The 144,179-nt window shown below is 41.9% G+C and overlaps 3 protein-coding genes and 1 long non-coding RNA gene across 13 annotated transcripts; 1 reads left to right on the forward strand and 3 right to left on the reverse strand.

Moving 5' to 3' along the window:
* Positions 1-1,616: 1,616 nt before the first annotated feature.
* On the reverse strand, positions 1,617-11,695 carry PLPP2 (phospholipid phosphatase 2). The gene is made up of 6 exons (XM_072601716.1): positions 11,423-11,695; positions 7,876-8,027; positions 7,079-7,356; positions 6,633-6,690; positions 6,302-6,478; positions 1,617-6,121 (listed from the first exon to the last, which is right to left on the reverse strand). Exons 1-6 carry the CDS (start codon positions 11,472-11,474, stop codon positions 5,978-5,980), a joined length of 861 nt encoding a protein of 286 aa, XP_072457817.1. The 5' UTR covers positions 11,475-11,695; the 3' UTR covers positions 1,617-5,977.
* Positions 11,696-14,920: 3,225 nt separating this feature from the next.
* MIER2 (MIER family member 2) lies at positions 14,921-52,499 on the reverse strand. Of its 6 annotated transcripts, none has more exons than XM_072601710.1 (14): positions 52,393-52,499; positions 44,737-44,824; positions 43,404-43,549; positions 41,729-41,854; positions 41,031-41,154; positions 40,283-40,374; positions 39,701-39,770; positions 22,370-22,521; positions 21,181-21,262; positions 21,003-21,097; positions 18,441-18,544; positions 18,012-18,148; positions 16,869-17,307; positions 14,921-16,509 (listed from the first exon to the last, which is right to left on the reverse strand). In XM_072601710.1, exons 1-14 carry the CDS (start codon positions 52,399-52,401, stop codon positions 16,488-16,490), a joined length of 1,686 nt encoding a protein of 561 aa, XP_072457811.1. In that variant the 5' UTR covers positions 52,402-52,499; the 3' UTR covers positions 14,921-16,487. The 6 variants fall into 6 exon arrangements, with proteins under 6 accessions (XP_072457811.1, XP_072457809.1, XP_072457810.1 ...); XM_072601708.1 differs by having other exon boundaries at positions 18,390-18,544; XM_072601709.1 differs by having other exon boundaries at positions 18,420-18,544; positions 52,393-52,498.
* Positions 51,575-84,104, forward strand: LOC140499827 (uncharacterized). 5 transcript variants are annotated; one of them, XR_011965556.1, is made up of 5 exons: positions 51,575-51,897; positions 77,026-77,151; positions 79,593-80,265; positions 80,630-80,671; positions 81,677-84,104. It is a non-coding gene; the product is annotated as an uncharacterized lncRNA (long non-coding RNA). The 5 variants fall into 5 exon arrangements; XR_011965555.1 differs by lacking the exon at positions 81,677-84,104 and having other exon boundaries at positions 79,810-80,265; positions 80,630-81,662; XR_011965553.1 differs by lacking the exon at positions 81,677-84,104 and having other exon boundaries at positions 79,593-81,662.
* A 2,120-nt stretch (positions 84,105-86,224) lies between these two features.
* On the reverse strand, positions 86,225-120,947 carry SPMAP2 (sperm microtubule associated protein 2). Its single transcript, XM_072601715.1, has 7 exons — positions 120,744-120,947; positions 111,448-111,615; positions 110,371-110,432; positions 109,579-109,648; positions 108,552-108,669; positions 102,601-102,757; positions 86,225-86,646 (listed from the first exon to the last, which is right to left on the reverse strand). The coding sequence occupies exons 1-7, from the start codon at positions 120,875-120,877 to the stop codon at positions 86,408-86,410; spliced, it is 948 nt and encodes a 315-aa protein (XP_072457816.1). The 5' UTR covers positions 120,878-120,947; the 3' UTR covers positions 86,225-86,407.
* Positions 120,948-144,179: the final 23,232 nt, after the last annotated feature.

Genomic DNA, 144,179 nt, shown 5'->3' on the forward strand with positions numbered 1-144,179 from the left:
ATAGTAGGAAGGAGAGATAGAAAGTCACTGTCCTGTTGGAATGGAAACTCATAGCAGGTAAAGATGATTTCATTCTTTGTACTTGGATCCCTCCTCCCCCAGCATCTAGGATAGGGCCTGGGCCTCAGAAGATTTACCATTGATTGCCCTCAGGGAGCCCCAACTTGTAGAGGAGAGGGGGCTAAGAGACCAACTATAAGAAATAGGGGTAAATGTGGTATAGTTGATAGGACACTGGCTTTGGAATGAGGATAGACCTGGGTCCAAATCTTACCCTGAAAATATCTTTTTTTTTTTCCCCAATTATTTCAACCATGAAGAGCCTACTATGAGCACAGTGTCTGTGCTAAGCACTGCCGATACAAATAAGGAAAAAGTCTCTGCCTTCAGCTTAGAGTGTAAGGAAGAGGAAAAGAAGGTGGAAAGGGGGCATGGATGTTCCCTAGAGTCCAAACCACATCCAGCTTCGGATGTAGTGTCAGATAGAAAGTTCAGGTCCTAGTTCTCTAGAAAGGAAAGCTTTGAGGAGTTGATTAGCTGTGTGACCCTGGGCAAGTCACTTAATGCTTTACTTTCCTCTTTAATAAAACGAGTGGAACGTGATGACCTCAGAGCTCCCATTCAGGCCTCAGTCTTGGATCCCATAGTTTTAAGTTCTACAAAGTCCTTTCTGACTCTGGGAGTGGCTCCTAATGTCTATTAGCATTATTAACACTATTATACAAGTGAGGAAATTGGGGCACTGAGAAGCCAGTCAGAGCCAGGAAACAGAGTAGGAAACTGATGTTTGCTCCCTAGGATCTCTATGGAGGGAAGACAAAATCCTGACTTCAGGGGGCTTCCCCGTTTGCGGGAGATGCAGCTGAACCCTGAGGGTACCCCCATCTCAGACACAGAATATATTGCTGTGGAGCAGGGAAAGACCTAACAATATGTGCTATGGGGAGGGGTGCAGATAAATAATTTGAGGGGATGTGCTGGAGGTGGGCTCTGATGCCAAGAGCAGGATTTCTAAGGGCAGGGATTGGGGTGCCCATGAGCCACCCACTTGGGGCGAGGCAATATCATGTGACTGAGGACTGCCCAGGGTTGGTCTTAGGCAATCCCTCAGGATTGTGAGTACAGGAAGCGGAAGGCTGAGCTAATGGAAGAGGCAGCTCCTAGCTCAGTCCAGCCCTGCCCGGACGGCCCTGCCCTGCCCAGAGTCCCAAGGATGGGAAATCCGGGCTTTTGCTGCCCCCTCCTGGCTCTGCTGCCGTCCAGCAAACATTGTCTGCGTCTAGCAAGGACCACCCCTTCACCTAATGGGCTGGGATGATGGAGAACTCCTAGGAACCTGGGGCTGAGGGACCAGTCTCAGACATCCAAGGGACCCAGGCTTTGATCTACAGTCTCCTGGGCAGCCGCCGCCTCAGTTCAAATGCCTCTCTTTGCTAACAGGGGGCAGGTTAATATGTTCTTCCCAGGTCAATGGGGTCCCCTTTTTCCCCAAACCCAAGGACAAGCATTTAGGTGCCTACTGTGTCAGGTGCTGAAAACTCAAAAGCAAAACAAAAAAATTAGAAAATAATTTTTTTCCACAGAGCTTCTATTCCATGGAGATACACATATAAAAGTATATTCAAAACAGTTGATTTATAGAGCTTTAAGCACTTTACAATAATTATTTCATTCTGTCCTCACAACCAGCCTGGGAAAGAGGTAGGTGAGATTATTACCCCTATTTTACAGATAAGGAAAGAGGCAGGCAGAGGTTAAGAAACTTTTCAGTGTCGTACCGTTAGTACCAGGGGCTGGATTTGAACTCAGATCTTGACTTGAGGTCCTGTATGCTAAGTACAGTGCCACAAAGTTGCCTCGTTTTATATGAAAAACATATAAAATGGACTCAAGTAGGAAGTAGCAGAGAGAACTGGGGAGTCAGTAAAATCTCGTTCAAGAACTGCCTCCAACATGTACCCAGTGGTGGCATCCTAGTCAGGTCATTCAAATTCTCAGATGCCTCTGTAACTGTCTAAGACTAAGCCATAGAGAAAGTGCAGACTGGTAGAGGAATGTCAGGCAAGTCACGGGCCCCATCAGAGATTCTTAAGGAAGTGAGGTCACTTATTCCGGGGAATAGGGTCGCCAGCCTGTGTTGGCATCGAAGTTTGAAATGGAATTTGAGAGGTCAAAGGGACCTCAGCAGCAATCACCTTATCCAATCTATATCCAAAAGGCATTCCCACTATAACCCACCTGGAAAGGAGCTATATCCAGTCTCTACTTAAAGCCCTACCACCATGGCTCCCCACTCTACTTTGGGACAGCTCCATATGTTAGGTTTTCCTGATAGTTTCAATCTTCCTTTTCACATCATCTACATGGTTCCTGGTTCCAGGACAAATAGAACAAGTCTAATCTCTTCCACACAACAGGCCTTCAGTGATTCCTGTCTTCTCTCCATCCTCACCTGCTTTAAACTCTAGCTCATGGAGCATGGGCTCCAGGACCTTTACTACCCAGGTTACCACCCTCTTGATACTGCAGCTTATCACTATTTTAAACTGAAGTACCTAGAACTGAACATGGTACTCCATATGTGCTTTAAGGCAGACTACAGAGTAGCTATTATCACCTCCTTATTCCTGAAAAGGGTCTTCTCAATGTAGCCCAGGATCAAAAAAGCTTTCTTCTAGCTGCCATATATATTCCATTGCCAACTCATGACATTTGTAATCCACTAAAATCTCCTGGAGGTATTTTCAGACCTTTTGTCTAATGTCTCCGCCATCTTGTAGTTGGAAAATTGACTTTTTGAACCTAAATGTAAGACATGATGTTCACCCCTAATTAATTTCATTGGATTAGCTTTTGGGCCCCATGCCTTCAAGATCTTTCTATGTCCTATCACTCAATAGGTTAGTTGCTGTCTTTCTCAAATTTTGTCATCTGAAAATTTGATGAGTAGGTCATCAATACTTAATAATCATTAATAAAGACATCGAATGGCACAGGGCCAAGCATGGATCCTTGAAGCACTCACTCTACTTGACACCACTGGCCAGGTTGATCTTAAATATAACAATCAACTTTGACTCTAATTATATGATCATCTAATCCAAATCCCTCCATCTTTTCCAGAAGAATTGTACATGGGACTTGATCAAACTGTCAAAATCTGGGCAAATAATTTCTACAGAATTCCCTCACTGATCAACTTAAGATACTTCGTCCAAAAAAAGAAATAAGATTATTTTGACATGAGCTACATCTGCTGACTCAGATATTTACCAACCATCTTTTTAATGTCCACTCTAGAATCTCCACAGGACTCAAGTCAAGTTCACTGGACTACAGTTTAGAGACTTCATTCTCCCATTTTGGAAAATTGGAACATTTACACTTCTCTTGGCAATGTCGTTTTGCAATTATTCAAATACTGCAGACAGTGGCTGAACAATCCCTTCTTGCTAGTTCTTTCAGTAACTGAGGATGTAGGTCACCTGGGCTAGGTGGGCCAGATTGTGTGTCATACAGGTAAAAGCAAGAAGGCCAGATTGGCCGACCCATAGGATGCACACAAACACACTCAACATCTCAGTTCAAAGAGGTCAAATGAACCATGGCCCTGCTCTTGAACCACGAAAGTCCCTCTGATCTTTCCCTCAAGCCCCAATCTCTGCAATTTCAGAGGCATTTTTAAGAACCTGGGGCTGGGAAAGAAGATGCCTGGGTACTAGTGCTGGCCATGCTTCTGATTTGCTGAGTGACTCTAGGCAAGTGACTTCCTTTCTCTGATGTCTCCCATTCTGAGGTCCCTCCTGGATGTGGCATGCTAGGATTCCAAGTCAGGTTAGTCTTTGCGGTCAGTCAGTCTCTTTGTGATCGCCCCCCCTTCCTCCTCCCCTTGTCCTTAAGCTACCCCCTGGATGCACAAAGTAACCCAGCCCCACCTCCCCAGTCCAGTACAATCAAAGCCATTTTCTAGCTCCGGGGCTCTGGACTCCTGATAAAGGTTAATGTGTGATAAGAGAAATGTTACCCTACCAGAAACAACAGTGCCACTTACCAGGGGCCTCCTAGAGATAGTACCAAAGCGTCAGGAATAGTTCAGATGGGGAGGTTTTGGGCTGGATTGAGTGAAGGGGATGTGGACCTTTTGATCTTGGCTCCAAATAAGAGACCCTCCCTCCACAATTATTCTTCCAGGTTTGCAAAGTGTTCTACAAACATTGACTTATCCTCCCATAACCCTGGAAGACAGGTGCTATTAAGATCTCCATTTCACAGATGAGGAAACTGAGGCAGACAGAGGGACATAATAGCTGGTAAGCATCAGAGGCCAGATTTAAAATCAAGTCTCCAAGACTCCGGGTCTTACTGGCTTCTTTTCTTCCTGCTGTCCCCCTCTCTCCTCTCCTTCCTTTCTGGCTGCTGACTTCAGGGGAGAAAAGAAATCCAAGGAGCATGGCAGACATACCTAATATACCCTTGTAACAGACAGCTCCTTTGCTTAAGCGGTAATCAGAGAATCCTGCTGGAAACAGTCTATAAAAATTACTTGCCTAAGGTCACCCAGCAGAGCTGGAACATAGCTCCTCCAAATTCTGGTATTTTTTAGGGGACTTTTAGACCATCTCCTCTGGGTCTGAGTTGATGGATGGGGAAATGAGTTGAAGAACAGGTAAGGAAGTTCTCCAAGCTAGTGACCCAAGTATGGAATCCCCAGGATCCCAGCATAGAATTTTCCATCCCCATATGCATAAACCCATCCAGAGGCAGGTGTATCAGGGTTGGAAAGGGGGGAACTGCTAGCACACAAGTGCCCAAAATCACCAGGCACAAAAGCTCATTCAGGTCTTGATTCCTAGCCCCAAGAGGCCAAAGGATGGAACAGGGGGCCAAGAGGCTTTCACTGTTCCTTCCTCATTCCTTTGAAGTGCCCAGACAGGTTCCTCCATCTCCAGGCCTGGGGCTCAGGGTCAAGGAAGTCTATCTTTCCAAGCAGAATCCTGAAATAGTCCATGAGAGAAGGCATGGGAGGAGGGACGCTCTTCAGCTGAGCAGGTTGGAGAGGGTGGACACCCTGGGTCAGGATTTGGGGAGACTAGGAATTCCTGTTCTATATTTAACACAATGACTCATTTGGTGAGCTCCCAAAGGTTGCTGCCTCTTCCTGGGCCTCAGTTTCCCATCTATAAAACAAAAGGGTTTGACTCTCTCTCGAGTTCTCTTCCAGCTCAGACATTCTCTCTGTCCTTCCAAACTGGATAAGAATTTTAGGGTGGCCCAGGGAGCTGAGCTAGGAATTAGGGATAGCAATTACTCCTCCTGGGGGTCCTCCTGGGTCAAACCACAGAAAGGCAGGTTAGAAGTAGAGAGAGGGAACTCCAAGGCCAAGGCTTTCTTTCTCTCTAGGGCTGCCCTCCCTGGGTTTTGAGAGGACAACAATGGAACTTTCCAGTTTCTGGAAAGCTACTGAATCCCAAGTCTTCAGAATAAGGGAGGGGCATATGGAACAGGACTGGCATGAGAGAACAGAGACCTTTCCTTCCTCTTTCCCCAACTTTTAGAGGCCAGCCCAGGACTGAAGAAGAGGAACCAGTTCCCCATTCCCCCCAGAGTTCTTCTAATTCAATAAAAACTCCATTGCAAGTTACATTACAAACACAGCAAAGAGATAGAACCCACCTTCAACCCCTCCCCAACAAAGTGGAGGATGGTAGCTGGCATTTCTAGAGACAGCATGCACTAGCCTGGCTTTCCATCTCTATTCCAGGCTCTTCTTTGAGCTCCTACAGTCCCAATGGGAAGTGGGGGACAAGACCCCCTAACCACAGTTCCCTAAAGCAGTTTCCCCCTAACTAACAGGACCAAGCCCAGGGGATGTGAAGCAGAGAGGACCAGCCTGGGCCAAGCATGGGAGCACTGACCAGGGTCAGGGTTGGGGTAGGGGGATGTCCATCCAGAAGGAGAGGGAGGGGTGGGAGGCAGCTCAGGAGGTTCCCACATAGCTGAAATGATTTCGGTCGCCTTCAGTGAGGGTCAGGGTCAGTCCCAGGCTGGGCTTCCGCTCTGCCTCCTCATTTGGTCTGGTCAGAGGGGGGCGAAGCTTGAAAAAGTCTGAGACGTAGCGTACCTGAAAAGGGAATAGGTCAGTGAGGAGTGAACAGATGAATAAATGAAAAAGAATTTTAAATGCCTATTATGAGCAAAGCATTAGGAGCCAGAAGAGCAAAGATCGTCGGGAGAAGGGCTGGGATGACTCAAAGTCAGGGGAGCCCAGGGATAGCCCCAAGGGTTGGATGCAGTCCCTCACCGTGAGCCCTGCAACGAGTGCTCCCTGCAGGAGACCAGTCAGCACGTCACTCCAATGGTGCTTATAGTCAGCCACTCGAGTATATCCCACGTAGAGGGCAAAGGCCACCAAGAAGAACTGTACAGTGGGTCTCAGCAGCCGTGCCCACCGCCAGCAGAGACGGGCCTGCACATACAACTACAGGGAAGGGGGAAGTGTTCATGAGGCTGGGCTGGGGGGAGGCTCTCTCCCACCTCTCCCTCTCTCCCTCCTCCCTCCTCCCATCCCTTCCCTGTGGCAATTCTAATGGGGAGACTCAGGAATCCAAGGGGGCCCATTGGGGCTCACTCACCGCAAGGAAGACCATGCAGTACATGCCAAAGGAGGAGTGGCCTGAGTAGAAGGACAGCCTAGAGCAGGAGCAAAACCAGGTCCAACAGGGTCAACAGTCTCCCTTCCCACTCAGGCTGGGCCCTTCCACACCCCCTGAAAAGATGCTCTTGATGGGACCTTAGGATGCAGAACATCAGAGCTGGGAGGGCTCTTAGAACATGGGATGTCAGGGTTAGGAGGATCCTTAGAATACAGGATGTCAGAGCTGAGAGGGCCCTTAGAACACAGGCTGTTAGAGCTGGAGGGCCCTTAGAACACAGGATGTCACGGCTGGGAGGGCCCTTAGAACATGCAAAGTCCGATCTAGGAGGGCCCTTGGAACACAGTTTCATCCCTCCTGCTATAGGGGAGTCAAGGCTCAATGGAAGAAATGCATCTCTTGGGCAGTGTGTCCCCTTAGCTTACCTAGATTCAGTGACATTGGCAGGGCTTCCCCGGCACACGGCCTCAGGTTGGACATAGCCTGAGCAGTTGACGCGAGACCAGTCAGGGTTACAGACTGCTAGGAAGTTGGGGCGAAGGCGGCCAATCATGTACTTGGCAAGATCAGTCAAGGACTGGCTCACACTTGCCCCAAAGAGGAAGGTGCCCAAGACCTTGTAGAGGGCAGCCACATAGCTGTTGAAGTCTGATCGTGAGTAGAGGCGTTCTGTGTAGACAAGGTAGGCCTCCCCAGATGAGACCTGCCAAGTGAAATCGAGTTAGGGGACACAGATAGGGCTTAGCAAGGGCCAGGAGGGAGGCAGAAATGACACAGGGGGCGTGATAGCTCAGGAAGGGCATGGTGGGGTATTGGACAGAGCTCTGGATCAAATTCAGCCTCAGATACTCGTAGGGACTTGGGACTTGGCTATGTGCCTGTTCCTGGCTGTTCTCACCTTGTCTCCCCCATTAGACTGTTACTCCTTGAAGGAAGGGCCTGTTTTTCCCCTTCCTTTGGTCCCCAGTGCTCAGCGGTAGCTAGCACGGGACCCTCCCCACTCCTGCCTGCTAGTCCACTTTTCTTCCTATACCATAAGCTGGCCCCTTTTGCCAGTTGTCCCTAAATATTTTCCCAACTCTAGGTGGCATTCCTGGCTCAGGCAGGGCAGTGTCAACTCTCATCAGAGAAAAGGTCTCCCCTCTGCCATGTCCCCCCAAACCCCCAGGGCCAGCTTCCCTTTCAGACTGGCTGCTCCCAGGGGGCAGTGGAGCATCCTTACAATGATGACGCTGACGGTGATGGTAACACCAGCCAGGAGGCCATGGGTGATGGTGTCAGGGCGGTAGGGATATCGGATGGTATCATCGCTGCAATAGAAGCCCCTCTTGTATGGAGAGTTCACCAGCGTCAGGATGATAAAGGGCAGAGAAGCTTAGAATACAGAACACAGAACAACATCACTGCAGGGAAGGTGCTCAGAAAGTGGGATGTCAGAGCTGGGAGGGCCCTTAGGACACAGGATGTCAGAGCTGGGAGGGCCCTTATAATCAGGAATGTCAGAGCTGGGAGGGGGAGATGGGTAGCTCCAGTTGTCCTAATCTATATCTGGCCACTGGACCTGTATGTTTCCAGAGGAGAAAATGAGACTGGTGATTTTGTACAGCCCGGCCTCACTTAAATCCAATTCACTTGCAAATCATGACATTTTCTTCCTGAAGTATGGTCCTCTTCCAGAAAGGACAAACAACAGCCTGTGAGTAGTAGTTTAGCTGTCCCACTGGGGATCCAACAGTTCCAGTTGGTAAGGGCAGCTCCTTCTTCTTCTCCTTCCCTCCTCTCCTCATAGAGGGAATCATACCCTTAGTTGTGGGAGCACTGCCCAAAAGAATATAAATTTTGATCATTGAAACCTAGTAAGATATTTTAGAATTTATGGTCAAATTTCTGTTTTACGGACCATGCCATAAACCCAAATCACTCTGGTTCTTAAAGATCGGCCAACAATAGGTCCCAGTCCAAGGCTCACTTGGTCATTATTTGGATTCTGATAGCTCAGAGTGAGTGTAAATAGCAATTGTTTCGTTTTGGTTAGAAACCCTAAGAATCTTCCCCTCTCAGACTGATTTTTTTTTTGACTAGGCAAAACTTTGACTCATTTCTTACCTATCCTTAATCAATGAATGGGCTTTGCCTCAGACAAACTGAGACTTGGGAAAGACTTTAGCTTAAAAAGACCAGGGTCTCCCACTGTATCCAGGGCCATCTCCAGTCATGCAGATGGATATCTGGCCACTGGACCCAGATGGTTCAGAGGAGAAAGTGAGGCTGATGACTTTGCACAGCCCTTCCTCACTTAAAGCCAAATCACTTACAAATCATAACATTTTCTTTCTGAAGTCATGGTCCTCTTTGAGGAGGAAGGACAAATAACTATTGTCAGAGCTGGGAGGGTCCTTGGAACAGAGAGTGTCTGAGTAGGGAGGGCTTTAGAACACTGGGAGGTCCCTTAGAACATACAAAGTCACCTGGGAAAGTCCTTAGAACACAATGTCAGAACCAGGAGGATCCTTAGAACACAGAATATCAGGGTTGGGGGTGTGTGTCCCCTAAGTGACCATGGAGTCCAATGCTCTCATGTTGCAGATCAGGTCCAGAAAGGAATGGAACCTGCCAAAGGTGTTCAAGTCAGTGGTAAAAGGGAACACGAGAAGCCAGGTCTCCTCATTTCTGACCCAGAGTTCTTTCTGCCCTCATCCTCTAGCTGCTCATGCCCAGAAGAACCCTGCCTACCCTTTGCCCTCAACCCAAGAGGTGGCACATTCCCTGATGGTTTTCAGGCGTGGGACAGGGCAGGGCCTGATGGACCAGCCTCACCCAAGAACAGGCCTTGGACTCCCTTTCCTCAGGGGCCATAGGTAAAGAGCTGTTCCCAGACTTCACAGGTTTGAAGGGGAAAAGGGATCTTCTGTGAGGGCTGGGGGATGGATCCACAAAGGTCCTGAACACTGCCATGGGGCCAGGGATAAGGGAAGGTGACTCAGGTAATCTTCCTTCTCTGCACCCTCTTTTCTCCTTATACAAATGAGGGTCTGTTATTCTCTTTTCTGGTGAACCAGGTAACCTCAGAGCAGAAAAAGACTTACTGGACCATATAGACTCATGCACCCCAGCGCCCATCTTTTATAGTTTACAGAAAGTTAACGGTGGCCCCTGGCAGGGCCCCAAGGCAAGGAGATACAGAGTGGTGGTATTAACTTGATCCTGGAGGCCACCACTCCCTCCCCATCTCCTTCATTAGGGAGGGATTAAGGATTAGCTCCAGACAGCCCAGGTCTGGTAGATTTCCCTCCTCCAGGCCACCTTAAAGGGCTACCTTTAGCCCAGGCTCCCACAGCTCCAAGCCTCCCAGGCTATTGTCTGTCAACCCCAGAGTAAACACTCATCCTTTGTCTGGGCCCTGGGGGAGGGGATCAGAGGGGGCCCTCAGGCTGTCAGCAGCAGCACACCCCCCTCCAGGAAAACCAACCAGTCAGACAGGTTTGGTATAGGCAGGGGCCAGGGTCCCCAGCTCAGATTGTGCCCCCCCCCTCCCCCCCAGCCACTGCGAGCTTTGATTAACCCGTACCTGTCCCTTCAGTCCCACAATCACAATCTACAATTATGACTCCCCAGAGGAGCATTTTCTGCAGCTAGCAGGATTGGGCCAGGCCAGGAACCCAGGGATGAGGTTAGGCCAGCTGGGCTGGCTGTGGTCCGTCCCAGTGCGCAGGTGTATGGGGGATATTTGCTTTAAGTTTGTTGGGAATTAGCAAAAAAAAGGCCATAGAGCCCTGGCCAGGGAATCAGGAGTCCTGGGCTTAACTGTCCGTGTGACCTTGGGCAAGTGTCTAAACTCTGGGCTTCCTGTCCGTACAGCAAGATTGCAGTGTACATGATCTCCATTTTAGCCCTGACATTTTATGTTCTGAAGGCTTCTAAGACTGCGGTTGGGGATGAGTGAGAACAAGTCCCCAAAGCAATCTTCCAAATTCGGAAGTTAGATGAGTGTAGAAGGGAGGCAAGACACCAAGCGGTCCAGACCCCGAAATTCCACTCATTCAACCCGCTCGACGTCCTGGGGTGTGTGCGGTGTGTGGAACCCGGATCTCAGCCCTCCCGAGTTCAGCTCTGAGGTCTCTCTTGCCTACAGGGACAGGCCAGGCTTTGGTCTGGTGGAGATCTCCCAGATCAGGGCTCCCTCCCAGCTATGATTCATTGCCCCAGGGAGGGAAACAAGAGGAAGGGGGGCAGGCACAATCTACCCGGGATGGAAGAGGGGCCAACTTCCTCCTCTTCCGAAGGAACTCCCCTTTATAGGTCGGAGTTTATTCATAAAATTATAGGTTACAATAGCTATAAAGACACAGTGCAATCCAATCCTTTCATTTTACAGATGGGGAAACTGAGGCTTAGAGAGGGACGGAGGGTTAAACGCTCAACCCAAAGTTATGGAGTCAGGCGTAAAGCTGGGGTTACCAATGTAAATGCTCCAGAGGTTGTTCCCCTCCTTCTCCCTCCACCCCACCCCGCAAGAGTTCTTCTACATAGGGGAATCCTTCCTCAGACTCACGGGAGGGGGGTGTTTTAAGCTCCCCAGGTCCAGTCTTCCCAGGTCTGGGCTCTTGGCACCTCCTTTGGTGCCGACCTCCAAGTAGGAAGGCCTTTCTTCCATTCCCCCAGATGGTTGAGTCCTGCACAACTGGGGATGGGGAGGGCCACCACTGGATGGGGCAGGGACAGGGGTCAGGTAATAGCAGGAGGGGCTGGCGCAGGAGCGCGCGGCTTACCGACCACAAGGCACACCACGTCGAGCACCACGAACACCTTATTCCTCTCCATGCCCGGCCCGGCCCGGTCCGTCCCAACCCGGCCCTGGACGGCGCACTCCGAGAACAGCTCAGACCCGCCTCCGCTGCCCCGGGAGGTGGACGCGGACGGGGCGTGGGCTCCGGGTCCTAAGCCCGGAGCAGGAGAGGCGCAGAAGGAGGAAGGCCAACCAGGCTGGGACAAGGGGAGGAGAGGGAAAGGGAGCAGGGTCACATGGCGGCGGAGCTGGGTTGGGGCGGGCGCCCGAGAGGCGGGGAGCAGGCGGGGAGGCTGGACTCTGGCCCCGTCCCGCCCCCGGAGAGAGAGGGAGGAGGAAGAAAGGTGAGAAGGAAGGAAGGAGCAGGTTCACCGGGAGCGAACCTTAGGACTGGAAGGACCCCGGGAGGGCCGCCCCGTCCAGTTGTCATCTTCTGTCAAATGAGACTTTTCAGGGGATTGACTCAGTACCCGGCGCATTACACAAATGCGTACTCCCTTCCTTCTGGAGATGGAGAAACCGACTCCCAGAGAGCTCCCACACGTCATGGGGTATTACTGGCAGAGCCGGGGATAAGCACCCGGGTCTCCTGAAAAAGTCCAAGGCTTTTATGCCATTGCTTCTTCATTTAGAGGTCATTTTGGCCAGTTTTCTTGGGCAAGTCCCTTCTCTCCTCCCCAGCTTCAGTTTTAGCATTCGTAAATTGAGGGGACTGTTCTCTCATAGTCTCCAGATCTGACGTCGTCCCTCGACCCCTTCAAAGCATCCCTTCTAATCCGATTTCCCTTTGTTCCTGGAGGAAACAGGAGGAATTCTGGAACCTAGGAGGAAGTTTTGACTCACTTCTCAAATCAGAGGCAGTTGGGAGATTCAGTGGATACAAATCTGGGTCTGCAGCCAGGAAGACCCAGGTTCCGATCCTACCTCAGACACTTAACTAGCTGTGTACAACCTTGTCTGGCAGCAGGTCACTTGTTTCCTGTTTTCTGAGTTTCCTCAATTGAAAAATTGGGATAATCATATTTGTTAAAGTGTCTTCCTGCCTTCAGTCACTCCTTTCTCCAATGCATCATGAAAGGCTCAGTTCTGGTACCACTTCCATAGACTCCTCCCCCATTTCCTATTCCTCTCCCCCCCACAGAAAGTTCTATTTTTTTGGAGTACACTGTCTGCACCTTTAGGTCTTTAAGACACAGGTAGTACTTGAATCCTCTTTCTCATGTACATACATGTCATCTCCTGCAAGCGCCTTAAGGATAAGGATTTTTTAAAATAATTTCTATATGGCCAGAATCTAATACTAGTGAGTACTCAATACTAGCTTGTTAAATTGTTCTAAAGTTCCATCTAGTTCCGACTTTTGGTTCTAAGGGAGGGAGCAAGGGATCCAAAATCTGGGCTCCTAATACATCTGGATGACAGCAATCCACTTCCCCACACTGAAGGTTGTGAATAGCCCAGGAAGGAAGATCTTTTAATCCATGGACCCTTGGAGAGTAAGAAGACTGTTTTTGGGGCCAGGAAAGAAGGATTCTTCTGGAACCTCAAAATCATTAAGGAACCTTAAAAATTGAGTTTGTCTAACACCAGTCCATAAAGATGGGAGTGGAGAGACTGAGAAGCAAAGGGATTTGTTCACACATAGCTCTTTCTGATTACCAACCCAGAGCTCTCCGAAACTCCAAGAACTGGAGAGGCAACACTGCATAGCAGAAAGAGGACTGAACCCAGAGAACCTGGATTCAAATCTTGGCTTACTACCCCAGTGATCTTAGCTGTTGTTCCCTCAAACCCCTGGGCCTCAATTTTCTCATCTACACAATATTGAGTTTGGACTACATTGGGCAGTGCTATGGTAGAAGACTAGATAACTGGAGGAAGAGGGGTGTGCTTCCAAGTTGGGGAAAGAATTCCCACATGACTGTCTCATTTCCTTGGCCTCTCATACCAATCCCAGGCACCACTATCACCTTCACTTCTATTAGATACAGTCTCCATATTCTATCTATGGACACCTCTTTACAAGAATTTTCCCAAGTGGCCTGCCTTACACCTGAATGCTCTTGTTAAGCTGCCTCAGTAGCTGAGGGTTCCCTGCTTTTTGGAAACAACAGCCCTTGAATAGAAACTTGGTTAAGATTTTCCATCCCCATTTTATAATGGAGAGGATGGGCTCATGGATCCCAACAGGGAAACATGTATAGCATGGGGAAGGCTCAAACTCAAGTGAGGAAAATAAATTAATCCCTTCAGTCACCTTCCTTTCTCCTCAAAAATGGACTTTCCTTTGGAAAATAGGATATAGTTATAACAAGCTAATTTTTTCCTTATTCGTGATGGGGGTAGTAGTGTTAGGGATTTGGTTAGACAATTAGTTAACCCTTCAATTTACAGATCCCAAGGCTTGTTGACCTATTCTTATCTTTGAAAATCTGGGGTGGATACTTGTCACACAAAAGATGGACCAATTTAGTTTCCACCAGAATAGATTCAGTCCAATACTGAAAAGTCTGAAAATCAGAGGAAGGAACCCTGGAAAAATTTTATCTCCATGAACCTCCAGAAGATTGTACTCATACTGCATATAGGAAAAGACTTCTGCAACTGAAAAATTTTGTGTAAATCAAACTCGATTTAAAACATCCAAAGCTTTGAAATGATGTGGAGCATGACTAAAAATACCCATATTGAGTCAGATTCCATTGGTAGACAAGAGCCCAAGGAGGTAATGGCCTGAGGGAGTTAATGTTAGGTTTCAGCTCTGGCTGGTCTCCCTCCCATTAACTCCTAACACAATGCCTACGCAACAGCAGCTGCATGGCAAGACCCTCAAGTACTCTAGAACCCCTGATTCCTGAGGAAACCTGGAATCACTCAACTTCAGAGGTGTAAAGACCTTTCTACTTCTACCCAGGCTCAGAATTGTCCCAGTTGGGTTCCCCCCTCCCTTTACTGCTCCCAGCAAGCAGAAACTATCGTCTGGGAAGAAAAGCTTGCCTAAATGACCCTATTCTCAGCCACATCCATTGCTTCTTGGCTTTTCTCTAATTTTTAATGGAGTAACTTGCAAAAAGATCTGGTAGCTGCTTATCCTCACAAATGGCAAAGGCTTACTTTAGGAGAAATCCTCTTCTGGACCCAGACTATGAACAACATCTGTGATTTTCTCCAAAATGGGGCAGGAACTACCCCACCAACCTATCCATACACTCAGTTCTCTGAAGGCATCAGTAACAGAACCATGATGGCAAAGACAAGCCCTGGGCTGGCTAGACCCCAAAAACCAAAGGAAGGAACCCAGGACTATGTTGAGTCATGGAACCCAAGTGTTGAGCTCATAGGCCCTCATTAATACCCACCTGTATGGAATCAGCCATTGCCTAAGAGGACCTTAGCTCAAACAACAGGTCAGGCATGGGCTGTCACTGCTTTGGTAAGGCAGCATGGTTTCTCAATTCCCGATATGACAAGGACACATCTCTGACTTCAAATCAAATTTAATAAATAACGGCGAGGGCTATTGAAGGCAGTTTTCACTTCACAGTGTGGTCCTTGGGGGAGTATTTGAGTCTGGCCCTCAGGAACAGCTCAGGGGGAAAAACAAATGTGCTTCATGACATATGGACCTGGGGGGTGGGGGCGCAGAAGAAGCCATGGCCCCTGCCTAACCTTCAGGAGCCCACTGATTTGTAAACAACAGAAATATAAATAAATGGGAAAGGAGGGGCAGGGAAGAAGAGAAAAAAAAGAACAAAGCCCTCCAGCCATTCTGCAGAAAACAAAATCAAGGCCTGGAGGAAACATGGGCATGGACAAGTGCCCTCTCTATATTGCCAGGGGAAGAAGTTGCCTCCTTCCCAAGAGCCCACAACGATTCTGAAATCAAGCTGTGGCTGCTGCTTGCTTTATTGCAAGCAAAGAGGCTGGACACTCCCACACGGCCCCCACCCCTGCAGCTTGGCCAGGGCCAAGCCAGAAGAAGGCCCTCTCTCCCTCCATTTCACACAGAGTGGAGAACTGGGTTCTCAGGACCTGTTGGGCACTCTGGAGCAGAGGAGGCAGTGGGCCTGGGAGGTGAGTGGCCACTGTGACACAAGGGTGGTGGGGGGAGCAGGGAGAGTGTAAAGTGCTGCTTGACCTGAAGTGGAGGGGAGCTGACAGGAGTCACTAAGGGCCCAAACACAGTCCAGAGGTATATGGCTCCAAGGCCGGCTCCTGTCCCACTCTTGCCCCCCACATTATTTGGCACCATGAGCAGCAGCTGGCCATCCTGCTGTCCTCTTTCCACATGCCCCTAGGGAGGTCCTTCTCCGGAAGGGAATGTCTTTCCCTTTGCCCAAGCCTTGATGCTGACAAAGTCAGGAGCTGCCATCAGGCTGCGGGAGATTGCTGGTGGAAGGGGCTGGGCCAGGTCCCACTCACCCCCAAAGCCCGCCTTCCCCCCCCCATTGGGGGGAGTGACTTTGACCTTTTCTGAAGGTCCTGGGGGTCCCTTTTCCGGGCTAGGCTGGCAGTCTCAGCAGACCCCTCCCAGAAGGCTCATCCTTATAGTGGAAGAGTGGTCCAAGAGGCCATCATGTCCGCTGCCAGCAACGGAAGTCCAGGGAGGGGCCGGGAGGCCTATGTCCTCCTCCTTCCCACTCCCTACAGGCCCTCCAGCACCCACTCTACTCTGCCCTGGGAGTTGCTACCAGGTTTCAAGTTGAGCTGAGGGGGCTCAGGACCCGGCCAAGCACTGTTTCAGGGAACTTTCTCTGCCCCAACCCTTCTATGTGGCTGTGTCTGGGAAGGTCAGTCATCAAGGGCCCAGAAGGCCCAAAGCTCCTCGTCCCCTTAGTTCCACCTTCCAAAATGGAGGAGCTGACCAAGGTCTGGAAGGAGCAGGATGGAAAGGGGATGGGGGGGCTCTGACAGAGGCAATAGCAGGACAGGCCTGGCATGGGCAGAAGGGGGAAGAGAAGTTGTCAGCCAGAGCCCTACAGTCTGAAAACAGTGATGCGTTAACAGAGAGGAGTCTCGGTGCACACACCTGCCCCCAGATTAACAAATCAACAGGTCATCACGTTACAGCTGTCAGAAGAGAAGAGAAAGAGAATTATTTTCATTTTAACAGGAACCTCTCCCACCCACCTGCCAAAAAAAGATGCTGACTCTCCTCCCATTTGTGGGGCCCACGTACTCAGGCCACAATTGCCTACATGGCAGGAGCAGTCCTCCTGACACCCACATACTAGCTGGCTGGTCAGCCCTCCTTCCACTCAGGGTACAGGTCTAAGGTAGACCTCTGAAACCCTATCCAAGACCCTACCAGCTTCTTGCCCCACATCTCCCCTTTCCGTGTACTAGGTAAATGGAGAATGAGTTTGACTGTCAGGAGGATGGGGAAGGAGACAGCCTTGTTTGAGGGCTCTGGAGTGGGAGATGCTTACTGTGACAAGGGCTCAGGGTGCAGCACGGGGGCTGGGCAGGCAGGGTGGGCAGCCAGGAAAGGATTTACATCCCCGATGCCAAGGAGTCCAAAATCTGTGACCGACAGAGCCACCTGGGCAGGGGCCACAGCTTCCTCTGGGTCTCTGTCCAAATCCACATGGCTGGAGATGAGAGGCAGCTCCTCCCCTGGGAGTGCTGCAGGCAAAGCCAAATCCACTGCCAGCCGCCCAGCAGGGACTGGGTCCAGCTCTGCCTTGTCGACTGCTGGCAGCGGATAGAAGCCTACGTTAGCTGGGGTAAGGGACCGCTGGGGCAGAGGGATGCCCGAGGACTCCTCAGCTGGGTCCAAGGAGCAGTTGGCCTCTGAGGGTGTGCTGCACTGGCCGGACTCACTCAGACTGCCCAGGCTGCAGGCGGCACTCTCCACACTGAGAGGTTCTGGGGGAAGGGAGAGGGAAACAGGGATTGGGCAAAAGGGAGGCAATTCCACTTGTACACTCCTCTTAGGACCCCCCTGACACCCTCCCTCCCCTAAGACTTAAGTCCCAATACTGAGGCAATGATTCCCAGGTGCAACCAGGCTTTAACACTTTGAGTGATGGGGAGCTCACTACCTCAAAAGGCAGCCCATTCTATTTTCTCTCTCACTGGCACATTTCCAGAGGAGCAGCATTGCAGAGAGGAAAGAGCCCAGGGCTAGATGTCAGGACACCTAGGTTCTAGCTCCGGCTCTGCCACTGACCAGATCTTGGCCTCGGACAGGAGGCAGCGAATCAAGTTATCGCCTTTTCAAATGTACCCACAGTAATGCCGACTGAGGAGAGGTGAAAGAGAAGAGTATAAGTGGACAGAATTAGGCAGTGAGGTTTAAAGGGGTTGGGAGGGAGGGACGAGACAGTTTTCCTGATGAAAGCAGCAGGGAGCTGCTCAGTCCTGGCTTAGCCTGACCCTCTCCTATGAGATCTGCCCACCCCTGGGCTAGGATGCAAGGGCCTGAGGTCAGGTTCACTCCCATACCACCTCAGGGTGGCATGTCCAACGCTGCTAGTAAGCAGCAGAGCTGGGACCAGAGCCTAGGCCTTCTGTCCCCAAGTGCAAGGCTCCTTTCATTCCACTATGTTTCCACCCCCCATGGCAGCTACCTGTGCTCTCCATCGCCAAGTGGTCCTGGGGGAAGGTTGAGTCCAGGCAGTCAGTGGCAGAGAGGACAGGTGGGGAGCTCCGAGAGCGGCCAGAGCCTTCTACCTCCCCGCTGTCTAAGTCGTTGTCTGCAAAGTCCCTGCATAGCAAAGAGGGAACCATGAGGGCATAGGCTAACTGAAGGCAAACTGGGGAGCCTTTTCCCTCCTCTTCCCTCAGCCTCTCCCCTGACAGCCCTTGCCAGGAATGGAACACACTGAGGGAATGCCCAGGGGAAGCTCTAGCCCTCCCCTGCTACTGCCTGGGAAAGGGGTCAGGGCTGGGGAAACTCCAACCAGGACCCTAGCACCAGTGGTTCCCTGGGGCCTTCATAACGTTACTGATGGTATCGTGAGAAGCTTTTCACGCACGTGGCTCCGGGCTGGACGTACTTCTTCCGGCCGAAGCGGGTTTGCTGGGTGAAGTAATCATAACGATCAGATTTCTTCCACATATAGTAGTATTCCACGCACTCACCCACTGACCGTGTGCGCACCTGGGGTGAGACCACAGAATCTAAGACCTCGAAGACCCTGCTAGTCCAACCCATACCTGCCCAAGCAACCTTGCTGCTCCCCCTCCCCCTGACCCAGCAGATCATCCAACCTCTGCTTGAAAACCTGCAGTTGGGAGACTCTCACTATCTCCCTCCCAGACAGATCTTTGATTTCACTTTGAAACAGCTCCAATTGCTAGGAAATATTTTCTCACATGAAGCTTAAATCTGCCACTGTAACTTCTAGCCACTGATGCCAATCCTGCCCTTTTTTTTGGGGGGTGGTGGTGAGGAGAACAAGTCTAATCTCTCTTCTACCTGATAGTCCTTCAAATACTCTGAAGCTACCAATGATGCCACACACGGTTCTGCTCCCCCCCCCCGCCCCCTTTCTCTTCTCAAGGCTAAACAGTCTCCATTTCTTTAATCAGACTGCGTATGATGTGGCTCTCACACATCATACAGTGCTATTTTCTGGAAGCTGTTAATGCCAGTGGCAGTCTCTGCCCATCTCCTTGCCCCAACTCTAACATTCCATGGGCTTGCTTACAGAGTCAGACTTTCTACTTTTCTTCCTCCTCCCTGCTCTACCTTGGACTCTGTCCCTTGTCTGTTCCCTTAGGTTTGATCTGACAGCTTGGACTCTGCCCTTGGCTTCCTATTTACATTGTTTCTACATTCACCTTGTGATCCAACTGTGGCATTCACTATGACAATCTGATTTCTATGTCCCACTGTCATCCACCATTAGGTGCTGATGATACCAGTCACAGCCACAGATTTATTCATATTTAAGGTCAGTTCCCTTTCTCCCATCCAATTTGACAGGTCTCTGACAGGTGCATATAGAAAAGGCTACTGGTTGTTGGTTCTCAGGGCAAAGCCCTCTACATCTCTGCTACTGCAAGAGCTGTCTAACCTTTGGCTCTGGGAGTGGGGAAAGGAAAAAGTGAGAGAGGAGGTCTGAAAAAGGAAGGATTCCTCCTATTCTGATCTGGGGAAAAGGAAGAATAAAGAAATGTCACAGAAGTTGATTCAATTTTCTTGTTTTCTGGTCAGGAATGGGGATGACCTTATGTGTTATTTCTTACCTTCAAGTACCACAATGAAGAATGAAGTGGAGGGATACATTAGACTAACTAGATAATTTCACATCTCAAAGTTCAATATCTCTAGCCCTTAAGGGAATAAGAGCATGTGACCATACATAGCTAACTTTTCTTGGGGAGAAGAAAAAGTCTGACTTTTAGGTACCTGGAAAATTCTTAGAAAATTCTGTGTAAATCGAACAACTTAAAATGTCTCAGGAAAAGCAACTCAGAACTGTCCCAAGAGAGGGACAGCCCCAGGATTCCACTCCTAGCCACCTACCCCAGGAGGCAATGGCAAAGAGAAAGGGCCAAAATATTAACAGCAGCATCTTTTATGGGAACAAAAACTAGAAACAAAGTGGGCACTCAATGACAGGTGATGGTTTAAACAAATTATGGTACATTAATGGAATGGAATATTATTGGGCTGTGCAAAGTAAAGTAAGCAGAACTAGGGAAAAAACAATATACAAAAATAAACAGAAGAATAACAAAACGATCAAAGCTGAATGCTACAAAATTAGAACCACAGAATCCTAAGCAGTCTTCCTGGCACTGTGCCACTCCCTGCTTCTGCGGTACCTCCCAACCTTTTCATTATGCTGATTAGTTTTGCCGAACTTTTTAAATCTCCCTCTTTAAAAAAGTCTTTATTCCAGGGGATGGAAAGGGAAGCGGTATGAAGGACAGCAGATGTGAAGGCCAAAGTCGGGGCAAGGACTGGACCTGAAGTCTGAGAACTCCAGCCAGCTGGGGCGGGGGCCAGCTCCCTCTTGAAGCTCAGACTTAAGAGCAGCAGTTCTTAACCTGAACTCTATCAACTTAACAATTTTTTGAAAATGAATTTCAATATAATTAGTTTCCTTCGTTACCTTTTGCATTCTATGTATTTAAAAGCATTTTTCTAAGGAAGGATCCATAGGTTCCAGCAGACTCCCTGCCAAAGGGGTCCAGACACACAGAAGGGGACAGGCCCTTGTGTCTGAGTTGCCCGGAGCACCGAGTCACTCTTTTCCTAGCCTGTTTTACATTACACACCTTCATGTACTATACTCCAGCCAGCTGATTATTCCCTGAACTCAACATTTTCTGTGGCACAGACTGTCTCTCAACATCTCTACCTTCTGGAATCCTCATTTTCTTCCATGGCTCAGCTCAGACAACACTTACACTATCAAGTCTTCACTGACTCCCTGAGTTTGCCTCCTCATACCCTAATTCAGGCCATAGTTGTGTGTGCGGTGCTTTTTTTCACTAGACTTTAAATCGTTCTCAGGGCTAGGCCTGTATTGTTTTTTACTTCTTTGTCCAGCAGAAAGCAGGAGCTTAAGAAATGATGGTGAAATTCCAAACTAGGGGCTCCATACCTTGTTGGCTTGTATCAGGTGGAAATTTTTCCCATGGACCCTGAAGCCATGCTCAAAATTCCTACATTCTTCTTCACTCCATGCACAAAGTTCATCTATAATACAAAAAGAGAGCTGGCTGTAGGCTGGGGCTCAAAGGTGCTGAGCAGGCCAGGTAGCCACAGGCAGGGCCTCTCACCTCGGATCACTTTCACATTGAACCGCAGCCTTCGAAGTGCCTCTTCCACGTTGAAGCTGCATTTCACCAGCTCATACAGGGCCTGGGGACAGCAGAGAGGCCACGGCTGAGTCCCCCGCATCCCAAACCTATAGAACCCCAAGTTGAAGGTGACCAAGTTACCACCCTCAATGACAAATCCCTGGAGTTATGGCCACAAGGAACCTGGGAATAGAGTCATGCGGTTTCGCGGGCCTGCCCTCTGCCTCCTAACTCACCTTGGATGGTCGGGGAGAAAATCTTAGGGGGTATAGATTGTAGAGTTGCCCTGCTGAAGGAACAGCTGGGGCCTGCCCTGAGACTTGGTGCCTCCCTTCATTACTAGTCTTGACAGAGGTATAGCTACATGGCTATGTTCCAGGTATTATGAAGCACCTCCAGTCAGGTACCAAAAGGAATTACAGAATCAAACACCTGAAAGGACACCATAAACCCGCAGGAATACCCTTCTCCTGCTTCATTCTATATAAAAGGAAACCCAAGTCCGAGGACTGGAAGAAAATCTAGCCATACAGTTGGGATGTAGGTCAGAAGAGAATCTAGGCAACCTTTCTTTGACTTGTTATAGAGACAGACGCAAACACTCTGCTCTAAGTACCATCAAAGGCTCTCTCTTTTGACTCAGACCCTTAGTACTCAATGTACCAAGGGGTCAGGCTTGGTGTACCTTCTGGCCTGCCTCTATCAGTAGAGTAGTATGGTTTGGGGAAAGCCTTGGCTGCCTTTTGTGATGCCAAAGGAGAGGATAGAGAGAGGACCTAGACACACCAACCTTCCTATAACTCACTATGTATCACATAGCCAGAAAGTTACTGAGCCTTTTGTGAACTGGTTCACATTTTCAGTTTGTCCTAACCTTGAGGAGGAAATTCATTCTCTACTTATGTACTCCCAAGTAAATTAAGACGGGTAAGACTTAATTTTTAAGATCGCAGGCTCTAGAGCTGAGAGCTATCTAGGCCAATTTCCTAATTTTCCAGAGGGAAACTGAAGCCCCAAAAGGCCATGAATTGCCTTGGGTCACTATGTAAGAGGGCTAGGATTCAAATCCACGCTCTCTGCCTCCAAACACATAATACCTTGCTCTGAATCCGGCTCAGGTGGTCCTCAGCAGCAGTACGGAATTATCTTTCCTCCCACTCAGGCTCACCTGCTCATTGTCTTTCACAGTTACCCCAACAGGGATCTGAGAGGTGGCCATCTCATCCCACTGCCGGTTCACTGCCCGGTACAGAAACTCTTCTACTTCTCCTTCAGGAAGGACATTGGGATCCCACAGCAGCTGGTCTTCTTTCTCATAGACTGAGGAGAGAATAGAGGGAAGGGACACATTGACAAGATGACAGCTCTTGCCCAATCAGCTCTAAATAGGACAGAGGCACAGGGGTCAAGGGGCAATGCAAGGGCATAGTGCTGGAAAGCTTCAGTTAATTTCCTTCCTACAATCACCAGCGTCACTTCTAAGTGTTTCTAACACTATTTAGCAGAGATCTTTTTAACACTTCATATTACTAGGCTATGCCAAACCTTTACCATGACTTACTCCGGACATTCAAGGCACCATCAGCCTGCTACCCCCCACCCTTTTCGGACTCGTGCACTACGCCCCAGGGAGCTCGAATGCTGAACACACCCTGGATTTAACGACCATCATGCTTTTGTTTCTGTTGTTCAATATGCTTAGAAAGGAGAGATGTGGAAGGGTCTGTATACTTTATTCAATAGGAACAGGATAAGAAATAGGAGGTAAGGAGGGCAGAGTGCCATTAGATGTTAAGATGTACTCTTATGAAGAGATTCAGAGAATTGGGGAGGAGATACATGGTGCAAAGAAGAAACTTGGTAAACCCAACCAGACCCCCGTGCCCACACGCTGCTCTCAGTGTCTCCTTTTAAGCTCATCTGCCCAGGCTCTGCCCAGCCCTGCTGGGAGGGGAAGAAGTGAGTCACCTCTGTGAAACCCATATCCTGCCAGTCAACTCTTGATGGTCCCTGCTCATTGCCCGGAGTCTCATGCTGGCAGGCAGATGGATAACCCTAATCCTCATACAGGATATCCTGCTGCTTCCAAAGTCAGAGTCATCATTATCTCTAGGAAGGTCTGACTGAAACGCAGTGGTGAGAGAAGGGAGATAGTCTATTTTCAGATCTCTAGAACCTTAATGCCAATGGAAAGGTCACATTCCTTTGTGGCCTTTACACCTGAAATAGCCCAGAAGGGAAGAACAAGTGAGGCTTTCAGTAGCCAAGCTTCGAGGGTGAGTTCAGGCCAAAGCAGACAAAAAAGACCTGAGAAAGCTACTGGCCCAGTAAGGGATGCTGAAAAGGAATCTTATATCTTGCTTTCACCCTCAGAAATCATAGAGATGAACAGGATTTCGGAAGCTATCTAACTTAATTCAAGCCTGGAAGTCATGCAACATTTTTTTTTTTAAAGCCTTTCAGTGAAGGGAAACATACTAACTCTTGAGTAGGGCTATTCTAGTTTTGGATCTTTAATTGTCAGGAAGTTTTCCCTGACATCAAGGTTCTATTTGCCTCTTTGTAGCTTCCACCCATTCCTCCTAATTCTGCCTTTGAGTTAAGCAAGACAAGTCTATTTGCCTCTTTCACAAAACAACACTTTACATACTTAGGATGTAGCCCTTACATATCTTTTCTTGGTGAAATATCGCTAACCAATCTTCATATGCCATATCCTCTGGGTCCTTCTTAAGGGAGATAATCCTGATGGAGGAGAGCTGGGCTGAACTGGCAGGAGGTCGGCAGTTCAAACATGCCTCAAATATGACCTGAGAGGGAATGAGGCCCCAAGAATCCATGGGCCTTGACTGTCACATAGGTCCAGTGACTGGATGTTGGCTCTGCTATTGAGTATATACCTCCCTACCACTTCTATCTCTTTCTCAAGGACTAATAATCAAATCCACATTACCTTTGGTGCTGCAAAGGGTGTGTAACAACCTGCTGCCCTAAAACGTTCCCTGATGCTGCTACAAGTCAGCCCTTATTGTACCCTCTAGAACTGCTGCTCTATTGTTAACCAACAGTGCTTCCCAACAAACACCTCCAGAAATGACTATATGTTGTTCATTTATTTACATGTTACATGTGCTGTTCCCTCCAACAAATTTTAAGTTTCTTGAGGGCAAGGAACAGTTCACTTTTGTCTTTGTAGTTCCAGGTCAAGCCTGGAATGCAGTAGGTGCCTAAAAAATACCTAAATTCAGCCAGTCCTCTTCAGCTAATTAAGGTTCTTCTCGATGTGGTGTCTAGAAGAAAACTGGATCTTCAAAATTTCCCAGATGTGGTCTCACGCTGAGGGTGAGAAGGGTCTCCTATCTGTGTCCAGCAGAGTGAGCACCAGTCCACAACCTCTTCACCACTCTCATTACTGAAGTCTAAACATGTACAAGCTCGTGGGCACCCTGATGGGTGAGGCACCCGTGAATGCCAAGCCAGGGTCTCCCCATTTCAGAACTGGAAAAAGTGTTTCTGAATCTCGGTGTAGGGAGTTAAGGGAGGGCAGTTTAGACTTGTGAATTCATCAGTGGATGGAGGCTAAATGGAGACAGCTTACGGAAGGCAGAAAGAGGTTTGAGGACACTGAGGTAGGGCCTGGTCAGAAATGCAATTTATTATTATTTATTATTGTTTATTTTCACAGTGATAATGTTCCATGTTTTTAAAGTACCTGGGAAGTTCCTTTACTTTCTCTTCTTCCAGGAGGGAGACTAGCTTGTACTCTGAGCAGGTAAAGTTATTTGGCCATGGCAGAAAGACAAACACCATCTATTCTATTCAGGTCACTTTTCATTTTTCATTTAGAAAGTTCCTGCTTTCCATACTTTTGGAAGGGAGACACTGAATATTTTTGGTCATTCTTGAGAGTAGCTCCCCTGGTGAAAAGCTATGGCAAACTGCTTGTTCAGAGCTTCATCTCCTGATCTGTCAATTTCTTCCTCACCTAGTAAGCACTTATCAGCTATACTTAACTTTCTTTTGCCTTGAAAGCTTCAGAATCTCAGAGTTGCTGGAGGCATTAAGAAAGAAGAGGACCAATGCACAGTGCCCTCTAGCCCAGGTTGGCTTCTCTCAAAGGCACAATGCCGATCCTCCAGTCTTTCTTTTTGCCTAGGACCTGTGATGACATCCATATAAGAAAACTCTCTATACCAATGAAGAGAAACAACTGCTCTGCTGCTTAGTCTGAGGGAGAGTAAAAAACTTGCCTCTAAGGTCACAGAACCAGCATTTGACAGAGACAGAACTTCAACCCAGGCCTTCCTGACTCCTCAACCAGCTTTCCATCTTCTATTCTCTGCCGCCTCTCAATCTATCACTATTATATTCCATCCCATGAGAAATACCGCAGTGCTCTAGCCTGCTGAGTTCTAGTTGTATCCTGTATCACTGTGTGAACTGCAAAATTTGCTAAGCATGCTGCCATCATCCAAGTCAACTGCTGAACAAATGTTAAACAGCATAGGGCCAAGCACACATCCATGGGGTCCTCCAGTAAAGACATTTCCAAACTGACATCAGACCATACATGTGACCAATCTTCCACACTTGATTCCCCTCCACATACTGTACAGTCCAGCATATGGGCCTTTGTAATGTCCTTCCCTCCATATCCTATCTCTGGGCCTTTGAGCTGGCTGTCCTTCATGCCTGGAATGCTCTTCCCTCCCTCCTCACTTCCACCTTCAAGATAGCTTGAATCTCACCTTCTGCAAGAGGCCTGTCCTATTTGTTCTGTACAGGTCATATGTGTACAAAGCCTGTTTGCATGCTGTTTCCTCCTTTAGAATGTGAGTTTTCTGACAGCAAGGATTGTGCCTTTGCCTTTCTTTGCCTTCCAATGCTTAGCCGGATGTCTGGCACACAGTAAGCCTTATTGACTAACTAACTGAAAAAAACTATGCATTCAGAGTCCATCAGTTCTTTCTCTGGAGGTGGACACCATTTTCCATCCTAAGGCCTTCAGAACTGTCTTGGATCTTTGTATTGAACAGAATAGCTAAGTCTTTCCAAATTATCTTAACAATACTGCTGTTACTATGAAAGTTGTTCTCCTGGTTCTCCTCAGTTTATATATGTCTTTCCAGGTTTTTTTGAAACCATCCTGCTCATCATTTCTTACAGCACAATAATATTCCATCATAATCATACACCATAACTTCTTCAGTCATTCCCCAATCGATGGGCACCCCCCCCCCCCCGTTTCCAATTTTTGGTGACCACAAAAAAAGCTGCTATATTTTTGAATGTGTGTCATTTTCCTTTTTCTTTGATCTCTTTGGGATACAGATCTAGCAGTGATATTCATGGATTAAAGGGTATTTGTAGCCCTTTGAGCATAATTCCAAACTGCTCTCCAGAAAGGCTGGATCCCTTCACAGCTCTGCCAACAGTGTGCACTAGAATCCCAATTTATGACTTGCTCTTGATGAAACTATGCTGATCACAGCTTCCTTTTCTAGAGGTTCATTAAATACCCCTTTAATTAATTCCAAAATTTTATTAAGAATTGAAGTCTAAATAACTTGCTCATAGTGGAAAATTCTTTTCTTCTTCACTTATTAAAAACAAGAATTTAGCAACTATAACAACTATGGTTGCTATTATCTCATCCACCTTGAGCAACAGTCCTGTATTTTTCCTATGATCCCCCTCTTGCCCCACAAATAGCTTTAAAATCACTTTTTCAATGTATTAGCTTTTTTAGCCAACTTCAACTTATTTATTAGCATCACTGGTTCTTACAGAACTCTACCATGTTTTTGTATTCACCCTCCATTACCTTTTGTATCTGTCTCTTAAAAACCAGGATGGTGGGGAAGAGCCAAGTCAAGAAGGCAGAGTAAAAGATCAGATGTCAAACCTCCCCCCAAAAACCTCTCCTACCAAATTATCATAGAAAACACCAAACAAAATTCTGAGCAGGAAAATATTTTTTAAAAAAGTCACGAAGTCATTTTCCCAGCCCAAGACAGCTTACGGAAGGCAGAAAGAGGTCTGAGGACACTGAAGTGGGGCCTGCCCAGGAGGGCAGCATGATAGATACAGCTGCGGGGTAGCAGTAGTACCCAGGACAGTTGGGAGATGTAACACCTGGTCGGAAAGAAATCCCGGAGGACCCCTTTATTAGTATAGTACTGGGTGTCAGACCAGACCAGGAGTTGCTTAGTAGCTTCTTCACCCATCATCCAGTCCCAGGGCCCAGTTGCAGGGCAGAGAGGAGCAGTCATAGTCATTGTTGCAAGGGAGTAGGGGCCCTACCTAGAAAAGGATCAGGGTGTATGCAGATTAGAAGGGTAGTGACCAGACTGCTTCCAGATCTCACCACATTGGAAGAACCAAAAACTTACAGGACCCTATTGAGCTGAGAAAGCAAAGTGACATAAAAGACGAAAGCTTGGGTCAGCCAGTCATCTCCCTCCAAGAGTTGAACTGAGCCCTCTACAACATATATAAAGTCCAAAGTCAAGAAGTAGGCTGAAAAAATGAACAAACAATAACAAAATTAACTTTTATAGTTGGTTATAGGAAGTTCAATGCACAAATTCTGAAGACAATGATATGAAAATAAAAGCCTCAAGAAAGAAATATGGATTGGACATAAGCCTAATAAGAATTCCTAGAAGAACTAAAGAAAGCAATAAAAGGGCAGAAAATATTTAAAAAATCAAATAAGAGTGGTAGAAGAAAAACTGGGAAATGAGCGTGAGGCCAGAAAATTATGAAAAGAGTATTAACATTTTGGTAAAACAGGCACAAAAGATACAGAAGAAAATAACTCCTTAAAAAGCAAAGTTAGCAAAATGGTTAAAGAGGTACAAAACCTCACTGAAGAAAACTTGATAAAAATTAGAAATGGTCAAATGGGAGAGAATAACTCTATGAGACATCAAGAAACAATAAAACAAAGTCAAAAGACTGAAAAAAATGGAAGAAACATGAAATATCTCATGGAAAAATAACTGACATAGAAAATAGACCAAGACATTTTAAGGATTAGTAGAATATCTCAAAGCCACGCTCAAAAAAGGAGCCTAGGCATCATATTTCAAGAAAATATAATGGAAAACTGCCCAGGTATCTTACAATCAGAGAGTAAACTAGAATTAAAAGAATTTCCCCCAAATGAAACTTCCAGGAATACAGCCAAATTCCAGAACTCGTAGGTCAAGGAAAAAATACTACAAGCAGCAAGAAGAAACTATTTAAATACCACAGTAAGGATCATATAAGATTTAGAAGCTACTACAATCAAGGAACAATGAGAATGTAATATGTTCTGGAAGGCAAAGGAATTAAGGTTACAACTAAGAATAATCTTCCCAGCAAAACTGAGTATAATCCTACAGGGGAAAAATGGGACATTTCATGAAATAGAGAACTTTCAAGCATTTCTAATGAAAAGGTCAGAAGCTGAATAGAAAATCTGACATTAAAACACAAGACTCAAGATAAACATAAAAAGATAAATAGGAGTGAGAAATCATAAGAGAATTAGCAAAGTTAAACTGTTTATCTCCCTATACAGAAGATAATACATGTAACCCCATTAGCATCATTAGGACAGTTAGGTAGTCTACTTGGGTCAAAGAATAATTCATTGAAACAATACTTCATTAAAGTTAATAACAACGAGATAATACACCAAAATTTGCAGGATGCAGTCAAAGCAGTACTTAAGGAAAAATTTACATCACTAAATACTTACATCAATTAAAGAGATAAACAGCAAACCAATGAAATGAAGTGAGCATGCAAATTAAAAAAAAAACCTACAAAAACAAAATTTTAAATCTTCAATTAAATACAAAATAAAAATCCTGAAAAAATCACAGGAGAAATTAATAAAAGTAAAAGTTAAAAAAAAATCCAAACTATTGAACTATAAAAATAGAACTGGTTTTATTTTTAAGAATAATAAATCACTGGCTAATCTGATTAAAATAAAAAGGAAAATCAAATTACCAGTATCAAAAATGAAAAGGGTGAAGGCATGACTAATGAAGATGAAATTAAAACAATTATTAGGGGTTATTTTCCTCAACTACGTGTAAATAAAACTGACAGTCTTAATGAAATAGATGAATATTTACAAAAATATCAATTACCCAGGTTAACAAAACTGGAAATAGAATACTTAAATAATCTTTTTTTAGAAAATCAAGTTGAACAAGCCATAAATGAGCTCCCTAAGGAAAATAAAAATCTAGAATCAGATGGACTTACAAGTAAATTCTATGTAACATTTAATGAACATTCAATTCTAATATTGTATAAACAGTGTGAAAAACAGATAAAGAGTCCTACCAAATTCCCTCTATGAAATAAATATGGTTTTGATACCTAAACCAGGAAGAGACATAGAAAGAAAATTACAGCCTAATTTCCCTAATGAGTACTGATGCAGAAATTTTAAATAAAATATTAGAAAGGAGATTACAGCAATGCACCACAAAGATCACACACTATGACCAGATTAGATTTACGCCACAAACGTAGGGATGGTTCAATATTAGAAAAACTATAAACATAATTGGCCATATCAAGTAACAAGCATATGATTATATCAATAGATGCTGAAAAGGCTTTTGGCAAAGTACAATACCTACTCCTATTAAAAATTCTAGAAAGCACAGGAATAAATGACACTTTTCTTAAAATAAGTCCTATCTATTTAAAACCAAGAGTAAATATTATGCGTAATGGAGATAAACGAGAAGCCTTTCCAATAAAATCAGGGTTAGGAAGAACAGTCTACAAGTAAGAAGTCATCAGCCCTCCAGGACTTACTCCTTTGACCAGAATGGACTACATGGACAAGGATGCCATGACTGGAGGGCTGATTACACCTTTCTTGTAATCTTGAGGGTTACATCTGTTCCTTAGCTCAAAGTGTTTAATGATCCTTCTGCTCAACACAGATAGGGGTTGTTCTTCTGCAACTTCAGATCTTTTTGTTCTTTATTTTCACACTGATAATCTTCCATGTTTTTAAAGTACCTGGAAAGTTCCTTTACTTTCTTTTCTATCTTTCAGGAGGGAGACTAGATTGTACTCTGAGCAGGTAATAGCTACTTGGCCATGGCAGAAAGACAAACACCATCTATTCTATTCAGGTCACTTTTCATTTAGAAAGTTCCTGCTTTCCATACTTTTGGAAGGGAGGCACTGAATGTTTTTGGTCATTCTTGAGAGTAGCTCCCCTGGTGAAAAGCTATGGCAAACTGCTTGTTCAGAGCTTCATCTCCTGATCTGTCACTTTCTTTTTTACCTAGTAAGCACTTATCAGCTATATTTAACTTTCTTTTCTTTACCTTACTAATCTTTTACCTTTCTTACCAACTTCATTTTCCATCTTAGTGCCACAGTATGATGAATTATAGCACTGGACTTGGAATTAGGAACAACTGGGTTCAAATCCTGCCTCAGACACTTGTAGCTGTGTGGTAGCTACAAGTCATTTGGGGAAGTCATTTAGCCTGAGGCTCAGTTTCATCTGTAAAATGGGATTGATAACAATGTTTACCTCACAGGGCTGTTGTATCAAGTAAGATAATGTATGTAAAGCACTTTGCAAAAATAAAAATGACATATATTTTTTTGTATTATGCATAGCACAAACTATAAATGTAGTGCCAAAGTCTTCTTCACAAATTAATTCAACAATACTGTAAATACTGGACCTATCTGTTCATCATACAATGGATCAAAATGATGAAATAGCTGTTCACCTTTATGACTGCTATGACTGGTAAATGTTTAACCTGCTCTGACATCCTGATGATGTACATTGAAGACATTCACCCCGAGGGCCTAGAATCTCTATTCCGTGCAGCTAAGAAGAGAAGAGATCACTCAGGGGAAACAAAGCCTCAGTGGGCGTCCCCTCTAACAACACTGCTGTTCGTCTAGGTCTTCAACCTCAGATTTACAGATTCCCACTTTAAAACACTCTTACCTCTCTAAAACAGAAGAGCACATTGTTTATGCTGATAATCTGATAAAAGAACAACAATCCAGACTTCTACAAATTCAGAAACATTAAGTTTGCTGACCTTAACAAGTGCCTTTCTGGTTTTAAGTGAGCCATATCACTTCTTTGCAAAACCTCACTATCATCATTTAATTTTTGTGTTTATCACCGATGTCTGCATTGAAACATATTATGAATGGGATATTGTACTATTATGTATTATGTTACACCTGGAAAACAACTCAAAGAGGGGGAGTCAAAATGTCAGTATAGCAAGTAGTACAAAACTTCTCCCAACAGACATGAAAAATGCACCAGACCAAATTTTGATGGAGAAATCCAGAATAAAGTCAACAAGTCATTTGTCCCACCCAAGTCAGCAATGAAAGACAGGTCTGCTACATTGGGGATGGGATCTGGCTGGAGCATGGCACTCCTGGAGTACTCCAGTGCCAAGGGAAAGGCTGTGAATGAGGGCAAAAGGAGGTCTCAGACCCATACAGGGCACCACGATGGGTACAGGTGCCAACTTGCAGGTTTGTCGCTCACTCTCCAGTTCTGGGTCACAGATTTAATGTGGAGGATTGAAGCCTTATGGTTGCAACCAGGAGTTGCATTCCCATGTAGAAAGGCCTGCAGTGTCTACTGAGAAATGAGGAAGTTCAGAAGAAAACTGCAGCAGAGCAGCTCAGACCTAAGAGCAGAGCAGGATCTCTTTCCCAGAGTTTATCCCCACCTTCAGAGGAATAACCAGGGCAGAAATCCCAGACCAAAGGAGACTACAATTCTGTCATTGAACCAATAAAACTCTCCAACTAGCTGAAAGTGGCTGAGTCCAGCAGTATCCACTGTTGCTCAAACCCAAATTCCAGTCAAGAACTTGCAGAGCTCACAATGGGGGCAGTAATCAGTCTTTGTTCTGGATCAGACTATTCTGGGAGCAATAAAACCTTGCAGGTCCCCAGACTGTCTCTGAATAGCCCCTCAAGAAAAAAGCAACAGAACCAGACTAGGCCTTCACTCCAGAAATGATACAAAGCCCAGCCCCAAAAGTGAGACCAAACACAGGCAGTAGGTTGAAAGAAGGAACAAGTGAAAAATAATCCCATCATAAAGACCTACTGTGACGTTAGAGTAGCTCAGGACATACACCCAGAAGAAAAGCATGATGCTGAAACATCTATAAGCAGGGAAAACACAGCCCGGCTACAAATTCAACAAGAATTCTTGGAAGAGATGAATCAAGAGTTAAAAAGAATGAAAAAATATTTTTGTCAATAAAATGAGAGCACTTAAAGAAAAAAACAAAAAAGAAATGACAGATATGGAAGAAAGAATTGGAAAGGGAGTTAACAGCTTAACATAAGAGGTATAAGACCTGGGCCACACAACAAACTCTTTGAAAATTAGAATGAAACAAACAGAAGTCAAATGATTCCATGAGACAAGACAGTAAGAAATACTCCAATAGTCAAAAGATTGCGGAAAAAATTGGAAAAAAATATAAGGTATCATAGCAAAAACAGGGAAAGGAGAAAAAACTCTAAGACTGCCATGCCAAAAAAAGAGCTTAGATATATTATTTTGAGAAATCTTAAAAGAAAACTGTCCAGATATATTAAAACCAAAGGGCAAATAAGGAATAGAAAGAATCTACTGGTCACTTCCTGAAATAAATCCCAAAATAAAAACTCCAAGGAATATTATGACCAAAATCTAGTTTCTAGGTCAAAGGAAAAAAATACTGCAAGCAGTCAGAAAGAAAGAAAAGAAATCTTTTCTAGGAGCCAGATTCAGGACCACACATGACTTAACAGTCACCACTATAAAGAAGTGGAGAGCTTGGAAGAAGATATTCCAGAAGGCAAAAGATATGGGCTTACAGCCAAGAATAATTTACCCAGCAAAACTGAGCAAACCTAAGAAACTTTCAAGTGTCTATGGGAAAAAAATTGGACCTTCTATGAAACAAAGGACTTCCAAACATTCTCAATGAAAAGACCAGAGCTGGGTAGAAACTTTCAAAGTTCAAATACCAGAGTTGAGAAACACGTAAAAGTAAACAGGAATGAACAATAACAAGGAACTAAACAAGGACAAACTGCTCATCAGAGGTTATAGGAGCCCCCCGGACAAGGCCTGAGAGTAGTTCTATTATATTTTGATAATTTTAAGAATGGAAACAAAGAAGGGAAGTGTGAGGGCAGAGTGGGGAGGGAAAGGAAGGTTACAGGGAAAGTTCTCTCACGTAATCAGGATGGGAAAGTAAAATCTACAGAAACAAGGAGAAAGGGTTAACACATCAACCTCACTCTCATGTGAAGTAGTCAAAAGAAGGAAGGACACACATACATACACACACACACACACACACACATAACATCTGGGTACAGAAATACATTTCACTCAATGGGAAAATAGGAAGGAAAGGGGAATTAGAGAACAGTACATTAAGGGAAGCATTAATCCTAAACAAAACAAACTGAGGATGCACAAAAACATAGCTCTTTTTGACACAGCAAAGAACAGGAATCTAGGGGATGCCCATCAATGAAGGAATGGCCAAGCAAGCTGTGGTATACAAATGTGATGGAACATTATGATGATTCAAGAAATGAAGAAGAGGATGAAACCAAAGAAACTTGGGAAAACTTGTATGAACTGATGTAGAGCAAAGTGAGTAGAACCAGGAATAATTCTTACAATGACAGTAATGTGGTAAATACAAACGACTTTGTAAGAATTGGGAATTCTGATTAGAGTAATGACCAGTCACAATTCCAGAGGACTAATGATGAAACATAATCTCCACCTGCTGATAAAGAGGTGAGGGACACAAAAAATAGAAGGAGAGACATTTGGGCAAGTGGGGAGAGGGAATGTGGCCAATGGAGTCAAGATAGTGGAGAGGTAACATTTTTGCCTTCATTACTCCACGGGGACCTAGAAAGCAGAATTAGACCAAATTCTCATTGGGAAAGCAAAGAAAAAGTCGCAGTGAGTCATTCTTCCAGTTTAGGAAGACAAAAAGGACAGTGAACCCTGAGGTGGAGGCTGGCCAGCAGCACAGCAGCAGTGGCAAGGAGAAGCCCAATGCTCAGAAATAGCAATAGGATCAAACACTTGGGCCAAAAGATCTCAAGGAATTTATGTACTTGCACAGGGAACAGGAATGAATGCCATCTAGTAGTTTCATTGTCCACTATCCAGATCTTGGTCACAGTTCCTGGGCACAGGCCACAAAGGCCCTACCCATATACAAGCAAGGAACAAGTTCTAAAAAGTTGAATGTGTGGCTCAGAGTCTAAGAGTAATGCAGGGATTCAGTTCTAAACCGACAGCAGAATAACCAGAGCAGAAGATGACAACTAAAGAGGAACCAAGTAATGCAGCAGCTAAGTAACAGCAGGCTAAGAGTGACTGAGTCCAGCAGTGATCTACTGAATCCTAAACACACACAACACAAAAGACCCAAACCTGAGTCAGGAACTCATAGAACTTTGACAAGAGCAGTGAAGAGACCACTTCTCAGATCATACCCTTTGGAAGCACTGAAAACTTACAGGCCCCCAGATCGAGCTCTGATGTGACCAATGTGGAGATTCGTTTTGATTTGCTATAGATGTTTGTAACAGGTTTTTGTTTTTCTTTAGTTGAGGGGAAGGGGATGAAGAAGGAGGATAAGAAGGATTTTTAAAATCAAAAACAAAACAAAACAAAACAAAAAACAATCCAATGCTGAGTGAGGGGAGCAGAACCAGAAGAACATTGTACAGTTACAGCCACATTGTGTGATGACTAATTTTGATAGACTTGGCTCCTCTCAGCAATGCAAGGTTCTAAGACAACTCCAAAACACTCATGAGGGAAAAAGCTATCCACATCCAGAGAATTAGAGTCTGAAAGCACATTGAAGCATACTATTTGCTCTTTGTTTTTTCTTTCTCATAGTTCATTCCATTGATCCTAATTCTTCTTTGCAGCATTACTAATGTGAAAATATGTTTAATGTGAACGTATATGTAAAGCCTATATCTGGACTGCATGCTGTCTTGGGGAGGGGTAAGGGGGAGAAAATTTGGAACTCAAAAGCGTGTGGAACTGAATGTTGTAAACTAAAAATAAATACATAAATAAAAATGCTTAAAAAAATCACACAATCCAAATGTCTTGTGTTACTAACGCCAATAGAACTAACTAAAACTTGCTCTAAATCATCAGCAGAGGAACTTATTGTGTTAGGTGGAGTCTCTGGGGAATATAGATTTGATTTATTTATTACGATCTCAAGTTGATCCAGGTTAAAATGTTTATGCTGACACATCAGCATATATCATGGAAGTTCTGGAAAAATGCCAACTGCCACTTAGAAGAAGCACTAGCCGAGCACAGTCCCATGTTAAAGCAATTCCCCATGGATATACGTTGCTGGGACAATTGGGGTAACTGAAGTGAACAGCACAGGAGTTTTGGGGCCACAGCAGGAATACCGACTTGTTTTCCCCTTTTGTTCCATTTATCCACCCTGAACGATACAATCTTCTGCCTGTTCAATGATAGCCCTGGCTATCACATGCAAACAAGATGAAGTTCTGTCTTGGTTGTTCAAAATTATTTCCAGGCTCCAATCCTTGGATGAAACAGGTAAGGGACTCCCATCTCACAGATCATACATGACACCTCAGTTCAGGCACAAATGCAACGTTATAACAATGTATCAGTGTCTCCCTCCTTCAGTACATTCCTCATTGCAGTAGACACTTCAAATGCCTTCGGGTGTTTCAGGGTCACTATTCTCCTTAAATCCACAGTGAGTAGCTTTCAGTCAGTTCTCAGGCTTTGTCCGTACTAGAGCTAAAAGTGATCCCCTAACCTCAAGCTTTCAGGTGAAGGGGCATGAACTCTATTAAAGTAAAATAGCTGGTGAACCTGAGTCTCATCAGCTAGTATGAAGAACTCCAACAATCCATTGCGATTTAAGGGCATCCTTGTCCAGTGCTTTCCTCAAAACTATACTTTAATGGTCCACTATCATCCTGTAATTTGTATTCTTTGGAGATACTTCTATAAAATAAAAGTAATTTACATAAAAAAAACTATAGAGTGTAGGGCACAAGGAGGAAGGGCACTCAGGAGACAAACATGCCACCCACATGAAACAATTAGAAGAAGGAAACTAGCATTTATATAATACCTACTGTGTACCAGGAATTGTGCTAAGCACTTTATAAATATTATCCCATTTCATCCTCATGACATATCTGGGAGGTGGGTGCTGTTATTACCCCCATTTTACAAGGGACGAAACTGAGGCCAACAGGATTAAATGACCTGCCCAGGGTAATACAGCTAGGTAAGTCACTGAGGCCAGATTTGAGTTCAGGTCTTCCTGACTCCAGGACTAGCCCCTTTCTCACTGTGCCACTCAGGACATTAATTTCTCTAAATTTTCTTTTGTAAGCCCAATAGTGCTGTTCAGCCTACCTTATCTGTGAGGTAAATTGAAACATCTATAAAGGCAAAATAAACATCTCATTGTCCACCATGAGGATCCTCTAAAACATAAAATCTGCAAATACTTGTGGTTCAGTCATTTTTCAGTTATGTCCAACTCTGTGACCCCAATTGAGGTTTTCTTGGCAGAGACATTGGAGGGGTTTGCCATGTCCTTCTCTGGCTCGTTTTACAGATGAGGAAACTGAAGCAAACAGAGTTAGGTGATTTGCCCAGGGTCACACAACTAATATGTGTCTGAGGCCAGATTTGAACTCAGGAAGATGAGATGCAAATATACCGACTGAGTTTTTCTAATGACAGGTTCACTTATAGCTATTATGAAATTTTTAAAAGAATTTACACCTAGATAGGGTATCCCTTTTTACCAGTAGTGACAGTTACCCATTCTCATAACAAATGGTAAGGTAATTTTCAAGGCCTGAGAGATCTTGTAGCATTCTTATTGCCCATTATATCTTTAGTCTGCACATAGCAACAGAAGAACAACATTGGATTTTTAAGAACCTAGCTAATATTTGTGCTAAGACTGGACTTTGGGAGCTGAAGCTCTGTTCCTTCTTCTCTCCTGCTCACCGAAAGGGCACAGCAAACCTAAGAAACTCTCAGCCAGACCTCCAGTCACTCCCATACCAAAGAGATCTCCAATTAACAGATGTAACTGTGCTAACCATAGTCAGGAGCTAATGAAATGGATTACCTCATTTATCAATAGCTATCAGAAGTTCTAACTACCTGGTAACCTTGGCAGCAACCTCCGACCAGAATTCTATGTCTGTATCAAGCTCTCATCTATGGGAAAAAAGTTTCTTAGTCCCCTGCAGCAGTCTGCCCTGGATCTTGTGAACCTCCAATATTGTTTGCTGTCAGTATCATAAGTCTGAGTGAATACCAGAATTGAACACATATCCATCATACAACTCCTGGCCTAGACTTCTTTGCCCCACTAGAATCGGTGGAAAAAGAATCACAGAGTAAACGTACCAGCCTGCTTCATGTAATAAACCATACACAGGCTGCCTGCAGGCTGCATGCTCAATTAGAAAACCACATATTAACATCGACTATGTTCCATTGCATTTTTATTTATTTTGTTTAATATAATATTATTTCGTATATTACTTCCCAAGTACATTTTAATCAGGTTCAGGCTGTACTAGAGAGTGTGGTGGGAGGCATATATGACACCTCTGAACCAGACCCTGTCTCACAATCTTTTGACTTAGGCATCTCATTCCAAATCTCCAACTATACCCAAAGGTTAATTCTTAAACCCATGGTCTTTTCAGTTTTTTCTGGGTCTCCTGATCGCCCAGTATATGACTTTAGCAGTCACGCTATGGCTGCTCCCCTGCCTCCCACTCTGAGGATCCTGAGTGTTAATTCCATTTCTGAGGCTACTGGAGGTTAACATCACCAAGTAAAGGTAAGATGAAAGCTTCAAAGGGGAAGAAGATGGAAATAAAGAGAGAGCCATTCTTTCGGCATGAATGGCTCCCATATTGAAGCCAGCCTCCTATAACCACTCACTCTGAAGAGAGATTCTTACGTGAAAACAATAAAGTAGGCAACAATTAACTCCAGAATTTATATTTTTGTTCTCCTCCAAGTCCCCTGTTAAGGTGGTCAAAGAGTAAAATAAAGTTGCCTTATGGTGCTCCCCAAGGTCAATGACAGATTTGTAAGCCTCTATATAACTTTAAGATTCACTGAAGACCTGGAATGGCTGTCTTCCATTTTTTTCTTTGCTTCCTACACTGTACTTATTAGTGAATTTGTTCACTAATTTTTTCACTGAAATTGTCTGTATTCATAGTTTACTAAGCTAACAGCAGAGTGCTGGCTCTCAACTGATCCCGTCCATGGTCTGTAATAACAAAAAAAGCTTCTCTACTTAGTCTTCCCTCCAACTTGTGAACTGTGGTCTGAATCACAATAAGTGCTTCAATGGGACCCTAAGCAGCTCGAAGATGGCACAGCCAGAATTCATTTCTTTGACGATCCACTCCTCCAGGCTTGGTTCTTCTTGGATAGGTCTTTTCACGGTCCCCCTGATGAGACAGACTCCTTCTTGTTTCCACATCACTCACTAATTCTATCCACTTTCTAAAGCCCCTAGTCAAGTCCATCTCCACCATAAAGGCCTCCCTCCCCAGCCCTAAACTAGTTCTGGACTCTTTAACTTTTCCCTTCTAAAGTCCTATTGTATAACAGAGCCTTCTAGTGCTTGTATCATCTATGGGTATTCATTTTCTTTTTCTAATAAAAAGAATGTTGTTGAAGAAGTGTGTCCTTTTTAAGTGCCTCTTATGTGTCAAGCATTGTAGGCACCAAGAGCTTTAAAATTATTAACTCATTTGGTCCTCACAATCACCTTGAGAGGTAGGTGTTACTATTATCCCCATCGTACATTTTTACAGGAAATAAAGACAGGGGTGAAGTGACTCACTCAGGGTCACACAGCTATGCAGTGTCAAAGGCTGGATTTCTTTTTTTGGGGGGAGGGAGAGGCAATCAGGGTTAAGTGACCTGCTCAGGGTCACATAACTAGTAGGTATCTTAGGATGAATTTGCCTAGCTATCACCTACTACCTCCACCACTTAGCTACTCCCAAAGGCTGAATTTGAACCCAGGTCTCTCTGACTCCAGAGCCAATGTTCTATCTACAAGCTGCCTCTGAAGACATTCATTCATTCAAATGTTAAGTACTTACTGTGCACAGAGCACTGTTTAGGCATTAGGGAAGGCATAAAGGTATGGTCTTTTTTAGTTTTTTCTGGGTAAATTCTGGGGAATTTACAGGGTATATGCTTTAGAAATATTTGTTGAATGAATGGATTTACTGACTTATGGATGTATCTGTCTACCCTCAGATGGGGCAGACAAGGGAAAATTTCATCTTCTTTCCATGTCCTTCCCATCTTATAATCCCACCCTGGTTCAAAGGCCTCCAAAACCTTATTGCTTACCTTTCTCACTGTGTCTGTTTAAGTGGAGGGTGGGAATAATAGCTTGATACTGAGGTCCAATCATGATCTCCTGAAAAGTCAATATGCCAGAAGAATTACCCACAATAACAGGGCACAATGGGGCCTTCATGGGGCTCCCAGCATGCAGATGGTCTGGGTAGCTATTTTCTAAGCATTCTGTTTGGTTTTTCCACAAGTGAATACAGGTCAATTCCCTTTGTGGGTCCTCCCAGATGTGTAACTTGGTTGGTTTCTGCCTTAGTTACCCACCCAGCACTATTCAAATGGCTTGGGGAGAAGAAACTATTCCTTTTCTGAGAATAATTGAGCACGTGATGTTCTATCTATCATTGTCATCATTTCACAGAGGAGGGAGGAAACAGACTGAAGACTTCCTGAGGTGATAGAATCTGTAAGTGGCAGAGCCAGGTTCTCTTTCCCTTATGCTAAGCCCTCATGTTCCCCACAAAGTAATTCTCAGAAATTCTGAGGAGGGCCTATCGATGTAGGCATGGGGTCTTTTAGGCTCCCATTCCACCTCAATGCATTTTTTTCTCCAAGAGCCCTCCATGGATCACTCACTTTCTTGCACTCGTTGGAGGGCAGAGAATCTTCTTCTGAGTCAGATGAAGAAGAAAAACAAGGCTCTTTGTCTTCATCAGCAAGGAAATGTGCTTTGGGAAGAGGAAAACAGTAATATGTGGGCAGTTATGACTTGGCTTGTAGCACTGCTCTACTCTATACTACAAATGGGGCCATAAATAACAAAGAATGGCAGCTCACACCTCTGGAAACAAAGGGCTGCACATAGTTTTCTACACTGTGAGTTTGGGAGTGCAAGGATTATTTTCCTCATTTTGTTCATAAGAACTAAGGTTCTGAAATGGCAGAAGATTTTCCCATGAACACAAAGTTAAGGGGAAGACTCAAAAGACCTGAGTCTCCATGGCCAATGGGCTTTATATCACATCCTAAACTTCTGTCTGTCAGGGGTACGGGGGAAAGGAGAATGGGAGAGAGCGAGGGAGAGACAGACAGACAGACACTACGTAACTGGATTCTAATTATGTGATTCTGATCTGGGGGAAAAGGAAACCAAGGTACATGAGCAACATCCCTTGGAGAAGACGAAGGGGTAGGAGCTAACTCTTCTCAGGTGTTCTTCCCAACTGCCCCCCAGCTCCACATCTTGCCTCACGCCCAAGAGGCTCAAACTGGTGGGCAAAGGGACTGAATTGAAGTCCAACTCCTAGCATGTACATCTGTTTGGGTGAAGCTTTACCCCTGACACTTGTCAAAACTCTTAATTGACATCAGTAGTAAAACCTACAGCTGGCCTGGTTGGGGAACAGGTCTGATGCATCGTGGGAAGTCACAGATGGGGTCAGGTCATCAGCTGATGACTGTGTCTCCTCCTCTTCTTCCCCTGAAAGCAAATCCTTCGCTATTTGTTCCTTTTAACAAGAAAGTGAAAAACATTTTTTTTTTTCAAACTTGAGGTCCAGAATGAAGCAAATGTTTTCCTCAGGTACTATAAGGCTTAGGGTCCACACACTAATCTCCCCTCCCCCTCCCATTTTATTAAATCCCCCAGGGAATTCCTTTCAAGATAGTCCCACAAATGGGCCTCCTGGATAATCTCCTCTGGATCCCTGGATCTCCCCTGGATCCAACTACCTGAGGTCCACAAGTCATGATGTTCCATGAAAATCTCTGTGTTCCTCTTCCCTTAACCAATCTTCCTTCTAGCCTCACTTCTTATCTAACATTCCCCAGGACCAGGGCAAATTTTATCAATTAATCAGTCTAAGCCAGACTTGCAGATTGACACTCACCTAAGGTGAGAATATGCTGAAAATATTAGCAAGAAACAGACTTGGTTAATTTTACAATTTCATGTTCTGAACAGGATTTACAAGATTAGTCAAACAAAAAACTGCTTTGATATGAAGAACAGGGTCAATCTAGTTTTCAACCAGTTTGCAATCTTTCCAAGTGATCAGTCTCTGTTCTGCAGTCCTTCCTTACCTTATCCAGGGTCATATCTGGGAGGTTGGGGGCAATGTCATTTCCCTCACTCTCTTGCTCTGAAATTGGATCTGATGCTTCATAGCCATAGAGTGCGAGCAGTTCTTCAAACGGCATGTCGCTGCTCTGAGGGAGAAAATGACAAAATATCACCTAGGGAGACTGGTAGTCCCAAAACCAATCTCTATGAGTTGAGAATAAGAAGAAAACCGAGGATTAAAGAAACATACTAGGGAGATGGACACATGCAGACATCATCAGGTACATTTATCCCAACCATCCCTGTTCTTCAGGGGACATCTCCTTCAAGAACATTCCTTAAAACATCAGTCCTCAGTGATCAGTACTTACTATGTGTAACACACAATTGAGTGCTTTGTTATGCTGTTTTATTGTCTAATTGTTTCATAGTATATGCATTCTCTCTCAAATGAGACTAAGATCCTGAAGATCATTCAACTCTAGTGGACATCTGGTAGGCCTTCAATTGGCACCTTTTGAATTTTACTTTCTAACTCCCCAAGAGCTTCCTATGTGGGGTGTGCCACACCTTGACAAGGCTGTGCTGAGCACTAAGGGATGTAACAGACCAAAGGTCTGCTTAGGTTTGTACCCTAGCTGTCACTTATGAGCCGTATGAATTTGGGCAAAGCATGTAATTCATCTGGGCCTCAATTTCCTCGTGTCACACAGGAATAATAAATCTTCATCGTGCTTACAACAGGGATGCAGAAAGATATTGAAGCACTTCAAAACAGTAAAATGTGATACAAATACAAGCTGTAACATATGTTACATAAGCTAGTGTTTTTAATGCACGTTGTAACAGGAGATGATGGGGTGGAGCTGACAAAATTTCTCACTCCACAACTTCAGGTTTTTATATATTTCCATGGGCCTTTGTTTCCTTCTTGGAAATGATTAGAGAAATAAGGAAGGTGAGAAAGAAAACAAAATGGTCATGAGAGGCTGAATGAAAAAGATTTTGTTGAACTCAGTTTAAAGAAACCTTTGGCCATGGGGAGCAAGGACATAGAAAATGTTCTCCTGGCTCACGCTCATTGTTCTATTAGCCCAGCAGCCTATCTCTAAAAATGACACCAAGGCATAGTTTGGAGAAGGGCATGGGTTATTACCCATAATGTCAACTTCCAAGATTCTAGGACTATGCTCCATGGTCTCTGAAGGGACTGGGTCCAAGCATCCTTTGGAAAGAGAACAGGGTGTCAGCTTCCTAAGCAACCCTCATTCCTTGATAGCTTGGGAGGCTCCCTTTCCCAGAAAGGCTATGGTTAAGACTCTATGAACACTGAAAGGAAGCAGCTCTAGAGAGGGATCTGGGATTCCAATCATTCACGCTGGCAGCTTATTGTTCCAAGGCATTTTGGTAGGGTGAACTGAGTCTTTTATCTTCAGGGCAGGATACTAGCAATCTGGTCAATCCCCCAAGGACTCTTTTCACAAGGGAATATCTTATTTCCCCTGAAAAGAATCAAATGAGGATTTCAATTGCTGAAAGTTTTCACTCTCATTCCCAGATGCTGAAAATGTCTGAGAATTCCAAATCAGATTATGCTGTCTTCACTCCCACAGTGAGGACGTGAGGCTACTAGGATGGATTAGAGGTTGCCCAAGACAGGTTTCTCCTACCCTGTCCTGATCCATCATTCTGTACCTGAGATGTGTTGAAGCTTTTCTCCAGTTCTTCTAGTGACTTTTCTTTGTCTTGTGTTTCACCTTCCTGTTCTTCTCGGATACCGTAGTTTTGGGACAAGATCTCTGACAGGTTGAAACGATGGTCATCAGAGCCCATGGACACAACTGTGGGGGATACCAATCTGAGTGAGTTTCCCTGACTTGTAGGATAGCTGTTCAATGGAGTAAAGTACCTGCTTCCCCCATCCCCAACTCTGCCTTTTGCCATCCAACTATCCTTTAAAAGGGCAAGCTGAAATGTAGCCTCCCCTCATGGAGTAGTCTCTGTTTCCTCAACTGGACGTGGTTCCTTTATTATATGTTTTCACAGTAATTTATACTTTTCTCATGTACTTATTTCTAATCTGAATAATGTCTGGTATCTGTCCTATTAAACTGAAGTTCCCTACGGCAAGGGACCATGTCTTACTTATCTTTGTATGTTCCCCTAGAGCCACATAAGAGGTCCTTAACATATATTCATTGAGTTTAATTCTAGCATATCAACATGAATGACTCCAAGAAAATATATCTAGCTTTTCTAGTATTAGGTACTGAGAAAGATGGGAAAAACTGAAACCATTAAGGCAACTGGGAAAGAGTCTTAGAAATCTGTTGGAATAACAAAAAAAATGTTATTTTTATAAATAACTTCATTTTGGACAGACTGCCTGCCAGCCTCTTCCTTAACCAACACTACTCCCCAAAAAGGCCAATCTAGGCCACAGCACTACTGCCCACACTTTAGCTCAAGGAATCTTCAAGTCGACCTCTATAATACCACTTGCTACTGTACAGATTTGCATAAACCACAGATCAAATCAATGATTTAAGGGCTGGATCTAACTCATGAAAGAGATTTGAGTCTTATCCCTTGACACCAGTCTTAAAAGGGCTGTCAATTACACTATAATGGCTTTTGCAATCATGTTTCCTAACTTGAGTTGAAAATACCTTACAACCAGGTTCCCTTTTTGCTCCCTTGTTTGGTCAAGCAAGCCATGAGGCCAAAGAAAGCTGTTTGCCAGTAGAGAGCAGAGAATCTGGAACAGAACCCAGTATTCTTCTCTGCCCTGGGTTCTCACTGGCCTAGGAGGGAGAAGCAAAGGATGGGTGGGTCGTGCCTGAGCCCTGGGCAGTCTCCACTCACCAGCTTGTCCCAAAACAAACAAACAGCATTGAAGTTAGAGACCCAGCTGCCAAGTGACAAATGGAGGAGGGGACTGGCTTCAGCCTTGGCAGTCAAGTGCCAGGGTGCCCATGCCCGTGGCTGGAAGCAGAGAAGGAAGCCATAAAAACTTGAGGGCAAATACCTGCTGCTGTCTGCAGGCCGGGCTCCCCGGGGCATAGGCTGTGAGCTGGGTAGGAGACCACCCGCGGGCTCTGCCTCCCTGCCGAGGCCTACGGAAGGAAACAGACACCAATGGATCACATGATGGTCTGCCCAAAATTGTTCCCTACTTCCTCATGCCCCATTCCTGCCCAGAGACTTCTTGATAGTCATACTCCACCTCCCTCATTTCCCCTCTCATCATTTTCTTTGAACTCTGGGAAAATTGTTGCCAGACTGTGAAGTCTAAATGAACCAACAGTTTCAGTGACTTGATCAGGGAAACTTTAGGAATGTGACTGCAATGATGATTTAGCCATTGAAGGGACAAAAGTTAGAAAGTACACTTCCACACATGTACTAACAGCCCAACTATAGCACAAGGACCTCATCATGCCATGGGGTCATATTAAAAGGGAGATGGCCTTAATCCTTAGAATGCAGACTTTTTGACCTATCAGAAACTAAATCATCCTAGGCCCTAGGAAGGAACCTGCCTTTTATACCAAAGGCCATACAACAGAAAGGGCAAGAGATGCTAAACTATGCAAATTTAACTCCCTTCTACCATATTTTACCACATAAATTTTTTTTCCAGTTCAAAAATTGGTTTATAACCTTTCATCAAGTAATTGTTGCATGGTATAATTCTGTTTGTCGTGCTGCTTAAAGGTAAACAGAGCAGCAATGTATTCACCTGTGGCATATGGAGATGCTCTCACGAAGAATTCTCAGCACATGTACATTGTCACTATATTTCTAAAAGCCCATTTGCATGGTTTCTTTAGAGCACTGCAGCACTAACGGTATTGTCACCCAACCCAATGAAGGGCCACAGTTGCAAGGGGAGAGGGCGAACAGGCTAAGCTGCCAAGAGTAAGTCACACAATACGGTAAGATGTGAATCTTTCCTCACTATCTAAACTGTACAGTTCATCTGCCAACAACAGTTTACTAATAAATCATTTTTAAGTAATACTGGCACATTTTTTAAAAGCTTCACATATTGTCACCCCCTCCCTTCATTGGCGAAAAATTTGTCATAAAATCTGTGACGATTATGTGGTGAAATACGGTATGTAGCCAACTTCCAGTGGGGAGGGAGAGGAAGCAAAGAAGAAAGGATTTAAGCACCTATGATGTGCCAGACACTGTGCTGAGCACTTTACAAATATCTACATTTGATCCTCACAGCAAATCTGACAGAATTATCCCATTTTACAGAAGAGGAAAGTGAGGCATATATAAGTGAAGTGAGTTGCTATGATTACACAACTACAGTCTTGAAGACGGATTTTAATTCAGGTTTTCCTGACTCCAAGCTCAATGCTCTATTCACCATACCACCTAGCTGCCTCTATATGTCTCTCATCATGAAAAAGAACACTAATCACACCCACTATTCACTGAGAATGAAGGAATCTCTTCTTTCTCCCCATGTTATGACTTCAGACAAGTTATTTAATTTTCTCCCTAACTTTTCCTATAGAGTCTCTGCTCTAAAAGCAGGTTAGCTTCTTCAGTGACCCTGGCTCCACACATGCCCTTCTCCCACGGTGGTCCCCAACTGGAATTTATCAAACTTGTGGAACTGATTCCAACAATGTCGCCACTGCTCAAAACTGCCTTCAGGAGCTGTTTTCGAGGCCTGATATTTTGTCTTCTGAATATTTTCAATGCTGGCAAATCTTTGTTTTGCAAGAAGACAGGAATTTTAGAAATAATTTCATTTGGAACTAAATCTGGACAACAAAGAAGAAAGAGCTAAGAATGTGTTTATGTTGTATAAAAATAAATAGGGCTGTAGATTTAAGAGCTGGAGGGATCTTAGAGGTTAAGTGACTTATCTAGGTTCTCAAATGAGATATGAACAGGGGTCTTCCTGACTCCCAAGTCCAGAACCATACCACCACTCTAAAATATTTCTCTTGCAAACAGGAAGAAATAAGCCATAAAAGAGTAAAGAGTCAGATGACTTTCTCTGCTCTACCACTGGTTAGCTGTACAGGCAACATCACTTAACCTACCTGTACAAAGTATAATGTAAATGTTAGGTGAATATTGTGCAAATTGCAAAAGTAGACAGAACAAAGTTGGGAACTTCTCAGGTGGTTTATAATAAAGACCTTACAGCCTTCCCATTCTTCAACAAAATGAAATACTTGAAGAATAATTTCAGGATCCTTTAGGATAATCTTAGAATCGCCAGTTTCAGGACAGCTAGATGGTGGAATGAATAGAGTACTGGAGGCCAGGAGGACCTGAGTTCAGATTTGACCTCAGACACTTGACACTTGATAGCTATGTGACCTTGGGCAAGTCTCTTAACCCCAACTGCTTTGTCTTCCTCCCTCCAAAAAAAAAAAAAAAAAAAAAAGAAGAGAATCTTTAGTTTCCTTCCAAGCTTGGCTCAATGCTTTCTCCTACATGCAGCTTTCTCAAAGCTCTCAGCAGCTCTCCCCCATTATTTTTATATGTACACAATCCTTACACGTTTGTTTTCACCCACAGAATTAAGTCCCTTGAGGGTAAAGAGTAGTTCATTTTTGTCTCTGCATTGCCAATACCTAGCAAATTGAAGGGGCTTAATAAATGTTAGATGATGAATTGGTATCTTAGATAAAAGTCACAAGATTGATTTTCCTGGAGCTTCTAGACTGGTTGTGAAAGCAGTTCCAGATATGATTTAAGTAATGGCAGGGTAACTTGTGCCAGGGTACCTACAGCCCTAAATGCCCAAATCACCTTTGGGGAACAACATTCTTACCTAATTCAGAATCCATGTGAAATAATCTCTACTCTAAATACTCTGGGAAGCAACCAACTGCCTTTGTGGGACCAAGGATCTCCATAGCCTGGAGGTTGGTTTTATGACAATAACAAAAGAAAAATCCAATTTAAGGTAACTCCTGGACCCAAGCCTTTAACACGCATTTATTTAACTTTTCAATGTGCCAGACAAACACCAGGTACTAGCAGAGGTTAGCCAAAGCCTGTTCTTAGGATGTGCATTCTTTCTCTGAGTTATTTCACCTTACCACGGTTTCCCATGTAGGATTCCTATGCAATCCTGTGCTCTCTACAGTAGCTGCTGCAGCTCCCTTTCCCTAGGGCAGTCCTGCCTGCTTTAATGCCTTGGTTTCTCTTCCATCTCTCTTTTTGGAGGCTGGGGTCAAATAGTCTCTTTGTAACCATGACATTGTTATGAATATTGTTAACACCTGGTTGTGACTCAAGAGCACAGGAGAACAGCAAAGTTGTCTGGGATACCCAAAAAGTGGCATACCTCACGGAAGTAGAGCACACGGTGATGTTGAATTCCTCTACACCTGACTTGGGTTACAGCACACCAAGGAAACACAAGTAGCCTCCAAGAGTGACTGCCTGGACACAACTGAGACGCTGAAAAGTCTTGGTGTAGTTGTTTTAAAAGTCATCCCCAACACTTGGGAAGTCAGAGTCATACTTTATTATATACTTTATTATGTATCTTGATCACATCTTGCCTCTCCAATCAGACTGTAGTCCATTCACGAGTAGGATCATGTCTTGTGTGTTTCTTGCATCCCGACACCCCTCCCTACCTCCCAAGCCCCTGACCTAACAGAGCCAGCATAAAGAAAGAACCCAAACTGTTGACTGAAAAAATGCCAGGGCAAGGCAGAGGTACAAACGTTGGCAGAGAGAACAAAGATTTCCCACCCTCCCATGGTTGAACCTTCCCTGATTCAACCATGCCTTAATAACAGGGCAAAGTTGTTGGTCCTGATGGAATTCTCTGCTGATGGTCTCTGATGTAAATCACTTTAATTTTCCCATGAAGCTGACAGTACTGCCCTGCCCAGCTAGTAAAACTGATGAAGACGCTTCCAACAGCAGATGGATTTATGGTCATTTCTAGGACCAGAAAGCCAGGGAATGCATGCTTGTCACTTGCGGTGCTCAGTTTTGATGTCCTCCTTCTAGGTCCCAGAGAATCATTGGCAGAAAGGCTCACTCTGGCAGAAGGGTCTGGTGGAAACTATCCTTCACAGAGCTCTGACTAGGAATCAACCATGCTCTTGTGTTACTGGTCATTAGGTAAAGCAACTCTTCACTGTTATGGAGCTCACCTTTCAAAATTATTTCTCTTCATCTAAACACCAACTAGATTTTTAGAAAGATTACACACAACCCAAAATGCCTAAATAGGAATTAAGTGACAATATTCCTGATATATCCTTTTTTGCAAATATCAAGTGATAATCCTGGACCAATCATTCCTTTTTTTTTTTTTAAAATAAAATAGTGAAGATATGATGAGGCTATAGTTATAATTCCTTCAGGAACTGATTTACACTAGCTGGTCTCTACCCATTAGGCCCAAGGCTTGGGCAGCTTTTAGCTCCAAGTTTCAACTGCACAACCACCACAAACAGGCAGGAAGAAGAGAAAGCAAAGAAAGAAATCGGCACCCAAAATCCTCAGTACTTTCCACTGACCAAAGATTCAATCTAAACACACCCCTGTGTGGTGTGGCCACACCTGTGGCCTGTCTTTTTCTCCTCTCTCTCCTGTGTACCCAGGCATGTCCCTTGTTCTCAGCCTTTCCTGGGAGGTCTTTCTGGGGCCACTGAGTTACCTACCACATTCCTGAAATTTCCTCCTTGATGTCCTCCCTGAAACCTCCAAGTGGCAATATCTACCATGTCTGAATCTCCCCAGTACTTTGTAATCTTCTTAATAAGAAATGCTAACGTAATGCTACGCACTGGCCGGGTGAATCTGGGCAAGTTACCTGACCCTTATGTACTCTCCAGGTAGGTACCTAAGACTTCAAATGGAAGTAAAAGTGCAAATTGTATTAACAGAGGGAGTTCCCTACACCAAAGAAGTCACAGGTCCAATCTCTATCCCTTTAAGGATTATAAGTTCCTCCATGACATAAACCTTACCAAAGAATATGGACAAGACATAGATGGGTTGGTTGCAATCTATATCTTTGAAGGGGTCATCCCAATCAATGAGATCACAAATCCATTCGAGTGGTTTTAGGTTTATTAAGCCATTTTTGCATAATGATCCTGGAAGCCAGGAGGTACAATTATCTTCACCCCCATCATATGGATGAGGAAACTCAGATTCAAGTTGAAGTTAAAGTTACTAAGATAATAGTTAAGTTAAAGAAGTTAAAGATAAAAGTAATATCCACTAGCATTTATATATGACTTCAAGGTTTCCAAAATACTTTATCTTATTTGATCTTCACAACAACTCTAGGAGGCAGGTGCTACTATTATCCCCATTTTGCAGATGGGGAAACTGAGGCAAACTGAGACAGCTAGTGTGTGCCTGAGGTTAGATGTGAACTCAAGTTTTCCTGACTGCAAATCAAATGTTTTATCCATTGAATCTGGCTTCCTCAAAGCCTGAGTCAGGACTAGAACCCAAGTGCCCTTACTCTAAAAGCCCAGAGTTCCTTAGACACATCACACTACCTTTTCTCAGGTCTTTAAGTAGTGAAGAGTGCTGGGTTTTAAGCCTCTTAATATTCAAGACCTTACACAATCTAGTCCACAATCTACTCTCATACATACTCTTCCTTCCACATTCTAAATTCCAGTAAAGTTGAATTATTCTTAATGCTCTGTTCTGGTCTTCATTCTCCTGCCTCTCCTCCCTACCTCCTTTCACTTCAGTTTTTCCATTCAATCTTTCCCTTCCTTTAAAGTCTCACTGAGGTGCTATCTCTCAGATGAAACCCTGCCTTTCCTGAAAACCTCTCTCTCTCTCTCTCTCAGCCCTCAACGCATCTTTCCCTCCTCCAATTTCTCACAACTTTTTACCTGGCTCTCTCTGGCTCTCATTTCACTCCTTTTGGTATACTGTAAATGTCTTTCTCTATTAGATTTCAAGTTTCTTGAGAGTAAAGTACATCCGTGTAGAAGCTACTTTGTATCCCAAAGCCGCAGATGATGAGACACAGATGGTATACAGTAGATGCTTAAAGCTTGCTGAATGAAGGTAACTTGAATGAATTAATGTGGTGGAGGATCCAGGAGCAGAGCAAGAGGCCACCAGAAATCACCAGGGATTGCCTCAGTGGCTTTGGTACAACAAACTGCCTGTCCCAAATCAGTTTATTACATCCTCCTCTGTTAAAGTTAATGACTTCAGTCTGTACCAAACCTTCAATAGCAGGGAACCCATCTTCCAGGTTTTAGCTAGAAAGCAACGCAGGTCATGAGCAAAAATTAAATGTCATTTCGCAGGGCATAAAGCCCCTCTCATCCAGATAGCTTTAATACAGCACAGCACTATAACCACTGAGCCTTTAGGAATGATACTGCTATCTGCACTGCTGACCTCTGTCATCACCCAGAGTCCCCAGAAAACCCACTTCTCTGGTGAGGGACAAGCAATATAGCGATGTGGAAAGAGCTCCGGCCAGGGGGAAAGGGGTTGGAAGGGGTAAGCAGATTTAGCTTCTAGTCCCGATCCCAGCCTGACTCACAGTGGGAACTTTGGCAATCATTTCCCTCCTCTAAGGTTTTTTCCAGCGCTGCCTTTTTTTAGGATCTCAGATCCAAAAGCCCTCTTTGTCTCCTTTCCCCTCCCGTATTTACAGTCAAACCTTACCTAGGTCTCAGGTTCAAGTGTAACGGACTATGCAAAAGTTTCTTAAGCACCCAGAGCGTGGAGGAGGGACCCAGGCAGCTCTGCTGCAGCAAATCGCGAAGCCACCAGGTCTGCGAAGCGGCTGCGCCCGCGCAACGCGCAGGGAGAGTAACGCAGCGCCGCAAACATCCCTCCCCACCCCACTCCGTGCGAGTCCTTCGCAAAACCCCCGGGGAGCCCCGCCCCGCCCAGCACCGCTGCACCCGGCCAATGCACGGCCTAGCCAGAGCCTGGGCGAGCTCTCCTCCTCCGGCGCTAGCAGCGCGGGGAGCGCTCAGCAAAGTTTGCAACGCGCCGGGACGCTAAGATGCGCGGAGCGTCACCGGGAGAGCCGCAGAGCAAGGGCTGGGGGGGAACGCGGGGGGGAGGGGGAGGGAGATCCCGGAGATTCCCGGTTGCACCCCCCCCAATACACACGCACACCCGTTCCACGGAGACGCTAAGACAGCGCACCAACAGTTAGCTCCGCAAAGTTTGCCAGCGCCAGGTAGGCGTGCACCGCCCCCTCTTCCCCTCCAGCTCCCCTAGCGAGAGCGCGCGGCCCGCCCCCCTCCCATTTCCAGCCCCAACTCCGCTCCACCCCCCCCCTCCCCACTCGGTCGCCCGCAGCCGCCCCGCTCCTCCGCCCCCCACTCCAGCGCAGCAGAGCCGAGGCCAGCCACCGCACATGCGCACCCCGGCCCGCGGCTCACTATTGCGCCGCCGCGGAGCTCGGCCGTGGCTCGCTATGTGGCAGACGGGGGCGGTTGGCGGTTGGGGGTGGGGGGGGAGAGACGAAGGCTGCGCGCGGCCCCCGGCGGGAGGTGGCCCGGCTCGGGTCCTCGCGCCCCGCTACAAAGCCTCCCCACCCCCATCCCGGCTCCTGTCCCCGTCTGTCTCGTCAGCTGCGGGCCAGGAGGGGCCATGGCCACCGGGAGGTGGGGGGCTGGGGGGGATACAGCAGCGGCGGCGGGCGGTCCTCGGCCAACCCCGGTTCACTCACCTCCGCCATGGCCGTGTGTGAGCGGGAGGCGACGGCCGCGCCGGGAGCCCCGGATGTGAAGCCGCCTGCTTATTGGCTGCGGCCGTCTCCATCAGGAGGCAGGGGGAGGCTGCGGGGACTGGAAGGGAGATGTGGGGGGAGGAGCGAGGGGAGGGGCCGGGAAGGGAAGGAGCGAGAGGGGGCGGGGCCAGGGGGAGGGGCGGGGCCACGAGTGTTTGTGGTAAGGGTAGGAGCCATAAAGGGAGGTACAAGGAGGTGAGGTTGGGGTGAAGAAGGATGGAACTGTCCAGGAAGGGAGGAGAAAGGAGGGCCTGGAGACCAAAAAGAGTTGGGGAGAAAGTAGTGTGGTCTAGGGGCCAAGAGAAAGAGAGAGAAGTCTAGGGGACAGAGGGGAGTGGGCGGGACTAGGAAGGGGGCGTGGCCTCAAAGAAAAAGGTAGGGGGTCTCTAGGGTAAGGTTAGGGAAGGGAGCTTTCGCTTAGGAGGAAGGAAAGACCCCTGGAGGGCAGAGAAGAGACCTTCCCTGAGAGACTTTGCATAACGTCCTCAACTCAGCAAATGACTTTGGACTGGTCCTTGTCTCTTTCTTGGTCTGTTTCCTTTTCTGTAAATCGAAGGGGTTGAATTCCTGCTCCAAAAACCTGCGGGGGAGCTGATGGGAAGGGTGGCTTTGGTGCAATGAAGAGGGCATGAAACTTGGGGTCCAGAGGACCTGAGTTCAAATCCCCCCTTTACTTACTGCTTGGATGAGCCTGAGAAAGTCGCTTAACCTCAGTGGCCCTCAGTGTCATCAGTAAAATGGGGGATTGGACCAAGGTCTCTTCCATGTCTAACTCTGTCAGTCCTTTCCCTTCCCCTCCCTCCTCAGGTCTTATTCCAAATATAATTTACTTAACCCACCGATCCCCTTTTTCTACTCTTCTGAGTCTTTTTCCGAAATGTAAGTTTACTTAACCCATTGCCCTGGTAAACTTTTCTCTGGTTGGGTCTGGATCCACCAATCTAATTATATGCTTCCTTGAGGGCAGGGATCCCTTGGTATTCCCAAACTAGTCTAAAGTAGTACTTCTTTATTGGTTTATAATTTTTAAAAATGGCCCACAATTTATTTAACACTTTTAAGATGTGCAAAATAGTTTACATGATCTCATTTGAACCTTACAACTCAAGGAACAGCATTACTGGATCACAGGGTATTGAAGGGTGAGGGAGGTTATGAAGGACTTTGAACACCAAATAGAACATTTTGTATTTCATCCTGGAGGTGATGGGGACCCACTGGAGCTTACTGAGAAGGAGAATGACATAGATCTGAGTTTTCGAAAGATCACTTTGACAATTGTGTGGAAGATACATTGGAGAGAGTGGTAGGGATGCCAATCAGTAGCCTACTGCAATAGTCCAGGTGTGAGATGATGAGGGCCTGCACCAGGGTAGTATCAGTGCTGGAGGAGAGAAGAAGGAGTATAGGAAAGAAAGTACAATATTAAATCAACAAGCTTTGGCAATAGATTGGATATAGGATGGTGAAAGAGGGTGAGGAGTTGAGGATGAGACTTGGGTTGGGAGCCTGGATGCCTGGGAGGGTGGTTGTACCCTCAACAGTAATAGGGAGGTTGGGAAGAGGGGAGGATTTGGGAGGAATGGTAGAAATATGATAGTGGTGGTCAGCAGAGGGGTTATGACTAGATAAGTAGGTTTAGGAATTATCAACATAGAGATGAAAATTGAATCCATAGGAACTGATGATATCACTAAGAGAAATAATGCTGAAGGAAAAGAGACAAGAACCCAGGAGATGAACCCTGTAGGAGAATATGTTTAGTAGACATGACCTGGATAAAGATCCTGCAAAGAAGACTGAGAAGAACCAGGAATCCCAGCTAGAATTCCACTTCTTCCTGGTCTTTCCCTATATTCTTTAATGCCAGCACCTTCCCTCTCTTGGTTATCCCCACTTTATCTAGTACGTATATAAATATATTTATTATACATGTATATATACTGTATATGTATGTGCTATGTATGCACATATATAGTACGTATATGTTTTTCTCAAAAATTGAGAAAGTACTCTATTATATTCCTTATATTACATTATTATATATAACATGATAAATATATATTCTTATGTTCCTTTTATGAGATAAACAGTCTTAATACCTAAACCCAGGAAAGATTAAGCATAGAAGAATAATAGTCCAGTTATCAATAATATAGATTCAAAATTTTTCAATAAAATATTGTCAGATTTCGGGAATCCATCTAAGAAATCATTAAATCATTCATCATGGCTAAGTTAGATTTTCAGGAGGGATACAAAGATAGTTCAACATTAGGAAAACAATCAGTGTAATTAATCATTAAGAACAAAAACATCCAAAACCATGATTATCTCAATGAATGCATAAAAAAAAAACCTGACAGAGTACAATGCTTATTAATGGTAAAAACTCTGCAAAGGATAAGCCTAGAGAAACCTTTTTTAAAATTATAAAAAGTATTTAAAACCAAAAACAAACATCTTGTGCAATGGGGACATGATAGAACCTTTTTCCAATAAATATAAGAGTAAAGCAAGGATGTCTATTCTGCCCTTTATTATTTGATATAATTCTGAAAATGCTAGCAATAGCAATAAGATATGAGAAACGAAAGTGTAAAGAGGAGTATTTTCTAAATTTCTATCTTCTAGTGATATGATGGTTCACTTAGAAAGTCCTAAGGAATTACCTAAGCTACTAATTGAAATAACAGCTTTAGCAAGGATGCAGATTGAAACATAAATCTTCAAAAATCAACAGCATTTCTAGCAATAGGAAAATCCCATTCCAGATAACTATAAAATACATGGAATATATGAGGATCATTCTATCAAAGCACACCAAAATGCTTGTATAGATTCCATACATAATGCTTTCTAAAGAAATAAGTAACAACTTAAATAGCTGGAGGTATATCCAATGCTAATGCCTGGGCTGGGCCAATATATTAAAAATGACAATATGACCAAAGTTCATTTACGATTTTATTGCTTTGACAATCAAATTACCAAAGAGATGCTGTATAGAACTCAATAAAATAATGACAAAATTATTTTGGGAACATAAAATATCAAGATATCAGCAGAAATTATGAAAAGAGATAAACTAGAAGTAGGTACTTTCAGACCTCAAACTATATTATAAAACAATAATTATCAAAACAATCTAATGGTAGTTAAATAGTAGTTAAAAATGGAAAGTGTAATTTGTAATCAATGGAATAGATTAGACAAAGGAAATTCAGAAAAAATGGAACACGATAAACCAATATTCAATAAACTGGAAAACAAATTACTTAGAAAAAATTCACTATTTAGATTAAAAACTACTGGGGAAAATGGAAAGCAGTCTAGCAGAAATTATGCTTAGACTAACACATTTTACAGCATTCTACCTTCTGTTCTCAATGTATGACCTTCACATTAAAGAACATAAAATAAAATTAGAAGAGGAGCAGATATTATACCTCATATATATGGATGGAGGATGTATTCTTATTTTAAAAAAAAGGATAGAGACAATTCTAAAAGATAAACTTACTACATGAAACTTAAAAGCTTCTGCACAAACAAAATTAGTGTACCAAGAATAAAAAAGGAAGTGATAAAATGGAGAGAAAACCTTAATATCAAATTTTTCTGATAAAAATCTAGTGTCTAATATATAAGATTGGTGGTGGTCATTGTCCTTCCTTTCTGAAGAGGACCAAAATGACATCACTAGGTCAAGGTACACTGTGTCTAACTGTGCCTGATAAGACCAATATGAGCTCGAGCTCAGAGGGTTTTACCGCAGATCAGGCACAAATAGTTCACATAAGCATTTGGAGTTGAGATGTCTCTAAATTTGCACAACTCCTCTTTCTTCTGAGCTACTGTCATTTTACTCATAGAGCAATCTCTTTAATAAAAGGATTTGTTCTATAAAACTTGGACTCAGTCAAAAGGCTGCACCCAAGGACCTAGAAAGCCACAGGTGGCCTCAAGGTTGCAAGTTCCCCACCCTTGGTATAGTGCCTTTTGTGATGCAGGCGCATCATGCTAGATAGTTCTGTGCCAGTGTCTCCCATGTCTCACAATCTATTCCAATGTTCTTCAGAGAGACCTTGAGAGAGTCCTTGTATCACTTCCTTTGACGTTCGTGTGAGTGCTTGCCTTGTGTGAGTTCTCCATAAAACAGTCTTTTAGGCAAATGCACTTTTGGCATTCAAATAACATGACCAGCCCCCTGGAGTTGTGCTCTCTGCAGTAGAGTTTGAATGTCTAACAGTTCAGCTAGAGAAAGGACCATAGTGTCTGGTAAGTTATCTTGCCAGGTGATCTTCAGAATCTTCCTAAGACAATTCAAATAGAAGGTATTCAGTTTCCTGGAATGGTGCTGGTAGATTGTCCAGGTTTCATAGGAATACAACAACAAGGTCAGTACAACAGCTCTGTAAACCTTCAGTCTGGTAGGCAATCTAATACCTTTTCTCTCCCACACTTTCTTGGGAGCCTCCCAAAAACACTGAGCTAGCTCTGGCAATGTGACTGTCAACCTCATCTTCTATATGTATGTCCCTGGGAAGCACACTGTTAAGGTGAGTGAACTTATCTACAGCATTCAAAATTTCTTCATTTGCGATAACTGATGGTTCCACATATGAAGGGGTGAACGTACATGTGTATATATGTACACATATATACATATATGACCAAAAACAAAAGATATGCACAGAGTTCTCAAAAGAATTACAAACTATTAAGTATATGAAAGAATACTCCAAGTCACAAACAATAAGAGAAATATAAATCAAAACAATCTTATACTTTCAATCTTATTCTCTGAAAATTGACAAAAGTTAGTTATAGTTGGTATTGGAGGGGTGGTGGAAAGATAGGAATCATTGATGGAGCAGTAAATTTGTTCATTTTGGAAGAGAATTTGGAATTATTAAGATAAAGTAGCTAAAATGTTTATAGCTTTATACACTAAAATATTTACAGCAATATTATTTGTATTAACAAAAAAGTTGTGTTTTGTGGTAACAAACCATTGAAAACAAAGTAGATGTCCATTGATTGAAGAAAGTCTAAACAAATTCAGGTACATGAGTGGAATGGAATATTGCCATGCTGTAAGAAGTGCTGAATGTGGTGAATACAGAGAAGCATGAAAAGATCTACATTAATGGATGCAGGATTAAGTAATCAGAGCCATGAAGACAAAAAAACATAACTACAACAATGTAAATGAAAAGAACAACCAACAAAAAAATCACAAGTGAGTATTTCAAAATTATAAAAAAACAAACAACTTGAAAGAAGAGATGAAAAGACATACTTACCCACACTCCTTTGCAGAGGTGAGAAGTGTTCATATTGTACATGGCAAATAGTTACAGACTTTTTATGTATTAATCTGAGTATTATTCTGAGTTTTTTCCCCTTTTTTTATCTTTAAAAATATTGTTTGTTATTTGGAATGTCTTTGTGGGTAAAGATAAAAAAAGAAGTCCTACCAAATTTCTTCAGTGACATAAATATAGCCCTGATACTTAAACAAGAGAAAGTCAAGACAAAGAGAGGAAATGATAAATCAATTTCCCTAATGAATATTAATACAAAAATTTTGAATAAAATATTGGCAAGGAACCTAATGCAATATATCAAAAAGATAAAATACTATCACCATCCTGGATTTAAAATGCAGGAGTGGTTCAATGTTACGAAAATATAATCGACCATATTGATAATAAAAATGATAAAATCAATTATTATTTCACTAGATGCAGAAAACCTTTTGACAAAAAAAGTTTTTGGACAATATTCCTGTTAAAAATACCAGAAAGGATACTAGAAACTTTTCCAGTAGAACCAGGGGTGAAGCAAGGATATCCATTATCATCATTATTATTCAATGTTGTACTAGAAATGCTAACTATAGCAAAAAGACAAGAAAAAGAAATTGAAAGAATAAACATGGAAAATAAGGAAACAAAACTATCACTTTTGCAGATATGATAGCTCACTTAGAGAACTCTAGAGAGTCAACTAAAAAAATCTAAACAATTAACGCCAGTTAAATTGTAGGATGTTAAATAAACCCAAAGAAATCATTAGCATTTCTATATATTACCAACAAAATCCAGCAGGAACAAATAGAAACATTCCATTTTATGTAACTATAGATAGTATAAAATACTTGAGAGCCTACTTGCCAAAACACACACAGAAAACTATATGATACATTATAAAATTAATTATAAAACACTTCACACAAATAAAGACCAGTTTAAATAATTGGAGAAATACTAATTGCTTTTATATTGACTGAACCCATATAATAAAAATGACAACGTTACCTACATTAATTTACTTATTGAATGTCAAATCAATCAAATTACCAAAAGATTTTTTTGTAGAGCTAGAAAAATAATAAAATTCATTTGGAGAACAAAAGGTCAAGAAATTTAAGGGAATCAATCAAAAAAAAGTTGACTTTTCCCCACCCATTAATAGATATCAGACACCTTTTGTTAATTTCTAATGAGGCACAAGGTCATGAGGGTTATGCCCTCCAGCCCTGAAAAGAGTATATATACTCTGAGGTGAGGTTTTGCTTTGGGGCTTATTTTTTAGAAGGAGGTTGTATGCCAGATGAGACTCTGGGCAACCATTTTAAGAAGCCACTGGCTTTGAAAATCCATTTGTTGGTATTTCTCTCTCTGATAGTGATGGTAATATTGTCTGTGGTCAGGCAGTTGGAAGCCCTGTGTGTTGGTCTTTCTGTTTGTAATTTCTGCTTGTAATTTCTGTTTGTATTTTCTCTGAAGTTCAAGGTGCTGACTTTTCCCCCTGAACTAAGTGAATGATATATGTGCTTGATTAAAGTAGATTGTTGATCCCTCAGAAGTTTTTTTAGAAAAACAGATCTAACAACCTGTACAGCAGGCCCTCCTGTGTATGCCAGGATCCTTGCTATTACAAGTAGTCAAGAAAAATTATTCATTTATCTCATACCATATACCAAGATAAGCTCCAAATAGGTACATGATCTCCACATAAATAATGACATCCATTCCCCAATTGATAAGTGGTCAAAGGATATGAACAGGCAGTTTTCAGATGAAGAAAGCAAAGCTATCTATAGTCATATGAAAAAATGCTCTAAATCACTATTGATTAGAAAAATGCAGATTAAAACAACCCTGAGGCACTATCTCATGCCTCTCAAATGGGCTAATATGAGAGAAAAGAGAAATGATAAATGTTGGAGAAGATGTGGGAAAACTGAAACACTAATGCATTGGTGATGGAGTTGTGAAGTAACTATTCTGCAGAGCAATTTGGAACTATGCCCAAAGGGCAATCAAAGTATGCATACCCTTTGATCCAGCAATACCACTACTAGATCTGTATCCCAAAGAGATCATAAAAAAGGGAAAAGGACTTATACGAACAAAAATATTTACAGTAACTTTTTGTAGTGGCAAAAAATTGGAAATTGAGGAGATGCTTATCAATTGAAGAATGACTATTGTGATAAATGAATGTTATGGAATACTATTGTCCTATAAGAAATAGTAAGCAGGCAGATTTCAAAAAAACCTGGAAAGCTTTAAATGAACTGATGCTGAGTGAAGTGAGCAGAACCAAGGAAACATTGTACACAGTAACAGTAACACTGTATGATGATGAACTATGATTGATTTAGCTCTTCTCAGCAATGCAATGATCCAAGACAATTCCAAAAGACGCATGATGGAAAATGCTATCCACATCTAGGGAAAAAACCGATGGAGTCTGAATGCAGATCAAAGAATACTATTTTCACTTTTTTTTCTGTTCTGTTTCTTCCTTCACAATATGATTAATGTGGAAATACATCTTACATAATTGCATATGTATAACCTATATTGAATTGCTTGCTGAATTGGGGAGGAGGGAAGAGAGAAAGGGAGAAAAATTTGAAACTCAAAATCTCCAAAAATGAGCGTTGAAATTTGTCTTTACATGTAATTTGGAAAATATTATCAAAGAAAAAAGAAAAAATAAGCAGAATCTGGGGGAAAAAGAATGACCTCATAGCAACTATGGAGCTATAACCAGTTCAAGTGTTCTGGAAAGCAATTTAGAATCATATTAAAAAATTGTTAAATTCTGCATACCTTTTGGCCAGGTGATACAGCAACTTAGTCTATATACCAAAGGGATTTCTTTTAAAAAGAGAAAACAGACTCCTATGTACAAAAAAATATTTATAGTATCTCTCTTTTTTTTGTGGTAGCTAAAAATTGGAAACTGAGGGGATGTCCATCAATTGGAGAATGTCTAAACAAGTTATAGTATATGAAAGTGATAGAATATGATTGTGCTGTAAGAAATTACAAAGGAGACGGTTTCAAAAAATCTGTGACGACTTATACGAACTGATGCAAAGTGAATGGAATTGGTAGAAGGATTTATATAATAACAATAATATTGTAAACATAATCAACTGTGAAAGACTAAGGAACTCTGATCAACACAACGACCAACTATAATTCCAAAGGGTTCATGATGAAAACATACTATCCACCTCCAGGTAAAAAGCTGATGGACTCAGTAGAAATTGAAGTATATTTTCTTTTTTTCCTTTTTTGGGAGGGAGGGTAAGGTAGGGGGTGAATGACTAATGTGGGAGTCTGTTTTACATGATTGTGCATATTTGTAATGGATTTTGTTTTTCTCACCTCAGTGGGTAGAGGAGGGAAAGGAGAGAAGGAGAGAATTCAGAACTGAAAATAAAATTGAATTAAAAAGAAAAAGAAAAAATACTACAAGCATCTAGAAAGTTTTGTCAGGATCATACAAAACCTGGGGGCATCTACTGAAAACCAAAGGCAGTCTTGGAATACAATATTCCTAAAGGCAAAAGACATAGGTTTACAACGAAGAGGAACTTAACTTGCAAAGCTGAGTATAATCGTATAGGGAAATAAATAGATCTTTCAAGAATAAATGACTTGCAAGCATTTATGATGAAAACGTAAGGAGCTGAATTGAACTATAACTATAAATAATAAATACAAATATATTAATATTATGTATTTGTATATACTTATATAATATATATAAAATTATATATTAAATATAATAAAAGCAAAAGATCCACAAGAAATCTAGAAAAGCAAAATTTCTTTGAACAATTAGAAGATACTGTAGATAATGTAATGCTAACATACTAAAGACAAAATAAATGTTTCTTCAGAATTTTAATGTCTTCAGAGAGTATTGAGGAATCTAAAAAGCAAAGAAAAAAGTCCCTAGTTGGGGGTGGGGGTGGTGCAGGAATTGCTTCTGTTCTGAGGGTTTTAGAAGGGAAGGGAGGGCAAAAAGAGGAAAGAAGAAACACCAGGATGGAAATGGCTGATTCTTATTATTGGAGTGCTTGACAAAAACAGCATACAAATATGGAAGAAGGTACAGAAAGAGAGGCATCAGATGAACCTTGTTCTTATCTGAAAAGGACAAAGGAGGATTGGATACACATACAAACAGTTTGATACAGAAATATATCAATCTAAAAAGGAAAATAAGAAAGGATGGGAGGGACATTAATAGGAAGAATATTAGGAAGAGAATGGGAATGACTGAACAAATGGAGTATGAACACAACTGAGTATTATTGCTCAGTAAGAAATGACGAGAGTCAATTTCACAGAGTGGCGGGCCACATGAACTAACACAGAATGAAACGAGCAAAACCAGGAGGACAATTTCAACAGAGACAACCACAGTTTAAAAAAAAACCCAACTTTGAAAGACTTGAGATCTCTGACCAAAGCACTGACCAACCATGCTTCCAAAGGACCTATGATGAAGCATGTTACCCACCTCCTGATAGATGGCTGATGAACCACAAAGACAGAGGCAGACATTTTTTGGACATGATCGCTATGTGCTAGTGTATTGCTTGATTAAGCTTATTTGTAACAAGGATTTTTTCCCTTTTTCTCTGGCTTAATGGGGGTGGGGGAGAGTGAGAGTTAGCAGTAGTGATGCCAAAAATAAAATGAGAGAGAACCATTAAAATATTTTTTTTAAATGCACAAAAGAGAACAGAAGGAAGTTCAGAAGGAAACAGACAAGGATAACAGTTTGTAAAGTAATATGCAAAATTTATATTTATATGTGCACATATATTAAAAACAGCTCATGCAGAATGGAGATTTACAGTTTCATGTAGAGTCCTCTTTTTGTGATCTACTGCGTTTATGGAAAATGCACTTTTTGGTGTTTTAGTTCAGGATAAAAAAAAAAAAATTTTTTAAGAAAAGAAGGAAAGAGATGTTCACAAATAAGACCTGGAAGAATATTGAATCTCTCTGGCTCATCAAAGTGTTCTTGCCCTTTTGCCAAGCCCTGTCTTGTTTCTATTTTTATAATAACTTTCCTATACGTCCCCTTGTCTACTCTGATATTATTACCACCCTTATGCAGATCCTAATCGTTTTACATTTGGCCCTTTGCAATAGCCTGCTGGGTGGTCTCCTTGTCTCCACTCCCACACCTCCTACAGGGAACTGTGTCAGATCTGATCTTCCTAAAGTGCAAGTCTTTGCTATTCAATCAATTTTAGTGGTTCCCTGTTAGCTCCAGGATCAAATAGAAAGTCCTTTGACTTTTACACCCCTTATAATCTGGCCTTTTCCCACCTTTCCAATGTTCTGACATTTTACTCCATTTCTAATCCACTGTCCAATGGTCCTATGGATCCAATGATACTAGTCTCTCTGCTGTTCCTCACACAAGACACTTTCTATCCTGTTCTGAGCATTTTCCCTGATCTTCCCCATGCCTAGAATGCCATTTCTTTCTCTTTCTCTCTTTTTCTGTCTCTGTCTTTCTTTTTCTCTCTTTCTCTGTCTCTGTCTCTCTGTCTCTCTCATCTTTGACTTCCTTCTAGTTTCAGTTAAAACCCCACCCTTTCCCAGTCTTCCTGAATCTTAGGGCCTTTCCTCTGAGTCTGTCTCCAATTGATCCTTCCCATCATACTCTTGTTTATATATCATTTGCATGTCATCTCCTCCATTAGTCTGTGAGCTAGATAAGAGAGATTTTTTTTTTCTCCCTTCTTTGTATCATCCCAGCCCTTAGCTCAGTACGTAGCACACAGTAAGCCCTTAGCAATTGCTAGCTGACTTGATTTGGTAGATGAATACATGTACCACTCTCTCCTAAGGCCAATGAGAATGGAAGGCTAGAGAAGGCTGTGTAAGGCTTCTTAGAGTTCTCAGTGGCTTGGGCCAATGACCCACCTTCCCCAGGGAAGCCAAGCCAGGATAGACACCATTTTGTCTAACTGAGGAGGAGACAGACGAGGGGTGGATTGCCATTTCTTGCTGAGCATCCATGAACAGAGAGAGTGAGGGCCAAGGAGAAGGGAGAAGCTGAGGAAGTGATAGAGAGAGAAGTCAGGTTTGGAGCAGAGACTATTGAGGATAGATGAGGCAGAAGCAAGCATGTTGAAGGAAGACTTCCAGGCAGGGATTCATGAACTTGCTTTATTAAAAATATTTTGATAGCTATATTTCAACATAATCGCTTTCCTTTGTAATCCCAGGTATTTTATTTTGCCCACTTAATGTTATTCCAAGAAGGGGTTGCTAGACTTCACCAGTCTACCAAAGGTGGCCCAGGACACAAAAAAGTTTAATAACTCACTTAAGGATCTGCTGGGGCCCACTTAAGGATCTACCGTTTAACTGGAGTTTAGTTCTGCCAGGCCAGGTGCCTGTACGTTGTTAAGCAGGCTGAGCCCTTTTTTCCCCTCACCCTTCCAAGGCCAGGAAGGTGTGATGGGGAAAGAAGGTAAAAGACCTAGTATCCCCCAGCCTGTATTTAAAAGTCTGTTCTTTTTAGATGCTAATTTGATTTTCTGTTACTCAAAGCTGGTTTCTTTTATTGTGATTTATGAGTTTGGGGTTTGAGAATGAAATGGGGGGATTCAATCTTAAAAAGGACAAAAAACTTTTTCTTCAGTTTAAGCTGGGGAAGTGGGACTTGGGAGGATGGGGAGGGAAGAGCCAGTGAAAGATAGTAAGTTTGCTGTTTTAAATAATTTTCTGTAATGCACTTGATTAAACACAAGTTGATACATGCATACCCATGGTCCCTCTTACCTTGTTTTGAACCTAATGTTAGAAAAGCCTCTGATAGCACCAGGAGATCTTTGCCTCCGAGTCCAGAGGAAGTCAGAGTTTGTGGTCATTTTAGTCTGAGATCACCTACATCATAAAAGCAGGGGAGGATTTCTGCAGTTGTTGCTGCCACCAGAAGTTAGTGAGAAGAGAAGTCCCTAGACATATCAAAGCATCTTTATCTGTCTCTGGCTCCTTCCCATTCAACAGTGCCCTGAGCAGGATGGGCTTTAATAATGTCAGGGAATGTTTCTGTGTTGTATGTGATGAGTACATAGAAGCATGGAAAGGCTTATCGGAATCTCTGCCAGATGCAGTAGTTATAGCCAAACCTAGAAAAATAATATGTGCAATGTAAATGGAAACAACCCAGTAATTAAAGCTGGATGCAGTGAAATGATAATGCTCAAGTTCGACCCCAAATTAAAGGTATACAAGCTCATCTCCCCTTCTTTCTTTGCAGAGATGGGATACTTGGGATGTGGAACACTGCAGATAATACTGAATTTGGTCAAAGTGTTAGTCTAGCTGAACTGTTTTTTTTCCCCTCTCATTTTTATTCTTTGTTATAAGGGATGCTCTCTGGGAAGAGGATGAGCGAGGGATTTACTGGAAAACATTGGTGTTAGAAAAAATTAAAAGTATCAACAACCCAGAGACAGTAAACAACAACATTGTAAAGAAAAATAACTTTAGAAGACTTTTGTACTCTAACTCTGATGGGTTCAGTGTCACACCTCAGTTCCAAAGGATCAATGACTAGGCCTGTTACCTGTCTCCCAGACAGAGAGATGATGGACTCAGGGAACAGAATTAAACATACATTTTCTTTCTTTAAAAAAAACAACCATTTATTCATCATTTGTTAATTCGTTTGATTATTTATTTATTGTTACATTTGAGTTCCAAGCTGTTTCTCTCCCTCCTTCCCAACTCTGCACTAGAGAAGGACAATATTTGACAGATTATATATATAGAGATATACACACATATACATATATGTATATGTGTGTATATGTATATATACATACATATATACACACATATGTATGTACATACCTATATATACCTATACCCACATATATGAAACTATACAGCACATAGTTCCATATATCAGTTCTTTCTCTGGAGGTGGACAGCATTTTCCTTCATAGGTCCTTTATAGTTGATTTGAATATTCATATAACTCAGAATAGCTTAGTCATTCACATTTACTCTTCAAATAGTATTGCGGTTACTGTATACGATATTCTCTTGTTTCTGTTTATTTCATTCTTCATTATTTCATACAAGTCTTTCCATGTTTTCTTAAAATCAACCACTCATCATTTTTTTACAGTACAGTAGCATTCTATCACAATCATATACCACAACTTGTTCAGCTGTTCTCCACCTGACAGGCATCCCTTCAATTTCTAGTTCTTTGCCACCACAAAGGGAGCAGCTATAAATATTTTAGAACACATAGGATTTTTAACCTTTTTCCCTGATCACTTTGGGAAACAGACCTAATAGTGACATTGCTAGGTCAAAGGGTATGCACAATTTTATAACTCTTGGGGCATAATTCTAGATTGCTCTCCAAAATGGTTAGATCAGTTCACGGTTCCACCGATAATGTATGTCAAATCTTCCCCATCCCCTCCAATATTTGTTATTTTACCCTTCTATCATGTTAACCAATATAGTAGGGATGAGATGGTATCTCGAAGTTGTTTTAATTTGCATTTCTTTAATCAGTAACAGGAGCAGCTAGATGGTGCAGTGAATATAGTGCTACGTGTGAAGTCAGGAAGACTCATCTTCCTGAGTTCAAATCTGGCCTCAGACACTTACTAGCTGTGTGACCCTGGGCAAGTCACTTAACCCTGTTTGCCTCAGTTTCCTCATCTGTAAAATGAGATGGAGAAGGAAATGGCAAACCACTCCAGGATCTTTGCCAATAAAATCCCAAATGGGGTCACAAAGAGTCAGACACAACTGAAAACAACTCAGCAACAGCATATCAATAATTATTTAGAGCATTTTTTCACATGACTATGTATGGCTTTGATTTCTCCCCCTAAAAATTGCTTGTTCATATCTTTTGACCATTTATCAATTGGGGAATGACTTATATTCTTATAAATTTGACAAATCTCTCTATATATTTGAGATACAAGCTCTTTATCTAAGAAACTCTACAAAATTTTCACCTAATTTTCTGCTTTCCTTCTAATCTTAGCTATATTGGTTTTATTGTATAAATCCTTTTTAATTTAATGCAGTAAAATTATCCATTTTGCATCTCACAATGCTCTCTATCTCTTGTTTATTCGTAAATTCTTCTCTTATCCATAAATTGGATAGGTAATATGTTCCTTGGTCTTCTAATTTACTTATGATAGCTTCCTTTATGTCTAAGTCATATATTCATTCTGACTTTATCTTGTTAAATGGCATAAGACATTGGTCTATATCTACTTTCTGCTATACTGCTTTCCAAGAATTTTTGTTTTTTATCAGTGAATTCTTATCCTGAGAATTTAAATCTCTGCATTTATCAAACACAAGATTACTATAATCATTTACTACTGTGTTTTATATATCTATCCTATTCCTCTGATCCACCATTATTTTTCTTAGCCAGTACCAAACAGTTTTGATAATTACTGCCTTATAACACAGTTTAGGATCTGACACTGCTAGAAGTCCTTCCTTTACATTTTTTCTGCCATTGATTCCTTTGGTATTATTGACCTTTTGTTCTTCCAAATGAATTTTGTTATTATTTTTTCTATCTCAATAAAAATTTGGGGGGTAATTTCATTGGAATGTCACCAACTAAATACATTAATTTAGGTAAAATTGGCTCAGCCCACTCATGAACAATAAATATTTCTCCAATTATTTAAATCTGGCTTTATTTGTATAAAAATATTTATAATATTATTCATAATTTTATAATTTTATTCATATATTTCCTAGGCTTGCCTTGACAGGCATACCCACAAGTATTTTATGTTATCTATGGTTATTTTAAATGAACTATCTCTTACTACCTTTTCTTGCAGGATTTTGTTGGCGATATATGGAAATACTGATGATTTTTGTGGATTTATTTTATATCCTGTTACTTTGCTAAAATTATTATTTCTATTAGATTGTTAGTTGAATCTCTAGGATTTTCTAGAATCACACTGTCTGCAAAAAGGGATAGTTTTATTACCTTATTGCCCATTCTGATTTTTTAAATTTCCTTTTCTGCTCTTATTGCTATTGATAGCATTTCTAGTACAATATTGAATAATGACAATGAAGTTGATCCATGCATTGCAGGGCTAGCTTAGTGTTTGGGAGGCTCCAAAAAAAGTTTGGGAGAGAAGTATTAGACTAACTACCAAACTGAAGGTCTAACAGAGCCATTGTGCTGACCTCATGGTTGTGGGCCTGTGATACATGGACAGTCTATGAGCACCATGCCAGGAAACTGAATCGCTTCCATTTGAACTGTCTTAAGAAGATTGAGTATCACCTGGCAGGATAAAGTACGGGACACTGAAGTCCTTGCTAGAGCTGAACTGCCAAGCATTCAAACTATGCTTCAGAGAGTGCAACTCTGATGGGCTAGCCACATTGTTGGAATGCAAAATGTATGCTTGCCAAAAAGACTATTTTATGGAGAACTCGTATGGGGCAGGCAATCACATGGTGACTAGAAGAAGCAATACAAGGATACTCTCAAGGTCTCTCTCAAGAACTTTGGGTTTGACTATGCAACATGGGAGACACTGGCACAGGACTGCTCAGCATGGCGTGCCCACCTCAGAAAGGGTGCTGTGCTGTATGAGCAAAGTAGAATTGAGACAGCACAAAGTAAATGCAGGATGCGCAAATTTGGAATATCCACCCCAAATATTCAGAAGGACTATCTGCGCCCAACCTGTGGTAGAGCATTCCGACCTCATATTGGTCTAATCAGCCACAGTTGGACACACTGAAACTTCACTTTATCATTGTGATGTCATTTTGGTCCTCTTTGAAAACAAAGGACAACCACCAACCAAGCAACTAACAAATAATACTGATGACAATAGGCATCTTTGTTTCACTCCCTGATCTTTTTGGGAAGGCTTCTACCTAATCCTCATTACAGATAATGCTTGCTGATGGTTTTAAGTAGTTGCTTCTTATCATTTATTTGTATGCTTTCAAGTGGTTTTAATAGGAATGGAGTCTAATGATAGTCAAAACCTCTTCTTCAGTTGGAAGTTTAGCTAAGGAGGGATTGACTTCAACTTGGAGTAAAAGGTCAATGGCCTCAGCATTGATTGATGATGGTCTGTTGAGAACACTATGGAAGTGTTCGGCCCATCTCTCTAGGTTCATGTCCTTATCACTAATCAATGTAGCTCCATCAACACTGAGTAGTTATGATACACCATAGGTTTTTGGTCCACAAATAGCTTTCAGGGGATCATAAAAGCATTTTGGATTGTTACTATCAGCATAAAACTGAATTTCATCTGCTTTCTTATTGATCCAGGAATCCTTTATCTCTCTAAGCTTTGCTTGTACTTTGCTTTTGATGGAATTAAATGCTGCCTTCCTAGAGGTGGATGAACTATCCTGCTAGTAAATCCTATGGCGTTCTCATTTTTCATTTAGCATCTTCTGAATTTCCCCATCATTTTCATCAAACCAGTCTTGGCCATTAGGCTCCTTTCATGTGGCAAAGCTCCTGGTGATGATTCTATTCCAGCTGAGATTTACAAGGTAAGGGGACTATCGCTCATACAAAAGCTGACTGATATTTTCCAGGTTATATGGCAAGAGGAGGTTATCCCACAGGAATTCAAGGATGCCTCCGTTGTCCATCTCTATAAAGGTAAAGGGAATAGATAGTCTTGTCACAATCACAAGGGGATCTCTCTTTTAGTCATTGCTGGCAAAATTCTTGCTAGAGTTCTCCTTAATAGGCCGATCCTTCACCTGGAAGATAGTCATATACCTGAGAGCCAGTGTGACTTCAGAAAGGGATGAGGAACAGTTGATATGGTGTTTGCTGCCTGACAACTCCAGAGGAAATGCCAGGAGCAGAACAGAGGTCTGTACACAATGTTTGTAGGTCTGACCAAGACCTTTAACACTATTAGTCATAGGAGCTTATGAAAAATGATGTCAAAATTTGATTGCCCAGAGAAATTCATTGATATTGTGTATCAATTTCATGATGGCATGTTTGCCCAGGTTCTGGATAGTGGACAATGCTCTCCTGCCTTCCCAGTCACCAGTGGAGTGAAACAGGACCGTATGCTTGCTCCCATGCTTTTTAGCATGATGTTTTCAGCCATGTTGTCAAATGCTTTCATTGAAGATGAACACAGCATCAAGATCAGCCAATGTGCACTGATGGTAAGTTCTTCAATTTGGAAAGGCTCCAAGCCAAGACCAAAGTGGAGGGAGTGCTGGTGCATGGTTTCTGTTTGCAGATGATTGTGCACTCAATGCAGCCTCTGAAGCTGAGATGCAACAAAGTATGGATCAATTCTCTGCTGCCTCTGCTAATTTTGGCCTAATAATTAACACCAAGAAAACACAAGTGCTCCATCAGCCACCACCACACCATCCATACATGGAACCATCAGTTACAACCAATGGAGAAGTTTTGAATGCTGTGGATAAGTTCACTTAGGTTGGTAGTGTACTTTCCAGGGATGTACACACTGACAATGAGGCTGATGCACGCATTGCCAGAGCTAGCTCAGTGTTTGGGAGGTTCCAAAGAAAAGTTTGGGAGAGAAGAGGTATTAGACTTACTAACAAACTGAAGGTCTACAGAGCTGTTGTGCTGACCTCATTGCTGTATGCTTGTGAAACATGGACAGTCTACCAGCACTATGCCAGGAAACTGAATTGCTTCCATTTGAACTGTCTTAGGAAGATTTTGAGAATCACCTGGCAGGAAAAGGTACCAGACACTGAAGTCCTGGCTCAAGCTGAACTGCCAGGCATCCAAACTGTGCCTCAGAGAGTGCAACTCTCATGGGCTGGCCACGTTGTTGGAATGCAAAATGTATGCTTTTCAAAAAGACTTTTATAGAGAACTCGTATGGGGTAGGCAATCACATTGTGGCCAGAAGAAATGATACAAGGACACTCTCAAGGTCTCTCTCAAGAACTTTGGATTTGACTGTGAAACATTCTGGTGCAGGACTGCTCAGCATGGTGTGCCCACATCAGAAAAGGTGCTGTGCTCTTTGAGCAAAGCAGAATTGAGACAGCACAAAGCAAATGCAGGATGGACAAATTTGGGATATTCACCCCAAAGATTCACAAGGACTATCTGTGCCCAATCTGTGGTAGAGCATTCTGAACTCATAATGATCTGATCAGTCACAGTTGGACACACTGAAATTTCACTTTATCAAGACAATGGACAACAACCACCATAACCATAATAGGAATGGATTCTGAATTTTGGCAAAAGCTTTTTCTGCCTCTATTGATACAATCATGTGATTGTTGTTTCTTTTGTTATTGATGTAATCAACCATGCTAATAATTTTCCTTGTATTGAACAAGCTCTGCATTCCTGGTATAAATCCCATTTGGTCATAATATATAGTATTTGTGATATATTAATATAATCTCCTAGCTAGTATTTTATTTAGGATTTTTGCATCAATATTCATTAGTGAAACTGGTATATAACTTTCTTTCTCTATTTTTGTTCTTCATGGTTTAGGTATCAGCACTATATTATTTGTTTCATAAAAGGGCTTTTGTAGGCCTCCTTCTTTGCCTATTATTCCAAATAATTTATTTAATATTGGAATTAGTTGATCTTTAAATGTTTGATACAATTCACTTGTAAAGCCATCTGGTCCTGATGCTTTTTTCTTAGGGAGTTCATTTATGGCCTGTTCTATTTCTTTTTCTAAAATAGATTTATTTAAATATTCTATTTGCTCTTCTATTTATCTGGGTAGTTTATGCTTTTTGTAAGCATTCTTCCATTTTATTTAAATTGTTAAATTTATTGGCATGTAATAGGGCAAAGTAATGCCTAATAATTACTTTAATTTCATTTTCGTTAGTCGTGTATTTACCCTTTTCATTTTTATATTGGGGATTTAGTTTCTTCTCTCTTTCTAAAATCATATTAACTAATGGTTTATCTATTTTATTAGTTTTTTCATAAAACCAACTTCTCATTTTATTTATTAATTCAATGGTTTTCTTGCATTCAGTTTTATTAATGTCACCTTTGATTTTCAGAATTTCCAGGTTCGTGTTTAATTGAGGATTTTTAATTTGTTCCTTTTCTAGGTTTTAAATTGCATAGCCAATTAATCAATTCATTGATCTACTCTTTATTTTACTGATGTAAACATCTGGAGATAAAAAATTTTCTCAATTACTGCTTTTGCTGCATCCCCTAAATTTTTATATATAATATCTTATTATTATCATTCTCTTTAATAATTTTTTGTTTCTATGACTTGTTCTTTATTTTAAAATTTTATTTATTAATTTTTAGTTTTCAACATTCACTTTTATAAGATTTTGAGATCCAAAATTTTCCCCCACCCTCCCTTCCCCATTTTGCAAGATGATATGCAATCTGGTATAGACTATACATGTACAATTATAGTAAACATATTACCACATTAGTATGACTTGTTCTTTAACCCACTCGTTCTTTAAGATTGTTATTTAGTCACCAATTAGTTTTTAATCTCTAATTTTTATAGCATTGTAATCTGAAAAGGATGCATTTAATATTTCTGCTTTTCTGGATTTATCTATAATGTTTCTATTGTCTAATATATGGTCAATTTTTGTAAAGGTACTATATATCTCTGAGAAAAAGGTATATTCCATTCTATTCCTATTCATTTCTCTCCAGATGTCTATCATATTTAGCTTATCTAAGATTCTATTAATCTCCTTGATTTCTTTCGTATTTTTTGGTTAGATTTGTCTAGTTCTGAAAGGGAAAGTTTGAAATCTCCCACTATTATAGTTTCACTATCTGTTTCCACTTGTAATTCATTTACCTTTTCCTTTAAAAAGTTGGATGCTATAGCATTTGGTGCATATATGCACCAAATTTACTATCGATATTATTTTATTGTCTATGATACCTTTTAACATAATGTCACTTCCCTGCTTATATCTTTTATTTAAATCTATTTTAGCTTTAACTTTGAGATCATAATTGCTACCTCTGCTTTTATAATATCAGCTAAAGCACGATAGATTGTACTCCAGCCTTCATTTTTACTCTATGTACGTCTCTCATTTTCAAGTGTGTTTCTTGTAAACAACATATTGTCAGGTTCTTGTTTTTGATCCATTCTGCTATCCATTTCTGTTATAATTGTTATTATCTGCTATAATTGTAATAATGTTATAATTACTAGTTGTGTATTTCCCTCCTTCCTATTTTTTCTTACTGTTTATCACTCTTTCTCTCTTTTTTTAACCCCATACCTCTTAAGAAATCTGATTTTCTTGACTGCTACCTCCCTTATCCTATCTCCTTGCTCCTATTTCTTAATCCACATATTGTCCTAAGAATTCCTACCTTATTCTGTCCTCTTTCCCTCCTATTTCTCTGTAAATTAAGAATATTTTTGTATACTACTAAATATATATGCCATTCCTTCTTTAGCCTAGTTCCAAAGAGACATAACATGTTCAATCACAGCCAATTAAGCAAGTTTGTTTTGTTTGACTATTCGTATCTGAGATAAGGGTTTTATTTTTCTTTCTTTCAGTTTCTTTGGAGGGAGGAGGAGAGGGAATTTAGAAATAGGAAGATAAAAATTTTAAAACAAGAAAGGAAAGTAAAAAAAAGGTCACTGAAGCAGCTAAAAATGCATAGAAGAGAACAGTATAAAGGATAGGAAACTCAGATATGGGACAGCTTTGGAAAGAACATAGTGAATCAGTTAGGGACTTTAAATTGTTCATTATCCATATTCACAGCTTCATATATAATCCTTATTTTCTGTTCTAACTTTTTGTGTGAAAATGTTCATTTTATTTGGTGCTGGTTAAGATCAGAATAAAAAAACTCAATAAAAATCCTAAAAATTATCAACAAATTGTTTGAATACAAAGATCAAAGCATACAAACACAAAAGAACAATTAGTGAGAAAAGTTGCTGTAAGACAGTTCTTCTCTAAACTACTTCCCCCATTCTACTTCCAAATTCTGTGACAGAAGGTGGTAGGAGAAGGAGCAAAAGAGAAGACAACATCTTCAACTGAAAAAGTAGAAAGAATTTACAAATGTGATTTTGAAGGGTTTTGACTTGTGACGAAGTTCAGAGGTAAAATCTGGAGGAAGTGAAATTTGGAAGATATTGAGGATAAACTGAAAATAATAATTTGAGCTGAAGAGGAAGAAGGGTTCAGTATATAATATTTTTTCCAGTTGTGATTCTGAGGTTTATCCACTGTGCATTAGGCCTTGATGGTGGGAATTAGGAGACCCAGCATAGTAGAGTGTAAAGTACCTGAGAGGTGAAATGAGAGGTTGTTTAGTTATTTCCCCTGGTGTTTGACTCTCTATGACCTCATCTGGGATTTTCTTGACAAAAATACTGGAGTGGTTTGCCATTTCTTTGTCCAGCTCATTTGACAGATGATTGATTGGTTGGTTGGTTGTCATCCTTTGTTCTCGAGGAGAACCAAATAATATCACTATGATAAAGTCAAGTTTCAATGTATTTGACAGTGGCTGATCAGACCAATATAAGATTGGAATGCTTTAACGCAGCCTGGGCACAGATAGTCCATGTGAACATTTGGGGTGGATACTCTAAATTTGTGCATCCTACATTTTCTTTGAACTGTTTCAGTTATGCTTTGCTCATAAAGCACATCACCTTCTCTGGTGTGGGCATGCCATGCTGAGCAACCCTGTGCCAGGATCTCCTATGTCACACAATCAATTCCAAAGTTCTTTGCAGAGACCTTGAGAGTGTCCTTGTATCGCTTCTTCTGATCACTGTGTGAACACTTGTGCTGTGTGAGTTCTCCATAAAATAGTCCTTTTTGGCAAGCATAAGTTTTGCATTCCACCAACATGGCCAGCCCATTGGAGTTGCACTCTCTAAATGAATATGAGTATTGAATAATTGGCAGTTTAGTTTGAGTAAGGATTGCCAAAAAAACTATTTTATGGAGAACTCACACAGCACAAGTGATCACATGACAGATGAGGAAACTGAGGCAAACAGGGTTAAGTGACTTGCCCAGGGTCACACAGTAAGTGCTTGAGATCTGACCTGAACTCACTTCTTCCAGGCTCCAGGCCCACTTAGCTGTCCTTAAAATGAGAAGACCTGGGTTCTAATTCAAGTCCTATTATTCCCTCTGTGATCTTGGGTAAATCTGTGAAAGTTTCTGGGCCATAGCTTCCTCATTTGTAAAATGAGAAAGTTGGGCTCAGTGACCTCTCAGGTCCCTCACAGATTTAAATCTATGTTCTTAGGATCATAGGGTAGAGAAGGAGAACTCAGTGTGCAGGAAGAGGAGAAATGAGGACTAAGATTAAGGAGTTTTCAAGACAAAGACTCCAGGAGACAGTTCAAAAAAAGGTAGGTGGTTGTTGTTTTACAATGAGGAAATTGAGGCAAACAGGGTGAAGTGACTTGCCCAGGGTCACACAGCTAGTATGTATCTGAGGTCAAATTTGAATTCAAGTCTTCCTGACTCCAGGCCAGGTGTTCTATCCACTATGCCCATATCATTGCCATGACTAAACTAGTTAAAACAAGGTAAATAAAAAAAATGGGTTAATCAATCAAACAGTTGTTAAGATTGCTGCAGGTCAGTCAATAGGAATTTGCTAAGTGCCATGCCCAGCACTAGGGATAAAAAAAAAAGAGGCTAAAGACAGTCAGAGCTCACTGTCAAATGAGAAAGATAACGTGCAAATGATTATGGTCTTACAAGACATGGACACATAAAATGAAGATAATTAATGGAGAAAAATTGCTGTTTTTAAGAAGGCTTGGAAAAGACTAAGTGGGTTTTTAGCTGAGACTTTAAGGAAGCTGAGAAGAGAGAACATTCCAAGCGTGGAGGGCAGCCAGGGAAAATCCTCATAGTAGGTAGATGCAGCTTCTTGTCTGGGGAACAACAGGCAGGTCACTGCCACTGGATTGCAGATGTGTGTGTGTGTGTGTGTGTGTGTGTGTGTGTGTGTGTGTGTGTGTGTGTGTAGGGGGACTAAGGGGGGGGGGCGTGTAAGATGTAAGAAGACTGGGAAGAGAGGGAGGGAAAGGAAAGGTCATGAAGAGGTTTGAACACCAAAGGATCTTATGGTTGAATCTGGAAGTGATGGGGAGCTACCTACATGGGGAAGTAAATGGAGTGCTGGATCTGGAGGCAGGAGGATGTCAGTTAAAATCCAGACTCAGATACCTTACTAGTCGTGTGGCCCTGGGCAAGTCACTTAACCTCTGTTTCCCTCAATTTCCACATCTGTAAAATGGGGAAAATAATAACATTTATCTCTTAGGCTTATTGTGAGGTTGAAATGAAATGATAATTGTAAAGTGTTTAGAACATAGTATATGCTATATAAATATTAGCTATTATTATTATTAATTATTCTTTTAAAAATTTATTTATTTTTAGTTTTCAACGTTCATTTCCACAGTATTTTGAGTTCCAAATTTTCTTCCCATCTCTCCCCTCCTTTCATCCCAAGACACCATGCATTCTGATTACCCCTTCCCCCAAAACATCCTCCCTTTTATCACATCCCTTCCTTCCCTTATTCCCATCTCCTCTATTTTCTCGTAGGGCAAGATGGATTTCTATATGCCATTACCTATATTTCTTATTTCCCAGTTGCATGTAAAAACAATTTTTAACATTCATTTCTAAAGCTTTGAGTTCTAACTTCTCTCCCTTCCTCCTTCCCCACCCACCCCCACTGAGAAGGCAAACAATTCTATATAGGTTATACATGTGTAGTTATGCAAAAGACTTCCATAGAAGTCATGTTGTGAAAGACTAACTATATTTCCCTCCATCCTATCCTGCCTCCCATTCATTCTGTTCTTTGTTTTGACCTTGTCCCTCTCCAAAAGTGTTTACTTCTAATTACTGCTTCTTCCCATTTGCCCTCCCTTCTATAACCCCCACCCCCCCACACACACAGTCCACTTATCCCCTTCTCCCCTACTTTCCTGTAGGATAAACTAGATTTTCCTACCCAACTGAGGGTGCATGTTATTCCCTTCTTAAGCCAAATGTGATGAGAGTCAGCTTCACTTTTTCCCTCTCACCTACCTCCTTTTCCTGTCCAGTGAAAAAGCTTTTTCTTGCCTCTTTTATGGGAGATAATTTGCCCCATTCCATTTCTCCCTTTCTCCTCCCAGTATATTCATCTCTCACCTCTTAATTTTATTTTTTTTAGGTATCATCCCTTCCTACTCAACTCACCCTGTGCCCTCTATCTATATGTATATAATCCCTCCAACTACCCAAATACTGAGAAAAGTCTCAAGAGTTACTATGAAGGAATGTAAGCAATTCAACTTTGGTAAGTCCCTTATGATTTCTCTTTGCTGTTTACCTTTTCATGCTTCTCTTGATTCTTGTGCTTGAAAGTCAAATTTTCTATTCAGCTCTGGTCTTTTCATCAAGAATGTTTGAAAGTCCTCTATTTCATTTAATGACCATTTTTTCCCCTGAAGTATTATACTCAGTTTTGATGGGTAGGTGATTCTTGGTTTTAATCCTAGCTCTGTTGACTTCTGGAATATCATTCCAAGCCCTTAGATCCCTTAATGTAGAAGCTGCTAGATATTGTGTTATCCTGATTGTATTTCCACAATACTTGAATTGTTTCTTTCTGGCTGCTTGACATATTTTCTCCTTGACCTGGGAATTCTGGAATTTGGCTACAATATTCCTAGGAGTTTTTCTTTTGAGATGTCTTTCAGGAGGTGATTGGTGGATTCTTTCAATATTTATTTTACCCTCTAGCTCTAGACTATCAAGGCAATTTTCCTTGATAATTTCATGAAAGATGATGTCTAAATTCTTTTTTTTGATCATGGTTTTCAGGTAGTATCATAACTTTTAAATTATCTCTCCTGGATCTGTTTTCCAGGTCAGGTGTTTTTCCAATGAGATATTTCACATTGGCTGCTATTTTTTTATGCCTTTAGTTTTGTTTTATAATTTCTTGCTTTTTCATAAAGTCATTAGCTTCCATCTGCTCCATTCTAATCTTTAAGGAATTATTTTCTTCAGTGAGCTTTTGGATCTCCTTTTCCATCTGGCCAGTTTTGCTTTTTAAGGCATTCTTCTTCTCATTGGCTTTTTGGATCTCTTTTGCCATTTGGATTAGGCTATTTTTTAAAGTGATGTTTTCTTCAGTATTTTTTGGGGTCTCCTTTAGTAAGCAGTTGACTTATTCTTCATGATTTTCTTGCATCACTCTCATTTCTCTTCCCAATATTTACTCTGCTTCCCTTACTTGATTTTCAAAATTCTTTTTGAGCTCTTCCATGGCCTGAGACCAATTCATATTTTTCTTGGAGGTTTTGGATGGAGGAGCTTTGATTTTGTTTTCTTCTGTTTGCATGCTTTGGTCTTCCTTGTCAAAAAAGTAAGATTCTATAGTCTGATTCTTTTTTTGGTTTTTGCTCATTTCCCCAGCCATTTACTTGAATTTTGAGCTCTTTGTCAAGGTAGTTCTCTGCTTCCAGTGGGTGTGGGGAGTGTACTGTCAGTTACTGGATTATCCCACAATCTGTGGGCCTAGAGCTCCAGAAACAGTGGCTACAGCCACCCCTGTGGCTACTGTGGCTTCCTCGGGTTCCTCTGCCCCCTCCTCCTTTTGTCACCCTAGGGCTGGGAACTGAACATTCACTTTCATGCACTGGTCCCACAGGCTTTTTCTACTGACCTTCCGATTTATCCTCAGCATTTGGGTTCATGAAGTCTGGAAACTGCCTCAGGTGCGAGATATTCAGTTCCCCCAAGGCCTGCTCAAGTCCCGTCTGTGCACTCATAACCCACACTGGACTGCACTCTGCTCCCAGCATGATGCAATAAACATTTCCCTGCCACCTTCCAGGCTGTCTTGGGCTGGAGATTTGCTTCATTCTGTCATTCTGTGGGTTCTGCAGCTCCAGAATTTGTTTAGAATCATTTTTTACAGTTATTTGACTGGGCTTGGTAGGAGAGCTGTAGAAAGTCTGTGCTGTTACTCTATCATCTTGGCTCCACCCCTCGATATCATTATTAATTATTCTTAATATAGTCAGTTGACTCTCCCCTCTGATTAGAGGGATGACAGGTAGTTTATTACTGAGGCAGTTAACTCCTCTCAAAGCCTTCCTTTAGAGAAATCTCAGAACTTTCCAGGTAACTCTTTTAAGTTTTGACTACAAGAGCATTATGTTCTGGTGATCCAAATGTTATCTTTCCCATTAGATGCTAAGCTACTTGAAAGGCAGGAACTGTCTTTTTTTCCCTGCAAATTTGTATCCTCAGCACTTTGCACAGTGTCTGGCATATAGTATGCACCTAATAAATGTTTTATTGAATTGATATTATATAGAAGTGATAAATTACATTTATTATATTATATTACATTATAGTATATTAATTATATTATATGGAGAGCTATGTGATAAATAATAACATAATTAGGTGAATTTTGAACTGGTTGAATGACCCAAATCAGAAGAGTTGTTAATAGTACCTTGTCAACTTGGAAAGTGGTCACTAGGAGAGTGCCCCAAAGATCTGTGTTTTTTCCTAGGCCGTTTAGCACTTTTTACCTGTAACTTGGCTAAAGGTACAAATGACATACTTATAAAATCTCCAAATGATACAAAGCTAAGATGGATACCTATTACTGAATGACAGAGCCAGGACCTGAAAAGATAGAGACAAATTAGAATTATGGAATGAATCTTGTAAGACCAAATTCAGTGAAGGTAAGTATATAGTCTTTTATTTCTATAGGGAAGGTGTTCCCTGAAAACCCACGATGGAATCACAGAAAGCAACATGTTAAACTAACTTTAAAAACTGCAGCCATTCCCAGTTGTTTGTTGTTCATCCTTTGTTTTGAAGAGGAGAGGACCAATGACATCAGGAAGATGGTGACTTGACTTACAAATGAATTGGATTTAATTGAGGCAGAGCTGGACAAAGTCACCAGCCTCATTCTCTCTTCCAGAGTCATTGGAGTTCAGTGGCAAGACATAAGTCAAGATGACTGGAGATGGTCCTCATGCACAATGGTGATAGCTTTATGAAGTTCAAACAAGTCCCTTGATTGAGTTAGAAAAAGAGTGATATCATTGGCCAAGACAAGACTGATCATCCTTTAGATGACCTTTCAGAGATAGTGGAACAATTCAAGAAGAAGTCACTTCAAGAATCAAGCTTGATGAGGAACTCAATCCTGGATGTGTCATTTAACCCTGTTTGTCTCAGTTTCTTCATCTGTAAAATGAGCTGGAGAAGGAAGTGACAAACCATTCCAGTGTCTTTGCCAAAAAATGGGGTTATGAAGGGTTGGACACACCTGAAACAACTGAACAACAACAACACACCTAGGCAAAGAATCAGCTGTAAGTAGGGGACAAATAGAAGTGGTAAATCAGCCATACCACACCATGTCACCATTACTGTAAGTATGAGCTCATCTAGGAATAGAATTGTTTTTGAATTTTATTTTTTCTTCTGCACCAGGAGTTCAGATGTTATTATTATTCTTTGTTCCTATTTATTTTAAGCAAAATTTTCCAGAAGTACTGTTACAAGCATTGTAGTTGTCCTCACTATGAAAATTTTATTTTTTTATATATTGTTTTAGTTTTTTCTCTATGTGTTATTTCAATTTTCCTTCTCTGTTTTGAGCTTGAAGTTGACTTTAACACCATATTCTTGTTACTTTTAAGAACAACTCATTAAATTTTAAAAATTTGAAATATACTTTTATTGCTTTCCCATTGAGATTTTACAGCTTAACTTTTTTTTTTTATGCCTTCCAGACACAGAGAGGCCATGACTCAAGGGAGGGGTCCTGTTTCAAGGTGCATGATCCATGGTAGCAGAGAAGAGAGTAGACTATGAATTCTTGACCTCTTTTTTTCTTTCTCTCCCTTTGTCTCATCCTCTCCTTCTCTCTTCTTTTTCTACTATGCTATCCCTCCACCTATCACCTTCTTTTCTCTGAATTTAAAAAAAACAACTTAATAAACATACCTAGTCAGACAAAATAAAATTCCCACTTTCTGTTTTATTGTCTTGAGTCTATCACTTCTCTGTCAAGGAGTGGGTAATAATATTAATAGCTAACATTTATATAATGCTTACCATGTGCCAGGTACTGAGCTAATCAGTTCACAAATATTATCTCATTTGATCCTTATGAGAAAAATTGTTTTTCTATTATATTAGTAACCAGTTATTAAATTGGGATCCAGGCTTTTCTCCTTTATTTCCTTATTTAGGACTCAGTCCCTGTAGAAGGTCAGTCAGCCTCTGAAAGACATGACTTATTAATGAAATTGCCTTGGCCCTTAAGGGAACATGCTCTTCAATTTTGGGCATGACTCTACCTAACTAGGAGATCTTGCTTTTGTTTAGAGTGTAAGCAGAATCCTAGTTAGGTCAGTTCTTACCCTGAAAGAAATGAGCCTCTGTCCTTGTACCCCTTCATTAGAGTTTAGGGTGACTCAGCTCATGAAGGAAAACCAACCAGAGTGGTCTGGGTGGAAATGGATTCTCCTGTACTGATTCCTGTACATGTTCTCAGCAGAAGGAGCTGAAGACTGCTATCCCACCTCCTCAATAAATGTCCACCAGTCAGGATTGATTTTCATTTGTCAGGGACATTCATTTTTACAAAGGTACTTAAGGCATTTAGTGTCTTCTTTAGGGGTCTTTGGTTACCAAGAGAAATCACTATCAACTTATTGAATATTAGCTAGCATAATTAATAAGTTGATTATTAATTACCCAGAAACTCTTGGGTTTTTCATTTGTAATACTTACAACAACCTTATAAGGTAAAATACTACTATTTTCCATTACAGATGAGAGAACAGAGACAGAGGTTAAATGACTTGCCCAGGGACACAAGGGTTGGAGGTAGAATTTGAATTCAAGTCATCCTGACTCCAGGCCTGCCACTCTGTGCCCTACAGTACAGCACCTTTCCAGGCTTCTACTTCATCATCAGTCATATGGAATCATGCAGTTCTCAAGTCTTTCAAAATTCTTTGTCTTTACAATGTTTTCATCAAATATATTGTTCTGGTTTTGCTCATTTCTGCATCAGTTCGTACAACTCTTTCCAGGTTTCTCTGAAACTTTCATCATTTTTAAACTACACAATGCTATTCTATTATATTTATATGCTATAATATTTTCAGTCCTTCCTCAAATGATATGTACCCCTTAGTTTCCAGGTTTTTGTCATTATAAAAAGGCTGACATATATATGATGTTGTGATGGCAATCAAAATAGGATCTTTTGCTGTTTTTGTTTTACTGTAATCAAGTGCCTCTGATTGAATTTTGCCTTTATCAATTAAGAGCCTTTACAAGGAGTAAAGTACAGAAACAAGAGTTTCTTTAACTAGAAACAGTGCATATATTTGTATTATTAATTATTTTAATGTGATTAAAGATCTTTCCCACCTATTAATGGGCCTGCTCGTGGTGGGAAGCTTGATTAGGGGAATTGTTTTGTAGGAGGGTCCCAAATACCTTTTTTCTATTGAGGCACTTAAAGGGTTGTGATGCCCTCTGGCTCTGAAAAGGTATAAATACTCTGAGTTGAGGTTTTACTTTGGGCCTTAGTTTTGGTAAGAATGTTTGAATGCCAGATGAGCACTCTGGGAAGCAGTTAAGGAGCCTCCCAGCTCTGAGAACCCAGATGTTGTGCTTCCCTCTCTGGTAACTGGTCAGACAGCTGTACCTGTCTGTTGAATTATGGTCAAGCAGAGGACGCCATATCTGTTGATTACTTTGGGGCTTACTGATTGATAGTGTTTGTTTGTCCAAATGAGGACTCTGTGGAAGCCACTAAAGTAACCCCTTGGCTTCGAAAACCCAGATGTCATGCTTTCCTCTCTGGTAACTACAGTTATACACTTGGGGTCCAATTTTCTGTTGAATTTCAGCAGAAGAAGCCATATTTTTTTATTTTTCTATATTTTCTTTGAAATTCAGGGTTCTGACTCCCTGAACTAACTGAATATGTACTTAGTTAGAGGAATGATCCATGTGCTTGATTAAAGTGATTGTTAACCCCTTGAAAGTTGCTTTTCTTTTTATGAAAGCAGATCTAAGAACCTGTGATAATAGCTCCCCCACACTGTATGTTGGGGTGCTTACTGATACAGATATATGTATGTATGTATATATATATGTGTGTGTACATACTTTTGTGGTGTTAAATTATTTATGTATATTTATATGTCTGTGTGTGTGTGTGTGTGTGTGTCTGTGTGTGTATGTATACATATGAGTCCTTTTCATCTCTCTTTGATCTATTTGGGGGCATAGCCTAATAGTGGTTTTGCTAAGTCAAAGAGTATGGACAGTTTAATGATTTGGGGGCATAGTTCCAAATTGCTTTCCAGAATGGCTGGACCAATTCACAGTTCTTCCAATGATATATTAGTGTGCATGATTTCCCACAGCCTCTAAAAATGATCATTTTCCTTTTTTGGGGTCATTTTTGCCAATATGATGGGTGTGACGTGGAAACTCAGTTATTTAATTTTTAGCTCTCTAGTTATTAGTGATTTGGGACTTTTTTCCCATGTAGTTCATATTTTGTATTTCTTCCTTTGAAAACTGCCTTTCCATATTCTTTCACCATTCATGTGTTGGGTAGTGGTTTTGTCCTTGTAAATTTGTATTGGTTATTTACGTATCTTTGATATGGGACCTTTATCAGAATATCTTGCCACATGGATTTTTTTCCCAGTTAACTTTTCCCCTTCTAATTTTAACTGCATTGTTTTTGTGTAAAAATGTCCTAATTTTATGGAATCAGAATTGTCCATTTTTATCTTCTGTATTCCTCTCTATCCTTTGGTCATGAATTCTTCCTTTATCCATAGGTGTGAAAGATATTTTCTTCCTTTCTCTTCTAATTTATTTATGATGTGACCTTTTTTAATCTGAGTCATTATTCACTTAGGGATTATATTATGTGATGGGAGATATCTGCCAGCCTACTTTCCAGTTTTCATAGTCCCTGTACCAAATTGTTTCTATGATTACTGCTTTGTAGTATAGTTTAAAATCTGTTACTGCTAGGTCCCCTTTATTCTCACCTTTTGTCATGATTTCCCTTGAGGTTTTTTAATCTTTTGGTCTTGCAGATTTTATAATTCTTTTTTCTGGTATTAGAATACAATCCTTTGGAAACTGGGTAGTTTGATTGGTATGTCACCGAATTAGGTCATATTAGGAAGGAAGAAAGGAAATAAACTTTCATTAAGCTGCCTCTGTTTCAGTCTTTTTTAAAAAAATGTATCAATTTGGCCTGTCCATCATCAATTACTATTTCTCCAGGTACTTAAGTCTACTTTTAGTAGTGTTTCATCATTGTATTCACATAGCTCCTCCATGTCTTAGAAGATTGACTCCTAAATTTATATCTTCTGTAGTTATTTTAAATGGGAGTTCTTTATCTCTTCCTTTTGAGTTTGGTTGGCCAATATAAATGCTGCTGATTTATGTGCATTTTTTCCATAACCTTCAACTTTACTAAAGCAATTAAGTTAAATTTTCAGTTGATTCTTTCAGGTCTTGACATTCCAACGACAAATTAACCGAACACTGAAGAAAGAGAGCTTCAAGGGGTCTGACTCCTTAGGACAGAAAGAAAAGTTGTATATAATGTCTACAAAGGAACAACTGTCAGAGCCCATCAGAGATCAAGGGGGTGTTCATGAGGACTCTAAGAACGAGGGAGTTACAGTAAGCAGGTACCATGATACTCCTTTGTTATCTGTGCTCTCCACTCATGGGTCTCACTACCTACATACTTTCAGTTGGAGACCACTCAGAGATTTTTTTTTGCAGGAGAAGAATGCACCAAAGACTTCTGGGGAATGTCTTGAACCAACTGTTTATTCTATGTAGCATTAGTAAATACCCTTTGTAAAAGCTAATTAAATCTACCTAATAATGAGCATAGAGTTGAGATAGCAGAGAGAGTGATGGATGTTGAGTTGGGAAGACTTGAGTTCTAATCTGGCCCAAGGTGGTTACTAGCTGTGTGACTTTGGGAAAGTGCTTAAATGCTATCTGTCTCAGTTTCCTCATGATAATAATAGCACCCACCTTCCAGCATCAGTGTAGGGATCAAAGGATATATTTCTAAAATGTTACATAAATGCTGGGTATTATTATTATTGGGGCTCACAAGTGGAAATGCTAAAAACAGTCTTCAATCTTCCTTCTAGAAACCTGAGGCAGTTGGGTGGCTCAGTGGTTTGAACAGTGAGCCTGAGTTCAGGAAAACCTTAGCTCAAATCAGGTCTTAGACTCTTACTAGCTGTATGACCACAGGTTAGTCACTTAGCCTTTGTCTGCCTTAGTTTTTTCAGTGATAAAATGCAGATCATAAAAGTACCTACTTTCCTAGGTTATTGTAAAGATCAAGTGAGATAATATTTTTAAAGTGCCTAGAAGTCATAGGTGCTACAAAACAAACAAATCTTTATTTCTTACCTTCTTGAGGGGAGTAAGTAGCCCCTTACCCCCTAGCCCAAACCAGATGAGTACAGTTTGGGCAATTGCCCTCTGAGAGAGTCAAATAAGAGAGAAACGGCAGGATACAAGGAATTCTAAACACAAAGTTGAATTAAATGCCTAATCACAGAAGCACATGGCTGGCTGGGGTCTGTGACTCCAGGTAGCTGAAATAGTATATAAGTGTATGCTCTTCACACCTGAGAGCCCAGCAGATGCAGAAACTGAGCAGCAGGAACTCATCAATGAGTGTGTATTAGCAGAGAGCAGCAGGATGTCACCGCTAGAGGGCAATGGTGGAAGCCATCTGCTCATGCATGCTCCTCCATTGTGTTTGTTTTCTCCCTATGTGCCTTCTGTACCCATCCCTCCATATGGGTTCCCTGGCAATGTGTTTCTTTTACCACACTGTTAATACTAATCTGTGTGAAGGAGGGAACAAGATCCATTGAAATGACATGAACCTGGGTTGGCTTTCTGGGGACCCATTTGTGAGCATGAGGCCAGCTGCTGTATACCATCTATTGATTCAGGCCTAACCACATGTTTGTCTCTTATGCCAATGACTGCATTCAAGTCACCAACGCCCTTGGGAACAGTTAACTTGAGTTCTCTTCCCAACCTCATTGCCCAATATGATTTGCTAATGAAAAGAGGCCCCAGGTTGGAAGTCAGGAGACCTGAGTTCTACTCCTAGTAGTGTCCCTTATTTTCTGGTGAAACTTCAAGCAAATTATTTTCATTTCTCTTTGGCACTCATTTTTCTCCTCTGTAAAGTGGAGATTAAAATCTCTGTCCCATCTCCTTTACCTGGAATGAACATAAAAAAGGCAATTAAATAAAAAACACCACTGGACAAATGATAGTAACTATTACAGTGCTTATAATTAATGGTATTATTATCATTCTGACCCTTCTCCCCATTTGCTGCTCCTCATTCAAAATAGATTGCACAGGGAAGACATGTTGGAGTTGTTTACTTGGAAGGAGAGGTTGGGCAGCCATCATCTGGGAGTGTGAGAGGGTTGATGATGAGATACAGGAGGCTCTTAGATTTTTTTGGCTACTCTTTTAGGGGTGGCAAGCTCATAGATTCGAGGAGATGGCTCTGCCCTCATGGCAGCCACTGAGATACAGTAGGGGTCATGGCCCTCGTTGCAATCTTTCCGCTCCTTGGGCTTGGCCAAATAGAGGATTCGTTTACTGGCCACAGCATTCTTGGTCTCATCTGAGATAACCCAGGAGCAGGGCTTGTCATAGGTGTAGTTAGTAGCAAGCATCTTGGGCACTGCAGAGGCAGACGAGATGAAATCAGGTTAGGTTTGGGCAGAACTATGGGCTAGACTCAATGAAGAAGGAGATTTAAGGAAGTAGGAAGATACCTGAAGGTTCTAGGAATTCCAAACTGCATCATAGAATCGTTGTGTTTAGAGGTGGGAGAGACTTTGGTTCTTGCCTAGTTGCTATTTGTCCTTCATTCTGAAGGATGACCATGACATCAGGGTGGTGATACTCATGGGCTATAGGCTCTGGGAGCCCCCTTGAACTCTCCTTGAATCTTCCCACTTGATCTGGTGTTTGCCTGAGATCATAAGCTTTTCATTATCACTGCTCCCCAATCTCTGTTACCCTTAACCTAGCCTAGCCTTCCATTGTCTGTTATCTCCAGGTAGCCATCAGATACTTCCCACCCTTAATCCCTTCTCTTGGTTCCTGGAGTCTGACCTCTAATTCCCCCAGTCCCATCAAGATCCTCCTTAGACTCTTCCTCAAAACCAAGACTCTCCCTAGACCCCTCCTTCCAGACTAGATTGCCCCTAGATCCTTCCCACAATCTTTCTGTATATAAGGCCCATTCCATTTCCGTGAAGGTGTTCAAATTCCTTAGAAGTCTAGCCAATGGTGAGATTTCTTAAGAGTCTGGCCAATGAACATCGTTTTCTTCTTTGGCTGAAAGAAGACTTGAGTTGAATTCATTCTGGTATATGGGAAACAAGGAAATTCTGTTTCCCAAGGAAATTCTGTTTCCACTGAGTCATGACATAGGATGATCAGGTAAAAGGTCAGACACGACTATACAGGCTCGATGAGTTGTGTGAGGGAAAGCCTATCAGAGAGGAGAACATGAAGTTACATGGCCAGGCAATGGTGGCCCAGGAGATCCAAAGTTTGGAATAGTTATTTCATTATTCTGAAGTTGTAGTGTTGTAGTCTCTGGTATCCATGCCGGAGACCACCCGTTTATTCAAAGGAATGAATGTAGAAGAACTTCCCTCCTCTGAACTCCATTTTAATAAATTTTCCTTGATACCTTTCTGCGTGTCAAGTGCATCTCTAACTATTTGGAGCCCAAAGTGGGGCTCCACTCGCTGACTTGGACAAAGTGAGATAAAATTTATGGGGAAGAATGCTCCTGTAAAAAATTTTTTTTACTGTTCCTGTAACTTAAATCTACTCCAGTTCAAGCACGCAACATTGGACCATAGGCAGGGAACTCAAAGGAACTGGGGAGCAAAATTTTCTGGTAGACCAGGTGAACCAGTATACCAAGCAAGGATCAGGTCACCCTGGGAACTTCCACTCTGGATCAGTCTTTTACTGACAGATTGAAGTTTGGGTGTGGCAAACTTTATTGATCATATTCCTGTCCAGAAGTCTCCTGGTTGGCCTAAAGCTAATGAGAGAACTTGGACAGAATCCTGGGAATTCGAGCAGAAAACACCTGGAGATATTGAGAGGATGCACTCCCAGGTCAAAAGGACTATGGTGGTTGATGGGGACAAGGGACTTAGCATCAACAGAGACTGGCATTTTTCTAAGCCATCTGGTGTTGGGATAGACACAAGAACTCTAGGTTCTTGTTTGTCCCAGAAACTGGACAAAGTGAGCTTATTAAGGAGAAGTTTAATCCTTAAAATTGTCTAGGACCAGGTCTGAAATTCAAATTCAAATTGATGTGCACATGCTTTGTCAAATGTCTTGTCTGTGTGTTTGTAAAGTATTTCATGTTTGTGGTGTAAGATCATAAATGCAGTCAGCCAGCAAGGCTTCCCCATTATCTTCCCCTTCTCTCACCGCCACCCCCCCTCCCAGGAGTTTTAGAAAAGTGAGTGGGGCAGAAAAGAGAGAGAGAAGAGAAAGAAATCTTTCTTTCTGCATTCAAAAACTAAGACCAAGTTTTTAAATCTTGAAAATCTTTATCTCTCAGAGAGGGGTGAGGCAGATCATTCCCTACCTCACCTATGAGAGTCTCTTTTGTATTGACAAGTTACAAAGAGGAAAGGAGCCTCAGACGATCTGCAGTGAAAAGTGGAGTTTTGATGTGATGAGATCTCAAAGCTAAAATCTGTTCTTTAGGTTTGAATTGAGTTAAAATATCTGATACGGGACAGTGGGTTTGAAATTACAAGTTCACTTTGGAATTTCAGTGATTTCTTTGGGATACATTGACTATCTCCAGATTCTGAAGGATAAAGACAAGGAGGGTGAGCAGTTAGGCAATCAATTACTTAAACTTTTGGAACTATGAAGGCTTCTGCCTGGGGAGACTAGCAATGTTGTGTCAGCCCCCTGAGGTCTCTGCCTGGCTCGAAAGCCTCCTCTTAGAATATTGGCATATTTTAAGCTAACTTGAGGAGAACAAGTGTAATTTCAAAACTCTTTGTAGAACTTGATATACTTTTCCTGGTGTATAGGCAGGATATGAATAGGATAGCAGAGTACCCATGTGCTCAGATCATGTGCACAAGGGGGAGGTTACCTCCCACCCCATCTGATTTAAAAGCTGGAATGAGACTGGAAGAGCTTGTCTGGTGGGCCTTGGAGAGGAAAGGAGAGATGGAAAATGCAATTTCAGCTCTTTAAGGAAGTAGAGTTAAAAGGGAAAAGGCTATTCAGAGCTGAGAATTGCCACATGTTCCTTTTAAGTAGCAAGAGCATTTGACTTAAGAAAAAACAAAGGCTAACATGTTTATCATTAGAGATTATAAATCCAGATTTGATATGATTCAAGTTAAAATCTGTCCTGAAGGAATACAGAGAAGCATCTGAGAATGCTCTCCCTATCAGAATTAATCAGAAAAAGATATTGTTATTTGGCATTTAAGTGCTTGACACAAGGATGGCCATATGTGGGAAACAACATTAATCTGTGATGGTTACACAATGTTCAAATTTGGATTTTGTTATATATAGATTGGGGTTTTAAAAGGATATGATAGAAATTTGATAATTCGAAACTTATATTGGGTTATAAATAAGCAATGATAATGCTGATGCTTGCTATATAATGGTAGATCTAAGTTCTTTGCTTTGCTGGAATGGGATCTAGTACAGAGAATTAAAAAGTAATAACTTACGAACTATTTTGTCTTATGGTTAACTTGATTTAATAGTTAATAGCTCAATCATATTTGATATGACTCTATCTGAAAGGATACCAAGTCAATATTTATTTGCTATTAAAGATTTTATGGGAGTAGAATTTACATTGTCTCTCTTTTTCTTTTATAGCAAATTTCTGTAATCAAAAAGTTATATTAAATGATTTTCAAGTTATAGAGTGTGCCCACTTGGTGGTAAGGAGATGAATTACTGTACAAGGTGATGTGGAAATGCATTCACCTGAATAGGTAATGGCTTGTTTTAAGTTTTAAGTAAACTTAAATAGTTTAAATTTTTAAGTAAATCTATATGTTGTCATATTAGGAATTGCTTTCTTAAATTAATGATAATTGGTCAAAAAGCTGTAATGAATTCTGTGCAAGAGTTTCTTTGTTGTAGAATTCTTATTGAGAAAATGAGAATCCTTGAAAAAATACATATTCTTTTTATATGGGTGTGATTTTCAAGCCTGTTCTATCTAAGGATATATTAAGTATATCAAAAAGTTTATTTCCGCTATTAAGAAGGAGGTTTTAACTAAAATTGCTTTTGCTATAAATCAAGCACTTACAAAAGTATGTTTGTGAAAGGAAATTTTGTAAATGTGCAAAGGCCTTGGTTTTAGATCTTTTCTTGTAATTTTTGTCAATTAGGTTCAAGAGGGTTGTGATAAGTTGTAAACTGCTCTTAAGAGAGGAAAACATTTGTTGTATGAAGAAATGTTTTATAAAATCTTTTGTATGATTTTTGGAAGGCCTACCAAAATTTATATTTGTAAGCTAATGTGTTATATAAAGGTTTTATGGGGGTTGGAAAATAAAGGACAAGATAAAGGAGACCAGGAGTTTTATGACTCCAGCAAGCTCTGTGATATATTCAAGGCAACATCATGGCAGTCTCCTCTTTCACCTTCAAAGTCCAGTCATTATTACTGAAGGACTTCTTAAGATCTAATCTGAACTCAGAGCTGCTCAGAGCAAATGTTAATTCCTTCCTATTGTAGAAGGAAAGGAGGGGCACCATACCCACCCTGGGCCTCTGAACTTGGAAAAACTGCTTAGATGCAAGCCTTCTCTCTCTCTCTCTCTAACCCTTTCTCTCCCTGCAATTGGGGGTCATTCTTCTAGCACTTGGGAAGGCTTGGAGGTGCCTTTTGGACCTGACCTCTCAGATCCCATTACAGCAGACAGTTATAAGGCTGTCTTACACTTGTCCTGTCACTCCCAGCTTCTGGATCCAGCAATTGGAGGCCATGAACCTAGGAACACCTTCCAAAGTCCTGTCTGGAGTAAGTCCTGTCGTCTCAATTCTCGCATCACTAGGGAGTTGGAAAAACTGTGGGTGCTCCCTTGCCTCTGCACCCCAATGCTTCATGTCCCCAAGCCCATGCCTGCAGGATCGCCTTTCTCTCCTGGCTTCTGGCCACCAGATCCTTGCAGCTGGACTTAGCAGGACTTCCCTGAGAGTTGCCCCTAGGTTAGCAAAAGACTTGAATTTATGGATAATAATCTTTCCTTTTAAAGTGCTAAGATTATTGGGCCTTAGAAATTAAAATGTTAGCACTAGTGATTATGAATCCAATTTTGATTTGCTCATTCAGCTAAGGTATAGTCACTTGATTGGTAATTAATTGGTTCTGTTTCAAGTTTTAAATATATGCTTGTGGTATGGTTATATTTCTGAATTTTCTTATATTGTGTAATTTTGTATTACCTATGTTGTTAGAAAAACAATTTCTCTTATAATCCAGATGTTGTTAGATTTAAAATTGTGCTATCAGATTATGAGACTGTTAACTAAACCAAGAATTTTGGAACCATCTAGTCAAAAATTCTTATCAAGCCTGTATAGTCTTCTGTGTAGTAGAATTCCTACTGAGTAAAATTTTAAAGTCCTGGTGAACTTCTAGTGATAAGGCTAGTTCAATTGGGTATGTTCTTGCTTTAGGAAAAAAAACTGAACTTCTGCTCTTAGCTAAACACCTTTTGATACTTAGGAATTTGTGATTATTAAGAATTTTGGTATTATGGCACTTTGGGGATTTGTGATACTTAAAAGACATTTTGCACCAACTTGGTTTCCATATATCCCAATGTTTAAGGTCTCCAGCTAATTTACTCAATGAAAGTTTAGTCGTTATCCCTTTTAGTATTGGGATGAATTGTGAGCTTTTTTGGAAAGGGAAATATTTTTTACAAAGAAATATTTTGCAGAATCTTTTTTGTGTGATTCTAAAGACCTACTAAATTTTCATTTGCTAACTAATTTGTTTCGATAACTTGATACTGATAATAAATTATATCCAAATCTAATGTGAGTTTTCCAAGTTTCACTCCTAGGTTTGTTTTGTCCTTGGATCAGTCTTAAATAGTGCTTTCAAAGAAACAGAGTCATTGATTTGTGCTTCAGGTAGTCTAAGAAAGGGCATTAATTTGGTGAATGTTGGTTGGAAAGATTCAGTGCCCCTCTCTAAACTTTGAAGAGGTGAACATAAAAGTGAAAAGTTAGAATGTTAGCAGATTTTGGAGGTTTTTACCATTGATCACTAAGAAATTTGGAAACTCATTAAGGAGTTTTGGAACACCTCCTTACAACCCTGGTCACTCCCTTCCTTTGAGTGAAGAGGATATCTCATAATGACTACAACCTCTCATCCCAGATCAGATTAAGAAAAGAGAGTTTCACCCTTTCCCCCCCATGTGCAAATTCACCTTCTCCAACTGGAAGGACAAATGGAAAAAGAAAGGAGGGGGAAGGAGCAGCAGTTACAGCTTGGAAGTATCCAGGTTTAGCACATAATCACGGCCCTGGGAAGAGGGTGAAGGGGGATGAGTCAAGATAAAGAAGCCAGTCAATCGCTGTCTGCACTTGGTAAGAGAGCCCATCCTTCTGTCAATAATTTTTATATGATATGAAAATACAATTGATGTCATCTGAAGTTTATTGTTTGTGTTTACAACTAAAACAATTTAATTATCACTTAGGAAAATTATAAGTTTGCTGGTTATAGTTTTAATGATAAAACAGAAAGCTGGTACACTGTGTATATGTGTGAAAAGGAGCAGTCCTCAGGTTAGTCAAAAAGTATAGCCCCAGTAGCTTTAAGGAGCTTGTTTGAGCCATAGAGTTCCCAAAGAAAGAACTTGCTTTGGTGAGAATTTGGAAATGTGTAGAAATGATCTCTAGTGATTGACTTTTAGGACAAGTTTAGGATCTAAGATGAAAGTCCTGGCAATATTTTTGACTAGTGAAAGCTGTCATCTAATGCAAAGCCTCAGGGATCACTACTAATTGCATTCTACTGTTCAGAGAGGAATGTGACTGTTACAGGCAGGAGCTTGCCTCAGGGGACAATTGTGTCCTCAGCCTGGGATGAGATCCTTCTGGCTCAGTTTCCTCATTGTGTTCCTCTGAAAAGGAATGTTTACCCCCTTGAGTATTTCTGAATCTGGTTATAAGGTGGAGATGATATCTAATTAGGTCCTTGCTTTTCATCTTCATGGCATGTTTCCGTAATCAAAGGAGATAGTTTAAGATGTAAGCACAATACAAGTAGTGGAATCTTGCTGTTTTCAGTTAATTGGATAAATGAGCACATAGTCCAATCTTATGAAAGATAAAATCCCTGAAATAGGACATTCTTTCCGAATGTGATGGGAACAATTAGATAAATCAAAGGAAATCAAAGCATAAATGTGATGTTGAATCATTGTTCCATAGAGCAAGACTGGGATTTAAAATTAACTGTAATGTTTGGGACCCAAAAATAGTGACACGCTGGGTCTTGCTCAAACGAATTCAACCCAAGCCTTCTTTCAACCAAAGAAGGTCAAAGTTTGTTGAGGTTTCTCAACATTGGGTGGACTTTTAGGGAATCTGATCATTTGTAATGCTAAAACAAGATGTATCTTATCTACAGACGGACTGAGGAAGGAGTCTGGGGGTGGTCCCAGGTGGTCTAGGGGTTCCAGGGATGGTCTTGATGGGAGTGGCCAGTAGACTGGAGATTTGAATTGATAGAATCAAGAGTGGGAAATAGAACAGAGATTTGGGCATGGTAATAGGGGAAAACTTATGGACCTCAAGAGAGTCAGTTCAAGTGGGGAAATCCAAGGAGCTTTCAAAGTGAGGTTTTCCAGGGCCCTGTTAGGCAAATGAGACTAAAACTCTTTTGGGATAAGAGACAAAGGTCCCAACTTGGAATAAGGTCTTTACATGTTACAAACACCAACTGGGTAAATACAATTGGCTGAATTAATTACTGAGACTAAATCAGAGACATTTTCAGTTTGGGGAAAAGAATTTCAGTCTAAGTTTCTTAGAAGCAGGTAACTTCTGGTAATATTTTGCATTGATGGACAGAGAAGCTTGGGAGCAGATGTAATTATTAATATATCATATTAGTAATAATATATTACTTATTGTATTAATATATATAATAATTGTATTAATAATAATATATTAATTATTGTATTAGAGCAATAACTTATGATGATTGTTATTTAATCAGGAACTAGAGCATGTGTAGAAAGGCATGCAAGCTACTTAAGACTTGCTTCAAAGATGTTCCTTAACCAATGTGAAATCATAGTCATATCTGGAAGGGATTACTGGAGTTTGCTAGTTTAAGATTTTATGGGACTATTAACTGACTGTTCTTCTGAGTCTAACTCCAGGCATGGATAGCAAGAGAGACTGTCTGAGCCACTGACCCATGATGCTGGGGAACCTGTGAGATGCTGGTATGAACAGCAAAGGGGGTGATCTCATGGAAAGGTTGGGAGAATGGTTGTTCAGCCTGAGCTGAGAAAGGATTCTCCTGACTCAATTTCGCCACTGACACCTGGCAGACTTTAAGCTTGGCTGAATTCCAGTTGATAATCTATTCCTGTCTGAAGTTAACATGAAGTTAGGGAGATATTGTTTCCCTGAAATGTCTGTACTCTTAGTGGCAATTTTCTATAGTCAAAAGTTTTGTAAGCATAATATCAGATCCATTAAATAATAGACTGCTGGTAGGGAAACATCTGAGGTTAAGTCCAAAATTAAGCTATTAGGCTTAGGATTTTAGATCAACAACAAGTTAGGGCCCTATAATTCTTAGTAATAGTATGAAGGCAATCAGGTCAAGGGCTTGTGAGGTTAGCATACGTGGTTAATAGTATTTTTGTCCCAGTTGGTTAATGTTAAAAGAAAAATGGTTTGTGGTCTCTATTGTAAATGCTTTAAAAGAAGCAACCTGTGACCAGAAGTTGGAATTGTTTTACAATGTGATATGTACTGTGTTAAAAATGATTACTTATTGTATTTATGTATGTACTAGAGTCTGTTATTAATTCCTTAATGAAATCTCATCCTCCTGATGAGGGAAATGAATAGCTAATTAATGTAAAATGCAAAAACTGGATTCTAATGTGAATTTCTTAAGCATGACAATTGGCCAAAGTTCCAATTTTGATTTTGTAAGAGCGATAAAAGTATAAAGTTTGGGAAGATAAATTTTGTAGAAGAGTGGATATCTGGATTTCTGCAAGAAGATAAAGGGAAGAAGATGCAGAAATGCTGTGCTGAAGCGGTCTTGAACGAGCATCCAGACCAGAAAACTGCAACAGGTTATGTTCCTCCCCAGACTACTATATGAGATGGAACTTCTGAATGGACAACTCATTGATTTACCTTTTTCTTCTGAGTCTCTGTATCTATACTTATGAAAGGGGACTGTCTCCTTGTAATTTGTCAATGCATTGGTCAACTTTGCTTCCTCCCCATATTCAGATAAAGGGGACATAGATGAAGAGAAGAATTCATAGGGGAAAGCAAGTGAGGAGGCATTGATTGGATTTAGATGTGGAAACAAAAATTTTAATAAAGAGAAAAAGGGGGAGTGTGTGAGAAACAAGGAAGCTCTGCTTCCACTGAGCCATGACATAGGATGGTCAGGTAAAAGGTCACAAACTACTGTGCAGGCTTGATAAGTTGTGTGAAGGAAAGCCTATCAGAGAGGAGAACATGAACTCACATGGTCAGGGAATGGTGGCCTGGGAGATCCAAAGTTCAGAATACTATATGAAGCTTTCATTATTCTGAAGTTGTAGTATTGTAGTCTCTGGCAGCCATGTTGGAGACCACCCGCTCTTTCCAAGGGATGAATGTAGAAGGTCTTCTCTCCTCTGAACTCCATTTTTCATAAATTTTCCTTGATAACTTTTTGTGTGACAAGTACAGTTGTCACCAGCAGGACTCGGCACTTTGGTATTTTAGGGTCCTGAGCACCCCTCAACCTCAACAATGCCATAACATGCAAGTGAATTGGATTTGTGAGGAAAGGCTGTGCAAAGTCACCAGCCCTCACTTTCTCCTCTGGAGCCATCTGAGTCTAGTGGCCAGATATGGATCAGGATAACTGGAGATGGCCCAAGATACAGTTAGGGACCTTGGCCTTTTCAAGCTAAGGTCTTCAACAGTTCTCATTTTATCTGAGACAGAGCCCATTCAGTGATTAAGGCTTAAGGAGAAATGAGTCAAAGAAAGGTCTCTTTAAAAAAATTTAGATCTAGAAAGGGAAGATCCTCAGGGTCTCTACTCTGTGAATAGAAAAGGAATTGCCCACTAGGGACCAAACTTCCAGGTGGGTAAAATGGTTTCCTTCCTTCCTTCCTTCCTTCCTTCCTTCCTTCCTTCCTTCCTTCCTTCCTTCCTTCCTTTCTTTCTTTTTCTTTCTTTCTTTTTCTCTTTCTTTCTCTCTCTCTTTCTTTCCTTTCTTTTTCTCTCTTTTTTTTCTTTCTTCTCTCTCCATATCCCTATCCACATTCTCTATTACACCCTTATCTGACTGTGCTCTGCCCAAAGGGAATATAAATTTTAATCTCTGAAACTTTTTAACAAGACTTTACCCCAAGTCACTCCCAAATCAAGCCCTACTTGATCACAGTTTGGTCCCTGATTGGCTCAGAATGAATGTAAATAACAATTGTTTTTGCTTGACTGGTGCAACCCCTCCATTTTTCAGATGGAGAAATTGATGAAGGGAAGGGATTGGGGATTGACCAAGGTTTCAGTTTCCTTATCTGTAAAATGGAGAGGTTGAACCGGATGACCTCCCAAGTCCTTTCCAACTCTAATGTCTAGGTTTTCTAAGGTCATAAAGGTAACAAATAGTAGAGCAACATCTGCAACCCAGATTGCTTGATGTGAGATCAAAAGAAATAGAGGTGAAGAAGGAGAGTATTCCACGAATAAGAGAGAGCCAGTGCAAAGACTTGGAGGCAAGAGAAGGAGAGTTGTGAGGTGTAAGGAACAGGAAGAAGGCAAATGTGGCTGGACTACAGAGTACTTAATAAACAATAAAGTGTAATGAAATTAGGAAAGTAGGTTAGAGCCTAATAAGAAGAGTTTGTATTTGATCATACAGTTAATAGGGAGCCACTGGTTTATTGAATTACTAGTGACATGGTCAGACTTGTTTATTTTTTTAAAGGCAAAAAAGTGACTTGCCCAGAAATACAGTTAGCAAGTATATGAGGATGGATTTGAACTCACGAAGTTGAGTCTTCCTGATTATAAACCCATTGCTTTATCTATTGCACCACCTTGTCCCAGACTTGAACTTTAGCAAAATCACTTGGGCAGCTGTGTGAAGGGTAGATTCAAAAGGAGATGGACTTGAGGCAGGGAGACCAATTGGGAGATGACTGTCACAGTACAGGCTGTATGTGGTAAGGGCCTGAACATATGAGTGAAGAGGAGTGTAATGGTAATTTAAATGAGAAGATCTTTCCCATTGTTACATGAGTCACATGAGTCTAAGTCACATGGAATAGGAAGGGGTAGAGCTAGAGCAGAACTGAGAGGAAATTGATCAGAACTGTCAAAGCTAGGAAGAATGCAGGCAAGAAGGCAGCTAGCTAGTGTGAATGAAAGAGCTTGTTTATGATTTGTTTAATGGAGCAGGTTTGTGGGAAGCCTAGCAGGGGAATGGCTTGGGGATAGTATTCTCTGTATTGTTATTATGTATAGATTTTTGTTACTATGTTTTGTTACTATGGTGGATTTGGCTTTCTGGTATCTGAATGAATGTTTTGGTTCTGTCTTCCATCTGGAATCTGTTGTATTTCACAGTTCAGAACTGCACCAGGATATTCATGGACGCTGTAGGCACTCACATTGGCACTACAAAAAGGGATGCATATGAGAGAAACTTCGTGGAGGAGAGGCAGAAACAACAAAATTTGGTAACTGATTGGCTTTGTGGATATATGAGTGGGAGTGAGATATCAAGAATGACACTGAGGTTTTGAATCTGGGTATGGGGGGGGAGGGCAATGACTGTACCCTTGACAGGTGTGTGAAGGCACACAACTGCATGACTGGATCTACTACAAGTTTGTTTTCTAATATTCATTGGGCTTTCCTTGCTGCTCGGCATCCTACTCTTCCCTAACTAATCCTGTTTTTTTCCCTATGAGACTGTTCTAAATATTCTCTTCTCTCCTCAAACCATTCATAACAATCCCTGTCCCCTCCCTTTCAGCAGAGGACCATGAGTCCTATTTTAACAAGAAAATAGAGACCATCTGTCATGAATTTCCTCTTCGCTCTCCTCCCAAACCCTGACCTCTTTTCATATTTCCTACAATGGTAGAGGACACCATCATCCTTCCAGTTACTCTGACTCAAAACCTTGCCTGCACTCTTACTCACCCCACATATCCAATATCATTCCAAGTCTTGTCTTGTTTCTACCTTCACAAAATGTCTTTTTGTCTCATAAGGTTTTGTGAAAGAAAGAAGGAAGGAAGGAAGAAGGGAGAGAGGGAAGAAGGGAGGGAGGGAGGGAGGGGAAGGAGGAAGGAAGGAAGGAACCTTAAACCCAGTTTACCCTGAAGCTGAAACCCAATTTGCTCTGAAGCTCTTAGATTGGACAATGAGTCCTTGCCCAAGCTCCACTTAATGGCTGTATTTTGGGCTCTCTGGGTTTAGGGTCAACCCTACTGGAACAGTAACCCTACTGGAAAAGAAACCTTTGGAACAGTCTTCCCCCTCCCAGCTTGATTTTCTTCTTCTTTTTTTCTAATTAAAGGGGCCATTCCTTGACTCACTTCTTAAAGAGACCTATTCACTGAATGGGAATTACCTCACTTTAAGTGAGTATATGAAAATGCCTTAGCCTAAAAGGGCCAGGGTCTTCCATTGCATCCTGGGCCATCTCCAGTCATTCCGATGAATAACTGGCCACTGGACCCAGATAGGTCTGGAGAAGAAAGTGAGGTTGCTGACCTTGCACAGCCCTCCCTCACTCAAATCAAAGTCAACTGCAAGTTTTGTGATCCTTTCCCTGATGTCATGGTCCTCTTCAAAAACGAAGGATAATCACATACAGCCCCTTATCTTCATTCACAACATCACCTCTCTGGTGGTAAAAGTTCTCTAATCAGGTCACAGTCTGTTGGTTTTCTACTTCTTCATCTCCTTTTTCTTACCAAACTTTGCTTTATGTTCATATCAGGACCTCCAATTCCTTCTAGCATCTTAGTTCTCTCCCAAACTATCAACCCTGCACTAGCCACTCTTTCCTCTTTTCCCCATCTTGACTTCTTTGTGAACCAAATAAACTCTACACTGTCTTCTTCTCTTGAGTCTTTGACCCTCATATCATATTATCCATCATGACCTGCCAAGCTTCAGCCTTGGACGGCTTTCACCATGTACTGCTTTCACTCCTACATACATGGTACTAAATAGACATGGAAAAAATCTTGAAATTGTTCTAACTGGGTCCACTACAAATTTCTTGTACATAACCTCAACTGGGCTTTCACTGCTCCTGGGCAATCTTTCCACATTTCCCTAATTAACTTGCTATCTCACTTTCTACAGTGATTCTTCCCAACCTTTTCATCTTTCATGAAATCTCCCATGGTTCCCCTTTCCTGATTCTCTCAGGTGAGCATTTTGCTTCATATTTTACTGAAAAAAAAATTGAGGTTATTTGCTAATAGCTCCCTCTTCTCTCCTTCTTATCTCACCACCCAGAGCTTTCTGCCACCATCTCAGCCTTGATGCCTGTCTCATACCAAGAGATAATCCTTTTCCTTGGTAAGGCTAACCCCTTCAAATGCACAAGTGATCCTATTTCATGCTGTCTCCTCCAAGAGATTGCCCTCTCTATCATCTCCACTCTTTCTTTTATCTTCAATTTCTCCCTGACAGCTGCTTCCCTACTGCCTACAAAAATGTCCATAGCTTCCCCCTCCTCAAAAAATCCTCCCTTGATCTTTCCATCCCCGCTGAAACTGCTCTTTTCAAAGTTACCCATGATCCCTTAATTGCCAGATCCAATGGCCTTTTCTCAGTCCTCATAGCTATCAATTATATAGCACTTACTCTGTGTCAGGCCCTGTGCTAAGGCTTTTACAATTATTATTGTCTTTGGTCCTCACAAAAACCCTGGGAGGAATGTACTATGATTATCCCATTTTATAGATGATGAAACTGAGGCAAATAGAGGTTAAGTAACTTCTGAGGCAGGATTTGAACTCAGGTCTTCCTGATTCCAGACCATTCTGTTTTGACTCTTAATGCCCTTCACAAACTGGCCCCCTCCTAATTTACAATCTTCTTATACCTTATTCAAACTGCTTCCTCCCCCCCAACCCCCAGAATCCCCTTCCACCTTCCACCATGCACTGATTTCCTTATTATTCCCCTCACAGGACACTCCATCTCCAGACTCCAGGCATTTTCACTGGTTGTTCCTCATACTTGAAATGCTGTCCCTCCTCATCTCTTCCTCCTCATTTCCCTGGCTTCCTTCGAGCCTTTGCGCTAAGATCCCTGGTTCCTAATTCTATACCTCAGAAACAATTGACAGGATTCTCTCCCACACCCCACCTTCTCTCCTCCTTTGCTCCAACCTCTGTTGAGGTTCTGTGAAGTAAGAGTCCCCAGTATTGTGGCACCACTGTCCTTTAAGGAGAAAAGAATTTGTCCTAAAATTTTTTTACCAATCTTTCCCATATTTGGGGGGGTCTGTTTGTTGTCCTTCTTCCAATTTTATCCTTAAATGCTCTCAGAATGATCTGGATTAGCCTCTTGCCATGTTTCCTATAAACTTTTATACTGCTTCTGAACTTACATTTTAAACCTGTGTATCTTTGATGTCCGTAGCTCTCAACTTGGTAAGTCGATCAAATGTTTGTTGGCTGAGGCCATTTTCTAACTTCTTCTAGTGTCCTCATTGCTCATCTCTTCAAAGAGAATTTGGTGGCAACTTTCTTCTGTCTTCTGTTTTCACTTATAGCAAGAATGTCAACACTGATATGATTCAGTCCCTCCATAGTATATTATTCTATCACTGAATAAAGAACTCTTAGAATTAGATTTAGAATCTTGACAAATGTTAATGTTTATAGAAAGTCCAAAAATTGTGTGATTCTTAGGATCCGATGCCTTCTTTTCTCACTACTCCAGAAGTGGAAGGAGGATACATCAGACTGGAAGCAGTTTTGTATTTTTCTTCATTCCATGGGTTACTATAGCCAAAGAATTCATCAGCAAATGGCCAGACTAATTGTAATGGTCTGTTTCATACAAAAACAGACTGGTCATTGAAAAGCAGGCATAGTCTATTGTGGGAACCATAGTTAAAACATTTTTGACTGTTAAGGGGATGCCCATCAACTGAGAGAATGGCTGATTAAATTATGATATGTGATATCATGGAACAATATTGTGTCATAAGAGATGACGAATGGGATAGGTTCAGAGAAACCTGGGAAGACTTGTATGAACTGATGCAGAGTGAAGTGAGCAGATCCAGGAGAACAATCTGTACAGTCGCCACAATATTCTAAAGACAAACATCTTTGAAAGACTAAGAACTCTGATTACAGCAATTGTTAATCACAATTCCAGAGAACTTATGATGAAATGTGCTACCTTCATCTTGATAGAGGAATGATGACCTCAAGGTGAAGAATGAGACATATGCTTTTGGACATGAACAATGTGGGAATTTGTTTTACTTAACTGTGTATATCTGTTCCTTTTTTCCCCTTTTTAAATTGGGGAAGGTGACTGGGAGAGAAAATGAAGTGTTTATTAATTGAAAACCAAAATCATATAAGAAGGCAGGATGAAAAACAGACCCTTTCCACAATGGTAGGAACCTGTCAAAGCTTCTGCTTGGCTGGCATACAGCTTGAGAATCCAAGTCACCTGTATGACATGATAAGGCTTTAGAATAAGACTTTCTGGACTTACTTATCAGAAAAATAGCAATGATAATAATAACTTCCATTTCTATATATTTATGAAATATTATGTAATAATGCATCATATATTATTAGGGGCAGCTAGGTGGCACAGTGGATAGAATACTGGTTGTGGATTCAGGAAGACCTGAGGGTCTTCACACTAGCTGTGTGACCCTGGGCAAATCACTTTAACCCTGTTTGTCTCAATTTCCTCATCTAGAAATGAGCTGGAAAAGGAAATAGTAAACCACTGCAGTATCTTTGCCAAGAAAGTCACAAATGGGGTCACAAAGCATCAGATGTGACTGAAAATGACTGAATAACAACAAAATGCTATTATGATGGAAAGAATTCCTGATTGTGGAGTTTTGGGCATTAAGCAGGTCAATGGTGAGGGTTGGCATGAGGGAGTCAGGGAGGCTTTCCTCAGGAATATTTGGTACCCTGTTAGCAGTTCCTACTAGGAAGGCTGGTGGACGGTGGGTGTGCCAAAGCTTTCCCCATGTTTCCCTTCACATCTCAGTTTCTTCTCACCTCTAGAATTAGAGGGGGAAGTGAAACAGGGCTACTAGTAACTGGAAACATTCCCAATGCAGACTACCTACTAGCCAAACTGTAGATCCGGTCAAAGTCTGGAGGACGCTGCTTAGTCTTTTTCTCAGTTAACAATTCAGTAGATAACAGGGTTTTGCCTTTGGGGGCTGCCAGCTCAAGGGTCCGAGGTCTGACTTGGGCTAGCTGTGCTGTCTTAGACACCTGGAACTAGGGAAGCGAGATAAGGAGGAGGAAAGCAGGTATGTGATGGGGGGAAGGGGCCAGTATGTTACCATCTCTCCCTCCCCCTATCCTCCCCTCACTCCAACATACAGGTCTAGAACCATCCATATCAGTCAGGCAATAAACATTATGCACCTGCTGTATGCTGAGCACTGTGTTAAAGCATTTGGGATACAAAGGAAAGCAAAAGCCAGTACCCTTCCCCCAAGGAGCTCTCATCCTAACAGAGGAGACAACATATGAAGTACTATGTACAGACAAGGTAGTTACAGGATAAATTGGGGGTAATCTCACTAAAATTAAGAAGGTGGGTCTTTAGCTAAGATTTGAAGGAAACCCCGGAAGCCAGGAGGTAAGAGGGAGAGTGTTCCCATTTAGAATTAGGTCTTACCTAACTAGAATTGTTTAAGGAGGGGGCATGTCTACAGGTCCAGAGGTAGATTCAACAATTTCTTAGTGGCTCATCTGAACTTGAGGATCCCGGGGATAAACTTATCCTGGTTTTACCATGCCCTCCCTGTGCTACCTTAAATGAGTCACTTAAACTCCAGGCCCCCACCTGTTACTTTTGGATAGCTCTAACCATTGGGACATTTTTTTTCTTGACCTCCTCCCATCTTAAATCCATCGCTTTCCAAAATGCCTCCCATTGTTCCTGGATCTAGGACCAAGCAGAATAAGTCTTCAGTGAGCTTTTGAATCTCCTTTTCCATTTGGCTAATTCTGCTTTTGAAAGCATTCTTCTCCTCATTGGCTTTTTGAATCTCTTTTGCCAATTGAGTTAGCCTATTTTTCAAAGTGTTATTTTCTTCAGCATTTTTTTGGGTCTCCTTTAGCAGGGTGTTTACTTGTTTTTCATGCTTTGCTTGCATGTCACTCATTTCTCTTCCCAGTTTTTCCTTCACCTTTCTAACTTGATTTTCAAAATCCTTTTTGAGCTCTTCCATGGCCTGAGCCCATTGAGTGGGCTGGGATACTGAAGCCTTGACTTCTGCGTTTTTCCCTGATGGTAAGCATTGTTCTTCCTCATCAGAAAGGAAGGGAGGAAATGCCTGTTCACCAAGAAAGTAACCTTCTATAGTCTTATTTTTTTTCCCTTTTCTGGGCATTTTCCCAGCCAGTGACTTGACTTCTGAGTGTCCTCTCCACCCCCACCTCACCTCCAGATCTGCCCAGCCAGCACTTGGGGTCTGAGATTCAAATGCTGCTCCCCAGCCTCAGGGCTTTGGGCAGAGGCAGGGCTGCTGTTCAGTGTGAGATTAAGTTCAGGTGCTCAAGTCAGGGCAGGGCTGCCTCACGGGCTCCGTTCCCTCAGGGAGTTTATGCAGAGACCTTCAACAATGGATCCGGGCTCCTGCCTGCTTGGGGAGCCCTGGTCTGCTCCCGCCTCCGCTGCTGCCTCCCGAGGGAGCCTGAGTTACGGGGGCACCCCACTCCCCTCTCGACCCTCCAAAGAGACCCTCTCACCGACCCTTGTCACCTCTGGGTGGAGGGACCCGCATGGCTGCTGGAGATTCTGTCCCTGAAGCCTGGTTGGATCTGCTCCTTTCAGCGCTGCGCCACTGAGGCAGGGTTGGGCTCTGCTCCGGGTCCAGGGTGCGAGGGACCTTTTGCGAGAGGTTTTCAGGCTCTCTGGAGCAGAAATCTCGTCCGCTCCCTTCTATGGCTTCTGCTGCTCCAGAATTCGTCCGTGGTTCTTTTTGTTACAGGTATTTTATGGGCAGTGGGTTAGGAGGTAGCATATGTGCGTCTTTCTACTCCGCCATCTTGGCTCCACCCCCCAAGCAGAGTAAGTCTTAAAAAAAAAGCCCAAAATCAAAAGGAGGAATATTTTCCATGTGATAGCCCTTCAAATACTTGAAGAGAGCTAATATGCAGCTCCTAAGTCTTCTGTTTTCCAGGCTAACCTTTCTCAGTTCTTTCATCATGGAACATGATCTAGAGATCCTGCATGACCACATTGGAAGCTATCCAGCTTGTCAGTGTTCTAGCTAAAATGTTGGGCCAGAATGGGACAGACTATATCAGATGTTATGACTAGGGGCCGAGTAAAGGAAGACAGTGACCTTCTGGTTTTTGGAGATTAGCTTTCTTGGCTGCCATATTATAGTGTTGAATTATGCTTTTGCGCCCTGGGTCTTTTGTCAGGAAAGGTAAGTTAAGTCAACAAGCATTTAATAAAATGTTCTAGTCACTGTATGTACTAATACAGTACCCTGTATTCCTTCCCCCCTAAAAAAACCCTACCCTAGTCCTTTCTCTCAATAATTCCTGTCTACCCATGCTTCCCCCTTCCCTATGTGATCACATGAAGTTCATTGTTCTTTAATTCGAGTGTATGACTTTATATTTGTGTCTTAAATTTCACGTTATTGGATTCAATGCAATATATTTTTTCTTATCCAGAGCTATTTATATCCTGAATTCTGCTGCCTGAGGAAAGTTGGGTTGGATGATCTCTAAAGTTCCTTTCAACTCTAATAATAGCTAACGTTTATATAGCACTTAGTGTATGTCAGGCACTGCACTAAGCATTTTAGAGTTATTGCTTCATTTGTTCCTCATAACAACTGGGAAGTAGGTGCTGGTATTATCCCCAATTTACAGCTGAGTAAATTGAAGCAAACCAAGGTTAAGTGACTTGCCCAGAGTCATACAGTCAGTAAATGCCTAAAGCCAAATTTGAACTCAGGTCTTCCTGAATCCAAACCCAGCACTCTGTCCACTGTAGCACCACCTAGGTGCTCTAGATCTCTGTTTATGATCTTGGAGATTGGCTTGATGTTATCTGCAAATTTGATAAGCATGGTGTCCATGCTTTCATTCAATCAGTGATGAAAATGTTAACAGAGGACCAAAAAGCGGCTCCTGAGGCATTCATCTGACTCCTTCTGAGAAGCCTTTGAACCATTAGCAGCAGCAGGGGGCCCCGACGTTGAGTCATTCTGCAGGTCTCTAAGTGTACTCTCCACATGTCCCCATCTTTCCCCCTACATGTGTGTGTGTGCGTGTGTGCGTATATATGTATATATGACATGAGACTTTTAAAAATACTTTTGTAAAATATATTGATAGTATTCCCATGATCTACAAGTCTAAACTAATCTTGATGGAATTTTCTTGGATTTGGGTGCATGACAGTTTCCTTTTCTTTTATTGTGGTTCAGTCATATACAACTCTTCATGACCCCATTTGGGGTATTCTTGGCAGAGATATTGGAGTGGTTTGCCATTTCCTTGTCCAGCTCATTTTACAGATGAGGAAACTGAGGCAAACAGGGTTAAGTGTCTTGCCTAAGGTCACATGGTTAGTAATGCCTGAAGCCAAATTTGAACTCAGGAAGATGAGTCTTCCTGATTCCAGACTCAGTGCTCTGTGCACTATGGCACCACCTTTCTGCCCCTTTTCTAACTGTTCACTAATCACACATATGCGCATATAAAACCACATATAATTATATGTAATACACACATATGTATGTATATGTGTATACATATGTGCGTGTACACACATGCACATACACACGTGCGCACACGTAGATACATACATACATATACACACACATCATGCTGCTATATACAGAAGGAGATTCTGTTTCAGTAGAGTCTGCATGGAGGCTGAGTCCTTGTGAAAACTTTGTAAAGGACATTCTTCTTTGAGAAACTACCCATGTGGTCCCTGACTCTTTGGCACTAACTCCAGATTCATAACAGACTTTGAAAGTTTCAGGGATGTAGGGGAAGCTGCTTCCTCAATGAGCCTTTCATTTCCACCTTTCTTTCCTAAAGACCTGGGGAATTTCCCCTGTGCTGGACCTCTCTTGGTCAAGATGTGATTTCATCTCACTCCATCTAATCAGCTTATTCATTCTTAGATATTTTCTGATACTTTCCATTTGTACAATTTCAGCTTCTGTTTGCTATTTGCTTGGAGAAGAGGCTTTACTTCCTATTCATTATTTGGGACAGTCTTTTATCTAAGTAGCCTTTTGGTGGGAAGGGTTAAGCTCTAGGCATAAGCTTGTTATAGCCCTCCCACTTTAAGGACAACTGTTAGGGAAACAACTTTTTGATTTGCACTACTGTACCTTCAGACCAACAATGTTTAGAGAGGACAGTTAAATGTGTCTGGTCTGGTACCTCCTTGGAGGCTAAATGAAAGAGCACCCAGCCTGTTGGTACCCTAGGAGTTTGACTGCCCTTCCATGCTGGCTCTCCTCCTTTCTTTAGGGGTGGTTCAGAATTCAGGTGCTACATCCCATAAGCCACATTTTGATAGCCCATGGGGACATCCATATCTTCAATGAAAACACACTTTAGAGCTACATTCTCAAATTTCACCAAGAACTGAAGCCTAGCTCACTGATAAATTGTCTATAGACTATTCTCTTCCTTCATTTTTTTTAAATCAAGATGTGAATCATCTTCAGTTCTGTACAGACACCTCTCTTCTTTTCTTCCTCTGAGTGTAATTGGAAGAGCTCTTTCCCGACAGCACTTTCAAACCCACATCATCACTGCTTGAAGGTGAAGCAGCTGCTTCCTCCCTCGAGGGTCCAGTTCTCCCTTTTTCTGAAAGAGTTTCTTATCTGCTTTTTGGACATAAGTGTAAAGCGGTCCTCTTTTCTTTTCTCCCTCTCATTTTCATGGCCCAACAACATCTTGTTGGCTGTCAGAGCAAAGTTGCTCATATGTGGTGTTAAAACTGCCCTAAGAATTTTGGCGCTCTCTCTCTCTCTCTCTCTCTCTCTCTCTCTCTCTCTCTCCCCCCCCCCCCTCTCTCTCCATCTCTGTGTCTCTTTATCTGTCTCTCTGTCTTTCTGTGTGTCTCTCTGTCTCTGTCTCTCTCCTCCCTTCTCTCTTTCTGTCTCTGTTTCTCTCCTCCCTTCTCTCTCTTTCTCTTTTTCCTCTTCTCATTCTTTCCTCTCTTCTCTTTTTCTCTTTCTCCCTTCTTTCCCTCTCTCATTTCTCTCTTTCCTTCTCTATCTCTTTCTTCCCCTCTCTCTCCCCCTCCTCTCTTTCAATATATGTGTTTATGTATATTTATATGTATATACATAATCTATACATACATACACAAATATACATATATACATATTTAAAAGAAAGAAAACTTTATTCTCTCTCATAATTTAGGAAGTATAGAGGCATTTCCCTGCCTCCTTTACCATCTCTTCAGGTAGGGACATTGCCCTAAATTTTGAATATGGATACCAACCCCTTGGCTGTATCTGAAAGGCAAACATTTCACCCTCTACACAGATCTCTGCTCTCCATGCCTGCTGGAAGCAAGATTGTCTGCCCTTCATTATTCTTAGGAGTATCTCCCCTAGAGAACTCTTCACTCAGTTATGACCTTCCCCCTCAGGACTCACATAGCATGTTGTATTTCTCTAACAAACTTATGAAACATTCTATATTATAATCAGTTCTCTGTATTTGTGTCTTATTCTCCTAGTAAACTGGGAGCTCCATGAGGGAAGGGTCTATGATTCATTTAAATTTTGTACCTACTCTCCCTAGCCATCAGGGGCCAAGTACATAATGTTTATTTGTTGACTTAAAAATGAGACTCTGCCATCATTCAATAGAACTCAAGGAATAGAACTCAAGGGGTACTAGCTTACAAAAAAACGAAACCAAACCCAGAAGCTTCTAATATCCTCTAGCATCCTCCCTCCAACCAACAAGGAGAACAGTATTTTGGTCTGATGATTGGGAATGGAAGAAGGTGGCAATGACCCCAGAAAGACCTAGTACGTAGGGAGGAGACACATACCTCGGAAGGCTCAACGACCCAGAGGTTGTTCCGAATCTTTGGAAATGCAAGCACCTTCAGACGAGGTGAAGCCTTGGCCTCCAATGATGCCCGTGAAATGGGCCAAATAGGAGTAGACCTGAGATAAGGAGGGTCAGCCCCCAGGGAACATCACAATAGAGAGCCCTCCTGCTCTTGGTGGCCCTTTTCACCAGGGGACAAAGCCTGTGTGAGATCTGCCTCCCCTCCCTCCTCCCCAGCATGGTCAGCTTTCCATTCTCAGCTTGCTGCATGGACCAAGTATTCATCCTGAAGGTGTGTCAGGGCTATAGTATAGTGCTGGAAGGGGGCATCAGGGCTGAGACTGGTACATCCATCCTCCCACATCCAAGTGGAAATAACTATCTAAATTTGGGTCATGATGAAGTTGCCCCTTTTCTGGTGCCATGGTCTTATGGGGTAAGCAGGAGGTGATAGGCTTTGGTTGGCCAGGGTCATTTCCAAAAGGTTTTACCAAAAGAGTTCCAAGAAGAAGCACTGGGAACTCCAGTTTCTTCCTCCCCCTCTGATATATTGACCGGACCCCTAAGGAAAGTCTGAGTCCAGTCATCCTCATTTGATCACAGGTAGGAAGAGGTTCTGCCCTGTTAGACTGAGTCTACCAACAATCACAGACTTCCCTGACCAAGACTTAGATCCCAGTTAGAATCACACTACATGGAAGGTCAGGGCTGGGAGGGCCCTTGGAACCCAGAATGTCAGAGCTGTGAAACCCATGAGACTCCTTATCTATAAAATAAGGGGGTTGTACTAGATATCCCATAAGATTCTATGAGTCTAGTCTACAGTACTGAGAATTGTAGGGCTTGGGAGGGACCTCGGAAACCACCTAGCCCAAGACTTTCATTACCCGCTTCAGATTTTTTTCCAGCTTCACCTAGGAGTCCAGAGGAAATCAGAAGAATCAATGATGGGGGGCTGAGGGCAGGGGTGGGTGGTCCACCTCTATCTTCTCTCATCAATACTGCCCCCCTGACAACCCTCTTACCTGCTTTCATTGTAGTAGGTTGAATAGAACCGTTTGGGTCTAGAGAGCTCTTCTAGTCTTGGTGTCACAACTACAATTGAATTTTTAAAAAAACAGCCCAGGAATTACTCCTACATCCATCTGACAAGTAGGAAGTGACAGCTCCTGAGTGGCCCCTTGCCTTGCACAATAGACACCTTCCTGAAAAAGCTGTATTCAAGTCAAATCCAAAACATAGGCAAGAAATATGGAACCTCAGAACTGGGAGGGACCTCCAAACAGAGAGTGCAGAATGTCAGAACTTAGACCCTGCCATAGAATGGTAGAGCAAGGAGGGATCCTAGAACAGAATGCCACAGCTCACATTGCCCTTAGAACATGTAATATTGAAACTAGGTAGGCCCTTAAAACAGACTATTAGGTCTGAGAGGGACTTTAGAACATGGAGCACAAGATGTCAGAACATGGACAGACATTAGAACATAGGGAAGAGTCAGAAGGAATCTTGGACACAGATCATCAAGGCCAACTGCCTCATTTTACATGTGGGGAAACTGAGGTACTTAACAGGGAATTGGGCATGCAGCCCATGAGTGGCAGCATTAAGATATTACACCCCCTGCCCCCAATCTGTTTACGGGCATACACTTACTTACATAACAGTTGAGCAGTTACCAGGCTTTCCCTGGATCTACATGGCTGCCCAGTGGGCAGGGGTAGGAAAAGAGAGAGCAAATATATAGATGGAGGGAGAGAGACTTTCCTAGGGAAAATGGGAAAGGAAGCTGGGCATAGAATGTAGGTTTGACTTACTAGGAAAAGTCACACTGAGCGTAGTATTTGGTTGTATCTTATCTGCCCAGTATACCGAAGGCCTGAAAAGAAACCAAGGAATTTCATGGGTTTATAAGATCTATAGCTGAAAACAAACTCAGATATCATCTAGCCCATTCCCTCCCATTTTACATATGAGGAAACTGAGGCCCAGATGTCTCAGTTGTCCCCAGTGGTTCCTTTCTCCTTCCCAGCAACATATCCACCTATACCATTCTTTCACCCATCCACCCACTCAGATGAATGAAACTAGGGGCTAACCTCTTCCCTGAACTTACCCTCTACATCAACCTGAACTCTGAGGTGGCCTGTCTATGCTGTCACCAGCCAGGGACCCTTCCATTCTTTCTTGATTCATCAACCTCTCAGCCTCACTACTTAAATTCCTCTCTCAGTAGCAAAGAATCCCAAAGAATTTGAAGACAGTCTTATTCCATCTCCGCATTTTATAGATGGGACCACTGTAAAGGGACATGGTGATTGCATGGTGATTAAGACACAAGCCTGGGTTCTCTTACTCAAATTCTAGGGCATTCTGTACTATAGCAGGTGCTTTGCCTTCCTTTCTGTCTTCTAGAAACTTATCCATTCCATCCCACACTCCTCTCCTTCCTATTGCTCCTTTCCTCTATTCCAAGGGGCAAAGGCCTCTTTCACTCTCTATGGCTCCACCTTCACCTGACTCTGGTCTAAGTGTTGTGCAGGGATTTGGGATGGGATGAAGGGTCAGAATGGGAGAAAGCCAGGCTGGCATGTGGTTCTGAGTATTGGGCCAGGAACCCAGAGGGTTAGGAGGGGACAGAAGGCCCTTGGGGGCAGAGATTAGTGAAGACCCTGAGTTCCTCTTTCCATTTAGAGTCACTGAATGTCAGATATGGAAGGAACCTTAGGAAATAGAACATAGGATGTCAGAGTTAGAAGGGGCCCCCAAAACCATTCCACACAATGTCCCCTTTCCCATTTTACAGATAGGGAAAATCGAAGAAAGTAACTATAGGTTGGGATCTTTCCCTCCTTCTCTCTGTTCCCCAGTGATACTCCTGGTCAAGTCCACACCTGTCTACTATGATCTGATGGTTGATCTTCGGCTTGGCCAGCTCATTGATTCTGCCTTTCCTGTAGCGCCCAGAGCCATGGCGATGACTCTTTTTCCATGACCGAAGTTCAGTGACGATGACATCTGGTATTTCATCATCTTGTGTAGAGGGATTTGAGATGATCTCCCTTGGAAAGAAGTTGGTGTTAGTGTTGAGAGCAGGAGAAGGCCATAGAAGGTGTGAAATTTGGCACACCAACCAAGAGTGGGGAGTCATGGGAAAAAAAACCCCTCAATTTGGAATCTGATAACCCAGTGCTGCCATTTGCCATCTGTGACCTTGAATTTCTCCTTTGGGATCTCATTTCCCCCTCCCCCCTTTTAAAGATGAAGGAACTGAGCTAGATGGTCTCTAAGGACCCTCTGGAGTCACATAGTCTGTTTTACACCATGTAAAAACCTTCAATTATAAAATATGTGTTCTGAGATCTCATCCATCTCTGAAATTCTGGGTTCTTCTGAGTTCTGTGGACTGAGGTCTCTTTCCAGCTTCTGACTGTCCGTGTGCCAATATCCCTGCTTTGTACTCTTGATGCCCTGAGGGTCTTAATGTCTTTCCAAGGGCCATTGCCACTCTGAATTCTATAACCTATAAAATGCCAAACACAGCCTGAGCTGTTCTCATCTACCCCAGGTGTGCTCGGGGAAAGTTTCTCTCTTATTGATAGAATATGTCTGTCTGTCTTGTTGTTCAGTTGTTTCTGTTTCTTCATGACCCCATGGACCATACTGTCTATGGGACTTTCTTTGGCAAAAAGATACTGGATGCTGTTTCCTTCTTCAGTGGTTCAAGGCAAACAGAAGTTAAGTGACTTGCCCGAGGTCACACAGCTTGGATTTGAACTCAGGTCTTCCTGACCTCAGGCCACTGAGCCACTTAGCTGCCTCCTGTACCTTTATCTTTCAACTATAACCCTGAGAATGTGTCTCCCACTAATCTCTATCCTCCTCTACCTCCTTCTCAATCAATCATATGTCAAACATATATTAAAGAACCATGTGCCAGGACTGTACTGAGTGGTAGGTATACAAATGCCTCTACTTTTACAATGCTTACTTTTGTCTCTTTCCCCGTTCCCCTCCCCCTTCTCTACAACCACCTTTTCCTCTTTTTTCTTCTCTTCAACTCCTCTTCTCCTTTTCTTTTCCATCTCTTTTCCCTCCTCTTTTACTCCCTTCTCCTTTTTTCCCTGTCACCTTCCCTTTTCCTTCTCCTTCCTCTTCTTTCAACTCCTCATCATTTTCTTCTGCTTTTTGCTCCTCTACCTTTTTTCCTCCTTCCTTTCTTCTCTACTTCTTCCTCCTCTTTTCTCTGCCTATTCCTTTTCCATTTTCTTCTCTTTTCTTCCCCCTCTCTATCTTCTGCTTCCCCTACTCTTTCTGTGGTATATAATGAATTAGGTTTTTCAGCCAGAAAACCTGGGCTTGAAACCTGATCCTCTGCTCCTTACTATGTGACGTTGGACAAATCCCTTAACTTCTCTAGGACCTCAGTTTCCTCATCTATAAAATGGGGCACTTGGAGTAGATGATTTCCAAAGGTCCCTTCCATCTCTAAACCTTATGAGTTGGAAGACTAAGCTCAGAAACATCTTAGCTGTGTGGCATGATGGGACTATGGGTACCAAAGCTTGCGTCCTGGGGAGGAATCTTCTACTCTTTACTCTTCTCTCAACTCCCAACTTTTTGTGACCTTAGGCAACTCATCAATTCCAACATATTATCTGCTAGACCATCTGGCACAGCAGATGGAAGAACTAGGTTTGAAGCCAGGATGACTGACTTCAGGTATTATCTCTAAAGCATACTGACTATGAGCCCCTGGGCAGCAACTTAACCTCTCAGGTTCTAGGCAATGTTCTAAAATCCCAATTTACAGAGCAGGAGCTGATCTGCATTGGATGAGGAAGTTTCCTTTTTGGGGGGATTTCTTAATGCCCGTAAAGCAAACCAATAAATCTTATCCTGCTCCTAATTTGCAAGTTACTGTTGGAGATACACAGGTAAAGATGAACAACAGTCTCTGTTCTCAAAGAAACGAATGAAGGCAGGACGCTAACACCTAGAGGATCTGAGAAGGCTTCCTGTAGGAGGTGGCACCTGTGCTGAGCCTTGGAAGAAGCTAAAACTTCCAAAGAGCTGGGATGAGGAAGGAACCCCTTCCAAAACTGGAGGAAAGTATGTACAAAGGCAAGGAGGTGGGAGGAGTGAGAAATTTGGTGAACATGACTGAAAGGAAGAGTGTCACAGCGATAGGAAGTAAGTCTGGAAAAGTAGGATGAAGGCAGACTATGAAGGACTTTTAAATGCCCAACTGGAATGTCTACATCTTGTCCCTCAGCAATATGGTGCACAGCCTCATCATTTAATGGAAACTATTCTCTCCTAAAGTTACCAGGGATCTCTTACTTGTCAAATCCTCATCTATCTTGAACTCTCTGCGTCATTTGGCAAAGGGTCCCAGAACCTGAGACTTGGAAGGGACTTCATAGGCGAACTAGTCTAAGCCACACATGGAGTTCCCCACTATTAACTTTGTTGATTCTCCTGCAGATTCTCCTCTTTAGGTTTTCTTGACATTTCATTGTCCTCCTACCTTCCTGAAGTTTCTTATTGGTCTCCTTTACTGAATCTTGCACCCATGTCATACCACCAACTATGGGTATTCCCCAAAGCTCTATCCTGGACCCTCTTTTCTTTCTATACACTTTCATTTGGTGATCTTATCAGTTCTCATAGAATCAATTATAATCCCTATGAAAATGATTCTTGAGTCTATATATCCAGCCCAACAGACAGCTAGGTGGTACAGTGGAGAGAGCACTAGCTCTGAAGTCAGGAGGATCTGAATTCAAATCCAGATTTAGACATTTACTTATGACCCTGGGCAAATCACTTAACTCTAATTGCTTACCCCTCCAAAAAAGTCCAGCCAACTATATATCCAGCCTTAGTCTCTCTTCTATTTTGTAGTCTCACATAGCCAACTGATTTCTGGACATTGAATTTAAAAAAAAAATCTTTATTTATTCTTGCATGAATTTATAATCTGTCCCTTCCATTGCCCACAACCCTCCCGCCCCCCCCCCCCCCCCCATGGGAAGAGAAGAAATGCCATCTCATAGAGCACCAGATTCCTCCCTTACAGGGAAGAAGAGAAAGGCCACTACATCAAGTCTCCAGCCTGGTCTCCTGCTTTGAAGGAAGGGGAATATCATCATTCCTTCAGCTCCTGAACTGCCTAAGACCCTGAGAGGATGCCACAATAAGACCATACCCTACTGACAATGGAAACCTCCCAGAACACATCCCTTAATAATTAACAAACTCTCTGTGGGTCATACCTATTTTGGTGATTCTGAATCCCCAGATATCATAATTCAGACCCCTATTCTCAGTCCCCTAATACTTTATCCTTTATTCCAACACACCTGAACCCATTCCTCACAATGTCTCACTCTAAAGCTACCCACATCTCCCACTGTGATATCTGTTTCTGATATGCCTGTTTCAGAGACAACAAACTTGCTTCCATGTTAAATCTTTGCCTTTCCCATTCCTTCCACTTTCTGGCTCTCACTGAGATCTGGCACCCTATTAATGACACAACCTCCCTGGCCTGCATTTCTGGTACTTTCACTCATTCCTTTGACTAACTAGACCAGATGGGCAAGTTCAAATACTCCTTGCTCCCCACTGCCTCTTCCAGGTTCTACCTTTATAACCGTTGCTTAGCACCCTCTCTTGCTTTGAGCTTCCTTCAATCCATAGCTACCATCCAATCTCCCTTTTTACAAAACTGGGATCCAACCAAGGACTTTTAAATCTTCAGAATGAGGCTGACATCACCCTTGGGATGTCATTGGTCCTCTTTTGAGAAAGGATGAACAACAAGCATCCAATAAAAATTCTGGTAACTGTTTTCTACCTCCTGGATACTCTTCTTCCTTCATCAATCAGTCCAATGCCTGGCTCACAGAATCTCCTCCCTAGCTCCTGCCCTCATACTTGGGGACTTCAACATACATCTCAATACTCCCTCAAACACTCTAATCTGGCAGTTCCTCAACTTGCTCTTCTCTCTGGACCTACTGTACCTCCACCTCACCTCAGCTACATGCAAAGATGGTCATACCCTTTGTTGTTCAGTCATGTCCAACTCTTCACAAATTTTGTAAAGATACTGGAATGGTTTGCCATTTCCTTCTCCAGCTCATTTTACAGATGAGGAAACTAAGGCAAACAGAATGAAGTGAGTTGCCCAGGGTCACACAGCTAATAAGTGTCTGAGGTCGGATTTGAACTCAGGAAGATGAGTCTTCCTGACCAAGCTCAGTGCTCTATCCATTGTGCCACCTTGGTGCCCTTACTAGTCATATCCTAGATCTGGCCATCTCTGACAAATGCACCATTTCTAGGTTGATAAACTCTGAATTTCCCTTATGTGATCACCTCCTACTGTAATTCCACCCCTCCCTCTGTCTTACAACCTCTCAGAGTGACCTCCAACACTCCAACCTCCCAGTTCTTTCCCAGACTATCACACCTGTACTAGCTATATCTCTCCCTTTCCCCATGTTGACCCATGGTGAACCAGTTCAGTTCAACAATGTCCTCCTCCCTTGAGTTATTTGCATAGCCAAGCCTCCACACTGGATGATTCCTATCATTTGCTTTTGCTCATGCATTCATGCTGCTGAATAAAGCTTCAGAAATCACAAAACCATACTGACTGGGTCCCTGACAAATTTATGTTACAAAGCCTCAGCTGAGCTCTCGCTGCTGCTGGGCAATCACTCTACATCCCATTGTATCAACTCACTATCCCACTCTACATTGACTCTCCCAAATCTTTTCATCCTTCCTCAAACTTCTTCAAACTTCTTGTGGCTCCCTCTACCCATAGTTATCTCAAATGAGAACCCTGACTCATATTTTACTGAAAAAAGAAATGGAGGTTATTTACCGAGAGCTCTCTCTTCTCCTTCCTTCCTCACCTCACATCACTTAGATGCCTTCTGCTATCATCTCCTTTACCCCTATCTTACATAATGAGGTGGCCCTCTTCCTTACCAATGCAAATACCTCTCCATATACAAATGATCCCATTCCATCCTGCCCTCTCCAAAAGATTGTCCCTTCTTTCATCTCCACTCTACCTTTGATCTCTCCTTATCTACTGACTCCTTCCCTACTGCCTACAAAATTAAACTCTTGTGGGACACCTATGGAAGTGACTAAACTCCTTGAAAAGGTTATCTACAAAAGTCACTCAAGTGTACAACCTCATATTGGCTTTGACTCCTCACTCTCACTCATTCACATTAATCAATCAACCCACAAGCATTTATTAAATGCTTCCTATGTGCCAGGCATTATATAAGCACCAGAGACCACAGTTCAAAGAATGGAGCAACTCTTCTCCTCAAGAAGCTTATATTCTACTTGAATAGACAATACATGCACATATAAGGATATAGAGAATAAACATGAAGAGAACGAGTGTAAATAAATTCAAGCTAGTTTGGGAGAAAGAGCACTGGCAACTGCGGGGATTAAGAAAGGCTTCATGTAATGGTTTCTCCCATTATAATTCTTCTATGCAACATGTGCTTAATAAGGAGTGCTTAATAAGAATGTATGCATAGTACCTATATAAGATTGCTTGCCATCTCGGAGGGAGGGCGGAGGGAGAGGGAAAAATCTAAGATATATGAAAATGATTATAAAAAACCGAAAACAAATAAATTAATTAATAAAAAAGGCTTCTTGTAAAAGTTGGCATTGAGCTATATCTTTAAAGAAGAGAGGAATTCTCTTTAAAGTGACAGAAGTGAACAAGAAATACACTTAAAGAAAGGGGGATGGTCACTGTGAAAGGAAGATGAAGCTTTGGGTGAGGAATGGAGAAAAGGACCTTTGGCTGAATTTTGAGCTGGGGAGGGAGAGTAATGAAGAGATGAGAAAGGTCAAGTGGGACCAGTTTGTAAACGATCTTAAAGGCCAAACAGTATAGATTGTATTTTATCCCAGAGGGAGCTACTGGAGGTGATTGAGTAGGCGAGTGACATGGTCAGATCTGTACACATAGGAAAATTATATTTGTAGTTTGTGTATATAGAATGGACTGGAGTCATGACAGACTGGAGGCAGAAAGCTGTTGCAAAAATGTGGGTGAATGGTTGCTGCTGTTGTTTTGTTGTTGGTCAAGCAAGAGTTGAAGACAACTTGAACTAAGGTGGTGTCTGTGTGAGTACAGAAAGGGGTCAGATTTGAGATATGCTATGGAGACAGAAATGGCAAGATTTGTCAAATGGTTGGGCATGTGTAGTGAGGAAATGAGCCTAAGTCTGAGGTGACAAACTTGGGAGACTGGAAAAATTATGTGTTTGAGAGAACTGGAAGAGAGGGAAGTGTGGAAGAGAGGGTGGATTTGGGGGAAAAAATGAGTTCTGTTTTGGACTTGTTGATACTTAATGAACGTTGGGTTCAAACTATCCCATAGAGAGCTGAGAATATAGGATTTGAGCTCAGAAGAGAGAGTGGAGCTAAATAAAAACTGGGAGTCATCTGCATAGGGCTGATCACTAAACCCATAAGAGCTGATGAGAATGGATGGATGGATGGATGGAAAGATAGATAGATAGACAGACAGACAGACAGACAGATAGATAGATAGATAGATAAGGTATTAAGGACTTAGTATGTATCAGGCATGGTGCTAAGCTAAAACAAGATCATCCCTATTCTCAAGGAGCTTACATACTAATAGCATGCTAGGCGTCACAATGGATAAGACTGCTGGGCCTGAAATCAGGAAGACCTGAATTCAAATCCAGTCTCAGACATTTACTATCTTTGTGAACCTGGCCAAGTCGCTTCATCTCCACTTGCCTCAGTTTCCTCAAGTGTAAAGTGAGGCTAGTAGCAGCTACCTCAAAGCTGTTGCAAAGATCAAATGAGATGATATTTGTAAAATGCTTAGCACAGTGCTTGGCACATAGTAAATGCTATGTAAATATTATCTCTCCAGTGAGAAAGACAGCATGTAAACAAATAGGCTCATACAAGATACAGTACAGAAAGAGGGAAGATCTAAGTGGCTGGGGGCACCCAAGAGCTGTCTAGACAAGAGGTGATGAAGGTGTCTGTGAGTGGAGAGATGGGGGAGGGGTTGGAAAATAAGAGATCTCGCAAAAGTAGAAGCAACAAGATTTAACAGCTGGTTAGGAATGTAGGATGAGTGAAAATGATGAGTTAAGAAGTGCCCTGAGCTTTCAAACCTGGGGAAACTGGGTGGGGGCAGGATACCCTCAACAATAGTAGGGAAGTTTGGAATGGGGAGAGATTGGGGAAGAAAATATGGAGTTCTATTTTGGGCACTTTGAGTTTAAGATGCTTACAGGACATACATTTTGAAATGGCCAATAGGTAAACTGGTTAGGATTGGAGCCCTTGAGAAAGACCTGAGGGGAGAGAGGGGTGGGGTGGGGTGGGGAGAGAGAGCAATGTCACAAAAGCTCTCAGAGAGTATGCAGGAGAAAGTAGTCAACAGTGTCAGAAGCAGCCGGGAGATTAGGAGGAATGAAAGCTGAGAAAAGACCATCAGATCTGGCCATTAAGAGATCATCGGTAACTTTGGAGAGTGCAATTTCATGATTAAATTATCATTAAAGCAAATCAAGAAGTTATCAGCTGCTCTTTTTTGGTGCAAAAAAATTCTGGCAGATGTCTTAATAATCACAATCAATAAATATTTATTAAACACCTACTATGTGCCAAGAAAAATGTGCACTGCTGTAACACATGCTCCTCTGTCTCACAGAACTCTTATCTTTCCTGAGCTGAATGACTTCATCTGCAGAATTTAAGTCCATACGATCCTGCCCATTCTGTGCCTGAACCCTTTGGAAATGGCTCTTCCCAAATCTGGGTTGCATGGAAGCCTGCTCTTCTTTCTGCTGTTTCTCTAGGACAAATATACATCATGCCAAAGTTTCTCTCTAGTAACCACTCTAGTAACCAGTTCCTCCCTACTGGTGAAGATCAGACCCAGGGAAGAAGCTTCTCTTGACAAAGAGCATTAAGTCAAATCAAGACTTTGCTCTGCTCTGGGCAGAGGGAGACCAACAGCAGATGTCCAGACAAAAAAAGTCCCTTTTCACTACTCATCTGTGCCCTTGCTCCAGATTTATGATCTATAGCTTCTTTCTGCTCAGGTGATCTGTAGTATAATCCAAAGCCAAGAACCTTTCTGGCTCTCCCTCCATCAATCTCCATTCAAATTCTCTTCTACTGTTTCACCACTCCAGACCTTGGATTTTCTCGTATTCTCAATATACAATGCTAACTCCACTTTGCCTTTTACCAGTCTTGTTTTCTTTTATTATGATATATTTATCTAGAGCCATAGTGCAGTCATGGGTCTCATCCCAGCAAGTCTCACTGATACTTGTAAAGTCAAATTTGCCTACTTGCTTTAGGATGCCTAATTAATTTTGTCTCTTGTTTAGCTGTCATATTCTTGTCTGCAGATATTTGAAGCCAAGAGTGTTTTTGCTGCCTATTCTTGGATTTTGTTTCTTGGGAACCTTTGGGTCTCTTAACGATTATTCTTTATTCTGCATTGTAGTTACTATCTATGGTCTCTATCTTGCTGGATAGACATAAACATCTCCTTTTTAGTTTGAAACTAGTAAATGGAAAAGCTGGGGCTCAAATACAAGTCATAGAATTAGAGTTATAGCTTTAGAGCTGGAAAAGATCTTAGAGGTTAGCTCATCCAATTACCCCATTTTTACAGAGATGGAACTTGAGGTCTAGAGACGTGAAGTGATTTCTACAAGGTCATACAGTAGGCAAGTGGATGAGCCAGGATTTGAACCTACATTTTTCTGACCTAATATCTAATGTCTAATTAGATAATGTCTAATTAATATCCAATAATCTAATTATACCAAGCTGCCTCCTAATATTCCACTAATGGTGCTTCACTCCAAAATCATGAGGAAAACAGGAAAGCAGAAATATCCTCAAATTCAAAACCAGAGATAGGGCAATCTGGGTCATCCAAATGTTTGTATTTAAAGGTTGAATTTTTTGTTCTCTTTCTTCTTCCCCTCCCCATTCTCTTTATTTCTACCCAGATATTTAAGACAAAGTAGATGACAGATGAAGCCTAGGTCTCTCTTTTCTCCTCCTTTATCCCGGACTGTGGTTGTACATTTATCTTCCTCTCACCCTTTTCCAACCATACCTTTCTGCGGCATTTATCATATCTTCTAAAGGAATCCTGTCTTCCAAAGGAAGGTCTTCCAGGCAAGCATCCTGTACTAAAGACAAGTGGCGTGGGTGGTTGGAGAAACCATCTGAGTCAATCTCATCCATCATCTCTCACTGAAGTGCTTCTCTGCTTACTGTCTTCCTTAAGTCCCTTCCTTTCCCTTCACTTCTTTTTTCCCTACCCACCCTCCCCCCCCTTTAGGCACTGGCCACCAGTTCTCAGGCCCCAGTGGAAGGATGTGGTCACCGTGGTAACAGGGAACACTATCCCGGTTGCCATGGAAACCCTGGTAGCTGCCTCATCTTCTATGGACAGGAATAAAAGGTTGGGAACCAGAATGAGTTAGAGTAGGCATGGACTGCTCAAGGGGGATTTTAAGGTAAATAGTTTAAAAAATTGTTTAGACCTCAAATATTCCACTCCCCAATTCCTTGCCTCCCCACCCCTTCCCATGAAGTTCATAGAATTTAGCTGAAAGGGACTTCAGAGATCTTTAAGTATGAACCATTAACTTTTATAGAGGGGGAAACTGAGGTCCCCAAAGTCAGTGTTCTTTCCACTACTCTGAACAGGCCTCCAAGTAACACTCTTTATCAGTCAGGAAGATGGTTACCAACTCCACTTGAGCAGACAGTAGCCTATATTAGTGGTTCTTAGACTTGTGCTTGGACTACTGCACTTGACTCCTAGTCAAAATCACTGCTTCCAGTCTCTGCTTTCCCTCAAACAGTGTTTTTGGTGTGTTTGACTTCCCTGTAATAAATCTTCATCAGTCTTCACCCTCCTTCTTCCTCCTCCAATTTCTCTAGGGTTTTCCTGCCAATATCCCTGATGGAAAGAGGGAGGACTGTTGCAAAATCAAAGAATTTGAGTTGGAAGGAATCTCAGAGGCCAACTAGTCCAGCCCGTATCTGAACAAATCTCCCCTATAACCACAGTTATTCTGGTAAATGTTTAACAGCTGACTCTGCAAAAAGCAGAACACTTTTCAGTTTGACCTGCGTCATTAGCATTTTCTCCATCACTTTCTTAAATCTAGTCAATAAACAAAACAATCAGTCGAGCCAGATGTGTAGCATTTGACAATTTCAGAAGTGTAAATGCTCACCCTGAAATTTTAGCAATTGGCTTTCAAGACCCCATTGGCGTTGGCTTCTCCCCTACTCCCAGACTTATCATCTTTCCAGCCTGAAAAGGGCAAGGCAGTACCATGATCACGCCACAGGATGTCGCCCAGCTCAATGACATGGTGAGGAAGAAGAGGAGAAGAACGAAAATAGGACTTGGGTAAAGGTAGGGAGAAATGAGAAAAGATTTGACTCCCAAACCCTTTGAAGCAACCTGACCCACTGGGATCATCGACTGTGGGCCAATTAGGCCAAACTTCTTCCCCTTCCTTCTCCTCTAGTCTTAATTTCCTTATCTGTAAAATGTTGGGGGGTGGGAAGACAGAGTAGACAAAGTGATCTTTAAAGATCCTTTCAGCTATGATAGTCTAAGTCTCTACAATCCATGGTAGCAGGGGATTTGAGGGAACTTCCTTCCCAGAGCCAGAATTTGGCTATGAGCATCCCTTCCTTCCCCAAACCCCAACAACTCACTATATTGAGACATTGTGGACAGTGGGATGGATTTAGAGTCAGAGGGGTTGGGCTTATATCTTGGCTCAGCCATTTACTACAATGTATAACTGGACCTTAGGATAGCCACTTCCTTATGTCAAGTCAACAAGCATTTATTAAACACATTATAACGTGCTTGGTATTCTGCTAAGCACTTAGGTTACAAAAAAAAGACAAAAACATCCAATGGGAGGGACAATGTGCAAATAAGATATATATAGCATAAATGGGAGGTAATTAGCTAGATGGATCTAACCAATTCTAAATTTGTGATTCTGTGACCCTGGCTCCAGGAAGGAAATTCCAGCCCCTTTCCCCTAGAGTTTTGCCCTGCTTTCCCATCTCTCTCCTCTCCCTCTCTTTCCTTCCTCCCTTTTCCGATGAATGTTAGCCCACTGGACCCAGAAGGCTCAGGAGAAGAAAGTGAGGTTGGTGACCTTGCACATCCCTCCCTCCCTCAAAACAAAGTCAAATGCAAGTCATGTCATCATCTTGATGTCATGGTCCTCTTCAAGAACGAAGACAAACACGGTAACAACCTGCCTTTGCCTCTCCTCTCAAAGGAGAACTCTAGTCTTCTTCCTTTTCATTTTGCTCCCTTCTCCCCACCCCCCAATTTCTTCTCCCATTCTTGCCTCTAATCCTCTTCTCTCTCTCTCCATTCTTGTCTTCTCTACTTATCTCCTTTCCCTGTCCCCTTTCTCCTTTTCTCTCTCCATTTCTCATTGCACCTTTTCTCTTCACTTCCATTCTTTTCTCTCTCCTCTTTTACTTTCTGTACTCTCTCTCTGTCCCTTTCCCCTCTCCCCACCTCCTATTCCCTCTTCTCCCTCTGCTCTCATCCTCACTTCTCACCTTTCCCCTTATTCCCCCTTCCATTCCACTCTGTTCCTTTTTCCTCCTCTCCTCTCTTTTCTCCCCTCCTTTTCTCCCTTCTTTCCATCCTTGTCATTTCTTTCCCATATCTCTTTTCCTTTTTTCCTTTTTCCCCTTTTCCTTTCCCATCTCCCCTTTCTCCTTATCTCTCCTCTCCTTCCTTTCCTTTGTCACTCCTCTATCCCTTTCTTCTTCCTTTTCTCTTCTCCTCTCAACTCTCTTCTCTACCCTCCTTTCTTCCCCATCCCCTCATCTTTTTTCTCCCTTCCACCTCATTCCTCTCTCCCATTACCATGCTACCACTCCTTTCGTATTTCTACCCCTCTCTTTTCCTCTTCTTTTCATTCCTTCCCTCCCCCACCATCTCCTTTCCCTGACTCAGGGTTTCACAGCCTATTTGTTTGTTGATGTTGGAGTACTTTAAAACACCTAATTTCCCCCTTCCAATTCTTCCTGCACAAACCACCAGAAACATCTTCTCACAATTCAGTGCTAGTCACATCTTTCCCTAATGTAGTACCTTGCATGACTTCCTTTATGGCATGCCTACTATGTGCCAGGTGCTGCGCTAAAGACTTTTGACAACTGTTATCTCATGTGATCCTCACAACAACTCTGGGAGATACTGCTATTATTATTCCCATTTTACTATTGAGGAAACTGAGTCAAACAGAGGGTAAGTGATTTGCCCAAGGTCATACAACTCTTAAGTGTCTGAGGTCAGATCTGAACTCAGGTCTTCCTGATTCCAGTCCCAGCACTTTATCCACTGCTAGGTCAGTACCTGGAAACAAAAGGTACAGTAAACAGGAAGACATCCACTTAGGGCTATTTGTTCAGTATTTTCTATATTGGTATCTTTTCCTTCTCTGTGATGGGCCATCATGCAGTTACTGGGGGCTAGAAGAGGTTCTAACATACCTTCCTCATACGCACGTCCTGTTGAAATCCAAATGAGCCTTCTAAGGAAAGCTTAGATGCTACTTCTTCCAGGAAGCCTTGATTTACCCTTCTCTCGCTCTCCCCTGAGATCTCTCCCTCCCTTGTTCCCTCTCTCTCTCTCTCTCTCTCTGTCTCTCTCTCTCTCACACAGTCTCTCACTATCTCTCTGTCTCTGTCTGTGTGTGTGTGTCTCCATTCTTTGTCACTGTCTCTCTCTGTCTCTTTCTATCTCTGTCTGTTTCTGTTTGTCCCTATCCATTGGGCCATCCTATCCATTATTGTGGTTTTGTGTACCTGAATGAAACCTAGCCTTCCACCTAGACTATATAATCCGTAGATCTTATATATTCCTATCTCCTTTTCAGGATGGCCCAGCCCAGGGCCAGTACTCAGCTGGTACTTCATAAGTGTTTATTGAATGGCTACTTAGGTCACCCAGCTGAAGGACACCAACCCTGCCCAACACACACACACACACACACACACACACACACACACACACACACACACACAGAGCCTGAGAGGACTCACCAAGGGAGAATGGAGATAGAGGTGGAATATTCTGCCTTAGTCAGAGCCCTCAAATATCAGAGCTGGAAGGGACCTTGGGATCATCTAATTCAACCCCATCACTTTACAGATGAGGAAACTGAGGCCCAGAGAGGGGACGAGATTTGCCCAAGGTTGCAGAGCACATTGGGTTGAAGGACTGGGCTTAGGCAACCAGTAGTTTTGCTCCTGCTCTGGGTCTCTGCTTCTTGTAAGCAAGCTACCCCTCAGCATCCCCTGAATCTGGGGACCAGATTTCCTTTCAGGAGAGGGGGGCCTGGATCTAGGAAGAGGGGCTAGCACCCCTCCTTTTGCCCCCACCCTTGGACTTAGTCTCTCCTCTCTCAGGCTTGAAGGCAGAGAAACTTTGCTCAGTTGGTATCCATGGAGACAAGTCTGGCTTCTCCTCCAAGTTCAAAGTCTCAAGGGAACCAGGGAGGCTGAGGAGAGGAGGAAGGAATAAAGGGAAAAGAGGAAGTCTAGGGGACTTCAGGCCATCCCAGTCTTGCTTTATCTGCCCGGGACCTCACGAGCTTCCTACCCTTCCAAGGATTGAAGCATCTCAGAATTGGGAGGAAACTTAGAGAACATTTCATCTAATCAGTATCTGAGCAAGAGTTCTCTTCACGGAACCCCACCCATGAGTGGTCATTCACCCTCTGGTGAAAACCTCCAGTGAAGGGGAAATCCATTACAGAGATACAGTTATATAGATGAAATAGCTTGGACTTTGAATTGACTAGTATCCCACATTGCTAGCTTGTGCCCATGGACCTTTGAAACCTCCAAGACTCCATTTCCTCAACTATAAAATGGAAATATTAATACTTATCTTAACTAGCTTATGGGATTGTGGTAATGACTGAATGAGGTCATAAATGTAAAGTATCTTATAGACTATTTATTATTTTTACCTCTAAAGCAATTTGTTTGGATAGCTCTGATTATAAGAAAGTTTCTTCTTATCACAGAATCACAGAATTTGAAAGCTGGAAGGGACTTTAGTCTAACCCCTGCGTGAAAGGAAGCCCCACTGTGACTTAAGTGACAAATAGTCATTCAGTCTGTGATTGAAAACCTCCAAAGAGGGGAGCCCATGTCTCCTGAGACAAGCTTCTCTGCTTTTGGACAGGTCTAGTTGTTGCAAGTTCTTCTTGATATTGAACTTCAATTGGCCGCCTTGCTACTTTCCCCCATTGCTCCTGCCTTCCACCCTCTAGGGTCAAACAGAATAAATCTAAACCCTTTTCCACATGACAACCCTTATCATAATTGAATGCAGCTGTCAGGTTCTCCATGAGTCCTCTCTTCTGTAGATTAAACATTCCCTGTTCTTTCTACTAATTGTCATATAGCACAGACTTGAGGCAGTTCACTTTCCTGTTTGTCTTCCTCTCTTTGCTTGTCAAATTATCAATGTCCTTCCTCAAATGTGGTGTCAAGTATTGAACCTAATACTCAAGAGTGCAAAGGGTCTATAACCCTCTTTCCTAGAGGTAATCCTTTTAATCTGCATTCCCATTAGCTCTTTTGACTCATATGGTAAGCTTGGAGTGTCCTAAAAATCCCAGATCTTTTTCAGACAAACCATCATGCTTGCCCACTTGTGACATTGATTTCTTGGGCTGATGTGTAAGCCTTGACGTTTAACCTTACTGAATTTCTTCATGTTAGATTCAGTCCATGACCCTTATTTGTACAGGAAATATAATTTTTTTTGCAGTTTATTTTTTAAAATAGTATTTTATTTTCTTCCCAATTACATGTAAGAACAATTTTAAACAATTTTTTGAAGTTTTGAGTTCTGAATTCTATCCCTCCCTCTCTTCCCTCACCCCACCCTAAGACAGTAAGCATTCTGATATAGGATATACACATGCAGTCATGTAAAAAATTTCCAAGTTAGTCATTTTGTGCAAGAAGACAGGAAGGAAGAAAAAAAGGAAGGAAGGAGGGAAGGAAGGAAGGAAGGAAGGAAGGAAGGAAGGAAGGAAGGAAGGAAGGAAGGAAGAAACAAAGAAACATAGATAATATGCTTCAGTCTGTATTCAGACAACATCAGATCTTTCTCTGGTGGTGGACAGCAGTTTTCATCACGAGTACTTTGGCATTGTCTTGGATCCTTATGTTGCTGAGAATATCAAAGTCATTCACGACTCTTCACTGAACAATATTGCTGTTACAGTGTTCTCCCACATCTGCTCATTCACTCTGAATCAGTTCATGGAAGTCTTTCGAGGTTTTTCTGAAATCATCCTGCTTGCTATTTCTCATAGCATTCCTTCTTATAGTATTCCATCACAATCATATACCGCAATTTGTTGAGCCATTTCCCCAGGTAATGGAAATCCCTTCGATTTCCAATTCTTTGCCACCACAAAAAGAGCTGCTATAAATACTTTTGTATAAGCAGGTCCTTTTCCCTGCTTAAAAAATCTCTTTGACATACAGACATAGCAGTGGTTTTGCTGGGTCAAAGGGTGTGCACAGTCCAAGAATTTTTTTGAATCCTGTTATGAGGTGTGTTAACTTTCCTGAAGAGCTTGGTCATTCAGCCAGTCAGTCAGTAAACATTGCTTAAGTGCCTATGCCAGGCACTGGGCTAAGCACTGAGCCCCTCTACAAATAAAAATGTTAAACAGGACAAGGCACTGATTCCCAGTCCCACCCTTCACCCCTGGCCACTAACCCCACTAAATAACTCCAGTCTCTTTGACATTAGAGTCTTAATGTTTACTTTTTGAATCAGTCATTCAGCAAGTTCCAAATTCTGGAGCTCATAGACTGGACAACAAGTCCCACCCACTTAGCACAGAATGGATGGAAATACTAAATACTAATTGTTTCCCTTTTACCCAGGAACCCTGGGTAAAACCCAGTATGATTTTTTTTTTTTTATTAAAGGGGCCATCCCTTGAGCAACAAGTAAAAGAAGTCTATTCATTGAATGGATGTATCTCACTCAAAGTGAGAATGCTGTAAGACTGAAAGGGCCAGGGTCTCACACTGTATCCTGAACCATCTCCAGGCGCCCTGATGAATATCAGGCTACTGGATCCAGATGGCTCAGGAGAAGAAAGTGAGGTTAGTGACCTTGCACAGCCCTTTCTCACTCAAATCAAAATCAACTGCAAGACATTATCATCTTGAGGTCATGGTCCTCTTCCTGAACAAAGGACAAACTGAACAACAACGAAATTCATCCAGTTGTAGTTACCTAGTTCACATCTCTCCACCTTTTCCAAGAGACTAGTATGAGATGTAAGGCAAATGCTCTGCTAACATTAAGGCGAATTGCCTCCATAGCTTTCCCCTGATCCAGTAGCTGAGTAACCCAGTTCACAAAAGGACAGAAGGCTCTTCTGGAATGCCCTGCATTAATGAACCCTTGCTTCTTCTTCCTTTCTGATCATAGGTTCCCTTACAAGATTGTTCACTAGCCATCACGTTAATGATTTCTTTCATAATTAAAGTCAGAATTGCATGCTTAGGGTAAACTCTGCTCTTTCCTTTTTGAAAACTGGGATGACATTAGCCTTTTTCTGGTTTTCAGCTGTACCTCTCTTGTTTGCCACTGCTTTTTAAAGATCAATAACAATGACTCAGCAATCATATCTGCCCATTCTTTCCATCCTCTGGGATGCAGTTCATGTGGAACAGGTAGCATAAATTCACTAGGAGTCAGCTAAGCAGCACAGTAGACAAAGCACTGGGCAAATCCAGCCTCCTACGTGTCCTAGCTGTGTGACCTTGAGCAAGTCACTTAATTACTTTTTGCTTCAGTTTTCCCAACTGTAAAATGAGGATAATAATAGAACCTACCTCCCAGGGCTGTTGCAAGGATCAAATGAGATAATTTGGGTAAAATGCTTAGTACTATGCCAGGCACATAGTAAATGCTAGTTATCATGGGTATCTCAGCATTCTCCAGCTCTTGTCCTATTTACCTTGGGCATTCATTCCTGTTCAACATCTCAGTTCTGCCCTTTCCACTCCAAAGGTCATTCTCTATGGTAGAGAAAACAGGTCCAAGAAAGAAATAGGCAGCTTGGTCTTCTCTTTGATGCCAGTCATCCATTGTCCAAAGCAGCAATCCTGGTCCTCTTTCCTTCAATATAGCTTTAAAAAGAAGGTCCAAGCACAATGTCTTTACTATAAAAGGCTTTTTTTTTTTTAAAGGTAGAGGCAACTCTTGTGGCTGCTGTGTTATGGAAATTCATGGAGAGCTTTCCACCTTCACAGATCCTAGAAAATCAGTACCAGGGACAGTGAATGTAGTCCCTGGAGCAAGCTTAGGGTGGTGGGAGACCTTGTACCTCATAACACAGTCAATCCAATCAACAAGTGTTTATCAAGTTTCCTACTATGTGCCTTGCTCTCTGCTAGGGGCTGGGATGCAAAGACAAAAATGAAATAGCCCCTGCCCTCAATGATATTATATTCAAGAGGGAACAAAATGTGCATAAATGAGCATATACAAGATAAGGTCAAAGTAATTTTTTTAGGGCTGGGCAAAGGGCAGTAGCATCTAAATAGGGGCATAAAGAAACACTTTCATATTGAAAATAGCTGAGCTTTGAAGGAAACAAGGGATTTTCAGAGGTGGGGGAAAGGAGGGAGGGCTTTCCAAGTATATGAAACAGTCAGTGCAAAGACAAGGAGGGAAGGGATGAAGGGTCATGTCTGAGAAAGCTGCAGTAGCTGAACTGCAGAGCTCAGGAAAGGAAGTAATATATAACAAGATTGGAAAAGCAGGTTGTGAAGAGCTTTAGAAGTCAGGAAGGATTTATATTTGATCCTCAAAGCAAATAAAGTTTACAGGAGAGAAAGAAATAAGCATTTATTAAGCACTTACTATGTGATAGATACTGTACTAAACCTTTACCAATATTATCCTCACAATAGCCCTTCAAGGTAGGTGCTATTAGTATCCCCATTTTACAGTTGAGGAAATAGGTTAAATGACTTGCCTAAGGTCATACAACTAGTGTCTGAGACTGAATTTGGACTCAGGTCTTCCCTACACCATTGAGCTGCCTCTAAAGCTGTAGGGGAGTCAAACCATCAGAACTATGCTTGAGGAGAATCTCTTTGGCAGTGAAGTGGACGATGGGTTGGAGTGGGGAAAGCCTTGAGCTAGAGAGACTGATTAGGAGGCTATTGAAAGAGTCTGATAGGCAGTGATGAGGACCTGATGAGGGTGATGATGATGTGAATAGAGAGGAAGGAACAAATTCCAGAGATGTTGTTGATAATCATTTAATATAAATTTTGGACTTTAATAAGGGCCAGAGCTTAATCAATCAGAAGAAGAGCCTGGACCTAACAGTGTCTTTGTTCTCTGAAGTAAACTCAGAGAATATCTCTTCCTATGTCAACAAAGCCAGATGGGGCTGATTTAGCATTCCTTATGTGATCCTTAATCCTAGACACTATTTTGAATAATGGAATTTTTTTGTTTTGTGGACATATACTATGTTATGGCATGTTAATGGTAAAGAAAACACAGATATCCTGGGTCTTAATTTCAATTGAAACTTGGTCAACTCTGTTATCTTATTGTATGCAATTAAGGATTATTATGCAATTAAGAAATTCCTTTCTCATGGCATAGTTAATCACTCGTGGAGACCATAAATCTGAAGGACATGGACAACCTTGGATTGTCCTAAAACAGATTTAAGCCTAGTCATTCTTGTATTAGGCAGTCAGAAGTTTTTCTGGCTCCATGATCATGTAACCGCTAGCTTTAAGGGAATAAATAATATGCATTTAGCCTGTTTGCCTTTTTTAATCAAACTTCCAGGTCAACACTGTTTAAGTGAGAAGAACAAGATTTGGCAATTTACTGGATATATGAGGTGAGGGAGAGTGAGAAGTTGAAGATAATGCTGGGTTTCTGTAATGGCAATCAAATTAGGATCTTTTGCTGTTTTTGTTTTACTAAAAATGCCTCTGATTGAATAATGTGATCAAGAAGGATCTTTCTCACCCATCAATGGGCCTGCCCATTGTGGGAAGCTTGATTAGGAGAGTTGTTTTGTAGGAGGGTCCCAAGTACCTTTTGTTTTTTCTATTGAGGCACTGGGTCAGAGGGTCATGACCTCTGGCTCTAAAAAGTGTATAAATCCTCTGAGGGTGAGATTTTATTTAGAGGGCTTAGTTTTTGGAAGAAGGTCTATGTACCAGATGAGACTCTGGGAAGCCAGGAAGCAGCACCCTGGCTTTGAAAACCCAGATATTAGTGCTTCCCTCTCTGGTAAAGATGTATGTATGTTAGTGGTCAAGCAGTTTGGAAGAGCCATCTGTTGATTTTTAATTTCTCTGAAATTTTGACTTTGATTTTCTCTAATACCTGTGCTTGATTAAAGTGATTATTAACCACTCAAAAGTTTCCTTTCCTTTTATGAATGCAGATCTAAGAACCTGTGATAACAGGTTCCCCTGTGTATGTTGGGGTGCTTACTGATAGAGTTTCCAAAACTGGGTGGCTAGGAGGGTAGGATGAATAAATAAATAAATAAACATTTGTATAGTACCTACTGTGTGCCAGGCACTGTGCTAAATTCTTTTTACCAATATCTCATTTGATACTCACTATAACCCTGAGAAGTAGGTACTGTAATTATTCCAATTTTACAGTAAGAGAAACTAAGGTAGAAATCAGATAAGTGACTTGCCCAGAGTCATATAGCTAGTAAGTTTTTGAGGTGGGATTTGAACTCAGGTCTTCATAACTTTAGGCCCAGAGCTCTATCCAATGTACCACCAACTGCATGATGAGAACAGAGAAATTTGAAAGTGGAGTGATTTGGGGGAAAAGATAATAGGTTCTGTTTTGTACATGTTGAGCACGAGGTGCTGATGGGATTTTTTGTTGTTGTTCAGTCATTTCAGTCACGAATGATTCTTTGTGACTTCATTTGGGGTTGTCTTGGCAGAGATTCTGGAGTAGTTTGCCATTCATTTCCTTCCACAGCTCATGAGGAACTGAGACAAACAGGGTTAAGTGATTTGGCCAGGACACAACTAGTAAGCATCTGAGATCAGATTTGAACCTAGATCCTCCTGACTCCAGACCTAATGCTCTATCCACTGCACTACCTAGCTGCCAATGGGATATCTAGTTTGCCATAATCCAACAGGTAGTTGGGGAAGCACACATAATGTGAATTGGTCCCTTTCTGGGGAGGAGGTGCACAGGCTCTGGCCTCGGACTAAATGACACATAGGATACAAAGGTTCCTGGTCTCCATCACAGAGATGTTGCTTCAAAAATGATTGGCTACAGAGTCAAGGAACAGCCACCCCCCCTTGTCTCCCAAGTGAGGTTTTCTCCATTCCTTCCATCGTTCATGTGCCATCCCCTGAGGGAAAACCTCCCAGGCACAGCCTTCCTGTATCCAGGGCACTATGCATTCAAATTCTTCTTCCATGAAATCTTGAGCTTTATTAGTCCCCCAAGGGCTCTGCTCTAAACTCATCCAGAGCCTGGATCCATCCTGGGACAGCCTGACCCCCCAAAGAAGGGTAAGGCATCTTTCCTTCTTTTTCTCCATTTCATGATACCCCACCCCAGAATTCCAGGGGAAATCTCTTCTGCAAAACTTGGGTGTGGCTCAGTCTTCTCACAGGATTAATAGGATATCTTCAGTAAGAGAAGCATCTTTCTCCACATCTTTGGAAAGGGAGGAAGGGGCACAGACATGGAATATAGATACAATAGGTTTTTTAAATGTATTGATTGATTTTGTCTAAAAATCTTTCTTTATTTTTTCTTAAACAACTCTATTATAAGATATGATTCTCTGAGAAAGAAGGGGAAAGGATGCAAGAGGAAATTTAAGTGTTATAAAAGCAAAGATATTAATAAAAATGTATTTATAAAAAGGGAGGTCTTTCCTGAAAAAAAAAAATGAAATGTACCTAGTTCTAGTCATTTATTTCCTCAACCACAAAAGAAATGCTTAAAATACAAAAGACTCATAAGTGCACATTCACAAATACTTGAAACATCAAACAATAGTGCATCACACCATTATATCCTCCCCTAAAGGTAAAGCTCCTTCATGGTACTGCTGGACAGACATTTCCTGTTCATCATTAGGTCTGAACAACTGCTAAGGTACAGTTCTTCTGGCCAGCGAGGCATATCTGCTTACCTCCAGGTACAGATGCTCCCTTCAGTGGCTGTCTTCCCCTAAAAGCAGCATTGTTTCAGAAGGTACCTCCTCCTGGGCAGCTGACACAGACTCCAGAACCTAGGAACTCACACACTGTTGGAGTAGCCAGCCAGGCTGAAAATATCCATTTCTAAGGCTTGCTGGTGGCTGGTCAAAAATATATGTTCAGGAAAGAAACACAAAGGTAGCAGAAAGCAGCCAGGAACTCAGGCTCCCCTAGGCAAAAACACGCCCTTACTGAAAAGGTCTCCAACTATACCTATCATTGCTTCAGAGGACCAGAAAGGGAAAGAGGGTCAGATACAGCCTATTTAATACCTTTCAGACCCAAAACTCCAAGGAGGAGACTGAAAGAAGGATTGGAAGGCAGAGAGTATTGTGGTGAATCAGAGCACAAGAGTGGTCATCTCCCTTGACCTCAGGGTGCAGCAAGAATATACCTGTAGCAGAGTGGTCCAGCCCCCAGATCTCTGTCCAGTGATAGGACCATTAGGTGTAGTAGTTGAGGACCAGAGGAGGGAATAGAGGTAGTCAGTCTGTGGATGAGGTTTGAGACTAACAGATGTCAGGGAGGTGTGGGAGGGCTTCTGTGGAAGGAATGGTGCTTCTTAGAATCAAGTGCCCTAGACAAGACCCTTATTACTCCTTCCTAGTTACAGCTCTGCAGGAAGAAAAACGACATGAGGAGTCCAAAAAATAATTCCCATGCCTGTCACTTTAAATATTCCAACATCTGCTTGAGCACTCTCTCTGCCAAAAAAAGAGTAGCTAATAATTTCTTGATTTGCCTTAATGATAATTCCATCCTTCAAAAGGTGGAGAAACAAAAAGGGGAAATTCTATTCTGGATGTAGTCCTTTCCAAAAAGACTGGTTTCTAGAGTGGAAATTATGGGAGTAACAACAATGAATTCAGCTCTCATTTTGCTTCATAGCATCTCCAACTAGACCTGTCCAAAACAGAATCCGTATTCTCCCTCTTCCTCCCTAACTAATCCCTCTCCCCATCTCTGTTTCTATTGAGGACAGTTCAGAACCTCAGTGTTACCTTCACTTTCCCTCCCTCAAACATACCCATTCCATTGCTAAATCTTGTAATTTCTATCTTCACATCTCTCACCAGAGATCTTGTCTGTCTGCTTACAACAACCATTCCCCTAAATCAGACCAGTAACCCTTTCTTGCCTAGAGTGTTGAATTAGCCTTCTACCTGGTCTCCCTACCTCAAATCTCTCCCCTTCCAATTTATCCTCCAAAACCACCAAACCAATTTTCCTGAAGGCTAGACCTGACTGTGTCACACACCTCTCCTCACCCCACCCCTCAATAAACTCCATTGCCTTTAGGATCAAATACAAATAATTTATTTGTCATTTAAGGCCCTTCTTACAGCCTGGCCCCAGCTTCCCTTTCCAGACTTATTCTACACTACTCCCCTCCACACAGTCTATGTTCCAGTCATACTGGCCTTCTTATACATGAATCCATTGTCTCCCACCTCTTTATTTTTAGGCTATATTTATATAGCCTTTATATTGACTCTCTGACTTGTCTGGAATGCTCTTCCTCTCTTGCTCTGCCTCTCCTAACTCCACGCTTTCTTAAGACTCAACAGAAAAGCCACCTTTTCACCAGTCTTTCCTGGTCTCCCTAGCTGCTGCTGTCTTTCCCACATATTTACTTTTTATCCTTTTTATATACACTGTACCTACCACCACTAACAAAATATTGTGTGTGTTGAATTATTGCATGTTGTTACCCTGTTAGAATATAAGCTCTTGGAGAACAGCTAGTTAATACCTCCCAGACCCCACACCCCAATGAGGAGACTGAAAAGGGGAGTGGAAGGCAAAGGTCAATGTGGAGGATCAGAACACAGAGGTCATCTTCCTTGACCCCAGGAAGGAACCTGCTTTTGTCTTTCTTTGTATCCTTGGCATAGTGTCTGTCACAAAGTAAGCACTTAAATGTTTATTGACAGATGGACTGACTCAAGAGGGATAGACAGCTCTTAAGAAGGAAATTCTGAAGATGAGAATTGAAACAAGTCTAATGATGTTGAAAAGAGGGAGTTGTTGAAAAGATGAACATGCCCAGGGAATTCACTAAGAAGCTAAGAATGATCAGCTAAGAAATTTAGGGAATATAGAAGAAGCGAAGGTCATGGATGATAGATGTAAAAATGTAACATAGATCCTAAAACACAGGTTTCAGGAATATTAAATCTCAGAATGAGTTGAGAAAGAAAAGCTAAGAATAACCACTCCTCCTCTCCCCAATTAGCTATAATGGGGGAAAGAATGATATCAAAGAAGGGATAGGATTGCTGTTCAGGATAAATGAGACAGTAACTGACTGGACCCTTGGTTTGCTGGTGTTTTTTCCACTGAGGAGAATGATGTATGGACTGAAAAGGACTGACCAAAAAAGGCTACTATAGGAAGTTGAAACCCAAGATAAATAAGGAGATTATAAGAAATCAGGTAGGTGCCCTTGTTAAATCCAAGAGCTGAAATAAACTACATCCCAGGGCAATGAAAGGACTGACATGGGTGATTTCTGAGCCATGGGCAGGCATGATTTGAAAGATTATGTAGAATGAGAGAGGTAATAGAGGACTGGAGGAAGGCAAATGTCCCAGTTTTCAAAAGGGGAAGAGAATAGAGTCTTCCAATGATAGGCAGATGAGTTTAACTTCAATTTCTGGCAAAATTCTAGATTACACTATCAAAGAGATGGTTAATGGACAATAGAAAAGGAAGCAGTGATCAAAAAGAGTCATCATGGTTTCATCAAGTACAGGTTATGAATGAATGAATGAAAAGACATTTATTAAAAATATGCTATGTGCGAAGCACTTTGCTAAGTATCATGGGTCGAAATTGAAAAGTAAGCCAGTCCCCAATCACATTCTAATGAAGGCAGATAATAAATATGAAATATTTCAGCTGTAAATTGAATGGAAAAGTCCTGTGCTAAGAGTGCAGCAGCAAAACAGATGGTCACACATTTTCTCTAATGTCTTTTCTGCTGATAAAGGATGTCCGTTTCCCATGATAAACCATTTGACAGAGTCAAGGACTTTGGAAGTGAAAACATACTGGACCTTCAGTAGCTGTAGCTTCAGCACTTGCAAAACAATTTCTAGACATCTCAATTGGGAATTGTTTCCTGTGAAGACTGGGCTGGTGGTCTGGAAGGTGCTATCACACTCTCAGGGTTCTTCGACATACTTGCCCATTGGTGGGCAGTTGGATAGAAGTAAGTGGGATAGACCCCCTTCTCCATAGTGTAGTCCCCTCAGTGATGACTAGAGGCCTGAACTGAAAGCAAGTCTTTGGGGTTCAAGGTCTCAGGCTATCTCCATAGGGGAGGGGGTGGTGGTGATTTGAGTTGCTTGGCATATGCTATTTCCTGTCTTTACCTCAAGGTGTCCTGTTGTCTCAGCTAAACTGACATATGCCACCATGTCACCTATTGAATAACCTTCAGTAGCTCCCTTACACCTCAAAGATCAAATACAAAATCCTCCATTTGGTGTTCAAAGCACTGGAATGCTCTCCTTCCTCATCTCTGTCTCCTGACTTCCCTGGCTTTCTTTAAGTCCCACCTAAAATTCCATCTTTTGCTAGAAGCCTTCCCCAACCCCTCTTAACTTGAGTGCCTTCCCACTGTTGACTATTTCCTATTATTTCGCCTTACCTTTCTGGTCTTTTTATACCTTCCCATTCCCTTCTCAAAGTATTCTTCAGTCCAGTGACCCTAGCCTCCCAGATGGTCCTCATGCAACATACTTCATCTCCTGACTCCAGTCAGGTATTTTCATGGCTATCTTTTATGCCTGGAATATTTTCTCTCCTCATTTTCACCTCCTGACTTTTGTAGCTTCCTTCAAGTCCCAGCTTATATTTCATGTTCTGCAGGAACCTTTTTCCAATCTCTCTTAATTCTGGTGCCTCTTCTCTGTTGATTATTTCCTATTTATCCTGTATATAGTTCGTATATAGTTGTATTGTCAAACTCAGAAAATAAATGACCAAAGAGTCACAGAGGTTATGTACCAACTATTAATTCTGAAAAGTAAAATAAAATAAAACAAAAGAGCTCACACAGGTCATAGGAAAAAATCATTCTTTATTCTGTTGGAGAAGGGGAACTAGACACATGTGTCAGGGTCTTCTCTAGAGGGAGACCCAAGGCAGCAAGGCTAAGCTTTGATGTATATAATTGTGGCTAGACAAAGAACCAAGCAATGAGGGATAACCACAGCAGGGAGGGGTAACAACAACAATGAGGCAAGTTTGCCTAGTGAAAAAAAGTATATTTATAGCAGGGCTTCAGGATTGAGATGTGGTGCCTTCAGGAACTATCTAAGCTGGTTTGAGCCAATTCTGTGATTTAGGTGGAGCAGAGCTCATCCAGAGGGTAAGTGCAAAGTATTGTTGTGAAGCCAAGCTCAAAGAACAGCTTGCTTGCTGGGCCTTGGCTCTGGAAAAAAAGGTGTTTCCTAATAGTAAGAAAAGAGAGGAGTACAAAGCATCTTGGGATGGAGGTCTGGACAATATGCATGTTGTCTTTCCCATTACACTGTGTACTCCTTGAGGTTAGGGGCTGTCATTGCTTTTCTTTATCTCCCCAGGATTTAGCATAGCTGTAGCAGCAAGCACCCTGACATATTCAAGATGGCCTGCTAGCACAGGTTCTTAGATCTGCTTTTCTAAAAGGAAAGCAACTTTTGAAGGGTCAATAATCTTCTTTAATCACAGTCAGTAACAGAGAAAATACAGCAGAGAAAAGACCAACAGACAGGGCTTCTAACTCTCTGACTATAAGCAATATATATGTCACAGATCTAACTGTCTGACCATTACATACATACATAGTTACCAAAAAGAAGCACCAACATCTGGGCTTTTACAGCTGGGTGGCCAGCTACCCAGAGTTTCATCTGGCACACAAGCTTTCTTCCAAAGAGTAAGCACCAAAGCAAAATCTCACTTCAGAGTATATATACACTTTTCAGAGCCAGAAGTCATCACAACCCTCATGCTTCAGTGTCTAATTAACAAAAGGTATGGGCTTTCCTACAAAACAAGCCTCCCCTAATCAAACTTCCCTTAATGGGCTCCACCTGAGGCCTATTAAGAAGATCTTTAACACTCATTAACATAAATCTCATTAACATTGCAATATCTCCCCAGGGCTTATCCTGGTATAGTAGGTGCTTAATAAATGCTTATTAACTGATTGGCTTACCTACCTTGAAGTTATACCATATTTACTATTAATATTGGTATATTAAGCTGTACTTCTGCCTTGCTCTGTCATCTCTTTGAATAATTGTTTTTCCCTCAACTCAGGATGATTGTTTAGATAGAGAGAAGCTAGCAGAGTAGTTTCTGATGATCTTGGCACATGAGAAATTGATTGTCCTTCTTCTTCATCAGGGATCTCTCTTTTCTCCTTAAGAACATCTAGGCTTCCAATGAGAGAGATTGGAGTGGAGAGAGCAGGGGCATCTATTGTTGCTACCAGATAACTGAGACCCCATGGGGAAACACAGAGTTTGGCTATTGCTATCTGACAGTTTCTGTGCTGTGAGGGCAAGATGGATATACATCAGTGCAGCAGAAATAGGAACCAAGATCCAGGAAGAGAGTAGATCCCAAGATGCCAAAATTGCCAACTACCATGAATTCCCCTTGTGAATTGGGGGTGGGGGAGCTCAAGGAGATTGATCTCTCTCACTTCCTTTCCTGTTCCCTTTTGTTTCTAATCTATGATCATGAGATATAATGTGGATTATTCAGGAGACAAAGGTATGTGTGGTCAGGAGTCCTAAAATTAAATCCAAAGATCTAGGAGGGCAACAAAGAGGAGTTTTAATAAGGTAGATTACTCCATATAGGAATTCTTGACTTATTTCCTTTCCACTTTATTCCATATGCTATAAACAATGTAACCAAAATGTACTATGTCTCTGAATTCATGAATGCAGTGCGCCATGACAGAAAAAAAGGGAATCAAGGAAGATGAGGGATCATGAGCAATTACAGAAAACAGATGTTATATATCTTAATATTTTACTTCATCCTCTAAATTAATTTGTTATTTCCAGACCCAAACAGTGGGGATCAATCCATATTCCTTAACATCACACACAAAGAAGTAAAAAGAGATGGTAAAAGAAACAGGTTGAGCACCATTTGATGGTCAGCAGGGATGCTGCATCCTCTTAGGAAGTCTACTCCATGCCAATAAGGAACTGACAGACACCTGTTGAGGACTCAACTAGAATGCCATCTGGTGGATGACTCAGATATACTCCCTCGCTGGATAACTAAAACAGTTACATACTGCTTTTCTATACACTTAAGGAGAACACTACATGATCCAAGGGCCCCAGGGAGGGGAAAGGGCAATCTATCAGGTATCACATACAGTTTACTTTAATTTTTGCAAAGTATTTTAGAAAATCACTCTTGTTATTCTTGTGGGAAAAGGTATAGATAGGTTTGTTGGGTAAAAATAGAATTAGCTGGATTTAAGACTGAATGGTCAGTCTCACAAGGTTATCTTTATGGTTTGGTAGTAACTCAGCAAGAGGTAGCCAATGGATTGCTTCAGGAACCTGTACTTGGACCTGTGTTGTTTAACAAGTTTATCAGTGACTTGAATAAAGGCATAGATGGCATGCTTAGGAGTGGTATGTGGATAAGGATAAATGTGAAGTCTTAAACGTATTCAAACATCACCTTCACAAGTACAGGCATGGCTAAGCAATACTTAGAAAAAGATCTGGAGGTTTTAATGGATTGCAAGCTGAATATTAGTCAGTGGGGTGTGATATAAAAAGAGGGAAAGAAGCATTTATTAAGTGCTTACTATGTGCCAGGCACTGTGCTAAGGGTTTTACAAATATTATCTCTGAATAATAATCTGCCTAGCAAACCCTGGGAGGTAGATGTGATTATTATCCCCATGGTACAGTTGAGAAAGCTGAGGCAAACAGAAGTTAAATGACTTGCCCAGGGTCACTTAGCTAGTAAGTGTCTTAGGCTGGATTTGAGCTCAGATCTTTCCAACTCCAGGTCCAGCACCCTATACGCTGAGCCATCTACATGGCAACCAAGAGAGCTCTTACTTAAGTTGCATTAAGAGACACATTACATTAAGGAATCAGCATGAAACAACTCTATTTTACTCTGCCCTGGTTAGATTATATCTGGAGTCCCAATTGTGACCAATTCTGGGCACCATGCTTTTGGTTGTATATTGATATGCTGGAGAGTGCCCAGACAAAGGCAATCAGGATGTATCAAGCCACCAGAAGGATCAGTTGGATTCCATTAAAAAGAAGATTCAAGGGAGACAGATGAAACACTTCAGATATTGGAAGGGCTGTCCTATGGAAGAGGGAATAGGCTTGGCCTCATTGGCCCTGGAGTGTCGAACTCAGAATAACAAGTGAAAACTCCAAAAATGCTGATGTAAGCTTGAGGTAAAGAAGAACTCCTGACCATTAGAGACATTCCAAAGTGGGACAGGCTCCTGCCAGAGGTCATAGGCTGCTCCTCAGTGAGTGTCTTCAAGCAAAGGCTGAATGATCACCTGTTGGAAAAGGGGTTCTTATTCAGGTCTAGGTTGGCCCAAAAGGCTCCCTCTTTTTCATTCCTAAATCCATCATTCTATGGCCCTTAGGTCTCTATTACATGGGCTCTGGTCTTGCCATGTATATTCTTTCTCATCCTATACTTTTACCATTGATTTTTTGAACCCAGGTGTAAGACATGATACTTATCCTTATTAAATTGTCTTTTGTTAAATTCAGCCCAGTATTCTAGTCTGTCAAGCTTTTTTTGGATCTTGACTGTCTTCCAACATGTTGCCTGTCACTCCCACCTTTATGTCATCTCAGATTAGATAAGCATATTGCCTTGAACACTCAAACACTGTTTCTCTTCCCTCTCCCCCTCCTCTCTCTGTGTCTGTCCTTTTCTGTCTCTCTTTTCCTCTCCTCTTTCTTTGCATTTCTTTCTCCTTCTCTTGCCTCCCTCTCCTTTCCCTCTCTCTGTCTCTGTCTTGTTCTTTCTTCTTTGTATCTCTCCTGCCTCTTTCTCTGCCTCTCTCTGTCTTTCTCTGTCTTGGTTTTTCTCTGTCTCTATTTCTTTGTCTCTGTTTCTGCCTCTGTCTCTCTCTGTGTGTCTTGGTTTTTCTCTGTGTCTCTCTGCCTCTCTCTCTCTCTCTCTCTCTCTCTCTGTCATCAGCACCAAAATCTAGAGGGCTTGGTCAGGCCTGGCAACACTTAATCCAATCTTGAATAATGTAATGGACAGATACAAGGCCTCAGAACTGGCTTACAGAGAGAAGATTTAAATCCAGGTCTTCCTGATTTCAAGGCCAGCCCTCCAGTCACTAAGCGCTGCTGCCTAGATTTCTACTCAATATGAGAAGGACATTTCTTACTCTCCAAGCAGCCTCCCTGCTGCTTCGATCACAGACCAGACCAAGCGTGCCTTGAAAACTTTAACCCTTTCTCCTCAGTCTGCCTGCCCTGAGACTGCTGCTGCTCTGATCAGTGAGGGCCTCAGGGCCTGGTGATGCTTCCTGCTGACCCACGTTTCATTAGCTGCCATTGGCTACAAGCAGACCCTCTGCCAAGGCACCCCTTCCAGTGTTATAACAAGAACCAAGTCTTTAATGATGCTGATACTGGACAAAAATGTTCAGCAGGGTTCCTGACACACAGTAAGCACTTAATAAGTGTGTGCTGATTTCACTTGAAATATGAGTCAAAATCCTGCTCTGTGCTTCCAGTAACTGGCCCTGTCTGTTATTTTCTAGAACAAAATCTCTCCCCATTAAAGTATGTGTTTCTTGAGAGCAGGGATGGCCTCTGCTTTTGTACTCCCCAGAGCTTAGCACAGTGTTTGGCACATGGTGAGAGCTTAATTAATGTTTGTTTTCATTCATTTACTGTACTAAGAACAATACCGAGCTGGAATGGGTTCCCAGAGGAAACTCTCTGGTGCTCCACAGATCCAGTTAGAGGTCAGACGAGTCTTTGTGAGATTTAAGCTTGAAAGGATTCTTGTCCTGGGAGAGAGTCTGGACTAGAAAGCAACTTCTGTGGATTCCCTCACCCCTACCCCTACAACCCCCAGAAACCAGAGGAAGATTCAAATGTGCTTTGAAAACTTAAGACAGCATGTGATGATATGCTAGTTATAATAACAATGGTTGTTATTATTGTGGTTTTGGAGTCAGAAGACCTAGGTTTTTAAATACTGATTCTGCTATTTAGATTATCTGTGTCCCTGGACAAATCCCTTTGAATTTCTGAGAGCCTCAGGAGCAAAATACACCAACCAAGAAGTTTGAAATAGATGGTCTTCAAGTCTCTTCCAGCTCCAAATCCTGTGTCTGAGAGAGGAAGGCAGAAACAAAGAGCTCTGGGGGAAACTGAGGGGAAGCTGTGGCTTAGGGAAAAATTTTCTGAACTTGGAGTCAGGAAGAAAGTCCTGGATTTAGATCTCACCTCAAATATTTACTAGTCATGTGACCTCTGGAGCAAGCCTCTGAAGATCTCTGAGTTTCAGTCTAGTTATCTGTATGATGGGTAGAATGACCACCTAACAGAGTTGTTGTGAGGATCAAATGAGATAAAGCACCGGATAAATGAGAACTATTAGCTTTCAATAAGGAGATGTGGACGTGGCTTCAGTAGCTATGGTCAGAGATCCCAAAACCACACCCAAAGATATGAGAGGCCAACGGGAAGTGCTTTAATAGATAGTTGGAGAAGATGACTCCATGTAGGGATGTTTGACCTATTTCCTTTACACTTATTAGTCTTATTTTATTTATAATCTAAGCATTTATTTAGATCCTACTCTGTGCCGGGCACTGTGCTAAGCATTGTACAAACATCTATTTGATCCTCACAACAATCCTGGGAAGTAGGTGCTATCCTAATTTTATAGCTGAGGAAACTGAGACAGACAGAAATTAAGTGACTTGCTCATGTCAACCTGGAAATTTGGTTAAAAGAGGCAAACAGGCTAAACTTACATTGTCTATTCCCTTAAAAAGGCTAGCAGTTACATGATCATGGAACCAGAAAAAAAACTTCTGACTGTCTGATACAAGAATGACCAGGCTTAAATCAGTTTTAGGACAATCCTAGAATGTCTGTCCCTCAGATTTATGGTCTCTATATGTGTTTAACTATAAAAAGGAATTTTCTTAATTGAATAAGTTGTGAATATAACAAGAGAGTTGATAAAGTTTCAATTGAAATTAAGATCCAGGATATCTGTGTTTTCTTTACCAGTAACATGACATAATATAGTATATGTCCATAAATATTAAGATATGGAAAAAGTCAAATTATTCAAGATAGTGTCTGGGTTAAGGGTCTCATAAAGAATGCTAAGTCAGCCCCATATGGCTTTGTTGACATAGGAAGAGGTATTATCTGAACTTATTCAGAGAATAAAGAAGCTGTTGGGTCCAGGCTCTTCTCTGATGGATTAATTCAGGCTCTGGTTCTTATTAAAGTCCAAAAGTGATATTAAATGATTATCACCCAAGGCTGACAGAGTCAGGATTCAAAACCATCTTGGCTGACTAAAACATTGAGCTGAATTTAATCAGATGAAATCCAACAGGGATAAATGAAAAATCTTCCACTTGGGTTCAAAACATCCATTTCATAAGTATAAGACTCATAACCTTTAAAACTCATTTCAGGATGAAGGAGGGATGGTGAGAAGGCAGCTTGTCTGAGAAATGATCTGGGAGATTCTGTAGAGTGCAGCCAAAAAATTCATTTGACCTTGGGCTTCGTTAAGAGAAGTACAACTCCCAGGAATAAAGGGATGATCATCCTACTGTAGTCTGCCCCTGTCAGACTGAGTTTGGAGCATTCCATTCCATTCGTACTGTGGGGGCACCACAGTTAGGAAGGATATTCATAGGCTGGAGATCCCTCTGTAGAAGACAACCAGGTTGGTCATGGTCTTCCAGATACTGCCATATGAAGATGACTTGAAGGAACTAGAGATATTTGTCTTGAAGAAGGCTCAAGAGGTATCTGATGTGATGTCCTGTGCAAGAAGGTATAAGTGGGACTGACCAGGGGAGTTCTCTGATCAACTTGCTGAGCTTATCAGGATGTGAGTCATTGTTTGGTTCTACTTGTTCCTCATACTTGATGCAGATTAGTTCCCTGTTCTA

This window comes from Notamacropus eugenii, chromosome 4 (genome assembly GCF_028372415.1).
Source record: "Notamacropus eugenii isolate mMacEug1 chromosome 4, mMacEug1.pri_v2, whole genome shotgun sequence".
In the NCBI taxonomy this organism is placed as follows: domain Eukaryota; kingdom Metazoa; phylum Chordata; class Mammalia; order Diprotodontia; family Macropodidae; genus Notamacropus; species Notamacropus eugenii.

Excerpts from the sequence above, each read along its gene's own strand:
- PLPP2 (XM_072601716.1), bottom strand. The coding sequence starts at position 11,474 with ATGGAGAGGAATAAGGTGTTCGTGGTGCTCGACGTGGTGTGCCTTGTG. Across the intron at positions 8,028-11,422 it reads CGTGGTGTGCCTTGTGGTCG|CTTCTCTGCCCTTTATCATC; the intron begins GTAAGCCGCGCG and ends CTGTATTCTAAG. Across the intron at positions 6,479-6,632 it reads ACTGCATGGTCTTCCTTGCG|TTGTATGTGCAGGCCCGTCT; the intron begins GTGAGTGAGCCC and ends CCTTCCCTGTAG.
- MIER2 (XM_072601708.1), bottom strand. Across the intron at positions 21,098-21,180 it reads CAATGTGAAAGTGATCCGAG|ATGAACTTTGTGCATGGAGT; the intron begins GTGAGAGGCCCT and ends TTTGTATTATAG. Across the intron at positions 18,149-18,389 it reads AGCTTCTCACGATACCATCA|GGACTTTGCAGACAACGACT; the intron begins GTAACGTTATGA and ends TTTGCTATGCAG.
- SPMAP2 (XM_072601715.1), bottom strand. The coding sequence starts at position 120,877 with ATGATGGATGAGATTGACTCAGATGGTTTCTCCAACCACCCACGCCAC. Across the intron at positions 109,649-110,370 it reads GCTCAGTGTGACTTTTCCTA|TTGTGACACCAAGACTAGAA; the intron begins GTAAGTCAAACC and ends ATTCAATTGTAG. Across the intron at positions 102,758-108,551 it reads GGGTCGTTGAGCCTTCCGAG|TTCCAGGTGTCTAAGACAGC; the intron begins GTATGTGTCTCC and ends TCGCTTCCCTAG.